The sequence below is a fragment of the Microcaecilia unicolor genome, chromosome 5, assembly GCF_901765095.1.
Source record: "Microcaecilia unicolor chromosome 5, aMicUni1.1, whole genome shotgun sequence".
Lineage (NCBI taxonomy): Eukaryota > Metazoa > Chordata > Amphibia > Gymnophiona > Siphonopidae > Microcaecilia > Microcaecilia unicolor.
The window spans coordinates 178128627-178245835 of record NC_044035.1 but is presented as its reverse complement, the minus strand read 5'-3'; the positions used below and the strand labels follow the sequence as shown (position 1 = coordinate 178245835).

The window sequence follows — 117209 nt, the reverse complement described above, 5'->3', positions numbered from 1 at the left end:
AAATTAGAAAACAAACAAAGTCAAGCATCTATTTCTAAAGAATATGGTGTCAATCCCAATCAAATTTCACGTATCTTGAAGCAGGAATATCAGCTTCTGGAAGTCTGGCAAAACAATACAAATCCACACAGGAAACATAAACACTTTGTACGCAGCCCAGAACACCGCAGCCAGACTCATCTTTGGAAAAACTAAATACAAAAGGGCGAAACCTCTAAGAGAGAAACTACACTGGCTACCACTCAAGGAACGAATCGAGTTCAAGATCTGCACAACCGTCCACAAAATCAGCCACGCAGACGCCCCACTCTATATGTTAAACCTAGTGGACCTACCACCCAGAAACGCCAAAAGATCGGCCCGCAAATTCCTCAATCTGAACTTCCCCAGCTGTAAAGGAATTAAATACAAACAGTCATGCTACTACTTTTGCGTATAAAAGCACATAGATCTGGAACGCATTACCCATGGCCCTGAAGAATATGGACAATCTAACCAGCTTTCGCAAATCTTTGAAAACACTTCTCTTCAACAAAGCCTACTAAAGACATCCTTAATAAATCATTCCTCAAACTACTCAGGTGCATCAAAAACACCTCTCACAACACCTTACCTAGCACCTTGCATCTAAATCAGCCACCTTCAGCTTATTATCGACTGTATTTAAGATCATGTAATGACTGCATCATAACAACACTCTGTAAGCCACATTGAGCCTGCAAAAAGGTGGGATAATGTGGTGTACAAATGCAATAAATAAATAAACAAACAGGCGGGAAAAAGTGAGGATGTAGAAGATGCTGTTCTTCAGTGGTTTTCTCAAGTCAGGAGCAGCCAGTTTCCTGTCAGTGGTTCACTGCTTATGGAGAAAGCTCATCAACCAGCTGAAAGTCTTGGACTAACTGAATTCAAAGCCACTGTTGGATGGTTGGAAAGATGGAAGGAGAGGAGCAACATAAAATTCAAAAAACAGCATGGTGAAAAACAAGACACTGATGACTTTGGTGCTGAAAATTGGGTTGTTTCAGTTCTTCCTACCATCTTGAACAAGTTTGCACCTCGTGACATTTTCAATGCTGACGAAAATGGTCTCTATTGGCGAGCGACTCCTGATGGAACACTTGCATTCAAACAAGCCAAAACTACAGGAAGTAAAACATCAAAGGACTGACTGACGATCCTCCTTTGCTTCAATATGGATGGGAGTGAGAAGTTGGAACCACTCATCATTGGAAAGAGCAAACAGCCCCGTTGCTTCAAGAATGTTAAGCGACTTCCTGTGTCATACGAGGCTAACGCAAATTCATGGATGACTGGGGAAATTTGGAAGCAGTGGCTAAAGAAGTTAGACACTAGAATGCGGGCACAAAAGCGTCAGATTTTGTTGCTTTGTGATAATTGCGCTGCACACAGTGATAATGTCAGGCTGTCTAATGTCAAGGTGGTCTTCCTGCCACCAAACACTACCTCTCTGATCCAACCTATGGATCAGGGCATAATAGCCAATTTCAAAAAACATCATCAGGTTCTTGTGCTACGTCGTCTGATGAGCGTTATGGATGACCAAACTGGCAAGGATAAACGTGCTGTTGAACTGGCTCGTAATCTATCACTGTTGGATTCCCTACATATGCAGAAAGAAGCCTGGAATCATGTTACACAGGCAACCATTGTGAACTGCTACAAGCGGGCAAGCTTTGTTAAGGATGTGGAGAGGGACGAAACAGATGCAGCTATTGCAAACGTGTCAGATGAACAGGCTATTGACATCCCAGCCGGTGTTACTGAAAAGGAGTTTCATCACTACATAGCTGTTGATTACGATCTACAAACAGCTGACGATAGCACTGATGTCGAGGTATGCACCTACACGCAGGCAACGGCTGATGATGAAACAGATGATGAAATGAGCAGCGAGGCACATGCTGACGAAATTCAACAACCTCCTGTCACTTTTGGAAGCGCGCTGGAGAGTCAACAGCGTGCGGGCCTATCTGGAGGCCACTAGATGTCAGTGCTGTGACAGTTTTTACCGTCTGGCAGACGTAGTCTATGGAACTCACAGACACAAGAGTGTACAGAGGTCTATGACTGATTACTTCAAGTAAGCCTAACGTCAGTTAACGGAGACTGTATAGTGTACATGTAATAAACAGTACTGTACATATGTTTATCAGATGTCAAGCTTCCTTGGGTCACAACAGTTAAGTGCATCCGGTTAACTGCATGTATTTCATGTATTTCTTTGGTCCCAGACCCTTGCACTTAAGCGGATTGCACTGTGTGTGTGTGTATCAAACATATAAACGGCGAGTGACCGACTCACTCGCAAATGCGCAGTAGAGACTTCCCTCTCTGTCCCGCCCCCGCGTCAATACGTGATGACGGCGGGGGCGGGACAGAGAGGGAAACCGCCGCCGAAGTTGTTACCGCTCCCCCCCCCCACTCGGAGTCGCCGCCGCTGCCACCCCTCCACCCGGCCCGGGCCCTCTCTTCCCTTCTGAACTTACACATCCATTTGCCGAATGCAGCAACGTACATCAGCTGAGCTGCCTCTTCCTTCTCTCCCTGTGTCCCGCCCTCACTGACGTTACGTCACAGGAGGGCGGGGCCACAGGCAGAGAAGGAAGGGGCAGCTCAGCTGATGTGCGTTGCTGCGTTCGGCAAATGGATGTGTAAGTTCAGAAGGGAAGAGAGGGCCCAGGCCGGGTGGAGGGGTGGCAGCAGCGACCTCGCGGGGGGGGGGGGGGGGGAGGAAAACCCCAATACCAGCTCAACGGGCTCAACAGCTAGTATATATATATTGCACTAAATAGGACTACGTTTTAGCTCAGTAGGCAATGGTATTAAAAGACATTTCTAGGTATTTAAACACTTACAGTCGGCCAATAATAATAATGAATGGTACAGAATTTAGGCATGAAGGTTAAGTGATAGCAGACTTGAGCCAGTCTAAACACAATTTTAAAGTCACAGTATTCCTAGTTCTAACTGAATATGTATATCCTGCACTAAGAAATGTGGCCTTATTTACATTTTTAAGTTAAAAGTCAATTAGTATAACATTTGAGCTATGTGTCTCACAAGCTGTACGGGGTTGGGGGTGTGGGTCATCAGTACCTAAGGTGGGAATTGAGCTCAATTGCCCTGGCTGTTAGGCTACTGGGCCACTCCCAAACTGCACAATCTCACATTGTACCATTGTGCTGTTTAGATTCCCACCATCAAACATTTCACAGCATGCACACCAGCTCCATAGTCCAATGAGCTAGGTGCAGAGCAGTGGCTGAGGATGCCAACATTCTGCAGCTGGAGGCAGATGAGGACGATATTGGAGGCACGGCCATGGGAGTACAAAGCTGATCTTGAGCAGGAGCCACCACCAGGGGAGGGCTGTATGAAGATGAGGATGGTCTTGTCCACCCTGAGAAGGAACTAGAAGGACATGAGGGAGAGCCTGTTAGAGCTTTGACAAAACAGAGAATAAAACAGCAAATCATGCTTATGGAAGAGGTCACTGACATGCAGGAGGAGCTAGAAGCAGTAAGGAAGGGGAAGAAGAAAATATGTGGTCAATCTTTATGTTAATTAGTATCAGCTGACTGTACTGTGTACAATGTGGGTGATTGACAGATGTGTACACCACCTTGAGTGAATTCTTTCAAAAAGGCGGTAAATAAATCCAGTGGCGTACCAAGTGGGGGGTGGTCCGCCCCGGGTGCCAGTGGATGGGGGGTGCTCCGCTCCCGCCGCCTCCCGTGGCCGTTCCCGCGGCGCCGCACATTTAAAAAACCGGCGAAGCAGCGTCGCAGGCAGCGCCTCGTGCCCTGCTTGTAAAAAAAAAAAAAAATCAAATCTCCTTCCTCCTTCTCCTCCTCGTCTTGACATCGACTCGGGCCTTCCAATCAATTTGATTGGAAGGCCCGAGTCGACGTCAAGACGAGGAGAAGGAAGGAGATTTGATTTTTTTTTTACAAGCAGGGCACTGAGGCGCTGCCTGCGACGCTGCTTCGCCGGTTTTAACGGGACTGAGGTGGGGAAGGAGAGGGGCGAAAGGGACTCGGGTGGGGGTGTTCAGAGGGGAGAAGGGGACTGGGGTGGGGGTCTCAGACAGGGGAGAAGGGAAGGGGAGGGGAGAAGGGGACTGGGGTGGGGGTCTCAGACAGGGGAGGGGAGAAGGGGACTGGGGTGGGGATCTCAGAGGGGAGAAGGGAAGGGGAGGGGAGAAGGGGACAAGGGGACTGGGGTGGGGATCTCAGACAGGGGAGGGGGAGGGGAGAAGGGGACGGGTGGGGATCTCAGAGGGGAGAAGGGGAGGGGAGAAGGGGACTGGGGTGGGGGTCTCAGAGGGGAAAAGGGGAGGGGAGAAGGGGACTAGGGTGGGGATCTCAGACGGGAGGGGGAGGGGAGAAGGGGACAAGGGGACTGGGGTGGGGATCTCAGAGGGGAGAAGGGGAGGGGAGAAGGGGACTGGGGTGGGGGTGTTCAGAGGGGAGAAGGGGACGGGTGGGGGTCTCAGAGGGGAGAAGGGGAGGGGAGAAGGGGACTGGGGTGGGGATCTCAGACAGGGGAGGGGGATCTCAGAGGGGAGAAGGGGAGGGGAGAAGGGGACTGGGATGGGGGTGTTCAGAGGAGAGAAGGGGACTGGGGTGGGGATCTCAGACAGGGGAGGGGGATCTCAGAGGGGAGAAGGGGAGGGGAGAAGGGGACTGGGATGGGGGTGTTCAGAGGAGAGAAGGGGACTGGGGTGGGGGTCTCAGACAGGGGAGGGGAGAAGGGGACTGTGGTGGGGGTCTCAGAGGAGAAGGGGAGGGGAGAAGGGGACTGGGGTGGGGGTCTCAGAGGGGAAAAGGGGAGGGGAGAAGGGGACTGGGGTGGGGATCTCAGAGGGGAGAAGGGAAGGGGAGGGGAAGGGGACTGGGATGGGAGTGTTCAGAGGAGAGAAGGGGACTGGGGTGGGGGTCTCAGACAGGAGAAGGGGAGGGGAGAAGGGGGCTGGAACTGGGGACTGAAAAAAGGGGCAGAGAGAGAGAGGGGACAGATCCTAGATGGAAGGGGGAGCGAGAGGGAGGGCAGACCCTGGATGGATGGGAGAGGGAGGGCAAATGGTGGATTGAAGGGGCAGAGAGAAAGGGCAGGCAGTGGATGGAAGGGACGGAAGAGAGGGCAGCCACTGGATGGCAGAGAGAGAGAGAGAGAGAGTGAAGACAGATGCTGGATGGAAGGAAGACGGTGAAAAGAAGATGAGGAAAGCAGAAACCAGAGACAACAAACTGTAAATAAAATATATTTTTTTATTTTTTTTGCTTTAGGATAAAGTATTGTAGATGTGTTAAATGTTTATAATAGAACATGTAAATAAGGTAATCTTTTTATTGGACTAATTTTAATACATTTTGACTAACTTTCGGAGAACAAAACCCCCTTCCTCAGGTCAGGATAGGATACTGTAACAGCACTATACTGTACTGACCCGAGGACGGAGGTTTTGGCCTCTGAAAGCTAAATGTATTAGTCCAATAAAATGGTATTATTTTACTTTCTATATTTCTTTTATTTCTATTTGTTAATTTGTAAAGTGGTGATTGGTACTTGTTAGGTTTTTTTTTCAAATTTACATCTGCTGTCTTTATATTTTGCACAGTACTAGGGGACAGTTTCTGTTTCTGTGGTGTTGCATTGTATGCAGAGTCTGGCATTGGGGGTTCAGTTTAATTTTTGTCTAAATAGAAAGTTTATGATTACTTATTCTATAGTGCATTAGGGTGTATCGGTGTTTGTGAAAAAGACATGGCTTTCAGTTGGCATTGACTGTGCAGGATCTACGATCTGTACTATTCTCTCTGGTTTCGTTTTACAATAGGTGAATTGATGTTCTAGTGCTCACTGTAGTGTTTAAGATGCTTTCCTTTTCCTTGTGTGACTCGTAGAAATGACTGCTTATGGTATGGTAGAATTGCTCTATAGGTCCTGAGTGTTTTGTATTCTCGGCATGCCTAGTACTGGATTTGGGGGGGGGGGGGGGGGTTAAAAAATGACCGGCCCCGGGTGTCAACTACCCTAGGTACGCCACAGGGGCGTATCTGCGTGGGGCCTCAGGGGCCTGGGCCCCCGCAGATTTTGCCCTGGACCCCCCTACCGCCATCAACCCTCCCCCGCTGCCGTTCTTACTTTTGCTGGCGGGGGACCCCAACCCCCGCCAGCCGAGGTCTGCTTCCACCTGCCGCTGCCGTAAAAACTTCTTCTTCAGCCGGCGGGGGACCCCAAACCCCCGACAGCCGCCCCGCGGTGTTTAAAATTCATCTTCGGCCTCCGTGGCCGTGCTGCTGTGATAGGCGCTGTTGAAATCCACTTCGGAGTCTGACGTCGTTGTACGTTGTACGTGCTGCGACGTCAGACTCCGAAGTGGATTTCAACAGCGCCTATCACAGCAGCACGGCCACGGAGGCCGAAGATGAATTTTAAACACCGCGGGGCGGCTGGCGGGGGTTTGGGGTCCCCCGCCGGCTGAAGAAGAAGTTTTTGCGGCAGGTGGAAGCAGACCTCGGCTGGCGGGGGTTGGGGTCCCCCGCCAGCAAAAGTAAGAACGGCAGCGGGGGAGGGTTGGCGGCGGGAGGGGGGTGGAGAGAGTCATTGGTGGCGGTGGGGGCTCGGCGGTGGGGGCTCGGCGGCGGGGGGGGGCTAAAATGTGCCCCCTCCCTCTGGCTCTGGCCCCCCCTACCGCCGGAGTCCAGATACGCCCCTGGTACGCCACTGAATAAATCTTAATAAATAAATAAAATGTGCTTGGAAGTAAGAAATATCTCACCATTGTCACAGAAAATGCATCTGGATGAGATGATCCCAGAGCTCCTGGCCTCTCTTTTTGCTCTTTGAGGTTGCAGATCATCACATAATCCCTGGTGTTCCTCCTCATCACTCGCCTCTGCAATCTCTTCCTGCAAGTCTGGCATATGGCGAGTTATCGCCAAATTGTGCAGCAGGCAATGAAAATGTCGCAGACCTTGGATGGCCTATACAATAGCTCACCCCCAGAGCAGTCAAGACATCTGAAGCAGGACTTTAGCAGTCCAAATGGCTATTCAATCACTGCCCGAATTGCAGCTTGTGCCCTATTGCTCCTCTGGCCTTTGGGGGTTCACTATTGGGGTCATGAGCCAGCTCCTCAGCGGATAGCCATGCTCACCTGCATTGAGGGTAGGAGAAAACAGATGATGCTAGGCAATGGACACAAATGTCTTGTTGCATGTTGTCAGGTTCCACAAATGTGTTCTGTGTCATCCTGCACACTACTGGTCCCACACTGGCCACACACTTGTGGTGAATAGAGAGATATGTAGTTAATGATTAAAAGGGTGTTGGGGTTGTAGCATGGTCCTCAACTAATAACCAGCTGCCTCGGATGTGTCACCTATGGAAAGCATGGATGCCAATAAGCTACAGGAATCATGTCATGATCCTGGGTAGTTCGCACATACATCCACAATTTCCATTTGAGCATTGCAGACCACCTGCATGTTGAACAAATGATAGTGTCTCCTGTTTCAGTACTCTCACTCAATTTGTGCAGGTAGTCTGAGGACCAAGTATGTGTAATTGATTGCTCCCAGGATCAAGGGAATTGCACTAGCTGGTATCTGAGGGTGGAGGTAAGGGTAGAGAAATGGTTATGGTCTTGGTATTATGTTATGGCATGTGGAGGGGACAGGAGGTTTGGATTTGTTTCCATCAATAAATATGTTTTGCATTCGACAACGGGCAGCCTTAATTATCCCATTTGTTATGTTCCTGAGGTCTGTGGCTCCTCAGTGCTAGGTTAAGGCAGCATGCCGTCAAACATTCACATACTTTGGTGGACTTGAACAACTCCCCTTCCTGCACCAGGGAACAAAACATAATTGTGCCTCTCCCTGTGGGTAAACACTGGGCTTCAGCAGCCATTTTCTCAGAGGCTTGATCCAGTCCAGGCTTTCACCTATTGCATGCAGGATCTGTTACCTCTGCTTTCCATAATTGCAAGAAAGGCAAGATTTCATGCAATGGGTGAAAGCCTGGACTGGATTAATTCTGTCAGGGGAATCTGGCTCCAGTTGGCAAACCCTCATGGTCTACCTATTACAGCTTTGTAACATACCTTTATTGTGTGTGTCAGCATATCCAGTGAGTATTGTTAGCAGCCATCACACCTTGGTGGAATGCCAACACATACAATGCTGTCATGGTTTGCCGTTGCTTTGAATAGGCCTATTCAGACAAGAATGCAAGTACCTCACAATGCAATGGGAAGTGGCATGTTTATGTCCCCTCCAAGTACTGACCTCTGTATGTTCCTGCAAATGGCCACAGAGGTACTTGATGGTCTCCATAACACAGGGGTTCACTGTGTATACAATAGTCAGGATCTACACAGTGAAGTGAAAGCATACAAATGTAATCTACAATATAGCAAACTTAAGTTGTTAAATATAGCTCTCATCACAGTCTCAATCGAACAAAAATATATCAACAAAGGTAGACTGCAAATTCACTGTGTTCACTGTTCATTAATGGAGGAAGTGGGGGCAAAAAGTCTCATGAAGCACCCGGTCACACTTATCCCCAATATGAGATTTGTTGTAAGACCTTTATTGTGATTAATCTAATCATCGACAGAAAAACCCCCTCCATCCATATTAACGTGACTTGAAATTAAATGACTCAAAATTAATGCATTTATGATGGACATCTGTTTCACCAATTTGCTTTTTCAAGAGAAATGAGCCTAACCACAGCAGCTTCACTCCCGCTTTCTTGCATCGTCCATCAGCTGATGTCCGCCATAAATGCATTAATTTTGAGTCATTTAATTTCAAGTCATGTTAATATTGATGGAAGGGGTTTTTCCGTCGATGATTAGACCAATCATCATAAAGATCTTACAATAAATCTCCTCATATTGGGGATAAGTGCGACTGGGTGATTCATGAGACTTCCCCCCCCCCCCCCCCCCACTTCCTCCATTAATTAACAGTGAACACAGTGAATTCGCAGTCTACCTTTGTTGATCTACAATATAGCAACACAGTATCTGGATCCATAGATGCTGTCAGCTGAAACTAAACATTTTTGTCGCTGAATTGAGATATCATCAGTCTGCATAGTACTTATTTCTACATTAAAAATATGAGTGTGTAGTCTGCATGGATAATGCCTATGAGATCCTACGGATTTGAACCCACCACCTATGAATGACAGGTCAACTATGGTAACCACTAGGCCCACCACATTTGCTAAAGGGCCCTAGGTCACATTCATCTGTACTGATGCCTTAGGAGGCATCAGTGGGGGGAAGGTTGACTACAGGCTGCAGCCTCAATGAAGTTCTCTTCACATCAGAGAAACCAACCAACCCATTCTACACATCCCCAAACATTTCCACCAATATATGAAAGGCCAGGTTCAATGATCTCACTTGGCCTCACAACTTACGGGACCCTTCAGAGCAACAATCAACAAAAGTTCCATGTTGCACATTTCTAAAATTTAACTGTTAACACCTTCTCTCAGTTCACATCTGTCAGCAGGGTCCGTTAGTCAGACCCAAAGCATTTGCACAGGATAGGGTGAGGTGGTCAGATGGGATTTGAACCCTGGTCACTTGATTCACAGTCCTAAAATGATACCTCTAGGCCACAGGCCTACACTTTGCTCTTTAGTGTTCCATAGAGGGACCCATAGCACTCCATAGGGTACATATCCCAGCTCTTTGGCCAACTATAAAACACCCTATAGGTTACACAAGTTTAAACTATGGCCTAATGACTGTTATTACGAGGAGCACCCCAGCACACCTATTCTCCTCCTAAACCATCAGTAAAGATGAATGTGATCTATGGCTCTGTATCATATGCAGTGCCTAGTGATTGCAACAGTTGACCTGCCATGCATGGGTGGTGGGTTCAAATCCCTGTAACCCACAGCTGACCTTCTCACCCTTACCCTGTGCAAATGTTTTGGGGCTGACAAATGTGATCTGGGAAAAAGTGTTAACGCTTAAATTTTGGAAATGTACAACATGGAGTTTCTGTTGATCTGAAAGGTCCCCATAAGTAGTATGGCCAAGTGAGATCATGGAACATTTCCTTTCACAGATTGGTGGAAATGGTTGGGAATTTTGTAGATCAGGTTGGTTGGTGTCTCAGACGTCAAGAGAACTTCATTGCTTGTGTCTGCAGACTGCAGTCAGTTTTCCCCTACTGAAACATACTTTTCTGACATCACTATTGAAAATTTAGAACACACGCCGAAAACGTGTTGCACACAATCACGCTTAGTGGTCTACTGTTGTATGCACAAGACGTTAGGCCTGCTCAGAGTAGGCCTACACATAAGCAGCCACTTTAGGCACAGTTGTGCATGGTTATCAGCGTGCATACATTCTAGACATGCCCCCTGATCACATGCCTCGCTTGTGCGACTGCTAAAATTAATGCCATTAGAGAATATGCATAGATTTATACATGTTCAAATTATTGCCCTTAATTGGTTCTTAATTAACAATCAGCATTGATTAGCTTGTTAAACAAGTTGTGCGTGCAATTTAGCCATACGCCCAGATTAACATCTATAATTTAGGGTGCCATTTACAGAATTTATCCATTAGCACATACATGCATTGCTATATATGTGAGAGCCATCCATTTATTTTGGTTTTACTGTTAACATCAAGTCTTATTTGAATTTTAAGATCATATAATTTTATAGTATCTTTGTATGTTATTTTACTAATACAAATTTTGCTCTCACAATATCATTGCCCCTAATGTAGCCCTGGCTAGGGCAAAACATGGCCAAATCAGGCATATGTTTTTATCCCCTCAAGTGTTGAGATAATAAAAAGTTTCTTGGAGGGGAAGAAAGGACTTAACAAGGACCTGGGGTTCCTAGCCCATTATAAACCATAAAGCTGTATGTCTCTGTTGATCACCCTCCCCTCACCTGTCCACACCCACCCTGTTAGAATACCAAAGATATACTTTGATGTCCCCATGCATACTTCCTACCCACCCCCATCCTCCCACCCTGTCAGACTGTCATAGCAATGCTTGAATGTTTTTCACTTATATACACTGTCAGCTAGCACATTTGCTTATTTCCGATCTGACGAAGAAGGGCAACCTTCGAAAGCTAATCAAGAAATGTATTAAGTTATGTCCAATAAAAAAGGTATCATCTTATTTTCTTTTCCATGTTTTATTTTGTTTGATTTCTATTGATAACCTTAAGAGTGGACTAACACGGCTACCACACTCCTCTACTTGGAGGGGAAGAAGAAGGGAGTTGTCTGGACCTTTCCCTGGCAGCTGGCTCCATCCTGACCACCAAACAACTTACCTTAGAGGTATGCAGGACACGACCCAAGGCAGTGAAGGCTATAGGTTCTTTGACTGGGCCCACTTTAGAGTTTTGTGGTCCGTAGTACTGAGGAGGTCCTGTTGAGCCTCGTAGAAAGGGTCACTCAGCAACCTGGAAGGACTGCAGGCAATAGGGGAGAGCAGCATGGCAATGCAGGATCAGCTCAGACGTCACATTTTTTGCTGGGGGGGAATCCCTTTGGCTGCTTCCTCTTTCGGTGTAGATTCTGGCACGCCCTTAGTCAGACTTGTGACCCCCAAGGATGTAGATGTTAAGAGAGGCCTGAATTGTTTGCAAGCTGGTGTGCTGAATGTGGAAAGGAAAGACCAACCGTTGTGACCTTAGAGTTGCTTTGGGAAGCTATACAGGGCGTCAGTTCTTCTCTGCAAATTGTGACACAGTGTCTGGTGAGTGACTTTACTGATTTGGTTCAGAATGACCAGGCATGCTTTCTTCAACGTTCTTCCAAATTTGAAACCACTGACACAAAATTGTTATCTTGGAAAATCAACTAAGGAAAAATAATTTGAGACTATTAAATTTTCCAAGATCACCTTTGGTTTAATCTCTGGATATGGGTCTGCAAATACTTCCTTGAAGTTTTAAAGATACCATCAGAGGCACTACCCCCTCTTGTTAGAACCTATTGTGTGTCTGGAATTGGAAGATCTGCTGGGGATCAAGGAGGAGACATAGCTACTATGGATCTAACAGGATTTCTAGAAATATCATTAGAAGTAGGGCTTTTTTTTTTTTTGAGGAGGTACTGAGTACCGGCACTTTTTCCATTATCTGCTGAAATTGATCCATGGTCCCCAAGTTTTAATGAAAGAGCTCAGGCTCTACACACCATTTCTGCCTTGTCATAGATTCTGTGACTAGTTGCAGGGGACCTGGCTATTGTGGGGTGGATCCATCAGTGATCACCTCACCCCTGAAGGGTGGCCTGGCATTTGAGTACCAGCAACTTTTTTGCTAGTAAAAACACACTGGTTAGACGTCACCATGAAATGGACTACTTTAATAGCTAGCTTTACATTGGAGCCTAATCGGGGGAAAAAATATTATACACTTCATGAAACCTTTTTTTGGGATTCATATTTATCCTGGATCTGTTGAGGTTGACACAGAAGAGACACCGGGAGTTCTTGGTTCTTAAGCCTAGAACCCTAGCTCTTGGAGCGAGTTATATTTTTATATTTCTTTGTTCTTGTTGTATAACTTTTGAGGGTAAAGCTTATGTTTTTTGACCCAAAACAGCTTCTAGATTTTTAACTTCAAGAGAAAGTGTTTAGCATCTCAGAATTAGTTACAGATAGGTTGGTTGGCTGGGCTGTTAATTTTGCTGCAGTCTAAGCTTAGAGTATGATTTACTATTTCCTTAAATTTATGTGATGGCTGCTCTCTGTTTATTGTGGACTGAGAATATTTGATTTTGCTTAATATTTGTATTTTGATTTTTCTTATTCACTTTTGTAACCGTAAGTGAATTAATCTTGAAAGAATAAAGTAAAAAAACAAAAGACTGCTGTGCCTCAGCCTTCCATTTTGCTCCCACTTACTGCCAAGGAATAAAAAGACCCAGCCTTCAGTGATATTTTTCCCCACGGGTGGGGGGGGGGGGGGGGGGGGGAATTACCCTTGCTGTGGTTCCCCAAGGGCACCAGCACAGAATAGCACACAGAGCTAAGGCCCATAGGTTTATGTTCCAGGCTCCAAGGAAGAACAACCATCCTCACCCAGGGACACTTCAATCACAGAACCAGGGGCCATAGCCTGAGGCTTGGAAAGTCTGGCTGGAAGGTTGAGAAAAAGAGAAACTGCTGCATCAGTCCACCTGCACCATCTGCTGGAGGCAGAGAAATATTGAAACATTCCTGGTTGCACCACCTATAATAATATCATCAGCATCTTTAAGTCTCTACCTCTACCTACTGATAGAGGAACATACCCATAAGGTCTAGCAGGATAAGGAAATGTCCATGTATTTGGTGCATATAAGGGTCCTTATACTAAGCTGCAGTAAAAGGGGGCCTGTGCTAGCATCAGCATGTGTTTTTGAAAGCAGCAAAGCCCCCTTTTACCGCAGCAGGTAAAAGGCTGTCTTTTTTTTCTCAAAAAGAAATGGCTGTGCAGTAAGTGAACCACTTGCCGCATGGCCATTTGGGGGGGGGGGGGGGGAGGGGGGCAGCGAAGTTTCTTACCTGAAGCAGGTATTCTCCGAGGACAGCAGGCTGGATATTCTCACGTGTGGATGACATCACGTCACCCCCGGAGTATTTTTAGCAAAAAATCGTAGAAGTCTCTTCTGGAGCGTTCCACTGCGCGTGGCACTCGTACTGCGCATGCGCGCGCACTATTTCCCGCCCACCGTGCGGTCACGTTCCGCAGTTGAATCCAATAGATGTAAAGAAAGACAACTCCAAAGGGGAGGTGGGAGGGTTTGTGAGAATATCCAGCCCGCTGTCCTCGGAGAATACCTGCTTCAGGTAAGAAACTTCGCTTTCTCCGAGGACAAGCAAGCTGATATTCTCACATGTGGGGTATCCCTAGCCCCCAGGCTCACTCAAAACAAGAAACAGTGGCTAATTGGGCCTCGCAACGGCGAGGACATAACATAGATTGACCTGAAACAATAAACAACTAACTGGGAGTGCAGCCTGGAACAGAATAAAATGGGCCTAGGGGGGTTGGAGTTGGATTCTAAACCCCAAACAGATTCTGCAGCACCGACTACCCAAACCAACTGTCGCGTTGGCTATCCTGCTGAAGGCAGTAGTGAGATGTGAATGTGTGGACTGATGACCACGTCGCAGCCTTGCAGATCTCTTCAATAGTGGCTGACCTCAGATGAGCCACTGACGCAGCCATGGCTCTAACATTATGAGCCGTGACATGACCCTCTAAAGTCAGCTCAGCTTGGGTGTAAGTGAAGGAAATGCAATCTGCTAGCCAATTGGATATGGTGCGTTTCCCGACAGCAACTCCCCTCTTGTTGGGATTAAAAGAAATAAACAACTGGGCAGACTGTCTGTGGGGGTTTGTCCGCTCCACGTAAAAGGCCAATGCTCTTTTGCAGTCCAAAGTGTGCAGCTTGCTTTTGCCAGGACGGGTATGAGGACGGGGAAAGAATGTTGGCAAGACAATCGACTGGCTCAGGTGGAACTCCGACACCACCTTCGGCAGAAACTTAGGGTGCGTGCGGAGGACTCTAATGTTATGATGACATTTAAGATAAGGAGCATGAACCACTAGAGCTTGAAGCTCACTGACCCTACGAGCTGAAGTAACAGCCACCAAGAAAATAACCTTCCAGGTCAAGTACTTCAGATGGCAGGAATTCAGTGGCTCGAAAGGGGGTTTCATCAGCTGGGTGAGAACGGCATTGAGATCCCATGACACTGGAGGAGGCTTGACAGGGGGCTTTGACAAAAGCAAACCTCTCATGCAGCGAACAACTAAAGGCTGTCCAGAGATAGGCTGACCTTCTACACGTTGATGATAAGCACTAATCGCACTAAGGTGAACTCTTACTGAGTTGGTCTTGAGACCAGACTCTGATAAGTGTAGAAGGTATTCAAGCAGGGTCTGTGTAGGACAAGAAAAAGGATCTAGGGCCCTGCTGTCACACCAGACGGCAAACCTCTTCCATTTAAAGGAGTAACACCTCTTAGTGGAATCTTTCCTGGAAGCAAGCAAGACTCGGGAGACACCCTCAGAAAGGCCCAAGGAGGCGCGATTTCTAAGCTCTCAACATCCAGGCCGTGAGAGCCAGAGACTGGAGGTTGGGATGTAGAAGCGCCCCCTCGTTCTGAGTAATGAGGGTTGGAAAACAGTCCAATCTCCACGGTTCTTCGGAAGATAACTCCAGAAGAGGAAATCAGATCTGACGGGACCAAAAGGGCGCTATCAGAATCATGGTCCCTCGGTCTTGCTTGAGTTTCAGCAAACTCTTTCCCACCAGAGGTATGGGAGGATACGCGTATAGAAGGCCTGTCCCCCAATGAAGGAGAAAGGCATCCGACGCTAGCCTGCCGTGGGCCTGTAGTCTGGAACAGAACTGAGGGACCTTTTGACTGAGTTGAGTGGCAAAAAGATCCACAGAGGGGGTGCCCCACTCTCGGAAAATCTTTCTAGCTACAGCCATGTTCAGCGACCACTCGTGAGGTTGCATTATCCTGTTCAACCTGTCGGCCAGACTGTTGTTTACACCGGCTAGATAGATGGCTTGGAGAAGCATGCCGTGTTGGCGAGCCCAAAGCCACATCTGAACGTCTTCCTGACACAGAGGGCGAGATCCGGTACCCCCTTGCTTGTTGAGGTAGTACATCGCAACCTGATTGTCTGTTTGAATTAGAATAATTTGGTTGGATAGCTAATCTCTGAAAGCCTTTGGAGCGTTCCAGATCGCTCGCAACTCCAGGAGGTTGATCCAGCAGTTGAATAGTCATCCGCATGGACTGTAAAGCTGCTGCCTGGGAGGTGCTCTTCACCAGCCAATCGTAGAGATAAGGGAACATATGCACTCCCAGTCTGCATAGGGACGCTGCAACAACTGCCAGGCAGTTGGTAAATACCCTGGGCGCAGACGCCAAGCCAAAAGGCAGCACACAGTACTGAAAGTGCTGCATTCTCAGCCGAAACCGCAGATACCTTCCCTGTGAGCTGGAAGTATCAGGATGTCTGTATAAGCATCCTTTAAGTCCAGAGAGCATAGCCAATCGTTTTCTTGACTCATGGGAAGAAGGGTGCCCAGGGAAAGCATCCTGAACTTTTCTCGAACCAGATATTTGTTCAGGCCCCTTAGGTCTAGGATGGGACGCATCCCCCCTGTTTTCTTTTCCACAAGGAAGTACCTGGAATAGAATCCCAGCCCTTCTTGCCCTGGTGGAACGGGCTTGACCGCATTGGCGCTGAGAAGGGCGGAGAGTTCCTCTGCAAGTACTTGCCTGTGCTGAGAACTGAAAGACTGAGCTCTCGGTGGGCAATTTAGAGGTTTGGATTCCAGATTTAGAGTGTATCCTACCGGACTATTTGAAGAACCCACCTGTCGGAGGTTACAAGAGGCCACCTTTGGTGAAAAAATTTTAACCTCCCCCCAACAGGCAGATCGTCCCGCACGGACACTTTGATAGCGGCTATGCTCAACTGGAGCCAGTCAAAAACCCGTCCCTGGTTTTTGCTGGGGAGCTGCAGGGGCCTGCTTCGGCGCACACTGTTGACAACAACGAGCGCGCTGTGGCAGAGCCTGAACTGGCTGTCGAGAAGCGGGAGTGTACCTACATCCCCTAGAGGCGTAGGAAGCACTCCTCTTCCCTTTAAAAAAACTTCCTAGATGAGGAAGTAGATGCAGAAGGCGCCCGGTGGGAGAGAGAATCTATTGCGTTATCACGCTGATAGAGATGATCAATCAACTCTTCAACCCTCTCTCCAAAAAGATGATCCCCCCGGCAAGGGATATCCGCAATCTTCTGCTGAGTCCTTTCCTCCAGGTTAGAGGCACGCAGCCATGAGAGTCTGCGCATCACTATACCCATAGCAGAAAATCTGGATGTCACATCACAAGTTTCGTAAATGCCCCTAGACAGGAATTTGCGACACGCCTTCTGCTGCCTGACCACTTGATGAAAAGGCTCGGCCTGCTCTGGCGGGAGCGCGTCAACCAAGCTCTCAAGTTGCCTCACTGAGTTCTGCAAATGAATGCTCGTAAAGAGCTGGTACGATTGAATTTTGGATGCGAGAACGCCTTTCTCCCAAAAGAGTCCAAGGTTCTATGTTTCCGCCCCGGGGGCGCCGAGGCAAAATTCCTACAACTCTTGGCCCTTCTGGGAGCGGAATCCACCAACGCAGAATCATGAGGCAACTGAGGCCTGACGAAACTGGGTTCCCCGTGGATCCGATACTGGGACTCAGCCTTTTTGGGGATAATTGAGCATGAAAGAGGCTTCTCCCAGTTCCTCATCAGCACTTCCCTGAGTGTATCATGAAAAGGAACTGTGGTAGAAGACTTAGGTGGAGATGGATAATCCCGGACCTCGAGCATCTTGGCCCTGGGCTCATCCACAGTCTCCACAGGGAAGGGAATGGCCTCAGACATTTCCCGCACAAAAGATGAAAAAGACAAGCTCTCCGGAGGGGAGAGCTGCCTCTGAGGTGATGGAGTTGAATCAGATGGAAGACCTAGAGAATCATCGGCAAAGAAAACTCCATGCCCGCCATCCTCATCAGATGAGCCATCATCGGATGGGGCTAACAGCTCAGAAAGAGCAGCCCGGAACCAAGCCTGTCTCGACATGGAGGTGCGGTGACCTTGATGACTGTGTCGAGAAGTCGACTCCCCAGAAGACTCCGGTGAAGCTTCCTCCACCGATGACAATGGAGAGTTGACCCGGGAGGCTGCCGAATCCGAGACCTCACCACCGGCAAAAGGCTAGGTGCCACAGGAGCCTCTGGCACTGTCTGTACCGGTACCTCCGGTGCCGGACGTAAATGGTGCAGCACCGCTTCCATAAAACCAGGAAAAATAGTCTTGATACGCTCATCTACAGAAGCTGTCGAGGAAGGCTGCGGTGCCGGTGTGGACTTCGGAGGCAGAACATGCAGGGGTTGGGGAGCCGGTACTGAGCTGCCAGACGACCGTCGCGTCGACACCTCCATCACAGAGGGAGAGCGATCCTCTTGGCGTCGACGCTTCTCGGGTGCCGAATGCTTCGACAACCCGGAGCTCCCGGTACCGTGTCGAGAAGGAGAACGATGACGGTGCTTCTTGGCCTTCGCCCGACTCCCGTCATCGAGACTCCTCCGTATCGGCGAGGAGGACGTGGAATCCACACGTCTCCTCGGGGCCGGGTCCGATACAGGTCAGTCCCGGGGGGCCTGCAAAGCAGGAGGTGCCGAGGCGGGTGGAGACCCACTCGATGCATCACTGCTCCCAGCGTGCATTGGTCTTTTGGCAGCCTGTACCCAGTCTCCCGATGCCAACGCTGCCCTTGACGTCGACGGTACCGATGTCGATGCCGCCGACGCTGAGGTACTGGACCCAAAAAGTTTTTCTCTATGGGCCTCTCTGGAGATCTGAGTGCGCTTTTTCATTTTGAGATACAACTTACAGGTCTCCTGAAGATGGTCGGGCCCAAGGCACTGAAGGCACCAGGAGTGTGGATCAGTGCCAGAGATGGTCCGGTTGCAGCGGGCGCATGGCTTGAAGCCGTTGAGCGTCTTCGATGACATGGCGGGAAAAATTGCATCCGCTAAATCAAAATACGCAATCTTGTCAGAAAAATGAAGACAAAGCAAGGAGAAAAAACCCCGACCGAGCGACCTAACACAGTCACAACGAAAAATAAAGAAAACTTATAAAATGGGGAAAAAACTGAAAAATTAAAGGAAAAGTTTGTTTTTTTTAAACAATCCTCGTAAAACGGAACGAAACAGCACGGTCTTCGACGAAGACGGAAGAACCTTCACTCCGGGAGCGAAGAAACACGAAGCGCTTGAAAAAGAACTCCGTGTCTCCTCAGACGCGGAAAAGAAACTGAGGAGCGTGACTGCGCGGCAGGTGGGAAATCGTGCGCGCGCATGCGCAGTATGAGCACCACGCGCGCAGTGGAACGCTCCAGAAGAGACTTCTGCGATTTTTTGCTAAAAATACTCCGGGGGCGACGTGACGTCACCCACATGTGAGAATCAGCCTGCTTGTCCTCGGAGAAAGGACACACTGAGGTGACAGTAAGGGCTCCCTAACCAGGCAGAGCCGATTACCGCCAGGTAAGTACCAGAGCTACAAAATAGAAAATATTTTTGTAGCACCAGAAATGATAGTTCTGGATTGGCACCCCTTAGTAAAAGGGCCCCTCAATCTATTGTTACCATCCATACAAATATATGGTCACCCACAGGATGCATCCCTCGTCATATCTTCTGACTGGAAGGACAGGAGCAATGGTGGTGGTCTCATCTGCTTGTTTCATAAAGAGGCTCATTTTCAAAGCAAATAGACTTACAAAGTTATATAGGTTACCATGAGGCATATTTTCAAAGCACTTTGGGAGGCTAAGTTCCATATGTTTCTATGGAACTTTGGGAGGCTAAGTGCTTTGAAAATAAGCCTCTATGTAACTTTGTAAATCTGTGCTTTGAGAATGAGCACCTAAGACACCTAGTACCATGCTGTCCTTTCTGGTTTGCTCAAGGTCACCACCAACAACAATCCAAAAAAGATCTCCCAATCAATTGCAAAGGAAGTGTCAAACTTTATTCAACCATTATCAAAAAGAAGTTGCAGCAGTAAACAGCATCTCTTCCATAATAAATTCTGTAATGATTATAGAAGTGCCTGAAATGTGGTGAAGCATAAGAGCACAGGAAAAATAATCACTGTGCTTCAAACCAAACCAACGGGCCCCGTTTCACTGAGATAAACGGCTTCATCAGGGTCTTGGATTAAACAGGCAACCAACCTAAAAAACAAAATAAATCAAAACGGTAACTGAAAAAAATTTAGAATAGCCAAACTCTTTTTTTGTAAAAAACTATTCACTTACTTTACGGTTGCTGTGTATGCGGCGCAAACACGCACACCTGTAGGCCTGACGCTACTGACGTCAGACGCCACTACTTGCGCTTAAATAACAGATACTTGTCATGTGACAATCCCACATTTGAGGAAGAACTGGAATATTGTGAAACTTCATCCTGCATTTGTAAATGTTGATTTGAATAGCTTTTGTACGTAACAAGAATTTAGACGAAATTCTATGTCCAACAGGACAAAGGATGCAGGATAACATATCCAAATGTGGGATTGTTGGCCATTTCAAGTGCATGCAATGTTTGGTTTGTGACATTATGTTATAAATCAAAGAATTTTGCAGTCCAGTTGATGGGAAAAGTTATTCTTTATAACAATTCACTACATGTAAAAGTGAGTTTGTTATCTGTCATTTTATGCCCTTGTCAGAAACCGTATGTAGGTATGACTAGTAGATGTCTGAGACAGCATCTATGTGAACATAAATCAAATATGAAAATAGGTCGTACTAGTGCTCCGCTTGTGGAACATTGCCTTGAGAAGTTGCATCAGTTTAAAGATCCAAGAAGCTTTCTGACTGATCAAGAACCACCATGGTATCGTGGTGGCAATAGAATGCAAAGGCTATGCATACGTGAAGCACAGTGGATCTACAGACAATTCTCTGCAACCAACTGGTTTAAATCAAGAAGTGGATTGGTCAGCGTTTCTTTAAAATAATTTTACAAAGAACTGGTATGTTTGTTGGTGCTTAACACTAGATGGCACTATTCTTGGAGGTTTAACAATACCATATAGACGTACTTTAAGAAATTGTAATGCAGAATATATCAATTTCACACAAACAAAATATGTTTGTGAAGCTCAAGACCATTTATTGCATTGTATGATTTATATTTTGCTTTGTAAACAGAAATTATTATAAAGTTTTAACAGCGATGGGTCACATGACAAGTATCTGTTATTTAAGCGCAAGTAGTAGCGTCTAACGTCAGTAGCGTCAGGCCTACAGGTGAGAGCATACACAGCAACCGCAAAGTAAGTGGATAATTTTTACAAAAAAGAGTTTGGCTATTCTAAAAATTTTTTGAGTTAGTTATAGTTTTGATTTATTTTGTTTTTTAGATTGGTTGCCTGTTGAATCCAAGACCCTGATGAAGCCGTTTATCTCAGTGAAACAGGGCCTGTTGGTTTGGTTTGAAGCACAGTGATTATTTTTCCTGTGCTCTTATGCTTCACCACATTGCAGGCGCTTCTATAATCATTACTGAATTTATTATGGAAGAGATGCTGTTTACTGCTGCAACTTCTTTTTGATAATGGTTGAATAAAGTTTGACACTTCCTTTGCAATTGATTGGGAGATCTTTTTTGGATTGTTGCTCAAGGTCATACCAGATAGTATCCTTAGAGCCCACCCTGAACTGCAGCATAGGGTGGTGGTCCGAGAATATTTTAAGTTTTGGCAACTTTTCTACTATGCCTATTGACATGATATTGGAGTAGATTTTGACCTGCTGAGACCAACAGATCAACTAGAGAGAAACATAGGACTAACAGGAGAAGGAACAAGAAGCAAAGCTGTTAACATAACTGACACCAATAGGGAGGCTCACTCCACACTGCTGGTCTCAGCCTGCCAGTTACTGATCATTCTTAGGCCAAATATCCTGGGGGTATAAGAATTACTGTTCCCCCCACTCCCTCAAGACCTAAAGAAGAAGAAGAAAAATAAAAGAAATGACAAAACTTTCCTTCTTTATCTTCATTATTTTGTCTTAGTTCTAAAGACAAATTAGTTTGATCAGCAGCAACCTCAAGTGCCAACTACAGTAACATATCTTAACATTAATGGAAACATTCAGATAACGCATTCCTAGAGTGGAAGAGATTACCTGGGAATGTAATGTGATGTTAGCAGCTCTATCCCAGAAATCCATAACAGTAACAAAAGACTACAATTTCCATATAGTAAACAGAGCTTTTGACAGGATGTCAAGCTACTGCATAGTTTTAGTAAAGCATTCATGTTAAACTATATTTTAGTGGTCAGTGAATGTTTGGTTTAACCATATTATGTTCACTAATCCTAGCAGTCTGTACGTTACCATGGAAGTGAGTGCTGAGTATTTGTATGATCACATTAAACATTACCAATCCCCTAGCTCATGCTGAATGGCTATTTTTTTTTTTTTTTCAAACATTCCCCCTTCAAAAAATCCCTGCTACAAAGTATCTGTTAAATTAATGAAAAGTCCAGATCCCCTTATGTGAACACTTCAGCCTAACAGATGTTGCAGGGGTCAGTTCTTCAAGTCTAGTTTCAGTTTGGCAAACTCAGTGGCCAGTTTCAGGGCTTCCTGTAGGCAGCCCACGTTTCTGCCTGTTGCTTGAGCAGAGACATCTTTGCCTCCTCCTTTGCCATCCATCAGCCCTGACACTTTGTGTACCCATTCACTGGCTTTTAGGCCTTTGTTTGCAGTTTCCTAACAAAGAGAAAAATACATTCAGATCAATTCACAGAAACAGAATATGAAAGCAGATTACCAACAGGAAGTCTCATAGTTTGGCTATTTACTCATCCACTGTATACTTTTATTTAATCATTTATGTAAATCACATATTCCACTCCCTCTATAATTGTAGGCAGAGAACAGAAAAAAACTTTCATAATCATATAACAATACTCACTATAAATGACAATATATTTTAAAATGTGTCAGCCATATGCAAATCAGAAATATGTGTAACATTTAAAATGCCATACTATATCAAAACACAATCAAATAGCACAATATACCTAAAAGGAAACCATATTCAGCACTGATGTTAAAAAACATGTGCAATTTGCTGGCTGTGTGCTTAATATGGTCATATTATGGAACAATGCACCTTTTGTCAAGTCAAACCAACAGATTAAATATTACTAAATGCAAGTTTAAACAAATATGTTTTTAAATGTTTTCTAAAAAGTTAAAAGTTGATCAAATTTACAAATGTTGTCAGATAAAGCGTTTCAAAGTTGTGGTCCTTTAATTCAAAAACACGTGCACACTTAAAGGTATTCATATATATATATGTGTGTGTATGTAAGTAAAAAGACAGAAATAGGCACATAACAGCAGAAGAGCTTTTGTCCATTTGCCTGCACAGTCACCATGCTCAACCTCTTGCAAGCTGCACTTCCAAAGCCGAAGATGCAACACCAAAAATCGGAAGCAGCAGCAGAATTCAGTGGAGATACCAGCCCCACCACCAAAAACAGCCCAGACTATGGAATTAAAATCCCAAACACTCACAGGCTACTGGTGAGAGCAGATGGAAAACACAGCAGAGGGAGGCATGCTCCTCCACCACTAAATAGCTTCTCTGTTTTCACATAACTCTTAACAGGCCAAATCACTTGCTTCTCTCTACCCCTCAGCCATCACACCTCCCATGACACCAATTACTCAAAATACCCTATTTTCCCCCTTCAAACCACATATAAACCTTCTCAACCATCACATACAATTTCCTTCTCACCCAGCACACACAACACCCCCTTACTAAATGCACATCAAGGGCACCAACTCACATAACCCACACGTCACCCCTCACCTACCTCTTATATTCATTCTCAAACATCAAACAAGCTATACAACCTCCACTCAAAACAGCACCCCTTACTCTCTAGACACCTTAAACAACCTCTCATTCAACACAGCACACATCAGCAGTGTGATCGCAGAGGACACAGCCTCCTAAGGCACAGGAGCCAGCCAAGCCTTGGAAAACGGATAAGAAACTTGAAGGAGGTCACTAAGAAGAACAATGTAAGGGGGGAAAGGAATGGGGGAGTGTGTGCAAAGCAAAGGGGAAGGAAAGGCAAAGAAGATAATTCAAAGGGGTGAGAAGGTAAAACCAAGGAGACAGGGTTCAGAAACTGGGAAATTTGTGCATGCCAAAGAGTAGGTGCAAATGTAGGTGTGTATTTTCCACTGAGTAATTTTCAAAAGGGAAAGTATGTACATATTTTCTCTTAGAAATTTGGTGCAATTTACACACATACATACTGAACAAGTTAGGAAGGATAGGCACTTAACATTGTCTCTGTAAACCTATTTACATTTAAGCCCTTAAGGGAAAGGACTTACACTGAATTACTAATGCTATAAGCCATATTGAGCATTATTTGAAAAATCTAAATATCGCAAAATTATTAGTACTCTGAAGTCAAACTCTGGATGTCAGACCATAGGCTTCTTTAAGACTATAAGAAAGTTAATATGTGCCTTAAAGTTTTTCGTGCAGTGGAAACACTCTTAATCACTTGAATGTTTAACAGATGACCTTGACTTTAAATGGAGTGCAATGACAGTGGTTCTCTGATCTGAGTGAAGAATCCAGGTCTTAAGCATAAGTTGTCCAGTTTCTTGGTGTACAATATAACCTCCAAAACTGCAGAGGCATTTAAGTTTTTTTTTTTTTTTTACACAACAAAATTGAAGAGTTATGACAATTCAGTAATTGCTGCTAAAACTTATTTAACCCTTCTTCCTCAATCACACCCTCTCAAGAGCCAGGCTGTAAGACCAAAGTGTGAGGGATCCTCCTTAAGTACTGGACCTTGGTGCAATAAGCCTGTCTGTGGAGGAAGAGTCAACTGAGAAGCGATTTGAAGACTGATGAGGTCCACATATCAAGGAAGTCTGGGGCCAGTCTGGAGATACAAGAACGACCTTCCTGGGTAGACGCGCAATTCTGTGGAACGGTCCTTCCCACGAGAGGAAACATATAAAGGAGGTCGTCTCTCCCTGAAGCGGCTGTAGAATCTATGTACTTGCACATTGAGTTTGGATGCCATGAGATCCAGAACCGGAAGGCCCCACTGTATGGAAATGAGGCAAAATGCAATCTTTGACAGTTGCCATTCCACCGGATCCAGAGACACTCTACTGAGGAAATCTGCTTGCGAGTTCAGTGAACCCGCTATGAGATGCTGAAATCATCGGAATGCTCAATTCCGCCCACTGAAAAAGATGACGCGCCTCCTGGGCTAGAAATGCACTCTTTGTTCCTCCTTGTCTGTTGATACAAGACATTGTCTGAAAGCATGCACACTGGCCTACTGCGAAGGCTAGTAGAGATTTCCGGACAGCTCGAAGTTCCAATCTGTTGAAGGACAAGGAAGCCTCCACTCTCGACCAGCGGCCCTGTGCAGAGTGGTGGAGATAATGGGCTCTCCATCCAAAGAGGCTGGCATCAGAGGTGAAAATACACCAACTGGGAGTCTATACGGGCAACAGCACCCGAATGTGCGCAAGGAGAAGCCACCAAGTCAGACTCCGTCTGGCTTGAGGTGTCCACGGAAGCAGTTGGTCATAAGTCCCCCAGACCGGAGACCACCGGCTCAACAGGGATAACTGTAGGGGCCACATGTGGAACTTCAACCAAGGCAGAACATCCAAAGTTCCCACCATAGAACTGAGAGCCTGAGCATAATCCCATGCCTGTGGGCATGGAAGAGAGAGAAGCCTGAGAATTTGCTGTTTGAGCTTGAGCTGACGATGCTGAGGCAAGAAAACCTTCCCTGCCCGGGGTATTGAAACATATTCTCAAAAACTCCAGGGTCTGGATTGGGGTGAGATGAATCTTGCTGTAACTCACCACCCAACCTAGTGCAGAAAGAAGAGACTGGACTATCTGTGTACTGCAAAGGCTCGCTTGATAAGAAGGTGCCCGAATTAGCCAATTGTCCAGGTAAGGATGTACCTGGATCCCTTGCCCGCGAAGGCTGCCACCACCACCATAACTTTTGAAAATGTGCGAGGTGCAGTGGCAAGGCCAAAAGGCATGGCCTTGAACTGAAAATTATTTCACAGGATCGCAAACTGGAGAAATTTCCTGCAAGGAGGCCAAATTGGGATACGAAGATAAGCCTCCTTGAGGTCCAATGAGGTGAGAAACTCACCTGGCTGGATCGAAGCTATGACAAAAAGAGTCTCCATGCGGATTTGCAGAACCATGAGAGACTTGTTTACCCCTCTGAGATCCAGAACAGGGCAAAATGAGTCTTCTTTCTTTGGGACAAAAATAGATGGAATATCGACCCATGCCCCTCTCTGGCAGGAGGAATGGACTGAATGGCCCCCAGTCACCTTAAAGAGGCTAAGGTAGTTAGCACTGCCCGACTCTTTGAAGAGCTGCCGCAAGAGGACATCATGAAAAGTACTGCGAATGGCTTTGAAAATTCTAGCTTGTAGCCATGGAGAATGATATTGAGGACCCATTGGTCTGCAGTAATGGTGGTCCACTCCTTGTGAAAGCAGGAAAGATGCCCACCTATGTCTATGTACAAGGAGTGAACCTAGACTCCGTCATTGCGAGAGCTGCAAAGAGGGAGAGGTTCTTGAGGAAGCGGAAAAGGGCTTCTTTCCTCCTCGAAAGAAAGACCGAGTCTGAAGAAAGCAAGGTTTTTAAGCGGAAGCACTAGCCTTCCCTGGTCTACACCTCTATGCTTCTTGAAAATGAGAGTCACCTGGAGATGAGGCTTAGGCTTGCCCTCAGGTAGCCGCTGAACCTTGGAATCTCCCAGGTCTTTAATAATCTTCTCCAAATCTGCACCAAAGAGTAGTTTCCCCTGAAAGGGCTTAGCCAGACGAGATTTGGATGACACATCAGCGGCCCAATGCCTCAACCATAGCCAGCGTCATGCCGAAACGGCCAAGGCCATACCCTTAGCTGACGCTCAGAGAATATCATAAAGAGTGTCTTGACAAATAGGACAACCCCGTCTCTAGGATAGGGAGAAAGTCTGGAGGCGAGCCTAACATGGACAATTGTTGAATCCATGATAAAGAAGCCCTAGCTACAAAAGAAGAAATTGCTGCCTGAGAATTTAATGGAGCTAGTTGAAAGGCAAGCTTCAAGGAAGCCTCAAGCTCATGGTCATGCAAATCCTCTAATGCAGTGCCGCCTTCCACAGGGATAGTGGTACGTTTAGTAGCCGCCGTAATAAGGGCATCTACCTTAGGCACAGCAAACTGCTATAACTCAAACGGCAGAAGGGGATATAATTTGGACACAGTGGAAGCCACACGGAGGTTAGAATCAGGGGTCTCCCACTGAGCTGCAAGAAGCTCCTGCACAGCCTCGTAAATATGGAAAAATACAGGCGGTCTCTTAGTACCTGACATAACAGTTGGAGCAGGACCAGAGGACTGAGAAGCAGGGGAAGAAATGTTAAAAGCCTCTATAGATTTTGTGATCAACAGAGGCAACTCCACTCTCAAAAACGGCCTAGCTACAGTGGGATCATCGCCCTTGTCTGCCTCTGAAATGTCCAAGTCAGGGCCATCAGCAGAACTAGGACAGTCAGAACGCACAGATAAAACCTCCTCCGAGTGCCATGGAGGAATACTCTCCAAATCCTGCGAAACAAAGTTTTAATTTCTTAGGAAGCTGCTCCTCAAAATCAATGTGAAGGGAAGGAGAAGAGAGTTTGTGCCGACTTTAATAAAAAGGCCTGATGTAATAAAAGAACAAATTCAGGCAAAACAGCAGAGCAGAGACTTCTATCCGTGCAAAACCAACATCCCGGGACACAGTAATGGGCAAGGAACCAGTGACAAAATGGCTGCTGGAGCCTCACGGAGCACAGGAGCTATTGGCGCTGAGCCTGCAAAAACTGCCATTGGAGAAGCCCGGATTGAACTCCCAGAGACTGAGTAGGTAAAACAGCATGTCCACAGAAGTAAAGCAAAGTGTGCAGGAACCAGTAGCAGAGAGCTTACCCCCGAAAGTGTGCACAAGACTTAATAGGCTCAGATATAGAGAATAATATATCTACTGATGGCTCCTGCACTTAGCAATCAAGCCAGCATTCTCTATCTCCTGCCTCTATCTTAAAAAAACAAACCAAAACAAAAAAAGCGGCCACTGCGGTTTTTTTTTTTTTTTGAGAGTGCTTGTGCTGTGAGAAGATTGTGGGGCTTCAGTGCCTTCAGCCAGTCTTGTGACCTCCAAGGCACTGAAGCCCCACAAGCGCTCTCAAAAAGAACCACAGAGGCAGAAGAAAAAGAGAATGGAAGACAGAGAAAGAGATAGAAAGTAGCAACGGGAGAGCAGGGGAGACCTAGACCACTAGATTTACACCTGAGGCACAGGATATTCTCAAACCCAAACTCAACTGAACCTGCAAGCAGGACAGGAGGCCACACAGAAGTCACCAAAGCACACAGGAGCTGCTATCCCACCTGCTGGAGATAGAGAATGCTGGCTTGGTTGCTAAGTGCAGGAGCTTATGAGGCACAACTCATTAGAGTTATCTATCTCCACCATTTGTCTGGGCTGATCCTTGATACGTAATGGAAATATTAAACAATATAGCTGAAAGAGTAGAGCCTTGAAGTACCCCATCCTCGGAGATTAACACTCATAAGTACATAAGCATAAGTACATAAGCACCACAATACTGGGAAAAGACCAAGGGTCCATCAAGCCCAGCATCCTGTTCCAGGACTGCTCATAGGAATCTATGTGCACAGAGGAAGATTTAGGAAGCCAAGAAACTCAGATGGAAGAATCCCAGTAGTCCCAGCAGGGCCGAAGGTAGCAACTGTATCTTCAATAGTGACCTTCTCAGTTAAATTCCACTATTGCTTAAATGTCTCTTCTTTCTCAATTATAAATAGCTAACCTGGGCTCTCGTGGCTTTGCGGGCTTTCTTAATGCAAAACATTTGACTGCAGTTAAGTACATAAGTAATGCCACACAGGGAAAAGACCAAGGGTCCATCGAGCCCAGCATCCTGTCCACTACAGCGACCAATCCAGGCCAAGGGCACCTGGCGAGCTTCTCAAACGTACAAACATTCTATACATGTTATTCCTGGAATTGTGGATTTTTCCCAAGTCCATTTAGTAGTGGTTTATGGACTTGTTCTTTAGGAAACCGTCTAACCCCTTTTTAAATTCTGCTAAGCTAACCACCTTCACCACGTTCTCCGGCAACGAATTCCAGAGTTTAATTATGCGTTGAGTGAAGAAATATTTTATCCGATTTGTTTTAAATTTACTACACTGTAGTTTCATTGCATGCCCCCTAGTCCTAGTATTTTTGGAAAGAGTGAACAGACGCATCACATCCACCTGTTCGACTCCACTCATTATTTTATATACCTCTATCATGTCTCCCCTCAGCCGTCTCTTCTCCAAGCTGAAAAGCCCTAGCCTCCTTAGTCTTTCTTCATAGGGAAGTCGTCCCATCCCCGCTATCATTTTAGTCGCCCTTCGCTGCACCTTTTCCAATTCTACTATATATTTCTTGAGATGCAGCGACCAGGATTGAACACAATACTCAAGGTGCGGTCGCACCATGGAGTGATACAACAGCATTATAACATCCTCACACCTGTTCTCCATACCTTTCCTAATAATACCCAACATTCTATTCGCTTTCCTAGCCGCAGTAGCACACTGAGCAGAAGGTTTCAGTGTATTATCAATGACGATACCCAGATCTCTTTCTTGGTCCGTAACTCCTAATGTGGAACCTTGCATGACGTAGCTATAATTCGGGTTCTTTTTTCCCCACATGCATCACCTTGCACTTGCTCACATTAAACGTCATCTGCCATTTAGCCGCCCAGTCTCCCAATCTCGTAAGGTCCTTCTGTAATTTTTCACAATCCTGTCGCGAGTTAATGGCTTTGAATAACTTTGTGTCATCAGCAAATTTAATTACCTCGCTAGTTACTCCCATCTCAAAATTATTTATAAATATACTAAAAAGCAGCGGTCCTAGCACAGACCTCTGAGGAACCCCCCTAACTACCCTTCTCCATTATATCAGATTTATCCACGTTGCAAATTCCCCAGTTCTGTCCATTTGCCTCAAGGGCAGCTTTTCCAGTCTACGTTGTAAAGAATGTGACAAATGCAGTCCAGCCACCAAAGACACCAAGTCAAACAGATCAGGAAGTTCTCTGCAGCATGGCATCACCCAGCTGAGCTTAAGTTGAGAGGGAATCTAAGTTCTAATGTGGATTATACCTTTGGATTCAGTTAACTGTAACCTGTACACAAGACTACGTGAGAATGAAATAGAACAAAGTAGTCAATTTAGACTACAATGTATTGAGAGAGTTGTATGTGGATCTCAGCACTGGAATAGCAAGATGTGCTGCACTGCAAGACTAAGGTACCTTCGCTGACTAAACTGAATACCAAGGGATGCTGCCAGTCAGGAGTGAAGTACATCATCACAGCTATGCATAAGGTTCAGCGCTGAAATGAGAGGGAATGTGGACCCAAATTCTAATCTATTTTAAAAATCTATGGCTAAGAGCTAAGCTGCAGACTACAGACCAGGAAATCTCTGATGCTCCATACCTGAGGTACTTGGCATAAACATGTGATTTTTCCAGCTTCATTGTCTACCGAGAACAGCATCACAGCAGTCTGAGGGGAATGAGTCTTGAGCAGCTTTAAAGACTCATTCAAGGCCTGTGGGGGAAAAATAGCAGAGAGCATACTAATATTCAGTGCAGAGATGTCTGGTGCACAGTCCTGGGCAGACTGTTTATTATTGCCTTAGTTACCTTGGCAGAGGCCCCACTCTCCATCTCCATGATCAGCAGAGACTGGTTTGGGTGAGACTCCACAAGCTGCTTTGTCTTTTCTAGTACCTAAGAGGCAAAAAATAGGGAGGACGAGTGAAATCAATCCATGGGAAATGGTATGACCATGGGTCATTAATCTGAGTGTTACGTTGCTACAGAAAGAATACATATCTTGAAAGTACAGCAGCCTTGAAACAGCATCATAATATGAGAATGAACATTAAGAATATAGGAATAGCTATACTGGGTGAGATCAATGGTCCATCTAGCCCAGTATCCTGTTTCTAGCAATGGCTAATCTAGGTCTCAAGAACCTGGCATAACCCCAAATAGTAGCACGATGCCATGCTACCAATCGAAGGGCAAGCAGTGGCTTCCCCCATGTCTATCTCAATAGCAGACAATAGACTGTTTTATAGAAATATGTTTATTAGCAAGCTTGATGTACTAACTTTCACAGACAAAATAGCAAAGCAGTTTACAATTCAAAAATTCTAAGATAGTAACGCCAAAACTAAGACAGGAAAAGGGAAGCAAAAGTGGATAACAAACCACCAAGATAGCACCAAGCGTATAAACAAGTCAGGCTGATTCAAGAAAGGATTTTCCCCCTTTATTCTATGTGAGGGAAAGAATTTAGCGAATAACCTCTTAATGCAGCACTATGGGATAGTGAAGGTGGGGGCAAGTCTTACCCTGGAGGTGGAATTAACAAAGGCCAAATAAAAATTCCAAGGTGCAAGATTTAAGGTCACAGGACTCACCCTTTTCTGCACATCTGCTTTGCTGGCACGGTCTAGATCATCCATGGTTTTCTTTAGTCCTTTCAGAGTGTCTCGCAGCTCATCTTTTTGCCACTGTGCAATGACTGCAACAGCCATGGTCTACAAAACAGGAAAAGGATGCCTTGCTCAGTGGAAGTATATAGGAGAGTGCTACTTCCTGAGCCTTTCCATCCAATCACCACCATTTAGGTGCTGTTAGGATGAGAGAAATATAAAAAGAGAACAGGATGTGTTCCAATGGATTCCCGGACCACACAGTTGATTTGTACACTCTTACATATACAGTGCCTTTTCATTCAGTGTGCACTGTACTGCAGCAGGAAAGAGGTTGCCTTTATATATTACAGTGTCTTCTACGTTCTTATGCAGTATTTCACAGCACTACAAATAAGAGAAATGTTTTCTCTCTGTACCAGTGGTTTCTCAAATAAAATTTCACCATACTACCCTAGGGAAGATCTCTTACCTGTAAGGGTGCATTCTCATAGAACATTCCACTGTGGTATAGTGGGGACCAAAATGCTATAGCATTTTAACATTTCCCTGATAGGGGTGTCTACTATTTAAGGAGAAGCAAACACTGAATCAGAACTGTACCCCACTAGCTGCCTGAAACTTACATGGCAAAACACCATCAAGAAAATGTGAACCACTATCAACCTTCAGCTAACAATCATGATCACTCAATCAGCACTATGTGACACTTATTCAGAGAAATCACTATGTGCTTAATGACTAAGCAGATTACTTCCAGGAGTTTCTTTCCACAGGTATCATGAAAAATATTCTTTTCTACAACTGCTATGGCAGGGTGTAGCATTTTGTTACAATTTTCTAATGCTTTCTCCAATCACAGTTCACGCTACAGAAATGAAAAGTTAATACTGAGCACAGCCTCATCCAAGCAACATGAAGCTGCTATGATTTACTAAAGAAATCCTAGATTCATATTACTTGTAATCTTTCAGTTCAGCAAGGGATCAGAATGGGCAATGACTAGTGTTTACTTCACTCAGGTCAGCAATTTCCTTCTGAATGTCCTTGTTGGGAGCTGTCTGGACCTTCACTTTAGCTTCCAGGGTGTGTAGAGACTGCTTCAGGGTGTCTGCTTTCCTTAGTGCCTAGGTCAGAAAAACATGATTCATATTAATTATTATACAGTACTGAAAATGTACTTAGCATACTACAAGATCACTTTTTACATTCCTTTTTTTAAACAGAATTTTTAAAATTTTGCAAGACATAACTTCTTAATTGGATACATTACAGATTTAAGTAAACATGAATTGAAATCAAATTAGTAAAAAGGTTATTCAAAACAGAATACTAAAACAAAGGTTAACTGGCGTGCATCCATTTTGGGCTTGAGACCTTATCGCCAGCAATTGACTTAGCGGTAAGGTCTCTCGCGTTAACCATGCGGTAACTGCCTACGTGCGAAAAGTTGGAGTTACTGCCCAACTTTCATCACGCGTCAAAAAATAAAATATATTTTCTAGCGAACATAGCGGACGTGCGTCAAAAATGAAATTACCACATGGGACATGTGCTAGCCAGGCAGTAACTCCAAATTGATGAGTGTTGGGTGCGTGTAGGCACCTACACGGCTTAGTAAAAGGGCCCCTATATTAGCTGTACCTAATGTTTGGTAACTTAACAGCAAACTAAAGACTAGCAGAACTGAAGCCTGGTGGCATTTGCCAACCTACCAAAAAACTGATAGGTAAATTACTTTACGACTGCCAGTAATCTCAGAATTTCTGTTACAGTACTGCAGAATATTACTTTCAGATGGCCAATAGAAGATACTGGACTGGGGAGCTGGGCTGCCACAGCCAAGTGTTAAAGTACCTGCATATATCTCCCAATTGTAAGAACAATCAGCCTGCTGTCCTCGTAGAATATGCATAATTGAAGTACCTGATACTTATCATACTCAATGTTACTATCAAGTTGAAAGTAGTTGTTTATAAGTAATTGATTTATGTATAATTTATAATTTGTTTTTATACTTGTATTTTATATTTATATTTATCATTTTATTATTGTAAGTCTACGGTATTTGGGTTGTAAATAATTGACAATATGTTTTTATGTTTTGCTTATAGCCAATCTTAACCCCTGATGCATTCTATGAGCCATGTTGGGTGCATTTTGTAAGACTCTCTTTATGTTCATGAATAATTATAAAAAGTTTGGACTACTCAGCTTCTTTGGATTTTGCTCTCTTGATCTGTTCTGCATCTTCTATGTGGAACCCCGCCCATGCTTTGTTTGCATTAGAATAAGAATGTAGCCATGACCTGCAGGCTGTAGTTTGCCAAATCTCTATCTTATTAAGTCTGGTTTCAGGATATCTATAATGAAGACACAAAATATTCTTACATAGGATGGAGGCAATGCATACAAATCTGCGTCAAACAGATTTATTTCAGATATCCTGAAAACCAAATTGACTAGTGGTTGTCAATGACTGAGTTGAAAACCCTGAATTAAAGAAAACCTAAATCTTGTATTTCTTTTCACCCCTGTATATGTAAAATCTCCTCCTCTTCCTCTAGTCCAGCATACTGACCCCTCCTCCCAAATCAACTTTGTAGGAGGCTGAGATAAGTGGAGTGGAAAGGTGAAAGCAAATTCTCAGGTTCACAAAATAAACCGGACCTCTTTCACCATCTAGTCTCACCTTATGTGCCTCGGCACCAGTGACTGCAACTATCCTCCGAATACCTTTTGCAATGGCTTCCTCAGAAACAATCACAAAGTGACCAGCATGGTTAGAATTCTGTAGGTGCCTGAAAAGAGAGAAAAACAATCTACGTACATCCAATCTCAACATGATGATCTGTCACTATGCTGCCAAGCTAGTGAACAAGAAAATTGCTGGAAATCAGGCATTCTAGCCTGTGACATGGCCTTGCATAATATTAGAAGAGATCAAGTAACCTAATTTTAGAACATAGTAAAATGTGTACAAAATACAGAATTAGCATACGGTCTGAAAATACAAATATTTTTAAAAGCTAGTCCTGGCTTTTAGTACATTAAAAAACGGTCAGCTAACAACTCTGTGGCAGTGGACTAAAACAGAATGTTAGGAATTACAGTGCAATTCGCTTAAGCGCAATGGTCTGGGACCAAAGAAATACATGCAGTTAACCGGAGCGTGCACTTACCGTTGTGACCCAAAGAAGCTCGACATCTGAGCCTGCCATGAGTGGGAAAGCGCGGGGTACAAATGCAACAAATAAAAAAATAAACATATGTACAGTACTGTTTATTATACGTACAGTATACAGTCTCTGTTAACTGACGTTAGGCTTACTTGAAGTAATCAATCATAGTCCTCTGTACACTCTTGTGTCTGTGAGTTCCATAGACTACGGCTGCCAGACGGTAAAAACTGTCATAGCACTGACATCCAGTGGCCTCCAGATAGGCCCGCACGGTTGAGACTCTCCAGCGCTCTTGCAAAAGTGACAGAAGGTTGTTGAATTTCGTCAGCATGTGCCTCGCTGCTCATTTCATCATCTGTTTCATCATCAGCCGTTGTTGCCTGTGTGTAGGCGTCTATCTTGACATCAGTGCTGTCATCAGCTTTTTGTAGATCGTAATCAACAGCTACGTAGTGATGAAACCCCTCTTCAGTAACACCGGCTGGGATGTCAATAGCCTGTTCATTTGACGCGTTTGCAACAGCTGCATCTGTTTCGTCCTTCTCCACATTTTATTTTTTGTTACATTTGTACCCCGCTCTTTCCCACTCAAGGCAGGCTCAATGCGGCTTACATATTGTATACAGGTACTTATTTGTATCTGGGGCATCCTTAAAAAAGCTTGCCCGCTTGTAGCAGTTCACAATGGTTGCCATGATTCCAGACTTCTTTCTGTATATGTAGGGAATCTAACAGTGATAGATTACAAGCCAGTTCAACAGCACGTTTATCCTTGCCAGTCTGGTCATCCATAACGCTCATCAGATGACATAGCACAAGAGCCCGATAATGTTTTTGAAATTGGCTATTATGCCCTGATCCATAGGTTGGATCAGAGAGGTAGTGTTTGGTGGCAGGAAGACCACCTTGACGTTAGACAGCCTGACGTCATCACTGTGTGCAGCACAATTATCACAAAGCAACAAAATCTGACGCTTTTGTGCCCGCATTAACTTCTTTAGCCACTGCTTCCAAATTTCCCCAGTCATCCATGAATTTGCATTAGCCTCGTATGACACAGGAAGTCGCTTAACATTCTTGAAGCAACGGGGCTGTTTGCTCTTTCCATTGACGAGTGGTTCCAACTTCTCACTCCCATCCATACTGCAACAAAGGAGGATCGTCAGTTGGTCCTTCGACATTTTACTTCCTGTAGTTTTGGCTTGTTTGAATGCAAGTGTTCCATCAGGAATCGCTCGCTAGTAGAGACCGTTTTCGTCAGCACTGAAAATGTCACGAGGTGCAAACTCGTTCAAGATGGTAGGAAGAACTGAAACAACCCAATTTTCAGCACCAAAGTCATCAGTGTCTTGTTTTTCACCATGCTGTTTTTTTGAATTTTATGTTGCTCATCTCCTTCCATCTTTCCAACCATCCAACAGTGGCTTTGAATTCAGTTAGCCCAAGACTTTCAGCTAGCTGATTAGCTTTCTCCATAAGCAGTGGACCACTAACAGGGAACTATCTGCTCCTGACTTGAGAAAACAACCGAAGAAGAGCATCTTCTACATCCTCACCTTTTCCCGCCCGTTTACATTTCCTGTGTGGATTTGTATTGTTTTGCCAGTCTTCCAGAAGCTGATCTTCCTGCTTCAAGATACGTGAAATTTGACTGGGATTGACACCATATTCTTTAGCAATAGATGCTTGACTTTGTTTGTTTTCTAATATTTTAAGAACTTTTATTCGTTCAGCCAGTGTTAAAGTCTTACAGTTGCACAATGACAACGACTCCAGTGTACACTCTAACAACTTTCTTTTGCTTATTCTGCCTGTGGCAGTTAACCAATGAGATTTCAAATTTATCGCCCCTTTGTCACGTGCCAATTGGCTTCCATATTCCGTGCGGGCGCTTACGCGGAGCCTTTCCTGCAGAGGAGCGGTCTTAAACTATGCATATAAGCGAATCTTGCACTTATCAGTGGTGCGCTAAACCAAAGTTTGCCCCCATAGAAATTGATGGCGCCAAAAACGGGACCGAAGTATGGCATGCAGTTAAACACAGCATGTGCTTATCTGATGTGCACTTAAATGGAGTGCACTGTATTAGGAGAGGAATGGCAAACAAAACAGAGAATACCATAATGTCTCTATCACTCAATGGTACATTCACATCTTGAATATTGTGTGCAATTCTGATCACATCTCCAAAAAGATAAAGCAGCATTAGAAAAGGTGCAGAGAAAGGTGACCAAAATGATAAAGAGGATGAAACTTACTCCCCCCTACAAGGAAAGGCTAAAAGGGTTAGGATTCAGCTTGGAAGATAGATAGCTGAGGGGAGATATGATAGAGGTCTATAAAAAGAGGAATGGAGTGGAACAGGTAAATGGAAATTAGTTGTTTATTCTGTCAAAAAGTACAAAGACTAAAGGAAACTACTAAATAGTACATTTAAGACAAATTGGTGAAAGCAAATGTTGCTCGCCAGAAACAGATATTTTCCATTGACAGCAAGATTGATAGCACATGCAGGTGGGTGATGTCACTCGACAGTGCTGGGACACAAGTGTCTAGAGCTCACAACTTTAAAGTTCTAAGCATTGCAGCCTTTCCCATGCGGAGCACTCTTCCCGCAGCCTTTCCCATGCGGAGCAGTCTCCCCATCTCCTCAGTTCCAAAGGTAAAAACAGTGAGTTCTCCCATGGAGGTGGGCTGGCTTGTGTGCCTTATCAATCCTATTGTCTACAGAAAACACCAGTTACGGGTAAACAACAATACTTCTTCCATGGACAAGGAGGACTGAGCCAGGTATACAATTGGGTAACAGGCAACAGAGATTAGAGAAAGGACCTGTGTGTCTGCCACAGTTCCATTTCCTGTTAACCACAAAGGGAAAATCATCCTTCTCCCCCCTGGAATTCCCACAGGCAGGGTACATTACATACTTTGTTGGGACCAGAGGCTTAGAATGTAGTGAAAGAGAAATCTGTTGAGGAGATTAAGATGGCACCATTGTATTATAAAGTGACCAATGTGTCCTTAGTTTGGGCTACAGGAAAAATGATCATCAATTTTCTTTTTTTTTTAAATTTATTTATAAGTTTAACACAACTTTCACAAGCATACAATTGCTTAGGAAACTTTTACAGGACCGAGAAACAAAAAAAGTAAAAGAACAAATTCCAATCTATATCTCAAGCCAGTAGCATTAGACCACATTTGGGAAGGAATGGAAAACAAAAATGAGGATGTTATAATGGCTTTGTACCATTCCATGGTGCGACCTCGCCTCGAATACTGTGTACAATTCTGGTCACCGCATCTCAAAAAAATATAGTGGAGATAGAAAAGGTAAAGAGAAGGGCGCCGAAAATGATAAAGGGGATGGGACAACTTCCCTATGAGGAAAGGCTAAAGCGGCTAGGGCTCTTCAGCTTGGAGAAAAAAAGATAACTATGGGGAGATGTGATAGAGGGCTATAAAATAATGAGTGGAGTGGAACGAGTAGACGTGAATCGCTTGTTTATTCTTTCCAAAAATACTAGGACTAGGTGGCATGCAATGAAGCTACGAAGTAGTAAATTTAAAACAAATCAAAGAAAATATTTCTTTACTGAATGTGTAATTAAACTCTGGAATTTGTCGCCAGAGAATGTGGTAAAAACAGTTAGCTTAGCGGGGTTTTAAAAAGGTTTGGATCGTTTCCTAAAAGAAAAGTCCATAAACCATTATTAAGATGTACTTGGGGAAAATCCATTGCTTATATTTATTTATTTGTTACATTCGTATCCCACATTTTCCCACCTTTTTGCAGGCTCAATGTGGCTTACATAATACCATTAGGCGATCGCCAATTCTGGTATGAACAAAATACAGAATGAAGTTGTAGTAGGGTAAAGTTCATGTGTGACAAAAACATTTGGGGATCGTAAAGAGGAGGAAGGGTTTAGTTATTTCCAGTATGGTTTTGGTTCATTGTGTTGCAGGGTTCAGGCATTTAGGTTGTATCATTAGGGTATGCCTTTATGAACAGGTTAGTTTTTAGTGCTTTCCAGAAGTTTAAGTGGTCATAAGTTGTTTTCACGGTGCTTGGTAATACGTTCCATAGTTGCGTGCTTATACAGGAGAAGCTGGATGCATAGGTTGTTTTATATTTTAGACCTTTGCAACTTGGGTAATGGAGATTTAGGTAAGTTTGTGATAATCTTGTAGTGTTTCTGGTTGGTAGGTCTATGAGTTCAGTCATGTATCCCGGCGCTTCACCGTAGATAATTTTGTGTACCAGGGTGCAGATTTTGAACGCAATACGTTCTTTGATTGGAAGCCAATGCAATTTTTCTCGGAGGGGTTTGGCGCTATCGAATCTTGTTTTGTCAAATATAAGCCTGGCTGCTGTGTTTTGAGCAGTTTGGAGTTTCTTTATCATTTGTTCTTTGCATCCCGCATAGATTCCATTGCAATAGTCTAGATGGCTTAGTACCATGGAATGTACCAGGTTGCGGAATACTTCCCTCGGGAAAAAAGGTTTCACACATTTGAGTTTCCACATTGAGTGGAACATTTTCTTTGTTGTAGATTTTGCTTGGTTCTCTAGCGTGAGGTTATGGTCAATTGTAACTCCAAGAATTTTCAGGCTTTCTGAGATGGGGAGGGTGTAGTCAGCTGTGTTTATGTTGGTGGGCTTGTTCGTGATGTATTGAGATGTGAGGATGAGACAGTGTGTTTTTTCTGAGTTGAGTTTGATTTGAAATGCATTCGCCCATGAGTTCATGATGTTCAAGCTCAGTTTAATTTTATTGGTGATTTCTGATATGTCGAGTTTGTAAGGGATGTATAGTGTGACATCGTCTACGTAAATGAAAGGGTTAAAGCCAAGATTGGAAAGGGACTTGGCTAGTGGGGTCATCATTAGGTTGAAAAGAGTTGGTGATAGTGGTGATCCTTGAGGTACTCCACAGACTGCTTTCCATGGTGATATGTTCGAATTTGATTTTACCTGGTATGTTCTGGTGGTTAGGAAGCCTTTAATCCAGTTAAGTACACTTCCTCCAATCCCGAGGTATTCAAGGATGTTTAGTAATATTTTATGGTTAACTATGTCAAACGCACTAGACATGTCGAATTGTAGGAGAAGTACGTTTTTGCCTTTCGCAATTTCTTGTTTAAATTTGGCTAGTAGGGTAATTAGAACTGTTTCTGTGCTGTGGATGGAGCGGAATCCTGATTGTGATTCATGTAGAATTGAGAATTTATTTATGCAGTCCGTGAGTTGTTTGGTTACCAAGCTTTCCATCAGTTTGACTGCCAGTGGGATAGATGCTACTGGGCGGTAATTGGTGATGTCTGATTTTTCTTGTTGTCTTTTGGTATTGGGGTGAGTAGGATATTGCCGTTGTCCTTAGGGAAGAGACCATATCGAAACATGTGGTTTAGGTGGGATGTAAAGTCTGCTATGAAGCGGTGGGGAGCGGATTTTATTAGGTAACTGGGGCAGGTATCCAGTTTACAGTGGGTCTTGGAGAATCTGTTAATCGTTTGGGTGACTGTTTCTTCGGCGAGGAGAGCAAAGCTCGTCCAGGTTCTGTCCGCTGGGTATTCTCTTGGGATTGGGTCCATGCGTTCGATGAAGTTTTCAATGTCGGTGTTGTTCTGAGGTAGCGTATTGCGTAAGTTTACAATTTTTTCATTGAAGTATTTGGGATAAGCAGTATAAAATGTTTTTGTACTGTTTTGAGATCTTGCCAGGTACTTGTAACCTGGATTAGCCACTGTTGGAAACAGGATGCTGGGATAGGTGGACCTTCGGTCTGCCCCAGTATAACACTTAGCACTTATGTACTTATCCAAAGGCAGACCTAGAAATATTGGAGACGTGTAACAAGAAAATGATCAAACAAAATATAACAGGAATAGACTTAGCAGGTACCTTCCCAATTAACCATTATTCAACACTTCAGCCATCGAGGAAGCTGGTAAAATGGACATCTTTTTTAAGCCCATAAAAGAACGTAGCTGATCTGGGTCAAAGAACATATACATCTAAGGTAATTTATCAAACATTTACAAGGGTAAAGTAGGAAAAAAAGTTGCACTAGTTCCAATACTTCTTGGTGCATGGAGAGAAATAATTTTCTCCTTTTCTAGTTGGATGTGCTATGTCCAGGTAAATCCATAGTCTGTGTCCCAGAAATAAGGTAGACACCCTCCTAAAGTAAAGGGTCCGTTCCAAGGGGGAGGGAAATCAGACCCAGATGCCACAGGATAGGGCTTACAAAATAATTATGACTCCATAGCAGAAGCAGAAAATAAAAGGCATTTCACACAACACACTTAAAAGTCTCGTCCTGTGTACCCTGAATCCATCTTTGCTCAAGACTGCAACAATGCTATATAAACTTCTCTTTGAGCAGTGAAATGATCCCCCCTTTGCCCTCTTTACCATCCCAGAAAACCTTGAGACAGTAATATTCACTGACTTCTCTCCCCACCATTCTCTACTTGGTCCTCTTCCTCTTAATACTCACGTTCCACCACAGAATTCCACAGATGCAATGGATCCAGCAGGGCCTGATGGGTCAGCTAGCATATCCTCTATGGGGATACCAATGGAGATCACCCGCACAGGATCAGGGTATGTCTCATCAAACACAGCTCGTAGACCCTGGATGGCCTTAGCTGCAGCCAGGGGGCAATCCTTGGCATACACGGTCTATGGATGCAAGAAAAGAAGTTATAGCACTCCAGAGTATAATGCAGACAGTAAAGATGTGCTACAAAAGCACAATAAGATATGTTTGTATGTGACGTGATCACAAATAGTCACTGCTAGAAGTAGAGATTGATACATCTCTTATCACTTGTGCTATAAATATACCACCTTCTTTTCCTCTATATCCTTACTCTACAAACCCCTTAATGTTCAAAGCTACAGGTCTGGAACTCAATCTGACAATCAGAATCCAGGAAAACCAAGTTATTACCTGTAGCAGGTGTTCTACATGGACATCAGAATGCAAGTCCTCACATCTGGGTGAAGTCATTCAATGCAGCCCACATAGGAAAGAGTTCCTTAAGCCTATAAGACATCTGTAGCTTTGTTTGGTACCAATGTGCATGTGCATCACTTCCCACATTTTGCTAGACATCCTTGGTTCTTAAATAGCTTGTTTTAGAAGACAGCTCCAAGCGGAGGGAGGAGGGTATGTGAAGACTTGTATCCTGCTATCCATGGAAAACGTCCACAAGAGGAAGTAACCTGATTTTCTCTAAGGAAAAGCAGGATGTTAAGCCCTCACATCTGGCTGTATTTAACTTAAAGGGGAAAGAAATACAAAAGGGCCTACCAATGGGCAGACAAAATATGTTGGTGGCAACAAGCCCTTTCAGGTTTTGTTTTTTCCTTTTCCATTTTTTTTAAACAAAGGCAATCTGGAAGCTACAAAAATAGGCCCAGGATGGATGGATGGATTTGGATCCTGGTCCCAAACTTCAAAGATCCCACAGGACAGAAGGAGCAAACCTATTGTCACATTGGGAATACTTTTCCAAATGAGATGTGAATGCAATTCTGAAATTCTTCAAAGAGGCTGATCTTGAGTCAGCTACCGATGCATCCAAGGGTCTGATATTGTGAGCCTTGTCTGCTCAAGAATAAGTGAAGGAGACGCAGTCTACTAGTCAACAGGATAATATGTTTGGCAACTGCAGTCCTAGATTACTGGGATCAAAACAGACAAAAGGCTGGGTGGAATTTTTAAGGGTTTTACTCTGTTTCACATACAAGAATAAGATCCTCATGTTCAGGGAAAAATTTTGGCAGGACAACTGAAGTGTTAAGGTGGAAATCCAACACCACCTTAGACAAGTGGTTCTCTATTGTGACACATCCGACAATATTCACGTGTGACAAATTAAACACTATAATTTGCAGCTGAGCAAAGGAAAAAACCCTATATCATGTAATTGTTGCTAACAATGATGTAAAGAAAATATAGACACAAGGGTGATGTCTGTCAGGGTTGCAACATTTACATTTGGGGCTAGTGACAGAAGTAGGGACCAGTTATGGTGATTTCAAGTACCTGACTTCCTGGTTCTCAACTCTCCCCAAACTACAGCACATAGTTGTTAAGAAAAGCAAAAGCAAGCTGTCAATCAGATTTTTGGTGACATACCTCCCAGCTGTTGACGACACACTGGTTGAGAACCACTGCCTTACGACAGAAACTTTGAATATATGCACATAACTACCCCTTTGCTGAAAAGCTTTGCATAAGATGTATGAGGCACTAGGGCCAATGCAGAAAGCCTGCCAGTAGAGCCTTGGCTCTAGTGCGAAATTAGCTCTACAAACCTACCATGGCACACCATAAGCAATGAGCATGCAAATTGCTGCCACGCTAGAGTCATGGCAGTAATTAGCAGCTCGTTGCTGGTTGTCTGTATCTGCCCAATTCTCCTTCCCTTCTGCCCAGCATGACCTGACCCAGCTCCTCCCCCCCCCCAACTTTAAAATTGCCTTTGTGTCTAGGGTACCTCCCATCTAACCCCTTCCCCACCACTTTAAAAAAGAAATCCCTGGTGTCTAGGGCACCCCCCCACTCATTACCTCTCCCTTCTCCCAATTCCCTTGGGTTGCACCAGGTGGGGACAGTGAGCCATATAAGGGAAACATTCCTTTATCCCTCCCGGTGCAGGGCACTAAGATGATGGTGCTGAGGCAGGAATGAGTGGGCATTACTCCTGCCTCATTTAAGGTATGAATCTGGAGCAGGTGTAAGCAAAGGGTCAGGGGGTCCCCACTAGACACCATGGACTTCAAAAAAAGAAAAAAAAATCAAGTCAGGTTGGGGAGGGGGGAGAGAGAGGAAGGAAGGGTGGGTGCCATTAGACACAGGATTTTTTTTTTAAGTCAGGAAAGGGAGGAGTAACTGGAGAGAAGGTGCCCTAGACCCCACCTGTTCAAGGCCACTTTTTCATTTTGTGCATCGTTGCGGCACACTTGATAGCCTCATATGCATTCATTTGAATGCAATGTGTAGCCATAGATGTCAGAGGTAAACTTGTGCTTAATCCCTTTATTAATTGCTCATGCGCATATATCCTATGGTATCTGTGTAGATGAGCTTGTGGTAGCTTTCTTCATCAGCCCCTCTGTGTGCCAAAGTGACTGCCACCAAAAAAAATGGCCTTTCAGGTCAAGTACTTCATTTCACAGGGAAACAGGGGCTCAAAAGGAGTTTATCAGGTGAATTAGAAATTGAGAGCCCAACACACTGAAGGTGTGATGGTAGAGTTCAACAAAAGCACCACATAAATCAAACCACTAGAGACTGCACAGTTTGTCTTCTGAAAGGTGGTGCTAAGTGTCAGTTGAACTAAGATGAACCTCATGGAGTTGGCCTACAAGCCTCACTGTCAGATACAGAAGATATTCAAGCTGTTTTTGTGTGGAGCAGCACATCACACAGCAAACCTTCTCCATGTAGAACTATCAGAACATCTAGTGGAGTCTCTCCTATGAAAAGCTATTAGCCAGATCCAGGCTAGCTAAGGCTACCCTTAATATCAAGGCTGTGAGGGTTAAGGGTTAAAGACCTGAAATGGAGATGCAACAGGGTACCCTGTGCCTGTGTGAACAACACTGGAGAATTCCCCAGCTCTTATGGACAGATCCTGAAGGAGGGGAAACCAGCCCTTATGGACAGATCCTGAAGGAGGGGAAACCAAACCTGTCTTGATGAAAAGTGGACTATGAGAATCACAGTTCCCTTGTTCTGCGAGTTAGGAATCCATGCTAAAGGTATAACTTATGTATTTAGTATATGGATTAATAAGCTCTGAAAAAAAATCTCAGAGCGATCCAGACTGCTCTTAGCTCAAGGAAATGTATCTGACAAGTTTTCCCCTGAGAAAACTGAAGAACCTGAGTGTGCAGCCCACATACATGAGCTTCCCAACCAAGTCTGGATGCATCTGTAGTGAGGACAATTTGAACGGGAGTAATTTGAAGGGAATTCTTTTGCCAGATGAAGCTGGTCCAACCACCAGGCTACAGAATCCTCCATATCTTGTGATAGATTATGCCCTGAAAACTCCTACTGGCCTAGGATGAAGAACTGGATTGAGTCCAATATTTTTGCCCTTGGTTCCGCCTCATTTTCTAATAGAAAGGGAATGGTATTAGCCACTTCGTGTATAGAATCTGTGACAGATAGGTCCTCTGGGTAGAAACTCTCCTTTCCTGTGGAACAGAGGGGGTCCAAGGAAAAACGCTCCACTTGAGAAATCATCATTGGTTCGTAATCAGAACCCCACAAATGCTCAGGTATTGGACCCAGAAAAGCACTCCAGCAAAGTAGTCTGGGACCATGTCTGGCTAGCATGGGTACTTGACTGCTGGTATTTAGTATTCTACCATATATTTTTGATTTTACTTTTACATATTAACATAAATGTTTGAGCAATATCTATACATAAAGTAACAGGAAAATAATTTATACACGGAAAAAAGAAAACTAAAACTTTGTCCACATTATTTAGATCCAAGTTCCAGGAAATAAAAAAGAGAAAACAAAGAGAATATAAATCACCAATAGAGAGCTTAACACTCGCAGCCGATATACAGCTTAATCAATTACTGGATGCGACCAAGGTATCCCTAGTACCTTCTTTGGAAGTAACAAATTCTAACAGTTTCTTTGGGTCAAAAAAAACAAAACAATTAGTTAAATTTAAGGTCACCAAACACCTACAAGGGAATTTCAGCACAAAAGAACCACCTAAATTAAGAACTCTAGGTTTCATAGCCAAGAATTCTGTCCTTCTTTTTTGTGTTTCCTTCGCTAAGTCTGGAAAAAATTGAATTTTTGACCCCAAGAAAACTGCATTTATATGATAGAAGTTCAAAAAATATTATTTCCTCAGCATATCAAGGGCAGGAATAAAAGGTGACTTAGGAAAATTTAAAAACCTTAAATTGTTCTTTCTTCCTTGATTTTCCAAATATTCAAGCTTGCGGGCTTGCACATCTCTATCCCTGATAGCTGTTGCGGCGAAACTTTGTAAATGGACAACCTCCCCTTCCAGTGAGGTAATTTTATTCTCCTGATCTTCGATTTTGCCAGATAGAGTTTGACATGATTGTTTCAATTCTACTAACTCTCCCTTAAAAGTATTAGATACCTGCAGAAGGGTGGAATTCAATCCTGTATCGCATCCCATAACGATTCCATATGTCTCTCCATACCTCCATTCCCTCTGGAAGCAAGACCCTGGGCAAAAGAAAAGAAGAGATGAAAATCCTGTTTCTCGTCTGATAACAATCTTCCCGGGGTTGACACAGCGACAGGTCCTCCTCGCACAACAAGGGAAGCCTGACCCTTCTCGGGTGCTTCTCCATGCTGTAACCCCATTGGCATGTAGCTACTTCCTGGTCTTGGAGGAGCTGCGTTAGGTGGAGGACTCAACGACACTCCCTCAGCGCTGCAGTCCGCCTCCATAGTTGCGGGATCCATCGAAGCGTGTGTCTGCTCTCCCAGCATTTGGACCCCCAAACTTTCCATAGTCTGTCGGGCGGTAGGGTCTTCCACCAAGCTCGAGGAGGCGTCTTGGATTTCCCCTTCCTTTTCCCCATTTCCAGCATGGGGAAAATCCCCAACAGAGAACCCACTCACTAGTGTTCAGGAGCTCCACCACGCCACGACTGCTCTAATTACCATCTTGGATCTCATCGACTGCTGGTATTTAGACCTCAACATTGACTGATGCCTTGGAAAATGTTTCCTCTCCTGATGTTCTCAATATAGACACCAGAGCACTTCAAATTGATGTGGATGCCCGTTGAGGCCGCATACTAATGAAATACAGACAGATAATGCACGGGCTTTAGAGGACTAGTGTTACTTCCATCTGCTTCAATAACAACGTTACAGATACAGTATGTGGAATCAAGCCAGATGGCAAGCAAGCCACTCCTACTATCTAGCTCCTTCTTGAAGGCTGCCAATATCGTGGCTGAAGAGGGAACAGCAGGTGAAACCTGTGTCACTTGAGATATACTGCTAGCCTGGTCAGAGAGGCCAGAGTCTGATACACCTCGTCTATTTTGAAAAGGATGAAAAATGGTCCATTGAGGGGCACTTGGCAGATATGGTAGCCATCAATACCTGCTTGTTCTCAACACTGTGCTCCAATAAGGACCAATGTCAATGTTTTCGCTTGATGCATGACACTGGTAGCCTTTGATGTCAAAACCAAAATCTTCCTCCTCCAGGCAGGCAGGCATTGGTGGATGATGATCCTGATGGCCTCTACTGATGCTCGCTATTGAAAGAGATAGAGGTGTCTAATATCAATGCACCCATAGTGCCAACTACAGCTTCTGGGCCCTTTGGGTCAAATTCCTTTAAATCCAATCCAAGATCATCGGCATAAGAGGCATCAAACAGCCTTTCCTTCTGTTCCTCATAAGCATGAAGTCCTCTTTGGGTTATCTGTAGACACAAATTACACTGAGACGTTTTGTGAATTAAGCCTATGCATTGCAAACAGTTATAAGTAATCCATTCTGGATATGGTTTTGCTACACTTTCTGCAGTTTTTAAAGCTGCTCATGGCTTTTTTTCTTGAACATTTTACTGAAATAAAAATAGCTGCAGAGAAAGAAAACATCTCCGTTTTTGAAGAAAAAAGTCCAGCTGCAAAGCATCAAACGATGTGCTGAGGTGAATGCAGAAAAAATATAGTAAAATTTAAATGAGATAGTTGAAAAACCTGACAAAGTTGAGGGGCAGAATGCCCATACATAAAAATATGAGAAAAAATGACTGAAAATAAAAAAATGTAATCACTGTGGTGGGAAATGTGTGTGGGCAATCCTTAATAAAATGAGAAACTAAAGAAGCCCCACAGGATGCATTCAGAGCTAGAGAAGCTTTTTTCATGTGTGGGCTGGAGCTTCACTGGAAGACGTCTCCCAGATGTGAAGACCTGACATCCTATCTTTCCTCTGAGAATTTTTACAGCTATTTAACATGATGTCTGCATTATGTCCACTGCTAAAAGGACCCCTAACTCGATGTTCTGCAAAACACAAGCTGAACAGAAGCATGTTGCTATGCTTCTATTATGCTTTAAAATATGGTAGATACAAAAATCCTACAAATGCCATACACTGTGATAGCACCAAGCATCAAACGAAGTGCCTTGCCACTGTCCAAACACCTCAGTGCACAATTTTAAGGCATGCAAAGGATGTGGAGTTATTTAGGTAAAGGCATATAAACACTGGCATTGCTGTACTTCCTCATAAGACTATATAAAGTGAGATCTGTGAAACCTTGGCTTCTGCAACGATTCTGTTGACAATCTCTTCAGTTTCCTTGATTTCCTGGGTACTCATTGCTCCCTTGGCAGTGAAGTCAAAGCGTAGTCTGTCTGGTGCCACCAGGGATCCTCTCTGATCAGCCTCTCCCAGCACAAAGCGCAAAGCAAAATTCAAGATATGGGTGGCAGTGTGGTTGCTCATAACAGGTCTACGCCTGGGCTGAAAACAGAAGAATGAGAATAAGTATTATAATGGTTCATGTTTCTCTGTTACAATTCCTATCTAGGACTGAAAGGAAGAATTCAGCTCATGCAAGAACTGCTGAGAGGAAATGCTCCATAAGAAAACAAGGAAACAACTGTTATGAAGGTATACAACGGGAAATGCAATAAAGTGGATTTAAAGTCCATAGCACTTTCACTCAAAACAGGTCTACAATATGCTTTATGATACAGTATTTTAGAAATTGCTCTGCAACCTCAAGAAAGTGTAACAGCAAAGATTTGACATCAAAATGTCATGAAGGAATTTGTTCTTACCTGATAAATTCCTTCCCTTGAGTTCTGCTAGAACAGCCCAGACAAGTGGATTGTGCTCCCCAAACAACAGAGATATCACTAATTTAAGGACTGGTGTGGTCTTGAACTTGTCAGTAAACATTTGTCACAGGTTATGGTAAAACCCCATTCTAAACCACACAATTATCAACAAGAATGGAACAAAGAAATCAGAAACACAACATAGATGCCAGAGAAAAACAAGATCAGAACCAAACTAAAAGGACCAAAGCTCTCCGAAGCATAAGGGACTTGGGTGCAAGTCTTCCTGGGAGGGTCTCTGGACTGGTCCAGCAGGAAAGGAAAGTATCAGGTACGTACAAATTTTGCCTTACTTATCTCCTTCTGTTAGGCCAATAATAAATAAATAAAACCCAGAATAGCAGCCGCCTCTTCTTCAAACTCAAGCAAGGAAAGGTCCATAGATTGACCCTGTGAGCATCCATCCAGGTACCAGCTGGCACCACAAAACATGGGCTATGATTTGCACCCCAGGGACATAGGCCTCACATCCTGCTGTTACAGTACACCAATCCAGTCTGCAACCATTTGCTGGACGCAGAGAATACTGACAAGTTCCAGCACTACATTAATCCTTATAATAACAATGTCAACACTGAATTCAGTGTTCTGTCTTCATCTGCTAGTTGGGGAGCACAACACACTTGTCTGGGCTGGCCTAGCAAGTGGATAAGGAAGGAACAATTATTACCTATTTACAGCCGGGAAAACAGACACAGGGTGAATATAAACCACCTCCATGTGTATGTATATCAAATTCTAAATAAATAAATGTGACTTGCCCAACGTCATACAAAGGACACTGTGACAAAGAGGACACTCAAAAGTTCAATGCTCTCCCACTAGATTACACCTTACTTTATAAAGGCTTTTCAGTGTGTGTAAAGAGTCTTACAGCGGAAAAGGGTTCTTTCTAAAACTGCACAGTCATATACATGCACTTAAACAAGGGTGCCAAAAATAACATATATAAGCACTCTCAGAGGCTAACTGTACATTTGTGCATGTACTACTACTACTACTTATTTCTTTAGCACTACTAGATATATGCAGCGCTGTATACTAAATATGTAAAAGACAGTCCCTCCTCGACAATCTCAAGACAGACAAACAGGACAAATAAAGGATAAGGGAATTACTCACACACATGGGTACTGAACAAGAGAATAGGAGTTAAGAGTTAAAAGCAGCGTCAAAAAGGTGGGCTTTTAGCCTAGATTTGAATACGGCAAGAGACAGAGCTTGACGTGTATTTCCTTGCATTCTGGGTGCTTATTTTATAAAGACATAACACCTATGTTGCTTTCATAAAATAAATACATTTTTCAAAAATTTCTTAGATTCTCTTATAAAATCCTCATCATTATAAGTAAAGGGGAAAAAAGATCTACTCTCTACTCATGGCATGCAGCTTTTTTCTACAGGCAAGGTGTTATCTTGAGAGAAGAGTGTTTGGTCCTGGACAAAGAAAGAGTTGCATCATCAGAACTGGGGCGCAGAAGACGAGGGAGAGGGCTTCAGGAATGTGTGGCCTAGTGGTTAGGGTGGTGGACTTTGGTCCTGAGGAACTGAGTTCAATTCCCGGCACAGGCTGCTCCTTGTGACTCTGGGCAAGTCACTTAACCCTCCATTGCCTGCCGCATTGAGCCTACCATGAGTGGGAAAGCGCGGGGTACAAATGTAATAACAAAATTAAAAAAAATGAAAAGAGTGAGAGGGCTCCTGTGATATGCAACCACTCATTCACTATTAAGGAATTTAGCCATCTGTGGCTAAACATTGCACATACAGATTGTAATTCAGAATATTTATTAGGATTTATTTACCGCCTTTTTGAAGGAATTCACTCAAGGCGGTGTAGAGTAAGAATAGATCAAACATGAGCAGGAGGCAATTAGAGCAGTAAAAATATTCAAACAACAATACAAAGTATGGCATGTTATACTACTTGCAATGACAACACAATATGTACTAGAACATTATAATTGGTAATGAAGGGTAAGGCAAAGTTGTACCATATAGATGAGCAAGAAAGTAGGAAGAATTAGAAAGTAAGGTGATTTGAAGAAAGTTGCACATGAGGTCAGAGAGATGGTTAAATATTATCTCAGCTAGGGTAGGAGTGGATAAACATGTCCCACTGCAGTATGTGCAGCCCGAGTCAATCCTTGTGTGTGTGAGTGAGACTAACAAGTTAGTTACTTCTTCCGTTAAAGGCTTGGTTGAAGAGCCAAGCTTTCACCTGCTTCCTGAAGTAGAGGTAGTCTTGTGTTAAGCGCAGCCTTTCAGGCAACGCATTCCAGAGTGTAGGGGCTACTCCGGAGAAGGCTCACTTGCGGGTATCACATCCTGTAATGTATTTTGGAGAGGGTGTAGTTCATGAAAGTCCCTGGGAGGACCTTAGTGTCCTTGGCGGTGTGTGGAGGATCATCCTATTCTTCAGATTCTCGGGGCCATTTCCTTTCAGGGCCTTGAAGATCAGACAGAGTTTTAAATTTAGCCCTGTATTGTACTGGTAGCCAATGAAATTTTTGCAAAAATGGTGTGATGTGGTCACATCGCTTACAACCTTCTATGAGTCTTGCTGCTGCATTATGAATCAACTGGAGCTGGTGCAGGCCCTTTGTAGTCAGACCATTGTATAATGCATTGCAGTAATCCAGTCTTGATGTTACCATGGCATGCACAACTGGGATAAGATTTACCTTCTCGGTGTAAGGAGAGAGGCAGAGTTGTTTACACTACAATATGTCCATATCAAAAATATAGGGATGACTACTAGAAAGGTCAAAATCTGCATGATAGAACACTGCTCCAACGCACAGCTAAATAAGAAACAGGCTCCTTTTGGGCCCCATTGGTGAGAGATAGCAAACCAAAAGGGCATTTTCAATATGACATCTAAGTTCAACTTTGGACGTTTTGCTAAAAACGTCCAAACTTCAAGTGGAGAATATAGCCATTTTCAAAATAGAAAAAAAAGTCTCTTATTTTTGAAAACGGCCATTTGCTAGATATTTTTGAGGTCTTGTGCATTTACCTTTTTGGCCCATTTTGGGGGAAAAAAAAACAGCCATGTGAAAAATGCATAAAAAGCCATTGGGATGTAGAAGGAGCCATGGTTTTATCAAGCTGGTAAGTAATATTTTTAATCACATTTTTGGGGAGCGGGAGGGGGTTAGTTACTACTGGGGGAGTATTCATTAATAAAACAGGTCTACACTAAAATGTCCAACTTATAGCTCTGGATGTTTTTGTTTTGTTCCATTATGGCAGAAAAAAAATCCAAGTGTTAGGAACGTCCAGATCCCATCCTTAACACACCCCCTTGTGATCTGAATGCACTTCTGATAGACTTCATAGAAAAACGTCTAAAAACTGGTTTTGAAAATACCAATTTGGACATTTTTGTGAGAAAAATGTCCAAATGCAGCTTTATACCACTTTTTGGACATTTTTCTGATATTTTGTGATCAAGTAAAAAAAAGGGAAGTTCAAAATGTATATCAAAATAATAGCCAATCCAAGAAATGTTTGAATATATGCTACTGTATAGTGAATCATATACACTGTCCCATTAATTTCAATGCTGAAATTAGTATAGTTAATTTTTAACAAAAGGAACCTCAAAACTCCCAGTAGGGATAAATACCAAATGTACTAAAAAAAACAATCCACTACTATAAAGGGAAGCAAGGTAATATTATTAGTCTATATCAATCATGAAAAAAGAATCAACCGCAAAAACTCCACATTTGGGAGAAAAATCAGGTGATTTAAAAAAAAAAAAAAAAAACTCTTTTCAATCCAATTAAGGGACAGGTGAATACTCGCTCTACAGTGACCAAAATATGGAAAATCCTACAATCTCAAAATATAGAAATGCAAAAAAGTACAAAAATGAAGAGAAAACCTGCCAAATCGCCTACTGCCTCTGGAAAAAAACAAAACAAAAAATCTCTCTCAATGCCCTGGGTCCCAAGCAAAAACTGAGCTGCCTCTCCAAGATTAAAGAAAAAAGAAAGAAGAAAAAAACGAACAAGGACTTAACTGCAATGGTCCTCAAAGCCATTCTTAAAACGACTTTTAAAGGCTGTTCTCATTGTCGTCTTCACAACTTCCACAAGAACCCAACTGCAGTTGTCTTCAAAGCAGTTCTTAAAGCTGTTTTTTTTTTTTTAACTGTCCTCTCGGTCACCTGATTTTCTCCCGAATGTGGAGTTTTTGCGGTTGATTCTTTTTCCTTTTTTATGATTGATATGGACCAATGATATTACCTTGCTTCCCTTTATAGTAGTGGATTTTTTTTAGTACATTTGGTATTTATCCCTACTGGGAGTTTTGAGGTTCCTTTTGTTAAAAATTAACTATACTAATTTCAGCATTGAAATTAGTGGGACAGTGTGTATGATTCACTATACAGTAGCATATGTTCAAATATTTCTTGGATTGGCTAGTATTGCGATAGAAAGAATACCATAACCTCTTTTTTCTGGGAGAAGTGGGGCATTAATTTAGAACAGATATTAATAGAAAAGGAACAGCAATTGATCACTTACTTTTCCACTGAGATACATTTAGTTACCTCACCTCTGAAGGGATGAGTGAATGGGTGTTTCGAAAGTGTACTGCTGTATATGCCAAGTGTGAAGGTGGGGTTTAAAAGTAGGGCAGGTATTATAGTCATTTCACACTATTAGCAAGATGAAAGCCAAGGTATTGAGGATCTACATTTCTATGAAGAGGCTGCATGTTTATTGGCAAAGAGAGAACAGCAATTCTATTTGTTTACTGTATTTATGTGGTGGAGGAATTGTGCCCTGTAAAACTTGTTTCAGGAAAATCTTTTTACTTTGCCTGATTCTGTAAACTTGCCTGTTGAATTTGACAGAGAAAATTAGTCACAAGGAGGGTAATTTTATAACAGGGGCCTGATTTAAGAAACAAGTAGGTGCCTATTTAGGCAGTATTATGTGTCTCTATAAAATTCTAGCATAAATGGCAGAAATCACATACACACATTGTCATATTTAATAATCTATGTGCATACATGTGAACTCCACCCACTCCCCGCCCAGATTCTACAGTAGATACTTGATACATACACACATACCACCAAAGTACACACTATTATGTCATGGCACATTTTATCTAACAAAGAGGTGATCTCCCTATTGATCGAATTAATATCTAGAAAGTAGGGACCTTGGGGTGATAGTATCTGAGGATTTGAAGGTGACGAAACAGTGTGACAAGGCGGTGGCTGTATCTAGAAGGTTGTTGGGCTGTATAGAGAGAGGTGTGACCAGCAGAAGAAAGGGAGTGTTGATGCCTCTGTATAAGTCGTTGGTGAGGCCCCATCTAGAGTATTGTGTTCAGTTTTGGAGGCCGTATCTTGCTAAGGATGTAAAAAGAATCGAAGCGGTGCAAAGAAAAGCTACGAGAATGGTATGGGATTTGCGTAACAAGACGTATGAGGAGAGACTTGCTGACCTGAACATGTATACCCTGGAGGAAAGGAGAAACAGGGGTGATATGATACAGACGTTCAAATATTTGAAAGGTATTAATCCGCAAACGAACCTTTTCCGGAGATACGAAGGTGGTAGAACGAGAGGACATGAAATGAGATTGAAGGGGGGCAGACTCAAGAAAAATGTCAGGAAGTATTTCTTCACGGAGAGAGTGGTGGATGCTTGGAATGCCCTCCCGCGGGAGGTGGTGGAGAGGAAAACGGTAACGGAATTCAAACATGCGTGGGATAAACATAAAGGAATCCTGTTCAGAAGGAAAGGATCCTCAGGAGCTTAACCGAGATTGGATAGCAGAGCCGGTAGTGGGAGGCGGGGCTGGAGGTTGGGAGGCGGGGATAGTGCGGGGCAGACTTATACGGTCTGTGCCAGAGCCAGAGGTGGGAGGCGGGACTGGAGGCTGGGAGGCAGGGATAGCGCTGGGCAGACTTATACGGTCTGTGCCAGAGCCGGTGGTGGGAGGCGGGGCTAGTGCTGGGCAGACTTATACGGTCTATGCCAGAGCCGGTGGTTGGGAGGCGGGGCTAGTGCTGGGCAGACTTATACGGTCTGTGCCCTGAAGAGCACAGGTACAAATCAAAGTAGGGTATACACAAAAGTAGCACACGAGTTGTCTTGTTGGGCAGACTGGATGGACCGTGCAGGTCTTTTTCTGCCGTCATCTACTATGTTACTATGTTAGGGAGATATCAATTGTCAAGCATCAAAATGTCTGACTTAGTATACAATAACTCAAAAGGTCAGAATACTGATCAGAGGAAAGGCCTCGAGAAGCCCCCAGCATAAACCAAAGCTTCGGGGGCTGGACTTCTTCATCATCGGCCAGAAAACCTCTGTAGAGCTAAATTGACAAGATCATTTAGGTTTAAACTTCACTTGATACATAAAAGTCCACACCGTATTTTACTTAACTCCATCAGGTGTTTAACATGCGGGTCCTTCCTACACGTCGACCACGACCAACGATGGCCGCCGTTTCGAAGGCCTGCCTCTGGGTTCAGTGGTCCGCGTATATTGTCAATTCTAAACTCTGCACTATTTTCTCTCCTTGACAAAGCCACAGCAGCAAAACCATGGCCAGGTTAAAGCATAAATACTGATTACCTGATCATGTGACCCAGTAAGCTGACTGAGCCCGAACTGCTAAGCTTTCTGTCTGCGTCACTTCACCGCCTGGATGCGCAGTAATTGCTGCTGCTCTGTCTTCTATATCTCACTGGCTGAATTTCCTGGACACTACCTCTGCTTTGGTGCTATCCTTCCCACCCCACCCCCCAAGTTCCTCTGATCACATGACCCAGTAAGCTGACTGAACCCGGAACTGCTAAGCTCTCTCTCTCTATGATATTTCATTATCGGAAGCAGTGTGAGCCACTATAATTTTCTGTGCTCTTTTTTCTCGTCCATCTTGGGCACTGATTCATCGCTATGTTTTCATGCGAGCCCTCGCTCTGTTAAGCCTTTTACTGTTATCTTGGTGTTATTTTAACTTTGCTATACCAACTTCTCCATTTATTCAGGAATTCCTCATCCTAGTGATATGGAACAACTGACAGTCTCTTTTTGGCTCCCATCACTTTTCTCCCCTGCTAGTTTTCCCACTCCTTCCTCAGTCACATCTAGTCCCTCCCCTTCCCATGAACTCCACTCCTATCTCTACTGGCCTTCTAAACTGCAGATCTCTTAAAAACAAGTCTTTTCTTAATTATGAATTTAGAGATCCTTTCTGCTCTTTGCTTTGTCTACCTGAGACTTGGGTTTGAGGCGAAGAGGCTCTCCTTTATAGTTGACTCCCGACAAATTTTGACGTCTTTTCTGTTTCCCGCTCATCCAAGTCTGGGGATGTGTGGCTATTCTACATGCTCTAACCTCCCGGTTTCAGAAATCCCCTCTCCGTTTTCCAACCCAGAACTTCTCTTAGTCAAAACTGGTTTAACTCAACCTTTCTATGTCCTCCTATTTTATTGTCCACTTTCTCTCTCCGTACAGCAATGGCACCCTTGCCTTCAAGCCATTGCTGATGCCACAGTCTGTTTTCCAAATTTAATTTAGGGGATTTCAACGTTTATGTAGATAATCCCAATGGTCAAATCTAGGCTATTTCTGGATTTTCTGTCTGATCTGTCTCTTCACCAATGGGTCACGTTTCCCCACTCACACTGCTGGTCATACTTTAGATATTCTTCTTACTTTGCAGGATTCCTCACTTTCTCTTAGCTCTCATTATTTCCCCTCTCCTGATCTGATCACTACTTTCTCTGTTTTGACCTCTATGGCCCTCCTCCAACTCAACAACCCCCTACCTGGTCACTGGCATAGACCACTCTCTTATATTGAAACTGATTCTCTTTCTCCATCATTATTTTCAACTCCCCCCTACCCGCCTCCAAATCTCTTGATGTCAAAACTGAATCTTAGAACGTCATACCTGAACATGATCTACATAGTATTACCCCCAGATATTTTCTCAGCCCAAATCTGTTCGTGGTCAACCTTGGCTCTCCTCATATCTCATGCAGCTTAAGTGCTAATTTCGACACGCTGAGAGAGTATGGAAAAAATCCAGAACCCCACTGACCTTCAGAAATGTAAGACTCTCCATTGTGAATATAACTCCATCTTGAAGAAGTCAAAAAGAACCTACATTTCTAATAAACTTCTGAAATCACCTAATCTTGCTAGAGAACCATATTCAATTTATCAACAGATGTATTCCTTACCTAAAGGCCATTAGACAATCCACACACCTTCGGCAGAAACCCTCTCCCTATTTTTTCATTACCAATAGTGACACCCTTCTTAAATCCTTTTCATCCTCAGTGGGTGGTGGAAAGTGCTTCCCGCTGCATGGCCACGCGGTAAGGGTTATTTTACTGTGTGCCCATTGGCGGGGCATTTTACCTGCTGCAGTAAAGAGGCCCCTGCCGCTACCACAGGGCCCTTTTTCCTGCAGCTTAGTAAAAGGACCCCTTAATCTCTCTGCTATGGCCTTGTCTTCCCTGAGTGCCCCTTTTACCCCTTGATCATCTAGCAGTCTGTGATTCTTTTACTGGCTTCTTGCTTCTAAGATACCTAAAAAAAGTTTGTTTGTTTTTTTTTGTGCAATTTCAACAAATTAAACAATTTGCTTAGATTACTAGTTTTATACATTTTCTCTTAAATTTCTATTTGTCTTTCATCTCATAGTGATGTGGACTTAAAGTATGGGATAATACTTTTTTCTTTTCTAAATTTCTTTATTTGCTGTACAAGTGATATTCCTAAAAAAGTTTTTATTATGTATTTTTGCCTTCAACACAATCTTCTTTTCAAAGTCTCTTTGCCTTCCTTGTCAGTTTGGTGGTTTTTTCGACAACGTTTACTGACCGAGCAAGACTCTTTCAGCTTTTTTTTTTTTTTAATTTGTACCCCGCGCTTTCCCACTCATGGCAGGCTCAATGTGGCTTAGGTACTTATTTGTACCTGGGGCAGTGGGGGGTTAAGTGTGTACATCTTGATGCTCTGAGCAGGCATTGTACTGTGTTCTGTTAGTGGCAGACCTGTATCGCTTAACAAGGCAAGCTGCAAGGATTTGTGACCCTTGATGCAGGCGATTGTTTGCTGAAACACGGCCCGTGTCAGGTCACATACACACATACATACATACACACATATACATATATATATATATATATGTTTGTTTTTAAGGCATGGAATGCTGAGTTCTTCCTTTGAAAATAAATCTTGTGTGTGTGTGCATTATATACACGTATGTATATGTGTGTGTGTGTGTATATATATATATATATATATATATATATATATATATATATATATATATATATACATACACACACCCACACAGGAGAAGTAAGAAGAGAAAAGCCCTTAAAAGGCACAAAAACCTCCTTTATCTTAAAGCTCGTATCACTTGACTTTCAGGTCAATAAAAGATCAAATTCAAATTCTACTGATGACACTGCACAGCAAAAACTCTTTACAAAACACTGTCCAGACACCCCCCCCCCCCCAAAAAAAAAAAAAAAAAAATCAATCTTATCTTGATGCAGGTCTGTCAGCAGCCATTCATCCATATCACCCATTATTACTGTTGCCAATTTTTTTTTTTTTTTTTTTTACCTTCCCTAACTTTTTTTTTTAAATGATAAAATGTCATCTGTTCATTCTGACCAGGTAAATAATAGTATACCCCCACTGCTATTCGCCTTCCTTGCACACAGAATTTCTATCCATAAAGATTCCACAGTGCATTTTGTTTCCTGCAGATCTTTTATTGTGTTTGACTCAATGCCCTCTAATATATAGGACTATACCTCCACCAATTTGATCTATCATATAGTGTGATGTAATCTGTACACAATATAGGTTAGATCAAATTGGTGGATGGGTGGCTTAAGACTAAGGGCCCTGTTTACTCAGCCGCGCTGTAGGCATGCTAAAAGGTTTGTGCGCCTACAGCGTGGCTTAGTAAACAGGGCCCTAAGTGCATTAAAGTAGGGATATAGCTACCATTCAACTTAACATATGCTGCATCAATATTTACAAATATACTTATGGAAATCAGGAGAATTCTTCTGTAATCAAGTGGGTACTTAGTCCATGTAAATCCTGAATTCAAGATTAATTGGATCATTTGTGATCAAATGGCTATAAATCAAGTCCATGATTACATCACTATGGCTTAAAGAGCATAAATATAAAATCAGACTTGAGTAACAGCATATTCTACAGCCCTCTAGCATATCCACAACTGCTACATCTCACCTCATCAATATAAAGACGGACATGGTCCCCCACGCGCAAGCTTCCATACACTGTTCCAATATGGAGCACATATCCGCCGCGTACCTGCGTGTTCTTCACAGTGAATTCTGTTCTCTAACACACAGGAGAAAAGAAAAAGAAATAAAAGTGGTAAGAGCACATGTGCAGGATCTGGGCCTCAGGACCCATGGTATCCAAGTGCAAAACCTGAATGAGTATTATCCCCTAAACTAACTTCTCTCCACCATAAAACTCTGCAAAGTGGTATAATATTCTATGATATAGCTTCAAAAATGAAGGTAGGTTAGAAAAATTTGCTGGTATCACTATGTAATAACCAACGAGTCATTCTTCACTGGAGGCCTTTATGAATAGAACACAATTCTGATGCATGCAAAAAGCTGTGCAGAATAAGTAACAGTCGCTCTTCAGTCTGCTTTCTAATTCATTGTCATCAAGTCCGTGTCAACAGCAGGACACAGTGTGGCTTGCAAAACCTGTAAGAATTTATTAAGCTGTCAATCGCAGACAAGAGGGATCATGCTAGATAAACTTTCCTCTGTTTAAGTGTATTAAACCTTGGATTTTATGCCCACTTACATCCTCACTGCTTTCATCCTCCTTCAGCATGAAGCCTTCATCATAAGTCTGCCCACCCTGCTCTGCATAAAAGCAGGTCTTGTCCAGTACTAGGCCACATTCCTGGCCTGTGGTCACCTCTTCCACGAACATCTTCTCACGGCGAATCTTTTTCACTGTTGCTACAGCACTCTCAAACTCTAAATAGAACAAAAGAAATAGGAATTAGTGAAGATACTATATCCATTTTGTCCTAGACAGAGCATGAGGTGGAAGCTGATTAAAGACAGTATACATATCCGTTCTCAAAGGAAGACATGAGAAGGAGAAATGAGACACCACTTGCTTTGCTTTCTTGTCCTGGAAAGATTCAACTGGAGAGACTGACCTGAGATGCTGTATCCCTACTTTTTGGAAGAAACAAGACAGAAACTGACATCAGACATAAACCACTTTTGTAAGGTAGCTTAGAAATTATGTCCAGAATGTGAAGTCGCTTACCTGTAGACATGAATTACACAACTAGGCCAAAATGTCCATGCATGGATCTGAACTGAACTTTTTAAAGAGCTAATAAAAGACTTGCAATCTTTAGTGAGTATATAAAGACTTGTGTTGTAGTAGCCCTGCAACTGCTTCCCATTCCCCAGTTTAAAATGAATAAATTAAAATTAATACAAATATATATCTATGAATAAATGTTTTAGGAAATGTTTTCTAGATCTCTACCTATTAAATCATTGTTAAATGGACCTAAGAGGTGTTCGAGATCATGTTTGAATGCACATCCCCTCTAACAAAACTCTGGAGTGGCTAGAACTAGCTGCACCAAACCTTTCAAGAAAGTAGGTAGGTTCTTTGCATGGGTTGGGGGAGGGAGGAGGGAGAGTGCTCAACATTTGATTTTTCTACTTTTCAAAGCTGATCACCAATTTTAATTGGTCATGGGAGGGGGCAAAATTGGCCATTTTCTCATCAGAAATGTATGTATCCCTTCTTATAACTTTGAAATGGAAGTACCTATGTTCAGAGGTTCCCAAGCCTAAATACAGAGGCCACAACCCAGTTTGGTTTCCAGGATTTTTCTCAATGAATATGTATGAATAAATTTGCATGCACTGCCTCCACTGAATGCAGAGATCCCATTCATATTAATTGTGAAGATCCTGAAAACGTCTCTATTCTATCCTCATCCTTCTCGATCTATCTGCTGCTTTTGACACTGTTGATCACTGCCTACTCCTTGATACGCTGTCCTCACTTGGATTTCAAGGCTCTGTTCTTTCTTGGCTTTCTTCTTATCTCTCCCATCGCATTTTTAGTGTAAGTTCTGGTGGATTCTCTTTCGCTTCTATCTCACTATCAGTTGGTGTACCTCAGGGCTTTATCCTAGGACCTCTTCTTTTCTCCCACTATATTTTGGTGCTCTGATCTCCTCCCATGGTTTTCAGCATCACCTTTATGCTGTTGACTCCCAGATCTACTTCTCCACACCAGAAATTTCAGAAAGAATCCAGGCCCAAGTCTCAGCCTGCCTGTCTACATTGCTGCCTGATGTCTCACCATCATCTGAAACTAAACATGGTAAACACCGAGCTTCTTATCTTTCCCCCTAAACCCACCTCTCCTCTTCCCCCAGTCTCTCTCTCTCTCTGTGGATAACACTCTCATATTCCCTGTCTCATCAGCTCATAACCTTGGGGTCATCTTTGACTTATCTCTCTTCTGCACAAATCCAACAGCCTGCTAAAACCTGTCATTTCTTTATATCACCACCAAAATTTGTCCCTTCCTTTCTCAGCACACTACCAAATCCCTTATTCACATTCTTATCACTTCTCACTTAGACTTCTGCAACTTGCTTCTCGTAGATCTCCCACCAAACCATCTCCCTCTCTCCTTCAATCTGTTCAAAACTCTGCTGCATGACATATTCCTCCCTCCAGTATCGTTATGCTATTAGCCCTCTCCTCACGTCACTTCATTGGATCCTTATCCGTTTTCACATAAAATTCAAACTCCTCTTATTGACTTAAAAAGTGCATTCACTCTGCAGCTCCTCAGTACCTCTCTACTCTTATCTCTCCCTACACCGTGCTGTCTGGGAACTCCGTTCATCAGGCAAATCTCTCTTATCTGTACCCTTCTCCTCCACTGCAAACTCCAAATTCCATTCCTTTTATCTTGCTGCACCATATGTCTGGAACAGACTTCTTGAATCAGTATGGCAAGATCCAGCTCTGGACGTCTTCAAATTTAGATTAAAAGTCTACCTTTTTGAGGCTACTTTGAACGCCTATTCACTTGTTCAGTACCCATGTCTGTTTTATAATTCCGACCTTAAGTAATTCCCTTATCCCTAATTTGTCCTATTTGTCTGTTTTGACTGGATTGTAAACTCTGTTCTGGCTTATATGTTCAATGTACAGTGCTGTGTATGTTTAGTAGCACATACAAATGATAAGTAGCAGTAGTAACAGTAGAGATCAGCCTTGGGCCAGCTCTTTTTAACATCTTTGTGAGTGATATTGCGGAAGGACTGTCTGCTAAGATGTATCTGCAGAAGATACCAAATTCTGAAATAGGGTAGACATCCCGGAGGGTGTGGATAATATGAGTTGGGATCTAGAGAAGCTTGAAGAATGGTCCAGAAATTGGCAACTAAGATTTAATGCAAAAAAATGCAGGGTCATGCACCTGGGTTGCAAAAATCAAAGGGAACAGTATAGTATAAGGAGTGAAGCACTTCTGTGTATGAAAAAAGAGCGAGACTTGGGGGTGATCGTATCTGATGATCTTAAGGTGGCCAAACAGGTAGAAAACCTGATGGTCAAAGCTAGAAGGATGCTCAGGTGCATAAGGAGAGGAAAGCAGCAGGGAAAAAAAAAAAAAAAAAAAAAAAGAGGTGACAGTGCCTTTGTACAAGTCTGTGGTGAGGCCCCATTTAGAATATTGTGTGCAATTCTGGAGACCATACCTTCAAAAAGCTATAAACAGGATGGAGTCAGACCAGAGGTGGCTACAAAATTGGTCAGTGGTCTCTGTCAAAGTGTGTAGACCTTAATATGCATACTCTGGAAGGCAGGCGGGAAAGAGGGGATATAATATCTTTGTAGTAGTAATGTACAGGAGATGAACCTTTTTCAAATGAAGCAAAGGATGAAGTTAAGAGGTTATAGGCTCAGGAGTATCTAAGGAAAAACTTTTTCACAGAAAGGGTGGTGGACTGGAGGGACCAGCTTCCCAGTGGAGGTGGAGACAAGGACTGTGTGAATTTAAGAAAGCTGGGACAGGAATGTGAGATCTCTTAGGGAAAGGAGGAGATAGTGGATGATGAAGATAGGCCATTTGGCCCTTATCTGCTGTCATGTTTTTCTGTTTCTTCTATGAGGAGCCATGGCCAGAAAACATACAGTAGACCATCCCAAGGCTCTGGCTGTTTTAGTGCACCCAGATCTACCATCTCTTATTCTCACCACCGGCTCAAGAATCTGAGAGCCTTGTGCTTCTTTTCAGCAGCTATCTGCTATGATCCTTGGCAGCAGACAATGAGAAAGAAGGCATGGTTCACCAACTTCCAGTCTCCTTGATCCAGAGTATGCCTGTTCAAGAATCTATCTAGACTGTCTCCACCTGTGCTATATGGGATACCAAGACAGCTGATAAGCGCTTCTCCACTCATGCTATCAAGAGCTTCATCTCACTGGCCACCTGAGGATTCTTAGGCCCCTTTGCCAGTTCACGTATACCACAGCTGTGGTGCTGTTAGAGAAATCCAACTAGCTCCATTGGATCATCAGCAAGGAGGCTTGAAGTGCTCACTGTAACATTCTTGCATCCAGATGATTTATTAACCACTTTACCTCGAGTTGACCACTGACCTTGTACCACTTAGTGCAATGACCTTCCCAACTATTCAGGATAGCATTTCATCATGACTGCAGTACACACCTCTGACCACGTTTTCTACCAATCACCAAATTAAGCTTGAACTTGCTTTGTCCTGGAGAGGTAAGAGACTGTGCTACTCATCTAGACAAAAGAACACTGCTCCACAGAACCAAATGTAGGGATGCTGCCATCAGTCCTAGTATCTGTAAATAATCCCAAGCCCCTTGATTCCTTGCTCCAAGCAAATACCAGATTTATAACTGAAATTTGAAGGTTCTCTCCATTGTCATAAAGACCAGCTTATCCTGGTGTCAAATCATGCTCCCAGATACCTCAACTGAGAAGGCTTCAATTTGCTCTTGGCAAAGTTGATCACCCACCCAAACTCCTCCAGCAGAAACATTACCCTGGAGATTGCTATTCAGCTTTCCTCCTTGGACTATGTCCTGATCAACCAATTAATGACATAGGGATGGACTAGTATCCCTTCTCTGCTGCTGTCACCACTACCATCATCTTGGGGAAGATTCAGGTGTTATAGCCCACTGAAGAAGAAGGATCTGAAATTGGAAATGCTCTCCTAGAACTTCAAACCTCAGAAATATTTGATCCTCAATCCTGAAGGGAATGTGAAAGTAAGCTTCCTTGAAATCAAAGCGATGTCAGGAATTCCCCTCTTCTCATTGGCACCCTTACCAAATCACAGAGCTTCCATGCAAACCCTGGAACTCTCAAGTCTGGCTGACCTGCTTGAAATCCTTTGCAGCTGCTCCTTTTAAGCTTTTTGTTTTTTTTAAACCATTTTCCTCATTTTATCACAAGTTAAATACTGATTCAGTAGATCTCTAAGAGTCTTCACTCCTGTTAATAACTCAAATTTGATGATATTATGATCACCATTGCCTAGTGGGCCCATTACCTCTCGCATCAAGTCCTATATTCTACCAAGGAGTAGACCTAAAATTCTACCCCTCTCTTCGGTTGTTGAGCCAGCTGTTCCATGAAGCAGTCATTTCTTTGATCTAGCAACTTTACCTCCGCAGCATTTCTTGACATGACACTTATCCAGTCAATATTGGGGTAACTGAAATCAAGAAAATCTTTCAAAACTGTACCAATTTGTGCTATGTGAACCCCACAATACATTCAATTTTATCTTATAAAAAATGCAGCAAAAAAGACTCAGCCAATTAAGGATAGCTTGCCGACTCAAAAGTGATTAGATAATTTTGAAAATTCGATGAGAGCAAGGAATTTTGCACATTGTAAGTTACTGACACCTTTGATGCTTTTGAGAAAATACTTAAAGAAGTTTTGCAAATGAAAGATGCAGATAAGATTGCAGTTAGATTGTTATTATGTTTATATTCCAAAAATGCAGAATGAGGCCTCAGAAAATATGGACTCTTTAAATTTAACTGAAATTTTAGAGACATCTCAGGATATTATTTCCTCTAGGGCTACACGCCTCATGGGCTTTGTTTCTGAACAAGAAAAAATTTGGATACTCAAGACGTATTTTTCTAAGAAAGATGATACGTTTTGTGGGCAGAGTATCCATATTTTTCCTGATATTACTACAGTTATTCAGTTGATGCAGAAACAACTTCTGGGGGTTAAAAGAAAGTGTGTTAGCTCTAGAAGCAATGATATTTTGAGGTTTCCCTATAAATGTTTAATTACTATGAGTAAAAGGATTACGTTTTCTTTGATTCTTCTCAATTACAGACTTTTCTGTTAGATAGGGAATTGTTTGTGGACAATTAGGTCCTGATTGCACATTATAAAATAAACAAAAATAATAAAGACAATGTAAGAGTGAATAAAGTTCTAAAAAGAAAAAAAAAAAGGACTGAGACAAAAATCACCAGTATATACACCGCGAATTGCTTTACCATTGCTAACAAAAAAAGAAAAAAAAACCTCTACACAATATGAAAGGATGTTCTTTTAGCTCTGATAGCTTCCTTTACCTCATTTTATTTTTAATTATGCCGGCTGTCGTTTGGCCTGCCTTCCTTTTTTTAATACATAGAATATATCTGGTCTGGGATTCCAGGATGTTATTTCTCAATAACATCTGTACCTAATGCAAATTTTTGACCTTCACAGCTACTCCTCTAAGGGTTTTTTTTTTTTTTTTAATTATTCTTTTCATTTTATCATAGTCTCCTTTCTGAAAGTTAAATGGAAACATATTGGATTTCCTGTGTGTACTTACTCCAGATGATGTATCAAATCTGATCATGTTATGATCACTGTTATCAAGTGGCCCCAGCATCATTACTTCCTGTACCAGATCATATGCTCCACACTAAGGAGTAGGTCTAGAATTGTTCCTCATCTTCTAGGTTCTTGAACCAGCTGCTCCATAAAGCAGTCCTTGATTTCATCTAGGAACAATTTTACCTCCCTAACATGCCCTGATGTTACATTTATCCAATTAATATCAGGGTAGTTGAAACTGCCCATTAATATTGTGTTATCCAGTTTGTTAGCCTCCTTAATCTCTGATAACATTTATGCAAATGTCTGCTCATTCTGGCCAGGTGGACAGTAGTACGCTCTTATCACTATCCTTTTCTCCTTTATACATAAAATTTGTATCTATAGGGATTCCAAGGCCCTTTTAATGTATAATGCTACCCCCTTCAATTCAGTCCACCCTATCACTGCAATATAATTTGTACCCCGGTATGACAGTGTCCCATAGTAGAATTGGAAAAGGTACAGCGAAGGGCGACGAAAATGATAGTGGGGATGGGACGACTTTCCTATGAAGAGAGGCTGAGAAGGCTAGGGCTTTTCAGCTTGGAGAAGAGACGGCTGAGGGGAGATATGATAGAAGTGTATAAAATAATGAGTGGAATGGATCGGGTGGATGTGAAGCGACTGTTCACGCTATCCAAAAATACTAGGACTAGAGGGCATGAGTTGAAGCTACAGTGTGGTAAATTTAAAACGAATCGGAGAAAATATTTCTTCACCCAACGTGTAATTAGACTCTGGAATTCGTTGCCGGAGAACGTGGTACGGGCGGTTAGCTTGATGGAGTTTAAAAAGGGGTTAGATAGATTCCTAAAGGACAAGTCCATAGACCGCTATTAAATGGACTTGGAAAAATTCCGCATTTTTAGGTATAACTTGTCTGGAATGTTTTTACGTTTGGGGAGCGTGCCAGGTGCCCTTGACCTGGATTGGCCACTGTCGGTGACAGGATGCTGGGCTAGATGGACCTTTGGTCTTTCCCAGTATGGCACTACTTATGTACTTATGTACTTATTTCCATCAGGTCTCAGAGATGCCTATTATATCTATCTTTTCATTTAGTGCAATATTTTCTAACTCTTCCATCTTATTTCTTAGGCTTCTGAAATTTGCATAAAGACATTTCAAACAATGTTTGTTATCCCTATTTGCAACTTGCTCAGCAATTGACAGTGATAAAGATTGCAAATTATCTGCTCTTTATTTGAAGACACCTAGTCTACTATGGTCTTTATTGCAACCTCGCTATCATGATGCCCTATCTTCCCTGTTTTGGTGATATCTTTTAAAGATACCTTGTTCAGAACCATTGAGCAACTGTCGGCCTTACGCCAGTTTCTAGTTTAAAAGTTGTTCAATCTCCTTTTTAAGTGTTGATTCCGGCACCCTGATTCCACCCTATGCCCTATTATTGCAAAGAAGAGACATTTTATCTTATGCTTCCCAAATGTAAGTATGCAACATGAAGTTTCAAATCAATTAAAAAAAAAGTAGCTCCTTTGTTTACATTATTCAGTAAACAATGTTTTATAAATCTTGAAAGCAGCCTAACGGTTAGAGCAACAGGCTGAGAACTAGGGAAGCCAAATTCAAACTCCCTGTCATGCCTTGTGGTCTTGAGCAAGTCTCTTAATCCTCCACTGCCTCAGGTACAAACTTAGATTGTGAGCTCTCCGGGGATAGGAAAATACCTATTGTCTTGAATATAACTTGCCCTGAGCTATCACTGAAAAAGGCCCAAGCTAAATTCAAAACCCTTTCTCATTCTATCTGAAATCCTTTTCAATATACAGCTCTACTATTAACCATTAGCTAACTATCCCATTGGGCCAAGTTCATCCAGAGTACTAGTGGATGCTTCAGTCAGCTGACCACTACAACATACTCTTTATGGACCAATAAAGGGACAAAGCTGACCCAGGATTTATGTACCAGTACCTTAAATTATCATATTATAAATATGCACTGTGTGGGATACTATTCTCAGTCCATAAGTACATAAGTACATAAGTACATAAGTACATAAGTACATAAGTAGTGCCAAACTGGGAAAGACCAAAGGTCCATCTAGCCCAGCATCCTGTCACCGACAGTGGCCAATCCAGGTCAAGGGCACCTGGCACGCTCCCCAAACGTAAAAACATTCCAGACAAGTTATACCTAAAAATGCGGAATTTTTCCAAGTCCATTTAATAGCGGTCTATGGACTTGTCCTTTAGGAATCTATCTAACCCCTTTTTAAACTCCGTCAAGCTAACCGCCCGTACCACGTTCTCCGGCAACGAATTCCAGAGTCTAATTACACGTTGGGTGAAGAAAAATTTTCTCCGATTCGTTTTAAATTTACCACACTGTAGCTTCAACTCATGCCCTCTAGTCCTAGTATTTTTGGATAGCGTGAACAGTCGCTTCACATCCACCCGATCCATTCCACTCATTATTTTATACACTTCTATCATATCTCCCCTCAGCCGTCTCTTCTCCAAGCTAAAAAGCCCTCTTCTCAGCCTCTCTTCATAGGAAAGTCGTCCCATCCCCACTATCATTTTCGTCGCCCTTCGCTGTACCTTTTCCAATTCTACTATATCTTTTTTGAGATACGGAGACCAGTACTGAACACAATACTCCAGGTGCGGTCGCACCATGGAGCGATACAACGGCATTATAACATCCGCACACCTGGACTCCATACCCTTCCTAATAACACCCAACATTCTATTCGCTTTCCTAGCCGCAGCAGCACACTGAGCAGAAGGTTTCAGCGTATCATCGACGACGACACCCAGATCCCTTTCTTGATCCGTAACTCCTAACGCGGAACCTTGCAAGACGTAGCTATAATTCGGGTTCCTCTTACCCACATGCATCACTTTGCACTTGTCAACATTGAACTTCATCTGCCACTTGCACGCCCAATCTCCCAGTCTCGCAAGGTCCTCCTGTAATCGTTCACATTCCTCCTGCGACTTGACGACCCTGAATAATTTTGTGTCATCGGCGAATTTAATTACCTCACTAGTTATTCCCATCTCTAGGTCATTTATAAATACATTAAAAAGCAACGGACCCAGCACAGACCCCTGCGGGACCCCACTAACTACCCTCCTCCACTGAGAATACTGTCCACGCAATCCTACTCTCTGCTTCCTATCTTTCAACCAGTTCTTAATCCATAATAATACCCTACCTCCGATTCCATGACTCTGCAATTTCTTCAGGAGTCTTTCGTGCGGCACTTTGTCAAACGCCTTCTGAAAATCCAGATATACAATATCAACCGGCTCCCCATTGTCCACATGTTTGCTTACCCCCTCAAAAAAATGCATTAGATTGGTGAGGCAAGACTTCCCTTCACTAAATCCGTGCTGACTTTGTCTCATCAGTCCATGTTTTTGTACTGAGCTAGTTGTTACATGATATAAGACAAAGGTCTGATGGGGGAGGCACTAATATAAGGGACAATAAAGATTTTTTAACTTAGAAACACAATATGATATAACTAGACTTTGAGCCCATAAAAACGGGCTATTATAGGAAAGGGGGGGTTGAAAGGCCCGCCCCCACCGCCGAGTTCGCCGCTGCCCCTCCCCCTCCGAGTTCGCGCCCCCCACGAGCCGTCACCACCCACCTTCCACCCAGCCGGGCCCTCGCTCCGCTATTGAAACAGCGAGGGTCCGGGAACGCAGCACTGAGCTCTGCTGAGCTGCCGACGTCGGCCTTCGTTCTTCTTCTCTGCCTGTCCCGCCCTCGTGTGACGTAACGTCGTCGAGGGCGGGACAGAGGCAGAGAAGAAGAAGGAAGGGCGATGTCGGCAGCTCAGCAGAGCTCAGTGCTGCGTTCCCGGACCCTCGCTGTTTCAATAGTGGAGTGAGGGCCCGACCGGGTAGAAGGTGGGTGGCGGCGGCGACTCGGGTGGGGGGAGCGTTAGACGGCGGTGTCCCTCCCTCAGCAATGCGCAGTACAGACCCTCTGTGTTCCGTCCCCGTCATCACGTATTGACGTGGGGGCGGGGCAGAGAAGATCTCTACTGCGCATTTGCGAGTGAGTACGGTCACTCGCCGTTTATATGTTTGATAGCTAGGTTAGCATGCAAACAGTATCACACAGCTGAACAAAGGTGTAGAACAGTGCAGATTTCCAGCAATGATGTTAATGTACCATAGCTGCCATCGGCATTGGACGCATAAAGGTATTTTGGGGAATCATCAGTGGCTTCCAGCCCCTGGGCACGCAGTTCCTCAATAGCATAAATATCCAACATCAGAAGATCTTCATCGCCAGCTCCTTTGCCTTGAGACTTAATCTATACATGAGGATTAAAACCAAAACCTTAGTTAATTATGAGGAGAAAGAGAGATTTCTATATATTCCAAAATTTGAGCAGTTGGGGAATAGAAATGTGTATGCCCACGGAACAGAGCAAACATGGTATCAGACGGTCATGACAAAATGACATCTAAACAAGGTCTCTTTCATCTAATAATGTATTGGAAAGATGCTGACGTTCATTTGTACTGTGAGAAATGTACTGCAATATGCAATTACTAGATCAGTGTATCATTATACTTATGCAGTAACTTTGCATTTGATTAACTTAATAACTTTTTGAAACTTAATGTATTGCAGCCCCAATAAAAATGATCACTTAAAACTTATTAGTGTGTCTATGCATCTATATAGACCGGGGAGGGTATCCTGTGGCATGCGGGCCGAAAGCAGCCCCTGAGACCATGGGAAGTATACACAGAAAACATGATTAACCAGAGCTTTGGCAATTTTAAACGTTATTTTGCAAATATTTTCAGAATAGCCAGTCTATCAGTTTGCTTTCATCATTTTTAGTTATATTTTTATTATTACAAAACGTCTATGGTACTCTATGCATTCCTGGTTCCAACATTACATAATGTTGTGGCCCGCTAGGGGTAGTACTGACATTCATGCAGCCCTCTGTGTATAAAGGCTGCCCTCTCCTGATGTAGACTAATACAGCCACCACACCGCTTCATTATGTTTATACAACACACAGTCCCCTGAATTCTACACGTCACTAAAAATTGTGTACACAAATTTGGATGTGTGCCCAATTTGCACTTGCAATTTAATTGAAGCTAATTAGCGCCAATAATTGGCTTAACAAGAAATTATTGGCACTAATCAGATTTAATTGGAATATATGTGCCTACATTTTACACACACGAGTTCAAAAAGGGGGGGGGCACAGCGATGGGAAGGGTCATGGGCGAACGGGGGCGCGCCTAAAATTAATTTGCGTAGACATAGAATAAGGGGAAATGCACTTAATTTAGGCACAAAGATTTGCATGTTTCAGTTGGTGCAAATAGTCGCACCTAAAGGTAGGCACAATTCCCGGGTGATTATTCTATAAACCACGTCTAACTAAGCGTGGCTTATGGAATATCGCTTTTTTCAGTGCCAATTTTTTTGTGCCATATGCAGGATTCATCCCAGTATATTTTTGCTGTTAAGCTGTACAACACTGATGGTGTCTACAGAGCCTCAAAATTGTTCACCACTAGTCTTGTCCCTTAAAAGAGGCATTAATCTGGACCGACTTACTGACACTGTGCATAGTCTGTTAAGAAAATAAAATTAAACTAGGGCTGCATTTTGATAAACATTTTTAATTACAATTAATCACATAGTTAAAAGCATTTAATTTCATTTATTTATTTCCCACTGCAGCTACTTCTGACTCTGGGCAAGCCACTTAATCCTCCATGCCCCAGGTAGAAAATAAGTACCTGTATATAATAAGTAAACAGCTTTGATTATAATCACAGAAAAGTAATACATGTATATCAAATCCCATCCCTTTCCCTTAAGAACCGATAATATCCCTCCCTCCCACCCCCAGATCCAACATCATCTCTCTCTTTCCCTCTCTCTCCTCTTCCCCCAGGTCTATTCTCTGTTTCCTGGGGTCCATTTTTTCTCTCTCTCCCTCCGCTCCCATGAACAGCAACACAAACTTGGTGGTGAGCAGCATCGAGCTCTTCTCATAGCTGCTGGAGCTCACCGCTTCGGCCATAGCTTCCATCGATGGTCAATCCAGTTCTGTTTGTAGGTCTGCAGCTCACTCCCCTACCCCAACTTGGGATTTGGCATCTGCCCCCCCCCCCCCCCCCCCCACCATTCTGCCTTAAAGGTGGTCTTCTGGTGATCCTTGACAGATGCAGCATTGTACATGCGCGGCCTAATCCGAAGTTTTCCCTCTGGCCTATTTTGTCCTGTTCCTGCATGGGTGGGTCGTGTCAAAAGGAACACTCTGGACCAGGCCACAGGCAGCATATGTGCAATGCTGCCACTGTCGAGGATCAACAGAAGACCACCTTTAAGGTAGACTGGTAAGGGGGTGATGTTGAATCGCTGGTGGGGGGAAAAAAAAGTTGGATCGTGCTGAGGACAGGGGTTGGAAGTGAAATAGAGCAGAAGAGATGTTTGGAGGAGACAGGAGATGTTGCAACATGGTTAATTTTTAAAATCGTGATTAATAATTAATCACAGATTTAACTATAATTAAATTGCAGCCCTAAATTAAGCTACTGTAATAATTTGAAGGCCATGCCTAAAAATGAACAAAATCCCTCTCCAGCATAATGAATTTAATTCTGCTTCACTAACTACATGGAACTTGTATTCACATGTCATACCTCCTCAGGAAACTGCATGTGGACACTTAGCAATATGTCTGCAGAGAAAGGGATGCTTGATGCCATTCATTTAAATGTGTCTCTATCAGCCAGATCATGACAGGGTAAGGGAGGTATTTCAGATACTCCACCTAATACCTATTTCTGATTGGACAGTACCTGGGCAGCTTTCCTCTCTTCCTCAAAGCTCTGCATATCCACTCTGAGGCCTCGCTCTTCTGCGATGAGTCCAGTGAGGTCCACAGGAAAGCCATAAGTATCATATAGTAGCCAAGCTGTGTCGCCTGAAGGCGGAAGAGGAATAATTTATCCTCAAAATCCATGCCAACAACATCCAGATTAGTCAGTGCCCCCTGCTATTCCAGTAGGGTCTAAAGTCAAAAATGAAGGACAGTACTTTAACAGATGCAAACTATCAGAACAGAACGCACACACCTGGAATTGTTTTACAGTCACCCAAACTCTGAATCTTCCTGTCCAGGATGCGGCGTCCTCTGCTAAGTGTTTTCAGGAACTGTGTTTCCTCTTCATTGATGATGTCTTTTACCATATCTGGGTCCTTCTTCAGCTCAGGGAATGCGTCACCCTGGAAAGGCAGGAGCAAATGTCATCAGGAAAGTTTAAACACTGAATCTGCAATGTGTGCATTTCTGTAACAAACCAAGCCACAGACATGGCTGACTATTTTTTTTTCTACTTATGCAGGGGACAGAAGAGAGGATTTCACTATTAATGTCTGTCACAAAATGCCTAGCCACCCACCTGGGCTACCCCTGCGGCCACTTAGAGGGTCTATCCCCAGCACAGCATAGGTCTGCCTGCACCTGCCACTTGTGCTCTACACTAGCACCCTCTTCCCATCAACTTCACGCAGATTTCAAGGATTTTTTGATAAAGGTCTTTTTAAAAACCATACTTCCTCATCTACTTGTATCAACGTTTATTGAACATTTGATGTTTTACATATTTTATATAAAGACTCCTGAAGCAGGCTTATTGCCGAAACATGGTGCTGTGTCAAGTCTTCACCAATAAACTGTCTACCATCATTTGAAGTCTCCTTGTTTGTTCCTGGTTAGCCTGGTCTATTTCCCCACTCCTTTTGTTTTTCTTTTAACTAAAGAGGGAGCAATCATTTCTCGGTAACAGCACTAAACGTAAACATGCACCATCTGCTGGTCAAACTAGAGAAATACACTTCAAGAAATATTACAGTTTTATAGGCTTAAAACCCCACTGTTTTGTCACAATGCCACACTATTTTTTATGAAAATCTCAAAATCTGAACTTTAAGCCATCTGTCTCCAAATCAGGGCACTATGACAGAGATACAAGAACAGCTCTCTTACCTGAGCAATAAGAGAACATTTACTTACTGACTGCTCATTTTCATTCTCATTACTTTTCACAAGTACAGAAAGACTGAGTCAGACAGATCTAGCTCAAGAATCCTCTCCTACTACTTCAAACTTTACTAGTGGGGTGTCCGTCAGTAATGGTCTCTCTCAATCTAGCTTCTGATTTTAAGTTTCTAGACTGCCCTTTCACACAAAGGAGTACCCAGGGTGCTTTACAAATAATTTGAACATACAAAGCAAAACACAATTACTTTCTATAGTCAGTTTCAAGCAGAGATGGCTCTTCTGTACTTTCAGCAACATGAGGAAGACACAGTGTGATCAAATAACCCATGTTTCAAACTCTGCTCACACTTTCATCGAAAACCGGGGAAGAAAAGATTAAGAGCGGAAGAAGAAAGTACAAGTTAACCCACATACCAGTGACTGAACTACCACATCCACCAGGGTAGCAAAGAAACCTTTGGAGGCATTTAGCTTTTCATGAGCATATCGGACTGCTCGTCGGAGAATCCTCCTTAGAACATAGCTTAAGAAAGAAAAAGATTAGCGTTAGGGAAATGGGAATAACAGACAGTACCTGAGATCAGGATTGAGATGAACTGTCTAAGGTTTTGTTGGATTTCAGTAAGGGAACAGCAAAGGGTGCTGTGTAGAAACCTTAACCCACCTGACAGCACTTCTTTTAATACAGCTCATGTGCTACAACTCCTTATCCTAAGTGGAACAACAGTCCATCTTATTTTAGATGTTTGCTTGTATCTCTTGTGCTCCTCTCCCCGTTACAGACATCTGTATTAGGTATTCCACATTTGCCCTTACCCTCTGCCAGTGTTGTCAGGTCTCCCTCCATCAGCAAGTGCTATAGTAATGGTTCGGGCATGGTCAGCCAGTACTCTATAAGCCATGTCTATGCCATCTGCATCCTCAGCACCCACCTTACCTAGGTAAGGTCTGGCACCAGTACCCTATAGTGACAGAAAAACATATTACTATCTGCAAGTGGAAATTCTTCATTCTCTTCTAGTCTTGTCTCCCAGGAGACATTCATCACTTCTCTAAGTTAAATAGGTAAACCAGACTGGCAATAACACAAAGAGCATGCTCTCTGATCAGTACCAGTTCTGGTCTGCCTCAATTCAGTCTATATAAAAAATATCCAAGTAAAATCTCAGGAAGCTTTACAAAACCAAGTGGGGGGGGGGGGGGGGGGGGGAGGTGTCAAGGTTTTAAAATATTTCATCAACTTTTCAAAACATACTTACATTTACTACAAAGGTTAATTAGAAAAACAAATGAAAGTTTACTTGTGTGTCAGTAAAATGATCTGGCACTGATGTGCAAAATTCCACATTCATTCACAATACAGAACGCATTTCACCCCAAAATTAATGTGTAGCTACAAATGGCTGTTTTCAATCTACAAACATCTCTTTCCAATGTACAGAGCAGACACTGCCACACTGCCTCAGCACTGATAGGAAGAGAAATTGCTTGTGATTACTGTATTTTGGAAAAGGCACATCCGTTCACCATTAGGCAGGGGTGGAAAACCTCGGTCCTCGAGGGCTGCAACCTAGTCGCGTTTTTAGGATTTCTGCAATGAATATTCAAGAGATCTATTTGCATATAATGGAGGCAGTACATGCAAACAGACTTTATGCATATTCATTGGGAAATTCTGAAAAGCCGACTAGGTTGCAGCCCTCGAAGACTGAGGTTGCCCACCCCTGTCCTAATGTTACTGATAAACACTAACATTATGGAGGAAATTCAATAAATGACACCCAAAGTTAGGTGCCAGGATGATCCATGCCAAGATAATATTCTGTAAAGAGTGCTCTGCATGGAAAGACTTTTACAGAACATTAGCTTAGCGCACATTTTGTGCCTAACCTGGGTATGAGCATTTACACCTGGTTTAAATGCTCGTTCTCAACTGAAGGCCTATAGGCACACAAACGCAGGTATTCTAACATATTACCTCTAATTTCAGGGAACATTTTGACACACCCAATGGGAGTTACACATTATAAAATTTAGGCATACACGTTGGAGAATAGGATGCAGGGCTAATCTGTGTGAAACTCTTTAATTACTGCCCGCTAAGTGATTAACACCAATAATTAATCATAAACTACTTCTTGACAGATTAGGTGAGATTGGTCTTTCAGGGACAATTATGAAATGGTTTATATCTTTTCTTACCGAACGTTCATTTAAAGTAGTTCAGCAGCAATCGTCCTCTACAGTATACAATCTTCCATGTGGGGTTCCACAGGGATCGGTCCTGTCCCCATTACTGTTTAATCTATATGTCAGTCCCTTGGCACTTCTCATTCAAACAATGGGTATTAGTTTTTATTCTTATGCGGACGATTTCCTTCTTATACATTATGTTAAACCATCTAATATGGATCTTACACCACTACAAATTTGTCTGGATAAAGTGGCAGACTGGCTCACAACATATCAATTAGTATTAAATCCAGATAAGACTATAACATCTTGGATAGTAGGACAGGGCACATGTCCAGCAGTGGTACCTATGCTATTTGGCAAGAACATCCCTACAGTGAAATCTTTTAGATACCTTGGGGTTATAATTGATTCTGCTCTGACTTTTGAGGAACAAATATCTGACCTAGTGAAAAAATCTTTTTTCCATCTTAGGAGACTTCGGTCAGTTAGGAATTCAATTAGTAAGGATTCCCTTAAAACGTTGACATCTGCTTATATTACCTCACGCTTAGACTATTGTAATATCATATATTCAGGGATCACTCAAGCTAGCTTGAAGCGACTACAAAGAATACAGAATACTGCAGCACGTATGATTTGTAGGGCCCGGAGGGATGACAGAGTAACACCTTTACTACATCAACTGCATTGGCTTCCGGTTGAAGCAAGAGTTAAGTTTAAAGCCTTAGTTTTGACCCATAAGGTTTTTTATACACTAAATCCTAACTATTCCTTACACTGCCACACGAACCCTTAGATCCATGACAGACAACAGGTTAGTGATTCCTCCTCTCGCTAGGGCTAGATGGGAATCTACACGGAATTCGGCTTTTTTCTATTTGTCTCCCTCTCTTTGGAATGGCCTTCCAAAAGAGATCAGACTTGAGAAATCTTACTTTCATTTTCGGAAACTTTTGAAAACCTTCTACTTTATCGAGTATGTAGAACAGAATTTAGAATAATGGAAGAAAGGTTATAAATGGGCATCTGTAATATATATTAAATCAAAACTGTATTATTTGTCTGTGTAGATTATATTATGTATTTAATTTTATATTTGCGGTGTTCTCCTGTATACTAATCATGAGTTATACTGTTTTTCATCTTATGTAGCTAGTTTGTGGGTTTGCTGTGCTTTCCTGTAATGATTGGAGTTCTAATGTTTGTCCAATTTGTATTTATTGTATTGCTTCTTTTTATAAATTGTAAACCGTTCTGTCTTGCAGTAGCAATAAGATACAGTATATAAATTGACGTAAATAAATAAATAAATAAAATAAATAAATAACTTATTGCCTAATTAGCTAATTAGTTTGCAAGCAGATCTGTGACCCACAGCCAAAATTGCATGTCCAACTTTGGGCAACCTATACAGAATCCAGGGGAATACGGTATTTCTATTAATTTCTCAGTTAAACAGCTCTGAAAACTTTTACAAATGGAAACTCTGAAAGAAGGCGCCCTAGTGAGGGCTGGATAGGAAGGTGTAGGAAACAAAAGCTTCTCAATATCCTGGGCAAATCACAAACGTTGCTTATAACAGATGTTCTCAGAAGGCAGCAAAACAAACGTTTCACATGACCACAATCACAACCAATGACTATTCCAGAGCTTTCTGGAAAAGACCTTTCTTGATATGCAAGATCCTGTGATGTCCTTCAGCTCCCCTCAGTTCTAATGAAGCACTGGCTGAGGCAAAACAACTCCAAAAAGGATGATAGAGTTTGTGTCACTGGTGAAATGTTATCTTTAGAGAACAACTATTATTGCTACTTCTGAACACATGTAGGTTCCTCGAGTCACATAATTGGTATTCCCTAGCAAAGGCTGTCTTCAATAAAGCAAGAAATAGAAAAAAAACAACCCCAAAACAAGAATAATAGGTTAGGAACATTTTTGTAGAACAAAAATCTCTTTTATGGTTTGAAATCTCTTCAATTTACAATATAAAAATCTACCTCAATCAAATATAAGGGGCCCTGGATAAGATTGTGTTGGGTTCTACCCTGCCAAGAAGTTACAGCATACAGACAGTTCACATCTATTAAACTTCCAAGGATATACCTAAACAAAAATAGGATATGACCATGTGGCTTGAACTCCAAGTTGCTGCCTTATAAACCTCTATAAAGGAGGTAGACCTTAAACAGACAAACATCACCACAATCGCCCTAACATGCCCTGGTTGTTCTGTCCCGACGGATGGTAGCACAGCCCTACCAGGCGCGTGGGATTCCTTAGGAAAAGAAGGAATTGGTGGTTACTGAGGAAGGACAGACTGGATGGGCCATTTGGCCCCTATCTGCCATCATGTTTCTAAAATCAAGCTGCCTGTGTACAAAAAAGCTTAGAGGATATTCTTTGGACATTTCCCTGCTTAAGGTATTATCCAAAAAAATAAGGGGTCCTTTCTCTTTTAAGAAGATGTGGTCTATGGAAGAAATTCAGAAAAACAATTGACTGGTTAAGGTGAAAATCCAACAGCAATTTAGGGAGGCGCTTGGAAGGTGATTAAATCTATTATTAGGTGGATAGGTTACTAGAGCCTGGTGTTCCCTGACAGTGGGCTGAAGTGGCCACCAACAAAACTACAAGTTTCTAGGTCAGGTAATGAGTTGGATAAGAGCCACATTGATGTCCCATGATATTGTGCAGCAAGCCTCATATAAATTTAATTAAAGGCTACAGAAATGGGGTTCTTAGCACATGCTGGCGATATATACTAGTTGCATAGATGTAATCCCTAATAGCATTAGTTGAAAGACTAATTGAGAATACTAAGGTAATTTTTGTGTGGAGACAGGAGAAGGAATCTTGGGCCTTGTCCTCACATCACATATCAAGCATCCATTCAAAACTTAGTAGAACATCACAACAAGAATACAAAATGGATCACATAACTCAGGCTAACATAGCAGCAGCAGAGTTAAGGTGAAATTAGGCCTTACCTGCTAATTTTCTTTCCTCTAGACCCTCCAGACCGGTCAAGACGCTTGGGTTATGCTCGCCTACCAGCAGAGGGAGACTGAGAACACAAAACTTGAAACTATGTACTTATAACCTGTGCCTAGCCATCTATAGCCAGTATACACTTAGCAAAGCAGAGAATAAAAACACAACTCTGAAACTAGAAACCCCTGTACCTGGAAAACCCAAGGACAAGTACCAACAGTGTGCTGAAAACAGACGAGACGTCACAGCGTCCCGCTCTGTAATGTCTTAGAGTCAAAGAATTCTCTCTGACCACACAAAACCTTAAAGGAATAGTCCTAGCAGAACACGGCTCAAAATACTGCTATCCATATACACGGCTCAAAATACTGCTATACAAAGACACGGCTGAGGAATACTCCTGCGAAAAGAACGGACGGCTGAATCCTTCTGCGAAAAGAACGGGCGGGCTCTTGACCGGTCTGGAGGGTCTAGAGGAAAGAAAATTAGCAGGTAAGGCCTAATTTCACCTTCCTCATCAACCCTCCAGACCGGTCAAGACGCTTGGGACGTACCAAAGCAGTATCCCAACTAAGGGCGGGACCCTCGTAAAGCAGAAGACAACACAGCCGCTCCAAACCGAGCATCTTCTTTCGCCTGAACATCAAGTCTGTAATGCTTCACAAAGGAATGAATAGAGGACCATGCCGCAGCCCTGCAAATCTCTTGCGGCGGAATAAAACTACTTTCCGCCCATGAAGCTGCTACTCCCCGCGTAGAATGTGCCTTAAGTAAAGAGGGCACCGGCCGACGCTTCAACAAATAAGCCGAAGCAATAGTCTCCTTCAACCATCTAGCCAGAGTGGCCTTGGAGGCAGCTTCTCCTCTCTTGGGACCTCCAAACAAAACAAACAACCTGTCCGAGGATCTAAAATCTTGTGTTCTGCTCAAATAGGACCGCAACACGCGCCGCACATCCAACTTAGCTAAACGACGCTGCGCGGAATCCCCGGCACGATCACCCAACACTGGCAACGAAATCACCTGATTGACATGAAAAGAAGACACCACCTTAGGAACAAAGGAAGGAACCGTGCGTAAAGTCACCTTTTCTTTGGCAAAAGACAGGAAAGGCGCTCTGCAAGACAAAGCCTGAAGTTCCGAAATCCTACGTGCCGAAGAAACAGCCACCAAAAAGACTGTCTTTAAAGTAAGATCCTTACACGTAATGGAAGGCAAAGGTTCAAACGGGGGCGCCACCAGAGCCTCCAAGACCAAATTTAAATCCCAAGGCGGAACCACCGGGCGGCAAGGCGGCCGGAGCAACTTCACTGCCTTCAAGAACCGCCCCACGTCCGGAGAAGCCGCCAAGGATACTCCCCGAACCTTACCTTTAAAACAAGACAAGGCTGCAACCTGCACCTTCAGAGAGGAGAGCGAAAGCCCTCTGTCCAAACCATCCTGAAGAAAATCCAACACCTCAACCGCTGACACGCGCATAGCCCCGCTCTTGACACCAATTCTCGAAAATGCGCCACACCCGCACATATGCCAAGGAAGTAGACCTCTTACGAGACTGCAACATCGTAGCAATCACCCTGGCCGAGAAACCCTTATGTCTTAAACGGTGCCTTTCAAGAGCCAGGCCGTAAGCAAGAATGGAGAGGGGTCGGCCATCTCGATCGGCCCCTGCACCAATCTCACCCGAGGCCCCAGGGGAATCGGATCCTGCACCAGCAACTGCATCAGATCTCCGTACCACGGACGCCGGGGCCAATTGAGCGCTATCAGGACTACTAATCCCGCGTGACGACCGATCCGCTGAACCACTCGGCCTACCAGCGGCCACGGCGGGAACACGTAGAGCAACTGCTGAGTCGGCCACGGAAGGACCAACGCGTCGATGCCCTCGGCTCGAGGATCTCTTCGACGACTGAAAAACCGAGAGACCTGCGCATTGGCGGACGACGCCATGAGATCCAACACCGGCCGATCCCACTGAACCACTATCCGCTCGAACACGGAGGGGTGGAGAGCCCACTCTCCGGGATCCAACGTGTGCCTGCTTAGATAATCCGCGCTCACGTTGTCCACCCCTGCCACGTGTCCCGCCGAGAGACTCTGCAGATGTGCCTCTGCCCACACCAGCAACTCTGCCGCCTCTAGTGCTAACCCTGGACTCTTCGTTCCTCCCTGTCGATTCACATATGCCACGGCTGTGGCATTGTCGGACAGAACCCTGACAGCCTTGCCGACTAACAGACAGTGAAATGACCGAAGAGCCAACCGAATTGCACGCGTCTCCAGACGATTGATGGACCAACACGCCTCCTCCACTGTCCAACGTCCCTGGGCCACCTGTCCCAGACAATGCGCCCCCCAGCCTGACAGACTCGCATCCGTGGTCATCACCACCCACTGAGGAGCGGCCAACGGCATGCCCTTCACTAGGTTCGGAGAATGGAGCCACCAGCTGAGACTGCGACAAACAACCTCCGACAGAGCGAGCCTCTCCTCCAGATCCTGAAGCTGAGGGGACCAACGAGACAACAAAGCACCCTGCAGCTGCCTCATATGCGCTCTGGCCCAAGGAACTACCTCTATCGATGCGGCCATCAGACCCAACACTTGAAGATACTCCCGCACCGACGGCGCCCTCTGGACTCAGAAAAGACGGATCTGAGCCTGCAGCTTGGACATGCGAGAGGGAGTCAAGAACACCCGGCCTCTCTTCGTGTCGAACCGGACTCCCAGATACTCGAGAGACTGCGACGGCACTAGGTGACTCTTGGCCAGATTGACAACCCAGCCCAGAGATTGCAAAAAGGACACCACCCGACCGGTGACCTCCTCGCTCTCCGCCTTTGATTTGGCCCGAATCAACCAGTCGTCTAGGTACAGGTGCACCAAAATGCCCTGCAAGCGAAGAGCTGCTGCCACCACGACCATCACCTTGGAGAAGGTGCGAGGAGCGGTGGCCTGTCCAAAGGGAAGCGCGCAAAACTGAAAATGTCTCCCTAGCACCACAAAGCGAAGAAAACGCTGATGCGCCTCCAGGATGGGAATGTGCAAGTAAGCTTCCGTCAGATCTAGAGAAGTCAGAAATTCCCCTTCCTGAACCGCTACAATGACTGAGCGTAACGTCTCCATCCGAAAGGAAGGAACCTTTAGGGCTGCATTGACCTTCTTGAGATCCAAAATGGGACGAAAAGCGTCCTCTTTTTTGGGTACCACGAAGTATATGGAATAACATCCCTTTCCTCTCTCCGCTGGAGGAACAGGGACTACAGCCCCTAAAGCTATCAGAAGTGACAGAGTAACGCGGACCGCTCTCGCCTTGAATGACAGGGAGACATTAGGAAGAAGTCGGACAGAGGCCTGTCGAATTCCAGCGCGTACCCGTCTCGGATTATCTGCAGGACCCACTGGTCTGACGTGATCTGGACCCACCTCTGGTAAAACAAGCGTAAGCGAGCCCCCACGTGAACCAGAGACTGGGCCTCCAAACCATCATTGAGAAGGACGGGACGCACCGGACGCTCCCAAAGAGGAACCTCGCCCTCCACGACGGCCACCGCGAAAGGACTGAGTTCTCTGAAAGAAACGACCCCTAGTCCCACCAGAATACCTACCCGGCCGATACCGCTTTGCTTCCTGAAAACGACCGCGACCCGCGGATCCTCTAGAAGCCTTAGGGCGAAGTTCCGGAAGCCGAGGAACCTTAGCATCAGTAAGACCTCTTACCAACTTATCCAATTCTTCACCAAACAGCAAAGAGCCTTTAAACGGGAGCGAACACAGCTTGGCCTTGGACGCAGCATCCGCCATCCAGCCTCGCAACCACAGGGCCCGACGAGCTGCCACCGCTAGAGACATGTTCTTCGCCGAGGCCCGCAACAAATCATACAGTGCATCCGCCAAAAAGGAGGAGCCCAACTCCAACTTAGCCAGATCTTGAGTCAAAGAGCCTCTGTCCCCTGGCGGGCTATCTAAGAGCCGTTCCGCCCAGCGGAAACAAGCCCGCGCCACCAGACCTCCACAGACCGACGCCTGTAACGCCAGGGCCGACAAATCAAAACTGCGCTTCAGGAAAGTTTCCAATTTTCTGTCCTGAGGGTCTCGCAACGCAGCCCCCCCGTCCACCGGAATCGCCGTGGCCTTAGTCACTGCCGTAACCACGGCATCCACGGTCGGAGGCTTGAGCGAATCTCTATCTTCCTGCGGCAGGGGATAAAGCTTAGTCATGGCCCGAGCCACCTTACACGGCGCCTCCGGCGCCTGCCACTCCTGAGTAATCATTTCCCTCAGATCCGCATTCATAGGGAAAGAACAAGACACCCGTCTGATCCCCTTAACCAACGGATCCTGCTTTCCGGCCTCTAACGGAGCTGCCGCCGGATCAAATTTGAGGGTCGCAGCCACCTGATCAATGAGATCCGACAATTCATCTCGCTGAAAAATGCGCACCACCGAGGGATCCTCCCCAGGCAGCGCAAGCTCCTTATCATATCCAGCCAACGACCCCTCCTCCTCTTCTAGGAGGCTAAAGTCACCCTCCGAATCCGGAGGGGAAAAACCCTCAAAATCCTCAGACCACTCTACACGTGGTCTCTTCGCGCCAGCCCCCCCCGTTCCAAGGCTAAGGGGCTCCGCTCGGGACGGCCCTGCCTGCCAAGCCTGATATAAACTCCAAATGAAATCCGGGGGAAAACCGATCCTACCTGAGGCATCACCCCCCGAAAGCGCTGGAAATTGGCTGCCCGGCAGTCCTCCGACTCTCTCAGGCCCGTGTAGCGCCGAATCCAAAATGGTGGCGGTTCCCGCCAAAATCGGAACCGCCGCAGGGCCGCTATTCAAAGGCGCCGTAACCTCCGAGACGCTAGCCGCGGGAACCTCCGCCGCCAACACCGGCGGGACGGAGGATTGAGGCTTCGGCTCCCCACAAAACCGGCAAACGCTCCCCACCGCGTCGACGCCCCGACGCGCACATGACCGGCACCTCAGCGGTTTCCCCGACATTATTGCAAGCCCAGCTGACCGCCAAACAAGTGCCCCGATTGTAAAAACCAAGAAACTCACCCGAGCAGGAAAAGTCAGCGCCTTCCTCACAGCTGAACAGCTCCGAAGCTCCGGAGTGCAGCTCCAATAGCTCTCACCAGCTTGGGCCTGACTTTTTTTTTTTTTTTTCAATCAAACTTTACTGCAGCCTTTAATTTGAGCCTTGCTGCTGCTAACACCATTCGGCACTCAAGGCTGCAGTATACAAACTGCAGCCGAGGCACAAAGCTGCCCAAACGGAGAGCCAGACCGGGGGAGGGACCCGGCCACCCGGGTGTGACACCCCAAAGGGGACAATGACGGGCCCCAGCGGACCCGCAACCCCTAGCACACCAAAGTCTTCCAGGCACAGGGATCCACCAGAAATAGCACAGAAACTCTGAAAATTAACTCAAAAACCTATCCAGATCGGGCAAGCTGCACAGGCTGCCTGTCTACCCTCTGCTGAGACTGAGAAAATACTGGCTATAGATGGCTAGGCACAGGTTATAAGTACATAGTTTCAAGTTTTGTGTTCTCAGTCTCCCTCTGCTGGTAGGCGAGCATAACCCAAGCGTCTTGACCGGTCTGGAGGGTTGATGAGGAAATACGCAATTCTTCTTTCCCCATACGAAAATTCTCTCTCCCCCCCACTTTTTTCCCCTAAGACAACTGTCAAGGAAGTGACCAAATCCTCCAGTTGCTCTTAACTTCAGTGGGGATCTGTGGGGTATATGTGGCCCCAGTATTCCCATATGCAGCACAGAAACAAAACATCCAGCCAAGATGGATTTCTCTCTGTGTGGATTCACTGCTGCAGCCTATGAGGCAAAGGTAAACAGATTGTTTATGGAGTCCATGCAAACAGCAATGGGTCAAACATATGGCTGGTCAGATATGGAAGACACACACTCCCTCTCTTTTACAGAAATTTGTTTAAAACTCTCTTCCATCATGTCAAAGGCTCAGTCCAGACTAATGGGTTATGCCCATCCATCAGCAGGTGAAGATAAAGAACACTAATGAGCTGTGTCTTATAAGGAACTGTACAGTATAGCTCAGAGAAAAGCCAGAATTCTCTATCTCCAGCAGGCAGATAGACATTCCCTATACAGCACTAACTTCTAATCTGTAGTTTCCTGTCCTGTTGTCAGGCTCAGTTGAGTTGGGGTTGAGATTGTGCTGTGCCTCAGGTGTAAACCTAGTGGTCCTAGGTCCCTCTCTGGTCCTAGGTCCCTCTCTGCTCCCCATTACCACTTTCTGTGCCTCGGATCTTCCCTGGATTAATTTTTTCCTGCCTCTGAAGAAAAAAAAACCCCACTGATCCCTGGCATTTCTTTTTGAGAATTAGCATCGGTTAAAGGAAGCTTTTGGGGATAGCAGTGCCTTTGAAGTAAGTGGACTGGCAGAGACTCTGTGTAAACTGTGAGTACCTTTTCCTAACATGGCCAAACTTTTAAAAGACTGCTCCCATTATGGCAGTTGGCTGTTGCTTTTGGTTTTGTGTACTATTTGCATTAAACTGCCAGACTTGCAAGTTCCACCACCTTTGGGTACTTCTGTCGCATCTCCTTCAGTGCAGGATGCTTTTTCTGCTGATGCAGGTTTGGCGGGCTCAACTGTGGCTTCTGCAAATTGCGATACAGTCACGGCCAACTTGGGTTCTGAGTCGCCGCTCATTCAGGCAGTTCAGGAACCTGTTCCTGTGGTTCAAGAGGTAGCCTGATGTCGTTTTCTCCTGAATTTGTCCTCCTTCTGCATCAGGTTTTTTTGTTAAAAAGTCGGCCTATGTGCGGGTTGTAAATGTTTTAAATAAATCAATGTCAATCACTCCTTCCTCTCAGCCTCTGTATGAGGAAAATCTGTCTAAAAAAAGAAAATTTTGTGTGCTTAAGGAATTGGAGGAGATTTTGCCTTCTCCTCATTCCTCATGGTTCTAAGGAAAGACTGTCCATAGCTTCAAAGAATTCACTTATTAATGATTTGCCTAAGCTACATATGCCTGGTGCAGAGGGAGGAGATGATCCTACAGTGGCTAGATTATTTCTAAAAGGGAAGCTCCCCTTATTAATCTCAAAAACAATGGATGTTTAAACATTACTTCTCTAGCTCAGGCTGTGTCCTCAGCTCCATCTATAATGTCTGGTACTAAAAGTCCCTCTAAATCTTCATATTCATGAGGCTATGCAGGAGCTCAAAGTAACTCAATGGGATACTCCTGATGCTAGTCTTAGTGGCAAGAGCTATGGCTAAGCTTTACCCTCTTTTGCCAGCTGACCTAGATCAATTCGCCTTGCCAAAAGTGGATGTCCTTATTACAGCAGTCACTAAACAGACCACTATTCCTGTGGAGGGTGGAACTGCTCTTAAAGATGTTTATGATTGCTTTCCAAGTAGCAGCTTTAAACTCTCAGGCTGTAGTTTGTAGCTCATTTGTTGCTAGAGCATATTTATCTTGGGCTCAGCAATTGTTTACCTTGGACTCTCCCTCCAGACTTTTTACCTTCTTTAGATGCAGGGATGTCTTACTTTGCAGATGCTTTATATGACATACTTAAGAGGGTCGGCAAAATGTATGTCCCTGACAGTTTCTGTAAGGTGGCTTTGGTTGAGAATTTGGCAGTTGATTTAGTGTCCAAATCTCATCTGACTAGATTGCCTTTCAGGGGCAAACTTCTCTTTGGTGCTGATTTGGGAAAGAAGGATTTAGTGGACACTAAAGTCCAATGACTTCCCAAAGACAAACTAGACCTCAATCCTGAGCAGCTAAACCTGTTTCAGAGAAGCCAGATTTTACAGGGTTTTTTTTTATATCAACAGACGGGGAGGGGAAATCAAGAGCCTCTCTCACCAGAGAAGCATACCTTTTCTTTCAGTGGGTGGAGATGAACATACCCATGCTCTCAGCGACCTATATAGCAGGTGCTCTGAATACTCAGCAGAGTATCTTTGGATCCAAGGGAATGACAGCTCTTGGAAGCAGCATTCTGCCTCATTATGTTTCACTGGGGTGTTCCGATTCTGGATTCTATGGCACCCTGACTCACCATGCAAATCCACAGCTTCTACAGTTGACAGAAGGAAATGAGAATCACTAGGCATAGATGTGTTGGTACAACCTTGGCCAATGACGATGATTCTCTACGTCTTTCCCCTCATGGTCCATGAAAGGCAGGATGCTACACCACCTTGCTCTTCATCAGGTCCTGATCATTCTCGTGCCACCGGACTAGACAAGACATCCTTGGTATGCGGACCTCGTACAACTTCAGGACGCGCTTCCAAAATCTCTTCCTCAGCATATGGTTCTCATAGAAGGTCCTTCCCACTTTGGTCTTACGGCCTGGCTATTGAGAAGATGTGACTAAAGAAGCAAGGCTACTCAGAAGTTATTATGACTTTGCTTCAGGCTCGTAAGCGGTCCACTTCTGATTCTTATGCTAGAACCTTAGAAAGCTGGTCTAAAGATAGGAAAATCTCTCCTTTGCGAGCTTCTTTGCCTCAGATTTTAGCAATCCTTCAGAATGGTTTCAAAAAAAGGGCTAGCTCTTAATTCCCTCAAAGTTCAAATCACAGCCTTGGCATGTTATAGAGGCACTATTCGGGTGGCTTCTATTGAAGCACATCCAGATATAGTCCATTTTCTGAAGGGAGTTAATCATTAATGTCCTCCACTTTAGAAAGTCTGTCCAGAATGGAATCTTACTCTGGTTCTCAAAGTTCTTCAGAAGGCCCAGTTTGAACCTCTTCAGAAGGCCTCCATCAAAGATCTGACTTTAAAATCATTTTTTCTTGATCTATCTTCTGTGAGATGAGTTTCTGAGCTTCAGGCTCTCTCTTGCAGGTATCCCTTTCTCTGTTTTATGGAGACGCAAGTTTCTATTCAGATGGTTCTTTTTTGCTGAAGGTTGTTTCCTCCTTTCATCTAAATCTGACTGTTTTCCTCCCTTCTTTTTCCAGAGATGATTATAGCTCAGACTGCTCTTCTTTCCATCTATTGAAGATTAAGAAAAGTTCTCATGTCTTACCTTGCTTTTACCAATGATTTTAGACACTCTGATCATCCTTTTACTTTCTTTTCAGGCCCACACAAAGGTGTGTCTGCCTCAATGGCAACTGTGACTCGATGATTGAAAGAGGCTGTTTCTTTGGCTTATTTGCTGTCAGGCAAAGCTTCTCCTTTGGAGATTAAAGCTCATTCCACAAGAGCTTTGTCTATTTCTTTTGCAGAATCACGTGCTCTCTCGTTGGAAGAAATGTGTAGATCTACTACGTGGTTGTCTTCTCATGTTTTTGTCAAGCATTATCATTTACACGTGGAAGCCAGATCAGATGCTTCTTTTGGAGCTAAAGTACTTTCTGTGGGGTCATCACATTTCCTCCCTACTTAAGGATTGCTTTTTTCATCCCATTAGCCTGGACTGATGGGAAAAATTAGTTCTTACCTGATAATTTTCTTTTAGTCCCAAAGGATCAGTCCAGAACCCACCCTTCAGCACATTTTGTACGTACAAAGCTGATATATATATATTTTTTTTTATTTTTACTTTGAATTTTTATTGAAATAACATCTCAAACATAACAACGAGCCATTGGCTCCAGCACATGACAATGCAACAATTTAATTTTTATTTTAACATTATGCGTATAACCCTTTTATCCCCCCTATTCCCCCCACCCTTCCCCCTTCCCCTCCCCCACCCCCCACTAACCCCTCAACAACTGATTCCTCCAACAGCCCAAACCCCCCTAAACCCCTCAATATCTGTTAGATGAATCCATTCAGGTGCCTCTGAATTATATCTCCCCTTACGCTTATCAGTCAATTTTTCCAACTCTATAATAGTTCTAAATTTCTCAGTTGGCCCAGCGGACTTTTTCCAATGCATTGCAATAGTGGTTTTTGCGGCGGCTAACCCCATTCTCTTGAATCTCTGTTGCCATCTTTTTCCCCTCTGGTTCCCCCACCCCAGGAGGCACCATTTAGGATCACATGGAAAAGTACCTTCTAGAGCTTTAGACAACCTATCCATTATGCTGATATATATTTTTTTTTATTCTAAGGCACATCTTTTCCTCTTTCAATTCAATTCTTGTTTAGGTTACTTTAGAAAATGTTTCCCAAACCTGGTCCTGGAGGCACCCCATCCAGTCAGGTTTTCAGGCCATCCATAATGAATATTCATGAGACAGATCTGCATGCAGTGGAGGCAGGGTTTGCAAATCTCTCTCATGAATATTCACTGTGGATGTCCTAAAAACCTGACTGGCTGGGGTGCCTCCAGGACCAGGTTTGGGAACCACTATAGAGAGACTGAAGTTTTCTGGCTATGTCACTCTTTCCACTGCTTAGCTATCAAATAATTGCTGAGCTATACTGTACAGTTCATTAGTGTTCTCTATCTACACTTGCTAGCAGATAGACTGATCCTTTGGGACTAAGGGGTCCTTTTACTAAGGTGCGCCTGTAAAAAAGGCCTTTTTAACATTTTTGCCAAAAAATGGACGTGCGTCAAAATCAAAACTGATGCGCATCCATTTTGGGTCTGCAACCTTACTGCTAGCCATTGACCTAGAGGTAAAGATTCATGCGGTAACCAAGCGGTAATGACCTACGTGCCTCAAATGCCACTTGCAGCGTGACTGAAAATAAAAATTATTTTTCAGACTTGCACCAAAAATGAAATTATCAAAAGAGCCACGCAGTAGCCGGGCGGTAACTCCATTTTGGCGCGCGTAGACACTTGCGCGGCTTAGTAAAAGGGACCCTAGGAAAATTATCAGGTAAGAACTAATTTTTCCTTGTCAGAGAAAATCTCTTGCTTTACTCTTGCTTGCTCACCCTCTGGACCCCTTTTTAGTGCATTACCTCTGGTCAGATTGAGCTAGAAGAACAAGATTGTTTTATGAGGCATCGCAGAAGCCACCTGCTGCACAAGATTGTAAGATCCAACAGAAATCCACCTAGGTGGAGAATTCAAAGATCCCACTTTGTGGAGCAAGAAGATCAGTGAAAGGGAACATGACCACAGCTTCCAGAAACAAGGGTACTTCAAGAAGATTTATTGAACAAGGACTCGACACAGGACCTGTGTTTCGGCCAGGAGGCCTTCATCAGGAGTCTAAAAACAATTACATATCACATACAAAATCAAAATGAGAAAAAAAAATAAGAATACGAATAAAACAGGAAACAAACTATTACACAAAAATTTAAATAATTAAACAATAAAAGCAATGTACATATAAAACATCTGGTAGTCAAAAATATATTAACAATGGGTGACAGTATTTATTTCTGTTTATGAACAGATGTTTTAAACGTACATTGCTTTTATTGTTTAAATTGTTGTGTAATAGATAGTTTGTTTACTGTTTTATTCGTATCCCTATTTTTTTTCTCATTTTGATTTTGTATGCAATATGTAATTGTTTTTAGCTTACTGATGCAGGCCAAAACACAGGTCCTATGTCGAGTTCTTGTAGAAAGCTGAAATCCAGATCCTCCAGGGCCCAAGAGACAGGCAGAGCTCCAGAGTCTCAATGCGTGGATGAGACGATGGTGCAGGGAGGAGGGCTTTAGATTTGTTAGGAACTGGGCAACATTCTGGGGAAGGGGGAGCCTATTCCGAAAGGATGGGCTCCATCTTAACCAGAGTGGGACCAGGCTGCTGGCATCGGCGTTTAAGAAGGAGATAGAGCAGCTTTTAAACTAGAAATGGGGGGAAGGCCGACAGTCGCTCAAAAGAGCATGGTTCGGGATAAGGTATCTTTCAAAGATATCACCATAACAGGGAAGATAGAGTATCCTGATAGTGAGGTTGCAAAAGAGATTGTAGTAGATCGGGTATCTTTAAATAACAATAAAAATCAGACAAAAGATTGCCAATTAATACTGTCAAGTACTAAGCATGATGTACTTAGGAACAACAAACATAGTTTGAAATGTCTATATGCGAATGCCAGGAGCCTAAGAAATAAGATGGGGGAGTTAGAATATATTGCACTAAATGAAAAATTAGATATAATAGGCATCTCTGAGACCTGGTGGAAGGAGGATAACCAGTGGGACACTGTCATACCGGGGTACAAATTATATCGTAGTGATAGGGTGAATCGGATTGGTGGAGGGGTAGCATTGTATATTAACGAGAGCCTTGAATCAAATAGATTGAAAATTCTGCAGGAAGCAAAACACTCCTTGGAATCACTGTGGATTGAAATTCCATGTGCAAAGGGGAAAAGGATAGTGATAGGAGTGTACTACCGTCCGCCTGGCCAGGACGAACAGACGGATGCGGAAATGTTAAAGGAAATCAGGGACGCAAACAAACTGGGCAACACAATAATAATGGGGGATTTCAATTACCCGCATATAGACTGGGTTAATGTAACATCTGTACACGCAAGGGACATAAGATTTCTTGATGAAATCAAGGACAGCTTCATGGAACAGCTAGTTCAGGAGCCGACAAGAGAAGGAAAAATACTAGACTTAGTCCTTAGTGGTGCTCATGATCTAGTGCAGGGGGTAACGATACGAGGGCCGCTTGATAACAGTGATCATAATATGATCGGTTTTGATATTGGCATTGAAGGAAGTGAAACTAGGAAATCAAGTACGCTAGCGTTTAACTATAGAAAAGGTGATTACGACAAAATGAGAAAAATGGTGAAAAAAAGACTGAAAGGAGCAGCTCGCAGAGTAAAAAACTTGCATCAGGCGTGGATGCTGTTTAAAAACACCATCCTGGAGGTTCAGGACAAATATATTCCACGTATTAGAAAAAAGGGAAAAAAGACTAAACGTCAGCCGGCGTGGCTAAACAGTAAGATAAAGGAAATCATTAGAGCCAAAAAACAATCCTTCAGAAAGTGGAGAAGAGAACCAACTGAAAGTAACAGGATAGATCATAAGGAATGCCAAGCCAAATGCAAAGCGGAGATAAGGAGGGCAAAAAAGGACTTTGAGAAGAAATTAGCGTTGGAAGCAAAAATACATAGTAAAAACTTTTTTAGATACATTAAAAGCAGGAAACCGGCCAAAGAGTCGGTTGGGCCGCTGGACGAAAATGGTGTTGAAGGGGCGATCAAGGAGGACAAAGCCGTAGCGGAGAAATTAAATGAATTCTTTGCTTCGGTCTTCACCGAGGAGGATTTGGGGGGGACACCGGTGCCGGAAAGAATATTTGAAGCGGGGGAGTCGGAGAAACTAAACAAATTCTCTGTAACCTTGGAGGATGTAATGGGTCAGTTCAGCAAGCTGAAGAGTAGTAAATCACCGGGACCTGATGATATTCATCCCAGAGTATTAATAGAACTAAAAAATGAACTTGCGGAGCTACTGTTAGAAATATGCAATCTGTCCCTAAAATCGAGTGTAATACCGGAAGACTGGAGGGTAGCCAATGTTACTCCGATTTTTAAGAAAGGTTCCAGAGGAAATCCGGGAAATTATAGACCGGTGAGTCTGACGTCGGTGCCGGGCAAGATGGTGGAGGCTATTATTAAGAATAAAATTGCAGAGCATATACAAAAACATGGACTGATGAGACAAAGTCAGCACGGATTTAGTGAAGGGAAGTCTTGCCTCACCAATCTAATGCATTTTTTTGAGGGGGTAAGCAAACATGTGGACAATGGGGAGCCGGTTGATATTGTATATCTGGATTTTCAGAAGGCGTTTGACAAAGTGCCGCACGAAAGACTCCTGAAGAAATTGCAGAGTCATGGAATCGGAGGTAGGGTATTATTATGGATTAAGAACTGGTTGAAAGATAGGAAGCAGAGAGTAGGATTGCGTGGCCAGTATTCTCAGTGGAGGAGGGTAGTTAGTGGGGTCCCGCAGGGGTCTGTGCTGGGTCCGTTGCTTTTTAATGTATTTATAAATGACCTAGAGATGGGAATAACTAGTGAGGTAATTAAATTCGCCGATGACACAAAATTATTCAGGGTCGTCAAGTCGCAGGAGGAATGTGAACGATTACAGGAGGACCTTGCGAGACTGGGAGAATGGGCGTGCAAGTGGCAGATGAAGTTCAATGTTGACAAGTGCAAAGTGATGCATGTGGGTAAGAGGAACCCGAATTATAGCTACGTCTTGCAAGGTTCCGCGTTAGGAGTTACGGATCAAGAAATGGATCTGGGTGTCGTCGTCGATGATACGCTGAAACCTTCTGCTCAGTGTGCTGCTGCGGCTAGGAAAGCGAATAGAATGTTGGGTGTTATTAGGAGGGGTATGGAGTCCAGGTGTGCGGATGTTATAATGCCGTTGTATCGCTCCATGGTGCGACCGCACCTGGAGTATTGTGTTCAGTACTGGTCTCCGTATCTCAAAAAGATATAGTAGAATTGGAAAAGGTACAGCGAAGGGCGACGAAAATGATAGTGGGGATGGGACGACTTTCCTATGAAGAGAGGCTGAGAAGGCTAGGGCTTTTCAGCTTGGAGAAGAGACGGCTGAGGGGAGATATGATAGAAGTGTATAAAATAATGAGTGGAATGGATCGGGTGGATGTGAAGCGACTGTTCACGCTATCCAAAAATACTAGGACTAGAGGGCATGAGTTGAAGCTACAGTGTGGTAAATTTAAAACGAATCGGAGAAAATTTTTCTTCACCCAACGTGTAATTAGACTCTGGAATTCATTGCCGGAGAACGTGGTACGGGCGGTTAGCTTGACGGAGTTTAAAAAGGGGTTAGATAGATTCCTAAAGGACAAGTCCATAGACCGCTATTAAATGGACTGGAAAAATTCCTCATTTTTAGGTATAACTTGTCTGGAATGTTTTTACGTTTGGGGAGCGTGCCAGGTGCCCTTGACCTGGATTGGCCACTGTCGGTGACAGGATGCTGGGCTAGATGGACCTTTGGTCTTTCCCAGTATGGCACTACTTATGTACTTATGTACTTATGTAATAAATCTTCTTGAAGTACCCTTGTTCATGGAAGCCGTGGTCATGTTCCACACAAGATTGTAAAGCATTTATAATTCTTCTACTATTTGGGATAAAATGTTTTTATTTTTCTTATAAGTGTGAACAAAGCCAACTGGTATCATGTGACCTTGGGTTTTTTTTTTTTTCTTAGTGCTTATCTATAACATGGACACTGGAAATAGGAATTACAACTGAACCATTTTTAGGGACCTGTATTGTTGTTAGTATTTAGTAGCTAACATAAATAAATAAACTACTATATTTTACAAATCCTGGGTGTTAGTATTTGTTGCCAACATATGAGGAAAGGCTATTGGGCCTGGGGGAATAAGTGTGATAATTACTTATGGATATCTTGTGAGAGTCAAACCACTATTTGTCTTACAGATCACTGCTTCAAAGCTAGTTATAGCCCCCTTTGTGACATGCCTAAGTGCCACAGACACAGAAGTATAGGAAACAAACATAGCTGCCCTATACAGTGTTGGGGTTAAATCACAGAAATAGTTCACATACTAGTGAATTAAATAGTAAATTAAAGAGGCTTGCTCTGAAATATACAGCAAATCATGTACATGCCACTCAAAGGTCTCTCTTCCAGACAGGGATAGCAAGTAAAATGTTGCCAGTTTGCAACATTGCTGTGCGGTTCTAGTTCCTTCTTGGGCAGACTTGATGGACTGTGTGGGTCTTTATCTGTCGTCATTTACTATGTTATTATGTAGACATCATAGTTACCATTGCTGAAACATTTCATGAGTTCTCCTTATGCTGTATACAATACAAAGGTCTGAACAGAATGGATGCACTCTCAGTAACCAAAAAAAAACCCCAGTTTCTAACTTCAGCCCCCTTGGTTCACAGTACAATTGATCCATACCTTCTGAATGGCTTCAAAGTAAGGTACAAAAAGGTCAGTGTCATAGTTGGACATCTTGTTCTGCAGCACAGAAACAAGCCTCTCCAATCCCATACCAGTGTCAATGCTCTTCTTGGGGAGGGGTTTCAGGCTGCCATCCACTTCTCTATGTGAAAATAAAAAAAAGTCACCATAAAAAAAGAAGAGGTTACTGATGAGATTCCAATACTCTCAATTCAAATGTTCCAAGTTCTCCCACAGCCTCACTCAGATCACTTTGTAGACCTAGTAGTAAAATGTCTAATGACTTATTATGTATATTTTAAATTTGTTTTCACGGAAATAGAAATAATAATTTTTCAGTTAGGTGTTTGCCAAGAACACAGTAGTACCAAGAAGTCACCCAAAAACTTTTATTGGAGACTCAATTAAGAGACAATTTTCATATCTTCTTAGGAAAGTGGCTCTGGACACACTAGTATGTAACCAAGACCTGGGAAGTGCATCCCCCAAAATTTGACAGACAGCAAGCTGGGAAACATGCAAACCATGGAGTCATGTCTTTGAAATCTCTGTAACAGATCCCTAAATTCTGTTTCCTCTCACCCTCAGTGATCGCTATTGCTGCCAGCCCAAACTGGAAATGTTCTACCAGCATCCTGAACCTTCCTAGGCCTCCACTGTGATCACTACAGCAACCAGTCTGAGCAGGAAATGCAGCATTTTGCTCCCTCCCCTGTGGGCACAATTGCTGCTGGTAGCCTGGCCTAGAAGTGAGGGGTCCAGCTCCTTTCCCTGTGGCCACAATCACTGCCATTGCTGGCTGCAGAGAAGGAGATGGCCTTGGAATACCTCCTTCCCCAGTATGTTTATTCCTTCTGGCAACTCTGATAATTGGGGTAAAACACGGGGCAGGTTTAGAGAGCTGGATTGAGCCTAGGATAAATGAGAAAGTATGACCCTGGAGGTGGTCTTACTAGAGGAAAGAAATCTTAGGAGTGGAACAGGCCACCTGCCCCTGAAAAAGTGACATTCAGGATTCAGATTAGGTGGGCATTTGGGGATAAGGGAGAAGTGAGAATCAAGAGGACTGAAGGAACTTTGTGGCTGAATAGGGACAGGGAAGATGCGAGTGGGTACTTTGTAGATACAGTGTAGCAGTAAAGGCAAGGCAACTAGATGGGAGTACGTGTAAGGGTGAGTTTGATGGTGATCTGGAGTATCTGAGATAAGGCACTATTTATTAATTGCATTTGTATCCCACATTTTCCCACCTCTTTGCAGGCTCAATGTGGCTTACAATACATTTTGAATAGTGGAAATATAACAGAAAATAGACATTTAGTGTTACAGAAGGATCTTGGGCAACATGGTAATGATAGAGTTGTGTGTGTTCACATTGGTTGATCTTTGTGGTATGCCATGTTAAAGAGATGGGTCTTCAGCAGTTTGCGGAAGTTCGTTAGTTCGTAAATCGTTTTTAAGTTTCGCGGCAATGTGTTCCATAACTGTGTGCTCAAGTAGGTAAAGTTTGATGCGTGCATTAGTTTGTATTTTAGACCTTTGCAGTTAGGGAAGTGCAGGTTAAGGAATGTGCGGAATGATCTTTTAGCATTCCTGGGTGGTAAATCTATCAGGTCTGACATGTAGGCTGGTGCATCTCCGTGAATGATTTTGTGGACTAAGGAGCATATTTTGAACGTGATGCGTTCTTTAAGTGGGAGCCAGTGTAGTTTTTCTCGTAAGGGTTTTGCACTTTCATAGTTTTACCGAATACGAATCTAGCTGCAGTGTTCTGGGCTGTCTGAAGTTTCTTGATTATTTGCTCTTTACAGCCGGCATAGAGTGCATTGCAGTAATCTAGATGACTGAGCACCATTGATTGTACCAGATTACGGAAGACAGTCCTTGGGAAGAAAGGTCTTACTCTTTTTAATTTCTACATTGAATGGAACATCTTCTTGGTTGTGTTTTTCGCATGGCTCTAGAGTGTTAGGTGTCGATCGATGGTGACTCCAAGAATTTTTAGGGTGTCCGAAATTGGAAGGTTCAGATTTGGTGTGTTAATGGCAGTGAATTTGTTCTTGTTATGTTGAGAGATGAATATTAGGCATTGGGTTTTTTCTGCATTAAGTTTCAGCCGAAATGCATCTGCCCATGAATGCATGACCTGGAGACTTTGGTTGATGTCATGGGAAATTTCCTTTAGATCTTGTTTAAATGGGATATAGATCGTTACGTCGTCTGCGTATATGTATGGGTTGAGGTTTTGGTTTGATAATAGTTTGGCTAAGGGTATCATCATTAGGTTGAATAAAGTCGGCGAGAGGGGGGATCCTTGTGGGACTCCGCATTCAGGTATCCATGTGGCTGAAGTAATCGAATTAGATGTCACTTGGTATGATCATGTGGTTAGGAATCTCTTGAACCAATTGAGAACGTTACCTCCAATTCCGAGGTACTCAAGGATATGTAGTATTCCATGATCAACCATGTCAAAAGCACTTGACATGTCAAATTGTAAAAGTAGTATGTTCTTTCCAGATGCAATCATTTGTTTGAATTTGGTCATGAGAGTAACTAGTACTGTTTCAGTGCTGTGGTTAGACCGAAATCCTGACTGGGAGTCGTGGAGTATTGAGAATTTATTTAGATAGTTTGTGAGTTGTTTGGTCACTAACCCTTCCGTTAGTTTGGAAGTGATAAGAGAAAGAAAAGGGACAGGTTTGTAAAAAGATGATAAAAAGTGGAAATAAAGAAGCTGGAGAGGAGATGAAAGAGGGTATGGAAAGCTAATTAGGCAATAAGAGACAGAAAAAAAAGGTCTGGAGGCCAGGGAGTGCGGATGAGTGACAGAAAAGAAGCCAGAGCTGGTGAAGCACAAGAAGAGGAAAGCCTATGAGGGCTGGGGAGTGAGTTGGGTACAGAGGCATGGAAATGGCGTTCCAGGGATTGAATGAAAGATAAAGGGAGAACAGAAGACCAGGGAAGAAATGAGACAAAAAAGGAGGGAATGGGTGGACTGGGGAGGAGCGAGTGGAAGAAGGAAAGCTAAGGATACTGCCAATTACAGAACGTAGAGAGGGAGAATGAGAGGTGAAATCTACCTATGTGTGTTTAGAAAAGCTAGAAAGAGAAATGGAAAAAAAATGAAAGGGAACAATCAAAGTCAGAGACAGATGTAGATAAGGAAGCACAGACCAGATGCATTCCACTTATCTACAAAGTTGGAAGGAAGAGAAAACAACAGCCTGCATGGTTAAAAGATGAAGTGAGAGAGGCCATTACAGCCAAAAGACTGTCCATCAAAGAATGAAAAAGGACCCAAATGAAGAAAATAAGAAGCAACATAAGCAATTACAAGTCAGATGCAAAGCAGTGATAAAGAAGGCTAAAAGAGAATATGAAAAGAAACTTGCCGCAGAGGTTAAAACACACAGTAAGAACTTTTTCAGGTACATCAGAAGCAGAAAGCCAGCGAGGGAATCCATGGGACTGTTAGATCACGAAGGAGCAAAAGGGGTGTTCAAAGAGAACAAGGTCATAGCGGAGAAACTGAATTAATTCTTTGCTTCGGTCTTTACAGAAGAAGTAAGAGATCTACCTGCACCGGAAATGTTTTCAAGGGTGATGATGCAAAGTAACTGAAAGAAATCTTGGTAAACCTGGAAGATATATTAAGCCAAATTGACAAATGAAAGAGTAGTAAATCACCTAGACTGGATGGCATACATCCAAGGGTAATCAAAAGAACTCAAAACATGAAACTGCTAATCTGCTATTAGTAATATGTAACTGTCATTAAATCATCCATAGTACCTGAAGATTGGAGGGTGGCTTATGTAACGCCAATTTTTTAAAAGGGTTCTAGGGGTGATTCGGGAGATTACAGACCGGTAAAAGCCTGACTTCAGTGCTAGGTAAAATAGTGGAAACTATTATAATGAATAAAATTATTGAACACATGAATAAATATGGCTTAATGGGATGGAGTCAGCATAGGTTCAGCCAAGGGAAGTCTTGCCTCACCAATCTGCTTCATTTCTTTGAAGGCATGAATAAACCTGTGGATAAAGGTGAGCCGGTTGATGTAGTGTATCTAGATTTTCAGAAAGCTTTTGACAAAGTTCCTCATGAAAGACTCCCGAGAAAAATTAAAGAGTGATGGCATAGGAGGCAATGTTCTGGTGTGGATTAGGAATTGGTTACTAGACAGAAAACAGAGGGTAAGGTTAAATGATCATTTCTCTCAATGAAGGAGGGTGAAAAGTGGAGTGCCGCAGGGATCAGTACTGGGACCGGTGCTATTTAACATATTTATAAATGATATGGAAATTGGGACGACGAGTGAGGTGCTTAAATTTGCAGATGACACAGAACTATTCAAGGCTGTTAAAATGCATGTGGACTGTGAAAAATTGCAGGAAGGCCTTGGGCATCCAAATGGCAGATGAAAGTTAATGTGGAGAAATGCAAAGTGATTCCTGTTGGGAATAATAATCCAAATCATAGTTACCCGATGCTAGGTTCCACCTTGGGGATCAGCATCCAAGAAACAGATCTAGGTGTCGTAGATAATATGCTGAAATCTTCTGCTCAGTGTGCAGTGGCCATCAGAAAAGCAAACATGAGGCTAGAAATTTTCAGGAAAGGGATGGTAAGACCATGAATACTATAATGCCTCTGTATCGGCTCCATGGTGTGACCTCACCTTGAGTACTGCATTCATTTCAGGTTGCCATATCTCAAAAAAATAAAGCAAAATTAGAAAAGGTTCAAAGAAGAGCGACTAAAATGATAAAGAGGAGGTTAGGGCTCTTCAGCTTGGAAAAGAGATGGATGAGGGGAGATATGATTGAGGTCTACAAAACCCTAAGTGGTGGGGGACTATACAGAACCCAGGGAGTCCAGAAAAGAACTAAGTTGAGTCGTTCCACCATAAAATAATCTGTCTTCAAGATTTACCCTATGTTTCCTCCACTTTAACCCCCAAAATCCATCTCCTTGCCCCTCCATCCTAATCTTCCCCTACACATCTTTGCTTTTCTCTCCCCCCCCCCCCCCCCCCCCATAGTATGTCCTCCTCCTACCTCAGTCCACAGCATCACCTCCAAGCTCCCATCTCCCAGGCCCAGCATTAGATCCCTTCTCCCACTCCTATTCCCAGTCCCTGTGCTAGCACTGAGCTCCGATCTCCCTACCTCAGCATCAGACCCTTCTCCCAGGCCCAGCGTCAGCTAATTTCTGCCACCTGCAGCCAGCACTGGAACCCTTCTGCCACCCCCACCAGCTGTCAACATCAGTCCCTCATTCTCACATCAGCTCCTAGCCCCATCTCCAAGCTACAGCTCCTACCTGCCCCTTTGTCAGCTTCCCACCTCACCTTTTTCCAACTTCAGCATCACTCCCCTTTCTTACCTGTCACATGCTGTTAAAGCTCTTACACACCAATGGGAGCTTTTCTTTCCATGGTCGCTGCTCCACCTGTCTCCAACTGGCCCTGTTGCCGGCACCGCATGGCTGTTAACATCTAAGATCTACTAATAGTTGTTCTCACATGTTAACAGCCACACAATGCCGGCATCCAGAGATAGTCGAAGATAGGAAGAGCAGCAGCAGAGGAAAGACAAGCTCCTGTCGCCCTGCAAGTGATTTAACAGTGCTGGGCAGATAAAAGGTGGCTGATGCTTGAAAGTTTTGATGCAGCCACAGCAAACCTTGCATCCCCACTTCTGACGCCTATGGTGAATGCACAACACTCTTGCAAACCTGAGTCTGCCTAAATCCTGTTATGGGAAAAGAGAAACTGAAAGGCTCATTTATGCGTCAGATTCACTTACTTGTGAAGGAAAATAGAATTGTTCTAGTCACAACCTGACAGCAAGTCACATTACACATTATTCTATCTAGCTGAAAACAAAGCAGGCTTGATATCTGTTATAATAAAGTTTCAGCCAGGAATCTGCTAACGTTTGATGCAAATAGCAAGCAGGGGCAACTCACCTGTTGAACTGAATGAACACCAAGTTCCAAATCTCAAGCACATTTGGATCATCCATATTGACAAGGTGTGCCGCATCTCTACCTCCAATTCGGTCAAAATGTATCTCACTACAAGGTCCACAAGGCCCTGTGTCCCCCATCTCCCAGAAGTTATCCTTCATGCTTCCAGGCAGGATTCTGCCCTCAGGCAGGCTGTAAAGGAAACAGTGTTACAGTATTATCAGACATCCTGCTATCATGAGAGCCTAACAGAGAGCTCAATACCAAATCCTCAATATTTGTTCTTATGTGAGAAATAATTACAATAACCAATCTTTTATCCTTACTTTACACATACTGAATTCTTTCCATATATGTCCAGGTTATCAATAGAAATCAAACAAAATAAAACATGGAAAAGAAAATAAGATGATACCTTTTTTATTGGACATAACTTAATACATTTCTTGATTAGCTTTCGAAGGTTGCCCTTCTTCGTCTGACGAAGAAGGGCAACCTTCGAAAGCTAATCAAGAAATGTATTAAGTTATGTCCAATAAAAAAAGGTATCATCTTATTTTCTTTTCCATGTTTTATTTTGTTTGATTTCTATTGATAACCTTAAGAGTGGACTAACACGGCTACCACACTCCTCTACATATATGTCCAGAAAATGAAATTGAAAAACAAAGTGAACTTTGTCTCAAGTCTCCTAGTTAAATTGTGCCATCTGTGTAAAACACAAACAAGTCTATTTTCACCAGCGGCAGAATTAAATGCTAGCATTTAAATTAATAGATACATTAAAGCATTGGCCCCTCCTGGCAGTCCACAAAGGCCTGGTGGGCCACTATTATGATTGATTTCAGATACGTCGGGGGGGAGGGGAATAACCAAATTATCTGCAATATTGGATAAATTATGTGTCTTCGGGCCATATTCCATGGATGATTTCATGGCCAGTTTGAAAGAGGGTCCTAAACTGGCGGAGAGCATCCAACTCCAAGAACTGCGTTATAAGTTCCTAATGCACATCTACAGTCATCCATTTCAAGTTAAAGAGATGGGTCTCCCGTCAGATGGGACTTCTCTTAAATGTGGCACAGTGGATGCATAAACAATGCATATGGGATTGCGAGCTCAGTCAGTCAGTTCTGGAGATCCTTGTGGGTACATCTTGGTCATATGCACACAAGTGGGAGGCCACTCCACAATGTTGTCTTCTAGATAATATGGACTATATAGGGGAGGGCACACAGGTCTCCATTTTGTTCCTATGTAAACCTACCTTGACTGTAAAATTATGCTTTTTATTACAATGGATTAAGGAACATGCCCCCCTATATTTATGCAATGGAGGAATCAGATGCATGAATTCTGCTTATGGAGAGACATACTGCTGACGCCAGATGGATTAAGAACTATAAGACACCCTAAGGCAAAGAAGAGTTTTCTTAAGTTGTGGACTCTCTATTTGGGTACTTTATCTAGTGTTCTCTACATTCCTGAATATAATGGAGATGTGACAGTTTTAGTTATACTTTCTGGGACCTATATTACTTTTTCTTCGAACGCTGAATAACATCCGACATTCACCTGAGGTGGGTGCTGTTGATGTGTTGCTTTTCTGAGGATTGGGCAGCAGAGGACAGTGTGGGTCCTGGGGGGGGGGGGGGGGGTTGTTTGCAGGTACAGGAGGGGAGTTTAGATAGGAGGTGGTATATTGAATATTCTTTTATAATACAAACAAAAAGAAAAAGGGGGTAGGCCAATGTTGTTACAAAAACAAGTGGTTTATTGGTTAAAAACGGACTCGACGAAGAACTTCGCCCGATAATGGAAAAAAGAAAGACGGCCCTGGCGAGCATTTCGCCAGCTTCACTTGGTCCTTTTTTTATTCAGGACCAAGCTTCAAAAAGGTGCCCCAACTGACCACTGGAGGAAATTGGGGATGACCTCCCCTTACTCCCCCAGTGGTCACCAACCCCCTCCCACCCCCCCACCCCCCAAAAAATATATATATTTTTGCCAGCCTCTAATGTTATACCCAGCTCCCTGACAGCAGTATGCAGGTCCCTGGAGCAGTATTTAGTGGGTGCAGTGCACTTCAGGAAGGTGGGACCCAGGCCCATCCCCCCCTACCTGTTACACTTGTGGTGGTAAATGGGAGCCCTCCAAACCCCCCCCCACCAAAACCCACTGTACCCACATGTAGGTGCCCCCCTTCACCCATAAGGGCTATGGTAATGGTGTAGAGTTGTGGGGAGTGGGTTTTGGGAGGATTTGGGGGGGGGGGGGGCTCAGCACCCAAGGTAAGGGAGCTATGCACCTGGGAGCTATTTAAATTTTTTTTTAATTTTTAGAAGTGCCCCCTAGGGTGCCCGGTTGGTGTCCTGACATGTCAGGGGGACCAGTGCACTACAAATGCTGGCTCCTCTCACGACCAAATGCCTCGGATTTGGCCGGGTTTGAGATGGACGGCCTCGGTTTCCATTATCGGCGAAAACCGAGGCCGGCCATCTCTGACATTTGGCTGGCCCCAACCGTATTATCGAAACGAAAGATGGCCAACCACTTGAAGGAAAGTGCTGCAAATTGGAATGCCTCATTACAGCCGTGCATTTAGTACACCTACCAAAATTCAACCTGAAAGGCCAACTAGTTTAGAAACTACAGCAGCCTCAACATTGCTGTAAATTGATTTTTGCCATTTTTTTGGCAAAGTTTGAGCCTAAACCATTCAAAATGTAAGAGGACTAGGAACATGGGGTTTTGCCAGTTCATTAAGCCCTAAAAGTAGTGCAGGTTCTCCAAATATCCCCCTTGTACTACTAAAACTTCCAGTTTTACAGCTTCTGGAAGTTGACCCAAAATGTCATTTTTGCTCAGGTGACATTTTGCAACCCTTTACTTGAGGTCCCCTAGAACCTCCAATGTTTAGTCTTTTGAATTAAAATTTTGCACAGCTTAGTTTATCATCATAAAGAAACTATGTACCAAATTTCATCAAAATCTGAGATGGTGAGGTGGGGACGACCTTTAAAATTGGTCCACTTGACACAAGTGCAAAATAATGCATGTAGGAAAGAGGAACCTAAACCATAGCTACGCGATGCAGTTTCCACATTAGGAGTCACCACCCAGGAAGAGGATCTAGGTGTCATCGTTGACGATATGCTGAAACCCTTTGCTCAGTGTACAGCAGCAGTTAAGCAAACAGAATGTTAGAAAATATTAGGAAAGGAATGGAAAACAAGGATGAGAATGTCATAATGCCTTTGCATCGCTCCATGGTGTAACCGCACCTCAAATACTGTGTGCAATTCTGGTCACCGCATCTCAAAAAAGATATAGCAGAAATAGAAAAGGCACAAAAAAGGGCGATGAAAAGGATAAAGGGGATGTGACAAACTTCCCTTTGAGGAAATGCTGAAGTGGCTAGGGCTCTTCAGCTTGAAGAAGAGACGGGTGAGGGGAGATATGATAGAGGTCTACAAAAATACTGAGTGTAGTGGAATGGGTAGATGTGAATCGCTCGTTCACTCTTTCCAAGAATACTAGGAGGCACACTATGAAGCTACTAAGTAGTACATTTAAAACAAACCGGAGAAAATATTTCTTCATTCAACATCAAATTCATTGCCAGTAAATGGTAAAAGCAGTTAGTTTAGCAGGATTTTTAAAAAAAAAGAAAAAAAAAAAGTTTGGATCGCTTCCTAAAAGAAAAGTCCATGCGCCATTATTAAGATGGACTTGGGAAAATCCCAAAACAGTAAAACAGATCTTATGCTGCTTATCCTAGAAATAAGCAGTAGATTTTCCCAAGTAATAGTGACCTAGATTGGTCACTGTTGGAAACAGGATACTGGGCTTGACTGACCTTCGGTCTGAATGTTCTTATGGCGTATACCCGCTTATTTTTGTTCTATTGTTCAATTTAGCATTGAAGTCATTTTCTCAAATGGTTAAGGCATCCTCCTGCGATTTCAGTTTTCTAAGGGTGGGCATATAAGATTATTTTGTATGCAGGTGTAGTATTATAGTTACTCTGGTAATACAAATCAGTCTCACCACTTTTCACCTATCTAGACCACTACATCTTTGTACTGGGGTACAACATAAATTTGACAAAGTTTGAATGTTTTTCAATTGGTCCAAAGCATTTGTTCCTCAGTGTCTTGCAGAGTTCAGACAGGCAAGACAAGGGTTTAAATATTTTGGTATTCAAGTCACCCCTACTTGCCAAGGTTTCTAGCAAACAAATTTTGACCTACCAATATTGCAAATTAAGAACATTTAAAAGACTAAGCTCACCACTATCTTGGATGGTCCTCTATACTGAAATCAATCTGTGTAATATCACACAAACAGCTTTACTAAATTAAAAGGCACATGCACTAGTTTTATTTAGAAGAACAAGGTCCCCAATATTTCCTCCTGTGTTACACGAATACCATTACATTACCTATGGCCAATATAATAAATAACACTATGATGTGCACTATGATATGCACCGATCCTGTTCAACCTAATGATGACCCCATTAGCCACATCCCTATCCAAACAAGGACTTAACCCCTACATATACCCAGATGATGTCATGATATATATCCCCATCAAACACGACCCAATAGAAATCACCAATAAAACCAAATTCAGCCTGCAAATCATGAACTCATGGACGGATGCATTCCAACTAAAACTAAATGCAGAGAAAACACACCATCTCATCCTCACATCCCAATACAACACGAACAAACTCAACAATATCAACACCCCAGACTACACCCTCCCTGTTTCTGACAGCCTAAAAATTCTTGGAGTTACCATCGACCGAAACCTCACGCTAGAAAGCCAAATCGAAAACTACAACAAAGAAAATGTTCCAATCAATGTGGAAACTCAAACGAATAAAACCTTTCTTCCCGAGGGCAACATTCTGCAACCTGGTACAATCAATGACTCTAAGCCACCTAGACTATTGTAATGCAATCTATGCGGGATGCAAAGAACAAATCATAAAGAAATTCCAAACCGCTCAAAACACCGCAGCCAGACTTATTTTTGGAAAAACGAGATACGAAAGCGCCAAACTTCTATGCGAAAAACATGGCTCCTGATCAAAGACTGTATTGCCTTCAAAATCTGCACACTAGTGCACAAAATCATCTACAGCGAGGCCATGGGATACATGACTGACCAGCCAGAAACACTACAAGATCTACACGCACATACCTCAACCTCCACCACCCAAGCTGCAAAGGACTCAAATATAAATCAACGTATGCATCCAGCTTCTCCTTTATAAGCACGCAATTATGGAACGCACTATCAAACGTCTTGAAAACAACCCATGACCTATCAAACTTTTATAAATCACTAAAAACTAATTCATTTAAAAAGGCATACCCTAATGACCCAACCTAAATGCCTCGATCCTGCAACACAACGAAACTAATACTCGATCTGGTCACACCTCAACCCTTCCTCCTTATTCCCTGATGTGTCTATCACTCATAAATCTCCTACAATGTCACTATGTATCTGTTACACCGGAATTGGTTATCGCCTTCACGGTTATTATGGGGCTTATTTTCAAAGCACTTAGCTTACAAAGCTCCATAGGTTACTATGGAACTTTGTAAGTAAGTGCTTTGAAAATATGCCTCTATGTAAGCCACATTGAGCCTGCAAATAGGTGGGAAAATGTGGGACACAAATGCAATAAATAAATACAGTGTAAACACACTCTGTTTTTTCTGGTCAGCACACCTTTTTTTACCAGCACAGCACACTATTAATTTACTGCATCATGAGATACTTAAATCAACTTTTGATGAAACCCAATCAAACCATACCAATTTACGCTATAATCTTACCCTAAATTCAGCCAAATCTGCTTGCATTCAAGGTCTGGGTCCAAACCGGCACCCTTGTCTCCTCCAAAATAAGTGACGTAGAGACGTTCTATGTTAATGCCAAACTCCTTGGTTAGCAGGTCCAGAGCCAGTTTACAAGCCAGTTCCTGAAAACAAAAAAATCAAATACAGTTAGCCAACTCACACACAGACAGATCAAGATCACCTTATTCTTAAGTTCAAGAATGCAAGGCTGACCCACTTTTCTCACCAACACAAAGTACACACCTATCACCTATGAAACGTTTTTCATTCTGCTCATGACAGTCAATTGTCTGATTATAGGAATAAGAAAGCACATCTGAAGCTTGACAAATTTTTATCAATAACAATAAAAACATGCTGACAGCAAATTTCAAAGGAATTTCTGCATTTATAACAAGAGCTTTATGCACAGCAATAGTGTTTTTGAAAATTACTTATCACACACATGGCTATAATTCTGCCCATAAATCCAGTATGTGCGTAACTGTATCTGCATCAGGGGTGTAGCCAGCCTTCCGTGGGGGAGGGGTCCAGAGCCCGGGGGGAGGGGGCACATTTTAGCCCTCCCCCCGGCACCGCCCCCCCACCGCCGACATTGCCGCCCTCCCCTCCCGCCACGAACCCGCCGCCGCTGCAGCCTACCTTTACTTTTGCTGGCAGGGGATCCCACTCCCCGCCAGCCGACGTCTTCTTCTCAGTCGTTTCCTGCTCTTCAATTTGTTTGCTGACGTCCTGCACGTTGTACGTGCAGGACGTCAGACTCAGAGAACAGAACTGTTCTCTGAGTCTGACGTCCCGCACGTACAATTACGTGCAGGACGTCAGCAAACAAACTGAAGAGCAGGAAGGACTGAGAAGATGTCGGCTGGCGGGGAGTGGGATCCCCCGCCAGCAAAAGTAAAGGTAGGCGGCGGCGGGTTCGCCGGGAGGGGGGTCCTGGGGTGAATCTGCGGGGGCCCCGGCCCCCTCAGGCCCCACGTAGCTACGCCACTGATCTGCATATTAGAAAGTCACTGGGACATGAGTATATTAACATGGAAAGATATTTTTTTATTTTCAAAAATATGCACTTCAGTACATACACTGAAAAAGTACCCCACGAACAGTATAAGATTTGCGTGTATACTTTTCCAGCATCTTTACATTTAAGTGCATTTTTTCTAAGGTTGCCCGCATAAAGGCAATCACTTCGGGAAGTAAAACTAAGGAAAGTCAGTAAGATGTGATCTTAAGTCAGCTGAAGTGATAAACATCAATATATATGTAAATTAAGTCAAGGTCTGATGTCCCTCCCCTCTCACTTTGAGGTTATAATGCAGACTAATGTGTTTAAATGAAGAAAAATCATCACAAGCAGTGCAGACTGGAAAAAACAAAGAAGCACAATTCTGTTTTCTTATGGAAGTATGTTAAAACACAGCTACGATGATCACAAAGGCATACAAAAGAAAAAGAAAAGAAACATATTTTTCTAGGGCTTTCCTAACCTTGAAATAGTCACCGAAGGACCAGGAGCCGAGCATCTCAAAGAAAGTATGGTGGTAAACATCCTTTCCCACATCATCCAGGTCATTGTGCTTGCCTCCCGCACGGATACACTTCTGTGTGTTTGCTGCACGATTCAGCTTAGCCATCGGGTGGGAAGGATCGATGGTATTCAAGAAAATAGGTTTGAACTACAGGAAATAAAAACATGTATAAGGAAAGGGTAAAATATTGATGCAAAACAGAAGCACTATGGACTCAGGGCTGAAACAGAAGAAAGTAAGTGAAACAGCAAAAATAAAATTGGGTCATAAACATGCACTTTATCAGATTTCTATCAATCTCTGACCACAAACCCCTATAGCTTGCTGAACTCTCGAGGAAGGTTTTGAACTATTTTCACATCGCAGTTTCCTGGTCCACCCCTACAAATAACCATTTGTTGCTTTTACCATGACATACCACCCTTTCTGCTTTTTCTTCTGTACAACTCAATGGAAGTTTGAAGGAAATATACAAAAGTGTCTATCTAGGGGAAAAATACGTTTCCAAAAATGTAACAAAATGGCATGTGGAAAAAAGTGGTAAGAGACATAATGAGTTTGAAAATAGGCCAAATCAAGAGTTGTAGCAAATTAAGCCCCCCTGCCCATCCCCCCTCCAAAAAAATTCTCAACACATTTCTATGGGAGAAGAAGTTCGAGCTTCTGAAACTTGCCTTTGCTGGTAATCAGGTGCAGCTAGTACTGGATTGGTAGCTAATGCTGTCTTTAATTTTTGGAAGGCCGCTTCATAATCCGGCAAACAGGTAACGATTCGGGGTAGTCTCTTTTTAGTCAAGTCGGTCAGGGGTTTGGCTATAGTGCTGTAGTGAGGCACAAACTTCCTGTAATACCCTGCTGTTCCCAGAAAGGCCAATACTTGCTTTTTAGTTTGGGCAGTAGGCCAGTCTTGTATAGCTTCCACCTTAGCTGGTTCAGGCTTCAGCTGTCCACCTTCCTCTCTGTGCCCTAAATATTGCACTTCTGCCATTCTCATCTGACATTTGCTGGGTTTTATAGTCAGGTGGGCCTCCTTGATCCGGTCCAGTATGCCACTTAAATGGATCAGGAATGTGGGGCTGAACCACAGTTGGAGCAAGCGCCATCGATGCCTTAGCAGATTGCAACTGCAGTATGGCTCATTGAAGGAAGGCATCGGCAAAGGTGTGGGAGCCGGAACAGAGGCAGGCTGAGATGACGGTGCCAAACCAGAAACGGGAACTTGGCTGCTAAGAGACCTGCACACTGGCACCTCTACCAAAGAGGGGGAGTGCTCCTCCTGGTGCTTCTCGGATACTGACGATGCCCTGGAGTTCCCGGCATCATGCGGCTAAGCGGACCGATGCTGAGCATTGAGAGAAGTTCAATAAGCAAATGCATCGCAGTCCTTCGGTACCGAGGAAGGCATCAAACCCATATGCACCCTTGGTGTCAGGTCCAATGCTGACCGGTCCCAGGGCCTACTTTCAGCACCTGATGTCAAGAGGTGGAGACCACATCAATGCCAGTGCACTCCCAGTGGCTGTTGAAATTTTAGCAGCCATCAAGGTTGATGCTTCCAGTACCAATGTTGATGGATCGACCTTCGATGAGCCAAAAATTCTCTACTTTTGGACCTGCGTGCATTCTGTATCCTCAACTGCATTTTCAAACAGAGCTAACACGAGCTAGGCTCATGGTTAGGCCCAAAGCACCCGATGCACCAAGAGTGTAGGTACATTACCGAAATCACCCGATTACAATGGGTGCACTGTTTGAAAAGAATTGCGGCCAATTTAAATTCCTCAACTTTGGACTACAAGAAGAGGCAGAGCCCAAATCGAGGTCAATGCTCAGGCCTAAGCGGGCCTATTGAGCCGCAAAAAAGAAAAAAATTTGAAGGGCTGAAAACACTAAGAACTAAGAGGGAAAATAAAAAGTGAAATTAAAGACAAAGAAAAGACGAAATGAGACAAAAATATCCACATGGGAAGGCACTGCAAAAGCACAGAAAAAAGCACCAATGGGAGACCTCAAAGAACATCTTTCCTACTTCGTGTAAAAACAAAGACTGAGCAACCTGCACTTGTACGTCAAGTGGAAAGGTACCAGCACATGCGTGGTGGGACGCTACTCGAAACTTCTACAATCTTCTCGCTGGTCAGTATCCGCACTGGGCTCCATCAGATGACACCATCCAACTGTGAGAATACATCTGGCTTGATTGTCCTCAGAGAATAAATATTATATTCTGACTGGAATCACCACTTTTCCTGTATTAGCAATCTAGCCAGGATGTATATTTGAAAATCTAAACTGTCAGTGCTGTACTCTGTGCTGCCATGTCTGTGAACGGTGAAGGAAGAGAGCAAAGTCCTACCTGGTTCATGCCAGCATTAGCAAACAGTAGTGTAGGATCATCCAGCGGGACAGTAGCTGATGAATGAACATAAGTATGCTTGTTATCCTTGAAGAAATCAATGAACTTCTGCCGAATCTGGCTGGCGGTTAAAGTGACATCCATGATGAAACAAGCATGCAGAGCTAAAGGGAAAAAAGCAAAACGTAAGTCTCCGAGTTTTATTTTATGACCAGTTAACTGAACTTAAACAAAAAAAATGTTAGCATGTAAGTTGTATGCGATACATTTTTACTAGTCAATATATCTGACTAGTTCTTGAAAATTACACTCATTAGCCTAATATAAGTTAAGAGTAAGCTTGAGAATGAGTACACTATTTTATGACCCGGTTGTGGAACAAGGTTCCACCCTCTGTGGATCTATTAATGATCTTTTGGGATTTTGTAAGGCTGTTAAAACTTACTTGTTTTAACCTAGCAATTTGAGTTGAAATTGTCAGGCTAGAACCCATTAATTTTATTTTGTTGTATGTTATATTGTTTTATTATATTATGAATATAATTCTGTAACCTGTGCTGGGCGCTCTCAGGAGGATGGGCTAAATAAACAAATATGATGGACTGGTGTTGCACAGCTGCTGGATAAAGGCTCACCCTAACAGAAGAAATAGGTATGACCCTTTGTTTTGAGAAGTACTGGAGGTGCATCTGAATTTGTGGGAGGAGGTATGGAAAGCAGGAAAAAATTAATGCATATGTGGGAAGGGTGAGGCTGGTGAAGAATATAGCTGGCTAGGAATGGTGCAGCTATAGATTTTTAGGGGGGGGAGAAGGGGGGTTAAGTTTTGTATGTTTTGTATGTTTGGTCATGTACATCACTTTGGGTAGTGTGATGTTAAATATAAAGTGTTTAAGAAATACAATTTAAATAAATAAATAACTCTCAAAAGTTAATTATAGATAGATTAGTCCAAAAGAATGGAATTAACTACAACTTGACCCTTTCTACCTATTCTACAGACATAAAATAGAAACATAGAAACATGACTGCAGATAAAGGCCATATGACCCATCCAGTCTGCCCATCCTCTGTAACCCCTAATTCTTCCTGTTCCTAAGTGATCCCACATGCTTATCCCATGCCTTTTAAACTCTGGAACAGTCCTTGACTACAGCACCTCCACCGGGAGGCCATTCCATGCCTCCACCACCCTTTCTGTGAAATAATACTTCCTCAGGTTGCTCCTAAGCCTATTCCCTCTCAACTTTGTCGTATGCCCCCTCATTCCAGAGCTCTCCTTCATTTGAAAAAGGCTCTCTCCCTTTACATAAATGCCCTTGAGATACTTAAACGTTTCTATCACGTCTCCTCTCTCCCTCCTCTCTTCCAGTGTATACATGATGAGGTTCATAAGCCTGTCCCTATAATTTTTTGCATTCAAGACCGCTTACTAATTTTGTAGCCGCCCTCTAGACCGACTCCATCCTGTTCATATCTTTCCGTAGGTATGGTCTCCAGAACTGCATGCAGTACTCCAAATGAGGCCTCACCAGAGACTTATACAACGGCACTATCACTTCCTTTTTCCTGCTGGGCATGCCTCTCTTTTTGCACCCAAGCATCCTTCTGGCTTTGGCCGTCGCTTTTTCTACCTGTTTGAAAGCTTTAAGGTCGTCAAACACAATCACTCCCAAGTCCTGCTCTTTACAAATCAAATCCTACAGCTGCTGGTGACATTCACACCCTCAAAGAAAATGGCAACCTTGGTGGTAGAGGATAAGAACTCACTACAGAATTTGACAGTACAATAGGCACGCATTTAGGTGGCACCACTAGCATCTGGGAAGCAAAGCCAGTGCCAGACAGACTTCTACAGTTTGTTACTTGATCATGACTGAACAGATTTGGATGGGTTGGAGAGGAGTTTTTCAGGGGCTTTGATCACAAACTATTGAAATTTTAGGACAAGGATGTGCCAGGCATATTTCTACAGTCCATGCCCTGAAAATGGCAAGGTTTATCTGGTTGTGCAGACTGGATGGAACGTACAGGTCTTTATCTGCCGTCATCTACTACGTTACTATGTAACGTCATCTATATCTTTATGTAAAACGAATCCCCTTCATTTTTATTTCTACCAGAAATCATCGTTAGAAGAACACAATAACTACCGATCCCATAATTTATCGCACACAACCAGCTATGTAGAACGATACAGAGAGTGTTGTATTATCCCTCTTCTCCGCACCCATATCAGATAAAACAAAAAAATAAGTAGCGATTACAAAAGATACCAAGTCACACGTATTCGGATGCCCTCACACTCTCCAAGCATCTCTCCGTCCGCACACGCATTCGAAGACCGGTCTCTCCCTCTCCCTTCCACTCTCCTTGGTCTAGCATGTCTCCCTCTCTACTCGATCCAGCACCTTTCCATAAGACCTCCATTCTAACCAACTCATACCTAAGGTCGCCCACCAACAATCCCACAGCTTTCTTCTCTGGCGTCCCGTATATGTCACAACTTCTCTGAGGCGTCCCGCTTGCCGCCGGAAACAGCATCAGAGGAGGGCGGGACTCAAGAAGAACAGCTGCAGGTTCTGTTGCAGCCTCGCAGGCGATCTCAAAGGCAAATTGGAAACAGAGAACTGGACGGGAACAGTCCTTGCGTGGTTCCCGTAGAGTATAAGCCTCTCGGTGATCACCACCTACCCAGGGTTGTCTAAGTACCACTTCCTCCCGTCACTAATTCAGCGCAGGCGCATTTGCTCTCAGCCCGGGCTGATGCAACAAGATTCATTCACCAGTCAGTCAGTCACACACACCCCCTTCGCTTTCCTTGGGCGCATGTGTGTGGCGAGCTCCACGTGTTGCGAGGTCGCCACACACGCGCGCCAGTACAATCAGGTTATGATAGTGCTAATCCCTTGAATGCTCTGTGTGACTGCACGCCACTGAACCTTTTCAACTCTCACTCACACACCGGCTCTCCTATTCCACTTTCTCTTATTCTTCAGTCTCTCACTAGCTCTGTCCTCTTAATTTTTTCCCTTCCATCCAGCATCAGCCCTCTCTCTCTGCACCCTGACTCCAACTAGTGCCTGTCCTCTCCCCCCCCCCCCCTTCTTCCATCGAGCACCTTCACCCTCTGTGCAGTCTTTCATCCAGCATTTCTACTCAATGCTCCATTCCATCCAGCATATGCCCTCTATCTCTACCCCTTCCAGGCAGCATTTACCCCTCTCTCTGCCCCTTCCATCCAGCGTCTGTCCTCTCTCTCTCCCTTCTTTAATCCAGCATCTTCTCCCTCTTTCTGCCCCCTTCCAACATCTTCATCTCTCTGCTCCTTACATCCACCTCTGCCCCTTCCATCCAGCATCTTCTCCCTCTCTCTGCCCTCTTCCATCCAGCATCTTCTCCCTCTCTCTGCCCCCTTCTGAAGGAGTGGAACGCTGGATACTATGAATACTACTGACCACCAGAACAACCTCATGTTTTGTGCCTATTGATGGACTTATACTTATGTATTCTACCTCTGCTTTTGGCTTTTAGCCATACTTTATCACTGCACTGGACCATTGTGCCTTACTCAGTTTTATTGTTTACTAATGTAAGACAGAATGCAGGGCTATTAGACATATAGCTTGTAACTGTAACTGTAGTAGCAAGGCGTATACGAGATCAGCTTGCACGTAGATGCCCCATGAATAGGTGGCCTTGGAGGGTGCTAACACCCCCGCCCTGCATCTCTGAGCCGACGAGTCTTATCTCCTGTGCTAGAAAGGAGCATTGTGTGTATGTAGAATAAGCTGCTAAGTTTCGTTTCTCTTGCCAGTATCTTTTCAGTATTATGACGTGTGTACGTACTGAGGACTACAATTATGCACTGTATGAACTACAACTGTTTACTGCGCATGCCAAATGTGACGTGTAAGGGGCCTAGTGCGCAGGCCCAGTAGGGAAGTATAAATGTAAGTGTCAGGTGATTTGCGACACACAGTGTCCTGAGACTACTCGGTACTGTTCACTTGCTAGCAATAAAGTTGCCTTGTTTGGAACCAAATTTGGCCTTTTGTCTTCTGATTTACTAGCCTGTTTCATTGGCGAGCCAGCCAGGAGTGTTATCAAAAGGGAAATCGGATTATATTCTTCCCCTCCCCCACTGCGGTCGGATCGGGTCATCGATCCCCTTCCGAGAAGGTGGTGAGTGGCCATCGCTGATTTCAGCGTCCATCTCCCGGAAGAGGGCCGATCAACTCCGCCCGACTGTAGAGGGGGCTGTGTGGTTCCGGCAAGGCACCTTTTTCTATTTCAGAGAGAAGCGTACGACGGCGCGGCCTGCGACCCCGGCGGACAGGCGAGTATACTCTACGTAGTGACCGGCCCAGTAAGGACCGAAGAAGAGGCGTGATCACCCTCTTTTAGCCAGTGACTAATACGGACTATTGGTATAAGACTAGGTCCCGAAACTCACTAGGCTCCGACGACGAAACCGAGCGGCGAACGGGAGGGTTTCTTGTGGCGTATGAAAGTGTGTGAATGGGCTTGCAGTTCCAGGCCGGGCGACCGCGATCTGGTCAGGCCGAGTGTTGAACCTTTTGTGTCTGGTGGAACGAGACCCCTTACTCCTCCACCACCCCTTTCCCCCTTTGTCCGTCACCTGTCCTTTGGCACTCAGGTTAGGATGGGCGGGGGTGGGTCCACACCGTTAGATTTAATGACGAAACACTTTAGCGAAGTGTTCGATCAAGATAAATGTAGCAGGGCCGGGATGATACAGCGATGTCAATTTATGTGGCCAGGGCTAGGGATTGCTGAGTGGCCCCCGGGAGGGTCATTTGAGTATGAAAAGGTGGCGGCGGTCATGAATATTGTCATAGTTGAAGGGAACCCAGGCTGCCCCGAGGACATTCCATACATCCAAGCGTGGTTGGATGTGGTCCGGGATCCGCCGGCTTGGGCCCAACGGAAGGTAGAGAAAGCCGCCCTTATGGTGGTGAAGCAGAGGAAGGGCCGGAAAATTAAACTTAAAGCCCTGCCGACCTATGCCTTCGCTCTCCAAAGCCCGGCAACCGCTGCCGTTCAGAAGGCCGCAGGGACCGCCCCTATACGGCCGACCGCCCCTAGCGTAGAGGCCACTGAGACCACGCCCCCTGCTACCATTGTTAAGGCAGAAACCACGCCCAGTACTACCAACACACTTTCTAGAATGAAAACCCCGAAGGAAACCCGAGGGAAAGTTCAGGGTTTGCCCGAGAAGAAGCCCCCAAAGGCCCCGATACTTGCTACGACGGAAGCATACGAAGACGATATTGCGCCACCGCCATATGCCCCTATGTACCCCGGCTTCGCGGGCCTAGCAGAGGGCCCGGATAACGCCGGAGCCTCCGGGTCAGAGTCGGAGGCCGAAGAGATTCCTCGACCAGCCTCACCTGAACCAACGGGCCACGCGACTACCCGGAAGAGTACAAGGGGGGTGAAGAACATTACCCGGTTTCCCCAGTTAAGTCCACAGAAGGCCATCCCTCCCGGCCGTAAAGGGGGGCCCATCAATATATACCCAGTCCGACTATCTACCACTTTTACCCCAAACCCGACAGAAGAAGGGGGTCAGCCCATTGAATCAACAGTTTATAGCCACGTTCCCTTCTCCAGTGCCGACTTGTACAATTGGAAATTGCATGGGCCATCTTACGACCAGAAGCCCGAGCAGTTGGTAGAATTAGTGGAAGGCATTATATACAGCTATAATCCTACGTGGGGAGACCTTAGACAATTAAGCGCCCATATTCTGACCACGGAAGAACGCCGTCTCTTACAACAGAATATGGAGCAAGCTGTTCGGGATGCAAACCCGACTCATGCTAACTTACAGAATCTAATAGAAACGGAGGCGCCCCTCGCTGCCCCTGCGTGGGATTACCGGACCGTTGAAGGCCAGGCCCTTATCCGCCGGTATCAGCAGGCGTACCTGGCAGCCTTAAAGAAGGGGAAGCAGAAGGTTACAAATATGGGGAAAATCCATAGTGTAGTCCAACTGAAGGACGAGAGCCCAGGGGACTTCCTTGAACGACTTATGGAGGCATTCAGAAGGCACAGTCCAATAAACCCTGAGGATCCCAAGAACCTCCCAACCGTGGTTATGAGTTTTGTTAGTCAGTCAGCACCAGATATACGAAGAAAGCTGCAGAGAACGGAGGGGTTTGAAGGGATGAGCATCAGCCAACTAAAAGCTATAGCTGATCGCGTATTCGGATATCGCGACCAAGAAGAGAAGACGGAGGCCCGGAAGGAATCGACCAGACGGATGCGGGAGAAGGCGGATGTGTTGGCCACGGTACTGGAAGAGCGCCTGAGGTCTAGACCAAAGGGGAGGGGCAAAAGGACAAGAGGAACACGGTCCCCCATAGGACGTAACCAGTGTGCAAATTGTCGGCAAGAAGGGCACTGGTGGGCTGACTGCCCAGAGGAGATACGGGACCGCCCGAGAGAGGAGGAACCATGGGACCGCCCGAGAGAGGAGGGGACTAACGACCGCACAGGGGGCCCCAGACGAGGCCGGGGCCGAGGCCGAGGAGGTCGAGGATGGGATGACCAAAGGGAATGGCAGATGGCTGTTGACGCTACCCGGGACAGTACCGCATGAAGAGACCGGGAGGGCAGAGTCCCCACTGACCCTCTGGTGGAAATTCGGGTGGGGACGCAGTTAATGAGAGCTTTACTAGACACGGGGGCCCAACGATCTGTAATCACCACTGCCATAGCCCCAGCCACAAAAGAAACCATACCAATTGTGGGGGCCTCCGGGAAGTCCCTTGCGGCGCCCCTCCTCAAGGAACGCCAAGTTCAGATCGGAGGGACGATGGTGTCTCATCAGTTCATACACATCCCCGGATGCCCAGTCCCCTTGATTGGTCGAGACCTACTCTGTAAGCTCCAGGCCACCTTGAAGTTCAAGACCACGGGGGAGGTGGAAGCTAGCTTTGAAGATCGGCCAGTAACACTTGTCTG

The 117209-nt window shown here is 43.9% G+C and overlaps 1 protein-coding gene across 2 annotated transcripts; it reads right to left on the bottom strand.

The window, feature by feature from the left end:
* Window positions 1–21673: 21673 nt before the first annotated feature.
* AARS1 (alanyl-tRNA synthetase 1) lies at window positions 21674–112947 on the bottom strand. 2 transcript variants are annotated; one of them, XM_030203615.1, is made up of 21 exons: window positions 112911–112947; window positions 110217–110380; window positions 107819–108007; window positions 106308–106453; window positions 100450–100641; window positions 94468–94612; window positions 74262–74407; window positions 73860–73968; window positions 72517–72667; window positions 72241–72365; window positions 69566–69710; window positions 59270–59448; window positions 58670–58783; window positions 47809–48015; window positions 40994–41178; window positions 33998–34106; window positions 32319–32432; window positions 31291–31410; window positions 30506–30592; window positions 30297–30410; window positions 21674–22409 (listed from the first exon to the last, which is right to left on the bottom strand). In XM_030203615.1, the coding sequence occupies exons 2-21, from the start codon at window positions 110358–110360 to the stop codon at window positions 22227–22229; spliced, it is 2904 nt and encodes a 967-aa protein (XP_030059475.1). In that variant the 5' UTR covers window positions 110361–110380; window positions 112911–112947; the 3' UTR covers window positions 21674–22226. The 2 variants fall into 2 exon arrangements, with proteins under 2 accessions (XP_030059475.1, XP_030059474.1); XM_030203614.1 differs by lacking the exon at window positions 112911–112947 and adding an exon at window positions 112663–112900.
* Window positions 112948–117209: the final 4262 nt, after the last annotated feature.

Excerpts from the sequence above, each read along its gene's own strand:
- AARS1 (XM_030203615.1), bottom strand. The coding sequence starts at position 110,360 with ATGGATGTCACTTTAACCGCCAGCCAGATTCGGCAGAAGTTCATTGAT. Across the intron at positions 73,969-74,261 it reads CCTGACAACACTGGCAGAGG|CTATGTTCTAAGGAGGATTC; the intron begins GTAAGGGCAAAT and ends TTCTTTCTTAAG. Across the intron at positions 22,410-30,296 it reads GTTTATGCCAAGTACCTCAG|GAAACTGCAAACAAAGGCCT; the intron begins GTATGGAGCATC and ends TCTCTTTGTTAG.